At 38.5% G+C, this 103,317-nt stretch overlaps 1 protein-coding gene across 1 annotated transcript; it reads right to left on the bottom strand.

Annotated features, from left to right (window-relative positions):
- Positions 1-4,926: 4,926 nt before the first annotated feature.
- Positions 4,927-102,513, bottom strand: ryr2b (ryanodine receptor 2b (cardiac)). The gene is made up of 104 exons (XM_041789540.1): positions 102,425-102,513; positions 100,592-100,711; positions 99,946-100,050; positions 99,550-99,624; positions 99,337-99,415; positions 99,070-99,182; positions 95,908-96,031; positions 95,567-95,663; positions 95,407-95,481; positions 93,749-93,905; positions 93,400-93,564; positions 93,127-93,248; positions 92,018-92,201; positions 91,796-91,931; positions 91,407-91,502; positions 91,159-91,277; positions 90,730-90,863; positions 85,895-86,136; positions 85,156-85,348; positions 84,811-85,030; positions 83,917-84,021; positions 83,637-83,740; positions 83,405-83,488; positions 83,154-83,313; positions 82,743-82,890; positions 82,252-82,460; positions 81,501-81,675; positions 81,112-81,320; positions 80,752-80,938; positions 80,313-80,445; positions 78,952-79,066; positions 78,341-78,501; positions 77,986-78,145; positions 77,675-77,761; positions 77,208-77,434; positions 76,743-76,956; positions 76,026-76,658; positions 75,697-75,897; positions 75,219-75,330; positions 74,933-75,073; positions 74,304-74,580; positions 74,024-74,138; positions 73,636-73,768; positions 73,005-73,108; positions 71,409-71,544; positions 70,118-70,304; positions 66,781-66,889; positions 65,757-65,877; positions 64,765-64,934; positions 64,188-64,408; positions 63,599-63,689; positions 63,358-63,498; positions 61,668-61,831; positions 61,366-61,444; positions 61,076-61,165; positions 60,643-60,780; positions 60,457-60,534; positions 57,779-57,854; positions 57,547-57,670; positions 57,146-57,261; positions 55,366-55,442; positions 53,745-53,866; positions 53,506-53,555; positions 53,241-53,301; positions 52,557-52,804; positions 52,010-52,091; positions 47,171-47,301; positions 46,715-47,035; positions 46,403-46,640; positions 46,039-46,126; positions 45,841-45,927; positions 45,531-45,692; positions 45,347-45,409; positions 41,913-42,041; positions 41,357-41,469; positions 40,511-40,619; positions 38,968-39,098; positions 36,063-36,114; positions 35,268-35,321; positions 34,970-35,069; positions 34,697-34,776; positions 34,065-34,141; positions 33,859-33,932; positions 33,518-33,598; positions 33,173-33,261; positions 31,565-31,693; positions 30,351-30,455; positions 29,985-30,066; positions 28,614-29,893; positions 28,374-28,432; positions 27,957-28,101; positions 27,763-27,861; positions 25,679-25,873; positions 25,353-25,483; positions 25,110-25,152; positions 22,003-22,139; positions 18,741-18,801; positions 18,265-18,411; positions 17,979-18,113; positions 14,849-15,005; positions 14,521-14,585; positions 11,297-11,397; positions 7,858-7,909; positions 4,927-5,022 (listed from the first exon to the last, which is right to left on the bottom strand). The coding sequence occupies exons 1-104, from the start codon at positions 102,470-102,472 to the stop codon at positions 4,927-4,929; spliced, it is 14,877 nt and encodes a 4,958-aa protein (XP_041645474.1). The 5' UTR covers positions 102,473-102,513.
- Between the last annotated feature and the right edge of the window lie 804 nt (positions 102,514-103,317).

The following is a 103,317-nucleotide window of genomic DNA, read 5'->3' as shown; positions in this document are numbered from 1 at the left end:
CACACAAAACCCAGAGTATATATATTTCTGATCCAAGAATAAAACTAATGGTCTGCTACTGTGAAGACAAAAAGATGAAATTGAATTTGATTTTGTGGCTTTTCACAGCTTGAAAAAGAAAACTCAGGGTCCATCAAACCTGGCAAAGCCCTTCAAGGTACTCTTTCAACCTGTAAAGACAGAAAGCATCTTTAATCTTTTTCAGTCTGTCTTATCATGTGGCTGTATGCTCCATGTTTGAAATCTACAGAATGCATGAACAAATCATGTTGTTTAAAGTATTCATGCTTGCCAGAGAGAAAGCTAAAGAAGGAAGCTGCATCTACTGTTCTAAATAGTCAGTCACCCACTTAAAAGCCTCAGACAAATGTGAAAAAATGCACATTCTGACCTGAACAAAAAGTAACAAAATTTTAGGAGTCAGTGTGCAAACATCATTAACGGGACACAAGATTGGATCTTTTTTATTTGGCAACTTTAGATGAATGGATTGAAAAGTCATTGTAACCTAAACTCACACCTACGTGGACACCACGTAAATTCACCAATTATTTTTTTTACTCCACAGACTAAAAATCCAGACCCTCTGGTCTCAAAATACCCAACCAGAACAAAAAGATCAAGGTGGCTAATGCTGAAAGCATGGCTGCTACACATAATCATCCATCTTTTACATAATATCTTATGAAACAGATGCACTGATTATCTCCTGGATGAAGAGTCTGTTTCATGTGGGTTTTTTGAGTTATGTGGGACCAATGCTACCAGTACAATAAGTTTTAGTAAATGAACCAGGAAATGATTACTAATGGGTGTTCAGTAGATTTGTGGTATGAGTGAACTGCAAAAAGGGGTTGCATATCTGTGGGTTTGATGGTATGACTGTATGACTGATTTTTATACACACTAGAAGGGGATCATATTTTAATTGAAATGGGCTTTTGATGAGAAGTTTGCCCAACTCTAACCTCTGGACTTAGGCTGAAATGTCGACTGATGAGTTTATTTAAAGACTCTTGCAGCTCAGGAGTTGGATGATTAAATTTTTATCAAGAATAAGGTCTTAAAGGTGATCTTACTCATACATGGTTTGAGTATTAAAGAGAGACATTTTTATGGTGCTGTACACTTCAGAAGCCTTTAAGGCTCATTTGTGCTGAGTTCAATATGCACATGGATATGGATGGAGCTTTCCACCCATTCACAGCACTTATTTTGTGTGAATTTCTTCATGTTGTCCAGCAGCTTATGGACATGGACCAAACGTAGCAATACCACACTGGTATCCTAGGGGCAGTGTTGAACAGTGTGAAAAACAGTTCATGTCAAACCAGCCACTTTTCAAGGAAATACTGTCAAATATCATGAGAGTTGTCAGAGATTGTAAAAATATCCATGATGTTAGCTTGGGCACAGAAACCGACAACTACTATAGAAAAGCTTTGCAGAGATCAGACAGAGCAGCAGTAAAGGAGAGGTGGAGGTCCATTTGAAACCATCTCTCTTTGAACAGCATATATAGACTATATTGCCAAAAGTATTCACTCACCTATCCAAATAATTGAAATCTGGTGTTCCAATCACTTCAATGGCCACAGGTGTATAAAATCAAGCGCCTAGGCATACAGACTGTTTCTACAAACATCTGTGAAAGAATGAGTCGCTCTCAGGAGCTCAGTGAATTCCAGCGTGGCACTGGGATAGGATGCCACCTATGCAACAAGTACAGTCATGAAATTTCCTCGCTCCTAAATATTTCACAGTCAACTGTCAGTGGTATTATAACAAAGTGGAAACGACTGGGAATGGCAGCAACTCAGCCACGAGGTGGTAAGCCACGTAAAATGACAGAGCAGGGTCAGCGGATGCTGAGGCGCATAGTGCACAGATGTCGCCAACTTTCTGCAGTCAGTTGCTACAGACCTCCAAACTTCATGTGGCCTTCAGATTAGCTCAAGAACAGTGTGTAGAGAGCTTCATGGAATGGGTTTCCATGGCCAAGCAGCTGTATCCAAGCCACACATCACCAAGTGCAATGCAAAGCGTCGGATGCAGTGGTGTAAAGCATGCCGATAGCTGCAAAGGGTGGACCGACGTCATTTTAAACCCTATGGATTAAGAATGGGATGTCACTTAAAGGGGACATATTTTACCCTTTTAAGACAAGTTTATATTGGTCTCAGAGGTCCCCAAAACATGCTATTGCTGAAAAAACATTCCAGTATTGGATTTTTGTATGTCCATCAATCTCCCAGACCATAGTCAGAAGGGTAACCCACTGAGCTATTCAGCATTTTACTGGGAGGATCAGTAGAGGAGGGTGGAACTTTCCTCCAAGTGGGGGAGGGCCAACCAAACCTGGGGGCGGGTGCTTAGGCCCCTGGTGAGGTCACTAGATGTAAAATCTGAGAACGGCTTGTTTCAGCACACATTATCTGACAGGTGGAGAAAGAGAGGGGGAGAGGGAATGGATTTTTCTGGTACTTGAGGGGATTGTGGACAGGCCAGGGACACATATTTGTGTTAAAAAAGCCTGAAAAAGTGATTTTTGCATAATATGACCCCTCTAAGTTCATATGTAAGTCAAGGCAGATGAGCGAATACTTTTGGCAATATAGTGTATATATTAACTATTAATCCCCTTCTGAATCTTTGGCACATGACCGGGGTTGGAAACCAGTTGTCTATAACATTGCAGTTCTTTATGCTGAGAAACAGCCCTGCCCATTTAGGGATGCGGTTTGTTGAGGAATGATAGTTGAGTGTTGAGGCAAGAGTACAAGTGAAGAAGAACTAATAGATTTTCCAAACTTGAAAAAAGATTTTGTTTGGTATGAAAGAAACTAGAATAACAGATTAAAAAAAAAAAAAAAACTTTGAGCTGTATTATAACGAGTCTCAGTGGCAGACAAGCTTGGCTCAGAACTTGAGGGGGAAGGCTGGGGAGCTGGGGAGGCAGAGCGCTGAGGGATGCTGAAGGTCTGGTGAAAGGGCCATTTTGTTGATGATTTAATAGCGAAAACTAGAGTGTCAGAAGTCATCTGAACCTTGTATAATCAAACATTTTGATTTTTACCGTTCATGTATTTCCTTAAAGATCCATAACAATTTCCTTTTTTGATGGTTAGACACGTTAAGATCTTCAATCTAACTACAAAAGCAATAACCCTTAGCTTTAGATAGTAGAAAAATCCAAAACAACACAAAAACAGTTCTGAATGCAAAAAAGTGGGATTTCAAGATGCAATAACAAAAAATGTGATTAACTACAGAAATTCTGAGATTAATCATGATTAAAAATTGTAATCTTTGACAGCCCTAACCTGCACACATCTACACTAGGAATATAATTTCTCTTCCTTTTCACAGAATTTCAACCAAAATTTTGTTTCATAAAGCAGTCTATTGCTGGATGAGAAATGACATGAAAACACAACAAAAGCCCTATTCACACAGGGTTAGTATGATCTAGGGACCGCTGGTAATTTGTAATAATCACGTAGGATGTCTGTGTGAATCAACCATGTCTGTAATTTGCAGGGTAAAATTTCCAGGGCAAATTACCTACCACATTTTAGTGCACACAGGTCCACAGGTAGTTCCAATCCCATGCGAATCAGCATCTCTGTAATTTAGGGCTGATTTTTGTTTGTATGAACTTGAGAAATAAAAATTCAATACATTTGCCTATAAAATAAACTCCATTTCAGTAAATTCTTTATGAAAATGTAAGTTTACCTAATTGCTTCCTGATGCTTTCCTAAAAAACAAAACTGTTTCTTCTTATCATTATTTCATCAGTTATTTAATCAATTTATTATATGATCCTCTAATTTATATATTTTCTCTAATTAGCAAACTTTTATGAGAGCTGTTTTAATGAAGATAACTTCTGCCTCCAATTATAGTTTCAAGCACTTTAACAACACAAAAATCCACACAATTTCAAGAATTTTAAGCACACTTTTCATCAAGCTTTCCCTTGATTTTCCCTAGGCCTTTTACAAGTTCTACTTATGTAACAAATACAAGTTTTCCGGAAAAAAGAAGCAGGATTTCTTCCTCTCATTAACCTTGTACAATTTTTTCATATTCGTTTATTAGTTATAAAAGTTATAAAATTATAACTCAAAAGCAACATTAATTCATCCAAGTTGCAAACCTGTATAAGCTTGATGTTTGACCTTTCTGTAATGAGGACAATATCTGTAGGTGGCCCTCCCACACCTGTCATCCTGCTGCTTTGCTCTGAGCACACACACCATTTTTAACGCTTAAATAACACCTGCCACGCTCTTTTAGTTACCGAGTTATCCCACAGGATCCCCAGAGACTTTCTCAGCCATCGGAGGCAGCGGTCAGTAGTCATAAGGTTGGTGATGCACCTCTGTGGCAGTATTTTAGAGCTGGAAGAACTGCTATCGTGCTATGCTGTGACTGATAACGACAAACTAAGAAAGAAAAGTATAGGAAAAAAGGCAGCAAGGACAGGGGGAGGAGAAAGGATCCTGGGGAGACAAGCACAGCAGACAAGAAGAGAGTCACAAGAAACAAGGATGTAAGAAGAACAAAAGCCAGAGGCAGAGTGTTTATCTGGATGTCACACAGGGGAAAGGGATGGGAGGCTGTGATTACAAAAGACAAATCACTTTGTTAAGAAAATATGAGCTTTCCAGAGCCACATCCAGACAAGAAAGCTTGATTTAAATCCACACTCTTTAGTTTCCAAAAATGTAATAAGTTAAATACACGTGTGCATAAAGCATGTTAAAGTATGAGACATGTAAGGTATAGAAAATCACTCCAAAATCAATACAGTGCAGACATGAAAACTCAAGGTAATTCAGTGAGTCAAAGCTTATCATTCAAAAAGGCTTCTATGTGATGGAGTTATCTAGGGAGGCTTTAGATCTCTCAGATTTCTTTTCATCCCAGTTGATCCTCGTATTGCTTACGGAAACAGTCTCCCACAGGAAAGAATTCCCAGGAACGCTCCTGGTACATTTTCCACACATAGGATTCCTGGCAAAGACAACAGAGTGGTGATTTATCTGTAGAATCATCAGTTAGGCCAATCGTTTCTATGCTTTGATGGTGAGCTCAGTAGATCAGTGAAACACCAGGCTTAATCAGCTGCTTATGAATAACACTCAAGCACTTTTTCAGCACTTTCAAGGTGCCTAGAACAAAACTGTATAGATTTTCCAACCAATTCTGATCGTATATTATTTGTTATATATAATGTACTTGGGGAAAATGACATTTAATTGATCGGAGATAGTCCCTTTAATAAAGCCAAGCTTTATACCAAATTCATGCGTGCCAATACACCCACAGAAAAATCAAAACTACGTAACACCTTAACCCATCTGTCCCCATGACCTATCAACCCACAAAAATGAATTATGCGACAGGACTGTACAAGGGATGTATGATATTAGAATTTTTTAGACTACACCCGATGTGCCGATATTTAGAAATTCATTTTATCCAATACTGATCTTGTTTCCAATTCAATAGTGTGGATCAGACCTAAAACTTTAGCCCTTAAAATACACCTTAAAATGCATGGAAATTGGAAAAAATGGAAAGAATTTACATCTCCACAATTTATACATAAGGCTTATAATTAGAGCCTATGTAGAACATCATTTACAATCGTGTACTGATTTAAAATCAATTTTTCAGTTGCAAATATCAGTAGAAAATTTATATCTGTCCATACCGATAAATTGAGCATACAGCTTTAGTTCAGGCAGGCCACAGAGTCAAGTGCTGCCATGTAATTGCAATAAGCTGATGTCATGCAACCCCTCTTTAGCTGACAGCTAGCTGATTCACTTCTAAGTCCACACTTATTCAGACTGCTCTAGCCTGGCTTCTCTTCCTGGCTTCTCTTCCTGATTTTTGCAACCCTCCTCTACCCCAGCTCCTCTATTGTGCAGGATGAGAAGCTCCCCATGAGCCCCTCAAAATTCATGGGGATCCCACAACGACCATACCGGCAATATAAATAATGGCAGAAAGTGCTAATTAATAACTGCCAATGAAGAAATATTTAGAGCGGCAAATAATGTGTGTTTCTTTAAAAATGCTCTGGACTGAATTAACTTTTTAAGCTAAAAACTGCTGATACTTATATTATGCCTATAACATCTTCACCCCAGCATTGAATGTATCACAGGATTACTTGCTGTGTCAAGTATTTATTCCAAATACATGAGGGTTGGGGGTCTGAAGGGTGTGACATCTGTCTTGACGCCACGGTTTTTGTGGTTAGGTGCTATGATCAGTTACATCATTTTTTACACCTAGCACTTTATTAAAATCCAACCTGCACACTTCGCAGACTGCTTGACAACTAACCAGGCGTCTCATGCTTAAAAAGCTGAAAATTCTTAGTCTTGCTGTACTAACCTCTGCAGGCTTTTAATATTGCTGTTCGGTCCTGACATTTGCAGCTACACACCTCTTGAATCGTGGTTCAGACTGACAGGTCATGGGGACAGAGGAGCTGAAATTTTATGTAGTCATGGATTGTGTGTGTGTTTGTGTATTGTTATTCATAGACAGCCAAGCAACATTGGCATTTTCAGACAGACATACAAAATGTATGGAAGAGCCCACATGGATTATTTATAAAAAAGTTATAGGTTGCTATAATACAGGAAAAATAGGAATGTTTGCGGGTTTTGCCACACTGTAGCAGAATTGAATATTACCCTTAGTGCTCATGCCAGTCTATCTAGCTGTTTATTGCTGGTTTAAGACACCAAGAGAAAAAAATCATGCACGTTCACAGGATTGTTTTTCATGTCAACAACTGAAAGATTTTTACCGTTTATGGATAACTGTGAAGAACTACCAGGTTATGTATCTTCACAGTGTATTTAGTATAGTATACATTATTCAAAGTCACTTTCTTACCTCTAAGTTTAAGCATTTTAATTGTGCATTATTTTAAGAACTATAAGAGTTTTAATGAACCTAGAAAATAACAATCAAACATTTTCCAAACCCAGAGGCAAAAAAAACAAAATCACATCTCAACCAAGCAGATCCCTCATTATCAACTCCTTAAAAGAAGTGAACATGAAAGAATATTCTGGTGCTTACTCTGTTGGGGGACTGGACACATTTTCTAAAAAGCACCCTGCTGACTAAAATATTTTGGGCTGATAAAGAAACTAGTATTTTTTCTTTTCGAAGCATCACATTTCAAATTCATGATGCGGTGCAAAAGAGAAGCTGAAAATACACCAAATTAAAATGGTTTTCACTGTATTGGCCCTGCAGATCTTATTTAACAGATTCTTATTCGTTCTGATCTCTTTCAGTGGTTTACATATATATAAATAGATAAAGTGTGACACATAAGAGCAAGACAAAAGCCAATTAAAAGCACATCTCTTTGCTCCACCAGCAGTAGCTCATTTAAAATAAGTTAAACAGACATAGATTTCAAGACAAACAGATTAAAGTAGTTTTCCATTTGCTATTTGAAAAACTAGCCTCCCCCACTGGCAATGGTTTATTATAAAAACAGAAATTATAATCAAGTGGAATGCCTGGCATGTGTATTATCATAAAATGTGGGTGTTGGTGCTGATAGGGCTTTTGAGAGACAGTGTGAATACGGATCCTCTCCTTGTTGAAAAGGTTACACTACAGCTTTGTCACCAACATGGCAAATGCCGGAATTTAAAAGGTCACAGAGACAAGCAAGAAGTTCTTTGGAAGGATGTATAAAGAATGTGGAGTTTGGGATTGACAGAGGAGCTGTTGAAAGGCTTAAAAAGTGCACAAGTCTGTCTAACTTTGATTAAACAAAACGGAAAAAAGGAATGACTGCTGTACCTGCCCCGTATGTTCAGTTTCATCCTTATTAATAAGGTACATCAGAAAAAATCTGGAAGAAAACAGAAAATGTATTCATGTAGCAACTCCCCATACCTCCCACACATTTTGGATTCAATAGATAGACACACCTGTGATTAAATAAGTAGCAATCAAACAGGCTTCTGCATAAGACCAAGCATCAAAGTAGTTATACAAGCAGTTGTTGGAAATACAGTGAAGACATTTCTGCTGTATTTTGACAATCAGTTTTTAAAGTAAAATTATTGCATGAAGAGTTATATTTCATCCAAAGAAATGAGCAAGAAAGAGTCCCTGTCAAGGATGCAAACACAAGTTGAAAAATCCACAGTATTTAAGCTCAATAAGCTCTTGTCACTGGCAATTAATGATGTGGCAATGCTTTGCAATACAGCAGCAGCGACAAAATGATAATCCTTTTTTCACCATCAACACTCTGGAAATGATGGAAAATTAACTCTGACCAGCTGTGCATCCACACATGAGATATATGCTATTTGTGTGCCAAAAGGAAATATTCTGAATTAAAATAAAAAAACAAGCTCTTGCAATCCATTTTTCCCATGGCACTTTTCAGACAGTTGTGTTCAGGCTATAATGCCTTTTTTATGTATGAAAAACAAAACCCTTTTATTGGTATTTTGTCCTTCTGTGATGATATTTTGAAGACAAGGCTGCAGTTTGTACCCTGATTTCATATGCATTTTTTTAGTACAAAAGGATTGTTCCAGCACATTCTTACTTTTTGATATTTTTAATGATTGAAGAAGTTTACTGTCAGTAAGAAGTGTAGGTGCTGAATTGTTGTGTTTGCAGCCTGTAGTTGGTTTTGATTCTTACCTGCTCATGTTTCTATATTTGTGGATTTGAAATTTCTCTGAAATCTTCAGCATACAGATGAATTCAGAGAAGTTTTGACTTTTCACAGTCAAGAAAATAAGCATCTGTTACAGCATAATGTGACATATGCAGAGTTGGACCTCTGTCTCATAACAAACATTTAAAAAGCATTGTGTTAGCAGAGAAGCACTATAAAGATTGCTACAAAATTAACCACGGTTTTAGTCTAGATTCAACACTAAGTGCAGAGGTTATTGTAGCTGTGATATTAATGTTTTACACCAAAATCAAAACAAAAACAGTAGACAACATTCTGTTAAAAGGTTTAGCAGAATAGTTTGATTCTTTGGTTCTCAACTGGTGGGTTGGGACCCAAAAGTGCATCACAAAGCCATTTTCAGTGACTGGAAAAATAAAATAAATATGTGAAGAGTTTATGTTGGACTTTTATTTTCAACTTGTTACATTTAATCTTTTGTTCCATATCAAGTCCAAACTGCACCGAATTTCATTAGTAAAACATTTAGTTATGATTGAAAAATTGAAGAAATGTGGGTTCTGATTTGTCATTAAGGAAGTGGAGGTGGGTCCTGATGCTAGACCAGACCAGTTGATAACCACTAGTTCAAAGGGTTATTATATATGCAAGGTGAATTGACCAGTCACACAGTCAGCTGGGGATGCACCGATGCATCTCTTTAACATCGGCACTGACTAATATCAGCCCTGTTGACAGACATCAGAAAGATGGCAAAGAACATGGCATTGACTGATGCAGCGGCTGACAGGATTGGGCGTTATCTGTTTTTTAATAACTGAAAACCTTCCCCAAATTTTGCTAGGGTATATGGTATCATGGAAAAGTTACAAGTAACCCACATGATACAAGCACTTATCTGCAAACACACAGAAGCATAGCAAGCATAGCATGCGCTTTTACAGGTGCTTTATTCAGTCCTTCAACAAAGTGCTTCCAGTCTAGAAAAACAGACACTGAATAAATGGGTGCTGGAAGTGATTTACAGCTGCAGCACTGTTTCCACACTTAACAGGTAAGCTGTGTTAAATCAGGACAGAGGATCCTCTGTCTCCCTGTTTTCCTCTCTCTGTCTGTTTGTGAAAAAGCTCCTATTAGGTTTGGGTGGTATTCATTTTTTAATACTATCTTATCCTCCCCAAATTTGACCAGGGTATACCAAATTACTGCCATGCAAGCATTGTTAGCAGTGTGCGTCTCTACAGGCACTTCATTTTATCCTTTATCAAAATGCTTCAGCTCAAAAACAATGTTTATAGGGCGACATTCTGGAAGTGATTAACAACTGAAGCATTGTTCTCACACAAGTAAATAGTTACTTCTGGACAAAGATGTAAACAAAGTTACTCTCTTTTTCTTCTCCATCTATGGCACAGACATGCCCTCTTTTCCTGTCTCTCCCCTCCTGTCCTTCCAGAGGTCATATGAGAAGTGATAATCAACTATTATCATGCCGGACCTGGGAATGTGAAATAATTGTGTGCTTTTAAACAAATAGAGATCGGCCTTAATAATATTTCTGAGTAGCGCAACAATGCCGACCCCTGTCCAGCCGTGAGTTCACTTTATAGGAAGCTTATGAAAAGTTACAAAATACTGCCTAAAATAACCAATAAGCACAGATTAACTTCATCTATTTAGCATAAACAGGGTAAAAAAATAAATTAGAAGGTTCTGAAAAGTGTTGATGGTTTTCATTGTGCCTGGCATTGCTGCTGCAGGATGCAGCGTGTGTGGTTATTGATTATCTTCATAATTTTTCCACTGATCTACACTCAACAAGAAGAATTAAAAGTGTTTTAAACCCGGGTGGAAACTCAGGAGATCACATTACAGCCAGCAGAGCACGCTCAACAGTTTGACTTTTAAAAAGTTTCAAGGCGCCGGTATGTATGTGCTTCTTTGTCCTTTGCCACGTTGTTCCGACATCACTAGCAGGAGTTCTGTCATCAAATTTAAAGCATCTTCACGCACAGAGAGTGGTGCTGCTGGTGGGACTGGACACGTATATTCAAGGCATTTATTATAAACATTTGATTATCATGCAGCACTGTCTTCCTGCCAGTACTCAATGCAATACTGAGGCTATTTTTAAAACCCTGGGATACAGTATTACCACCCATTCCTAGCTCCTATGCATTCCTTTGTGATAGTGCTTGAATATCAAACTGCTGAGTCAGAGAAGACGTATTTTTGGGGCAGAGGAAGATGTACAAATCTTGATTTGTTTCTATGGTCAAACATGAAAGAAAATGTTGGGGTGGGGGCGCTAAGTAAGTCATGAAATAACCATCGAAATCTGAAACTATTTAAAACACCAATATAGGTGTAAAACCTACTTTTCGCGATTAGTGCATCCTGACTTTTTGTTGCTTTTAAGTGTTCAGTGATGTTGAATCATGCAGAATATCTGTGAAAGGTTTCACAACAAATACCTGCTGTTAAGTGATCTCATACAGAGTTGTGCATTGTGTATTTGTATACGTTTTAGATTGACACACTGAAAACTCAAGGCACAAATAATACCATGAATCAACTCACAGATAGTTGGAAAGGTTGTGTTCCTGGAGAGTGTGAGTCTCAAAGCCATGTGGGACTTTATCAAAGTATTCACTTCCTATTCCACATATAAAACATTTAGTCTGCAGGAGGAGAGATGTGAGACAGGTAAAGGTTTAAAAAACAGGCGAGAAAACAAACAAGATTCTCTCTGGAGCGCCTTAAAAAAAACAGAAACAAACACAAACCGCAAGACCAGAGGGGTTTAGTGCAGCATGACTCAAGCACTTTAACAGAATCTCTAAAGTTTGCCCACAAAAGACAGCCTAATCTAAATAACAATTTACTACTTACTGCTGGGCTCTTTTTGAAGTCCTGTAGGGGTATACTTTCTGAAGATTTGGATCATTTTGGGAGTACTAAGCAGTCAAATTCACTTTTCCATATTAACTGAAAAGTCATTAAAAGTTTTGTGCAACTAAATGAAGCTGAACTTGTGTTTTTGAGTAAATGCATTATGTATTTTTCTTCAGAGTGGTAAAACCACAGCAGAGGGACAAAATAAAATACTTTAAAAGCCAATGATTTAGTGAAAAATGATATTAAGTTTAATACCAGTCATAACCATGTCAAAGCGCCGGCCTCCATCTGCTCTCATTAGTCTTTGGCAATTTTAAAACCTTTCTGCGCTCTCTCTGGGTTGTAAAAAAGCTCTGTTTTTCAGCTTGAGGTTTTTCAGTGTGGATGTACAGTGCTGAAAACAAGCAGTGTATATCTAGTACTTAAGTGATGGTGGCTATAACAACTGAGCACTCAGTGACATCTCATGTGAATCCTTCCCATCAGCAGGGCAACTAACCACTATGTGATCCTCTGTTGATGCCTTATTGTCTGAGCAATCCAACCTCTAATTATCTCCCTGCTGCTCCTGCACCTTTGGACTTGTTTGCCCATTCTCTTTACATGTGAGTTCCTTATTGTCAGCACTGCTCAGCCGAGTAAGAAAGTCTCTTTTAACCTAACGTGTCCTTCCTGCAGAATCTACTGTGGCAGGATGCTGTTTGCACCTGCTAAAGCTTTTGGAGGCGTGCTGTTGAGGGATGATCACCTGTAGCTACCTGCTGAAAAAAGCCATTCAACAAGCTCCAAACAGAAGAGGCATTTCACTCAAATGTAGTTTAGCAACTTACAGCACTTCAACTGGTGGAAATGTAGTCAAAATGAAATGCTCCCTAGTTTGTATCCACTTTTGCACAGAATAGACAATTATACTCTTTGAGTTAGATATTGATAACATTATCTGCAAAATAATTGAAAGAAAATGGTTAAACCAAGCTTCAAAGGTTTTTTAAGAGCTACAAGCAGCACAGTAACAACCTGCGGACAGACAGTGAGGTCTGTGGGGCACCAGATAAAAAGCAATGTTCTTAGTGTTTTTATGGAGCTTATCCTTTCAAATGAATATCAATTCCCTGCAGGTTTGCGTGGTGGTTCCATGACAAAGCACTTAAAATAACGCAAAAAGCGCATGCCTCATAGTTCAGTCCTCAAACTTCAGTCCTCAGAAAGCACTATGAAGTTACAGAAATGAGGATTATAACACAGGGAGTTATGTTTTTTGTTAAATAATGCAAGGGCAAAAATTTGAACTTGCACTTGCATCAATACATGGCCATACTGTAAGCTTGGGCATCGTGCTGTGTCAGCGGCATGCTATGTTTTGCACAGGCAGTAATTTGTATGGCACAATGTACTTGTTTTTGCAGTTATTATAACATAACATGCAGTAAAGATGAAATGCTGTGTGAAAAACATGAGGTAAGAGAAAGAAGAAGATGCAGAATGTTGACCGGCACGCGTCCTAGGGTATTTACATATCCACTTGCTGTGGCATTATGGCAGATATGCCACTATGCTAATGTTGTAGCAGTGCAGTGTCATAATGGAAGGGTAAATAAAGAAAAAAGGTGTCTACAGAGTAAAGAGACTGCACAGGTGAAACTACACAGGTCTCAGAGTTTACATGCAGCCTGCAGGACTCCCTCATATGAGACAGCAGCCAGTTTCTGTCTACAGGCTTCAGGGGATTTCATTAACTTTATTGCATGATAGTTTTACAGAGCAAAGCAAGCTTCATGATTCGAACCCCGATTTAGTACTCTCTCACTCTCTCTCGTTTGTTCGCATGTCATACATTTAATTATGATTCATTTAAAATTTAGCGCCCTCACATCTTTGTTATAACGTGTTTTTTAAAAGCCTTTGACATCCCAAAGTGTTCAATAAGACAACATTTTGATAATAAGATACCAGTCAAATAGAGACATGTTATTGCCACAAACAGTGACTGAGACGGAGAGACCACTTAGGTCAAAGTTCATCATCATACACTCAGAATTCAATAGGTCAAAGAAACAGCTTTATCCCTTAAACAGTTGGATAAAATGCCCACAATTTTCTTTTTAAGTAAAAAGTTGAGTTACTTGTAGATAAGATAAAGCAAGAACAAAGATTTGAAAAAGAAGTAGGAAGATCTGTACATAGATATGTTAACAACAGTTGTTTGCATGCATACAGGAAACCAAAAAAGTAGCCAAAATATTCATAAAGTGCCCTCTGTTAGTGACTGTAAACTTGAGTGGGCATCCTTTAATTTGACAGGACTGAACGTGACCTCAAGCCAATGTGAGTCTAAGACCCCTGCTTTATAGCCATTACAAGTCAAATTCAATAAAATTTAGTTTGGCAGTAATACACTCTATTGCAGTAAAAAAGGGTGTATATGCTGCTATACACAAACACAGGTTCATACTTCTAAGGGATTTCCCACATTTAACATATTAAATGTGTTCAAATTTTAACATAACATTATTTCTGACATCTGGGATTTGAAATATCCTCCATAAATATTGAGCAGGTTTTAATACTTTGAGGTAGTTTTGTATCGTTTAGTGTTCAGGTTTAGGAGATTGCAATATTCTGCCTTTTACAGACAACAGCAGCCTGGTTTTAAGTTTGATCTGCTCACAGAAAACTTTATTCTCAGTATTTCCTCTCTCTTAAAGAAGATCAAATTTAAGCTTACTTTGTTTCTGACAGAGAATTCAAATAAAGGGTCCCTCTAAACCTGGCACCACAGCGGATACTGTTTAGCCTTGATAACATGCTTAAATCTAAATTGTTTGGATTGCTCATTATTGTGCCTGTAAGCACTTAAACTGTGAGAGAGAATGTGTACATGTGCAAGACAGAGTCTGAAATCTCACCTCCATATCCTCTTTCACCTGCTCCTGCTGATCACGCAGCTCACCAAAGGCATCAATTATCAGACCTGCAAAAGTTAAAAATTGTGCATCTGTTTATGAACAGATATGCAATTGTGTAAATACCTATCTGTGTATAACAGGTGTTTAAGGATTCAGGGGTTATAAACAGATACTCTGCTTTTTTCTACTTGGACATGAAAAATTCATCAAATGTCTTCTAGTCAAGAAGGTGAATATTATGTATTTGTGTGGTGTGCATGTTAATGTGCGTTTGCATTTCCTCAAGCTGAGCTGTACTTGTAAAACAAATGAGGATCGAGTGACGAACCCTGGATGATGGCTAGGAGGATGACGATGACAAAGAAGAAAAATGTGATGTCGAAGACGATGCGTTCCACTTCAAACTCATCTCCAGCAGGGTCCTCAATCTCGTCTCCAATGCCCCCGCCGGCACGCACTCCCACATACATGTGGAACATGTAGCACTGAAAGAAGATACAATTTCATTCATAATATGCATTCAATTTCAAGATGAGGACATGCTTTCCTCAAACTGACAGACTTCTCCTTTCTCTGAATACCTCTGACAAGGGCAGCGACACAAGCAAAATATGTTAAGTATCTAAGGAGGGCTACAGTATCTGTGTCTAAACTCATAGAATTTATTACATTTATTTCCATGCCTGTTTCTGTGCTGGTTGCTTTTCTAGGGGCATTTAAAAGTTTCATACTAGCAGAATTTTAACACGGTTTCACTGAATATGGGAAGGCTTTATAAATCCATTTCTTCCCCTAAGACAGTCTGTCCCCACAAGGATTTTATGTGAAAGAATGGAGCAAGAAGAATTAGCATTCTGGTGGGGGAGTTAACTGCCAACAATATTTTGAGCAAGGTATTTGAACAAAAACTCTGAAACTGTGAAAATTCAATGCTGAACTCTAAAGGAACATGCAGAGTTCCCCACTATTATTCTTTTGGGGTTACTCGTTTTTCTCCTGTGGTCTGATGCCCACCAAATGTCCCTCAAGTGCTGCAATGCACTGCATTCGTAAAATACGTGAAGTGCATCTACCCCTCTGCCTCACAGGCAACTTGCATTTGTTGAAAGGAAGTGGAGAAGCCAGCAAAGACATTGTGAAAACCAAAGAACCATGTAGACTGATTATGAATGAATAAAATCTGCAGGGATTTACACACTGCTGTCAGATTGTTGCTTTTTGTCTGGCTTCTTGGTGTGTCACTCTCGTTTCTCTTCTTTGCTTTATCAGTGTCCTTTCCTGTCTCTTAGCCTCAGCCATTATATCAAACAGTAACAAGACAGGCTAACTGGCTCTTTTTAGCCGAAGGATGGTGAGTGCCGTTTTCCTGTAAGCACTTGTAACTAGACAACAGCAGCCAGCTCCTAAAGTCACAAAGCACTGAAAGCAGACAACCAGGGTACTTTGTCGAAATGGGATGGACATTCTTCCTGCTCAACTGTTGTACTGTTAAATAAATTTTAACTTTACAGTACAACAATGAAACAGTTACATTTTGTAGCTTTAATTTCTTACACAGGAAAACCTGGGGAGTAATTTTTCTAAAGTAACAAATATTTTATTCAAAAATAGTAGAATTTTTTCTTTTTTGAGTGAATTAATTACCAGAGTTGCAGAAAAAAACGCAGATGAAACTCTGCTGTTGTAAAACTTTAACCACAGCTACTTAACTTTCAGTTTAGCTGTCATGACTCTTGGGAAGTCACAGCTTGTTAGGTGTCCCAGCTACAGCTAATCCTTGGCAATCAAGGTCTCCTTACCTGGTGATGAGATTTCAGACACCAGTGTACTACAGCTTCTAGTCAGGGAGCCTGGCTTCTCTTCAACCTCCAAATCTAGTGATTTTTTTTTAAGTAAGTTTGTTTTTTTTTTTGCCTTGTCCAACTCCATTTGGCGCTCTTTTTTGCAATGCCTCCATCTCTCTGCTGGTGCTTTTGCCAACCACCAGCCAGTAGCCTCACCATGGCGTTCTCAGGGCCCCACAGCTGACAATGCATATCAGAGAAAACCAAAACATGAGGTCAAAGGAACTGCCTGCAGAGTTCAGAGACAGGATTGTTGCAAGACACAGATATGTGGAAGGTTACAAAGAAAATCTGCTGCACTGAAGGTTTCCAAGAGCAACGTAATAATTCTCAAATTGAAGAAGTATGGTACAACCAGGACTCTTCAGGGAGCTGGTCGCCCGGCCAAACTGATATGGGGGAAGAAGGGCTCGAGCAAGGGAGATGCACAAGAACCTGATGGCCACTCTGACTGAGCTCCAGAGATCCTGTGTGGAGATGGGACAAAGTTCTAGAGGGACAACCAACACTGCTGCCCTCCACAGAGCATTCTTACCCCTCCTGAGGACATGATTTGGAAATGCACATATCTCTCTATAGAAGGCCTCAGAGCTGACAATGCATATCAGAGCAAAAACCAAGACATGAGGTCAAAGGAACTGCCTGCAGAGCTCAGAGATGAAAGCCTTTCCTCAGTGCAAAACTCATAAAAAGCCTGCTTGGAGTTAGAAAAATACTCTGTGTGAAAGCCAAGAGGGCTTTCATCTGTTTTGCACAGAGGAAAAGCTTTTGTCTTGCCACTCTGTCATAAGTCCATATTGTGGAGGGCTGCAGTGATGGTCTGTGCACTTCCAAATCATGCCCAATCAACTTAATTTACCACAGGTGGACTCCAACCAAGATGTAGAAACATTTCCACAGAGATCAAGAGAAATGTGAGGAACCAGAGATTAAAAAAAGACAACTTTGCAAACATTTCTAAAATGATGTTTACACTTTGTCATGACGGAGTACTGAGTGCAGATTAATGAGAATAAAAATGATTTTTTTAACCGTAGCGTAACAAAACTTTAAAAGTGAAGGGGGTATGAATAATAGCTGAATGCACTGTATATAATCTAGTTCAAAGGGTTTTATTCAAACACTATCGCTTCCGATGGTCCTGCTTCTGCGAGTGGCAGTCAAGTCCACATTAAAATGACGCAGGCGGCTGGGGTGTTAATGTCCTAAATGGCCAAACACAATGCTAAGCTAAGGCTTGTGGAGCTGTTTTCTATCCTTGTGTTCATTTTATGTAAAAGTATGAAGGACAAAGACAAGAGGCTTCTCCCACTTCAACAACGGGGATCAGTGTCAGAATCCTCCTCCTCTTCTGTCACTGTGACGAGGCTCAAAATGAGGTGCAGCTGCATTTGAATTAGAAATATAAATAAAAACAGGACTGAAAAAGGAAGGAAGAGAGATATACAGGTACATCTCAAAAAATTAGAAGATCATGAAAAAGTTCAATATTTTTTGTTACTCATTTCAGAAAGTAAAACCCATATGTTATATAGACTCATTACACATAGAGTGAAATATTTCAAGTCTTTATTTATTACTTCTGTGTTTGTGTCTGTGTCTGTCTTAACTCACAGTAAGCATGTCATTGCACTTCATGTCCCAGTTGTCATCATCATCACTCTTGGTGTAGAACTTCCTGAAGAAGTTGAAGGCCACAACAGTATATAGATACACGACAACCGCCAACAGGCCGACAGTCAGGACCAGCTGACGGAGACACACATAATTACAAAAGAAGCAGATGGGCTTTTTCATCTCGGAAAACCCCCATTATAACCCTATAGCGTGAAAGCAAACAAGCAGTCTACATCTCATTCAGAACAGATGGATATAGAATAACAGACAGGGCAACACGCACCTGTTTCCCATTGTGTGTGACAGAAGAAAGGATGGTGCGAAGCGTCTTAAAGCCCATTGCAATGTCCAAAAGGTGGGCCGCAAAGAAGAAGTTGTTATAATGACCCAAGACTGACATGGCCATGTACCAGGCCAAATATAAGAAGGACTGTGAACACACAGAGAAGGATGCACACATAAAAACAGGCAATAAAGATTACAAGGACAGATAGTCAGACAAATGTGTGTTTAAGATAAGGCTAAACCACAGGATATTGCCAGTGTCACATCTGCTACATGTTCAATTGTATCAGTTTCATCTTAGCACAGTAGCACAAGAGATCAAACAAATTAGGTACAAGCTATAACATATAAAACGGGCTGGATTGACGATATTTAATTATCTGTTGACATGAACTTTAGGAAATGAAACCTTTATCTTGATTTTGTAGGAAGAAAAAAAAAACAGGATTTAATATTAGGTACAATTAAACTTACATTATCAGTGAACACAACTCCCAGTTTCCAGACCTGATACTTCACGTCAGTGGAGTTAAATCTGAAATAAATAGCATCATCACAAAGAAGCAGCAGGTCAAGAACCAGGAAAAGTCAAAGTCAAAATGTCCACGGCTAAAATTAGACCCATTTTGCAACAGAGTCTCTTTTAAGGAGTCGGTCTGTCTGTTATGTGGCTCCTTCTCAGAATGTCCTGTTCTTATTCAAGTACCAAACTAATGCTCAACAACCTACCCTTGTCTGGTCACAAGGCGCAAACAACAAAACCTCACACTTCAGAAAGAAGGATCCTTTGCTGTTTATGATGTAGATTTATTTCAAAATCAAGACCAGGAAACTAAAGACGTACAATGTCACAGACAGGGGAGAGGAGGGGAATTTAATTTCTGTCACACATCAAGGGGACAAGTGGAGGAGTCTTGCAGCGATAGTGGTGTTAGTTTAAAATACAGGTGGGGTCAGTAAATCTAGCATGCATACTACAAACTGGACTAATGATAACAGAGGATTAAACATGCAGCATCAGTACTGATTAACCTGAATCTCACACAGGTGAAAACATACGCTCATTAAAAAAACACCGCCTACTTCACTTGTACTTTTACAGTACCATAGCGTGTCGACAGCTGCTACAACTGTCCACTTGGTTATGAGTTGATACTAAACAGAGATTGAAGTCGTACGAGTTAATGCACATTTTCCATTTACATATAAAGGAAAGGAGCAGCTTCTTCTGCTGTCTTCTCCTGTCCCAGCAGGACATCATACTTTTCAGTATCTGGTGTTTAAAAATAAAACATTTTTTGTCATTTTGACATGATATCGCACTGAAAAAATGCTACACAGTCATACTGTCATCCTAAAGATGGCATACACAAATAAGCAAGAAAGAGAGCAGTCATCATTAAAGTCCCTGTAAAGTAAAATCCCAAATTTGTGTCTTAACACTTCAGATATTTTGGAATACAGTTGCAGTTACCATGTGAAAACACTGAGATTTATGTGGGACTGCATTTCCAACTTTTGTGGCTAGTTTTAATTTGGGAAGAGCAAATGTAGTGCCCCATGACATCACTGGGAGCTATGGGATGCCCCCCTAGTGCTACAATGATAAAAAGTCAATGAGCCGCTCATCTTAATACAGTCTGTTGTTGGCTGATGTCAATACCTTCATTGAAAAATAACAGCCAGCTAAATACTGTGTTTATGTTCATTGTGAGGTAAATTAGCCAAATCTATTAGCCACAGTGGTCTACATATAATATAAAACATCATTACAGAGAGATTTGTGAAAGAAAACATAATTCTGTTTCTCTGCTCTGGCACAGAGCCAGGCAGCTGCACTCTGATCAGAGTTCACCGTAAGGTCAGGGGGCAGGCTAATTCCTAAAGTGCTTGTCTATTTTCGCTTGAACCAGATGCGGAACGATCTAACATCTAACCTCCTGAAGGTGTGTTTTTTTTTTTTATCTATATTTTACTTGTCTTTAGTCCAGGATGATTAAAAGAAGTGGACTATGGCTTTGTCTCTCTCAAAGCACCACTAGTTAAATCCCTTTGGCCTGTTAGCATTGTGATGCTAAAGTTTTGTAAAGTATCTGATAATAAACACGTTCTGTTCCTACCAAGTCTGTCACAATAAAAGCCTCCAATGCTAATAATCATCAAACACTTTTATTTTTTAGAGCGATGTCAGGAAATTGAGTTTTTAGCAGCAACTTAACAACAAAGACATCTCATACACCAGAGAGAAACATTACTTCACACAGCTAATAACTGGGCCATCTTTGGCGCAGTCAGCCAACATGCCTCAGCATCCTTATTTTCCATGATTTTGAAGCTTCATTTTATATACTGAGATGTTTTTCATGACTGAAAATTGGCCTGGTGGTTCATAACACAGTGGCCTGTCATACAACAAAACTAAATTACAGATCTTTTTTACCACTTTACAGGGACAAGTGCCACAAATGTGATTTATAGAAGAAATATATTTTCTGATGTTTCACAGAAATTACACTCCCAAGAGCGTAAAAAAAGTTAACAGCACAGTATGCAGGTAGGTGCAGGATTTGATTGATAGTTGTTGAAGTTATGTTCCTTCCTGTCTGCTGCATGTTTCTCTCTGCCCTCCACAGCCATCACAAACAATGCTAACCATTTTATTCACCAGATGGCAAATGCTGATGTTTTGCTGAGTCTTTTTTAACATCTAAGAGGATACACAAACTATGTTAGCATCTGTTGCCTACAGATAGAGAGCTGAGGAGAGAGATGGAAACAACACATAGTCCCTAAAGGTCCACTACAAGTGTTCTAATAGTCCAGTCCTGTAGACTGTTGACAGCTTCACCACTGCCCAGACGCTAATGCCATTAAAATTCCCAAACAAGAAAAGTGGAAAATTCAGACAGGAAGCAGACTCACTGCAGACCCAGACTAAACAAAAACTTCCTCTGAATTACTAAAGATAACTCAGGCAAAACATTTTATGTTGGTTTGCATTATTTTGGGGAAAATCTTATTTGTTTTGCACTTCGTTGCTTTTAACAGCAATTATGATTTTAGTTTGTATTAAGTGACTTTTTCGAATGTGCAGGTTTGCAATTTGATATTTGCTAGTACTATATCAGAGCTAAAAAATTCTGATATCTACACAACTCTGGTGGCAAATGCTAGATATAATCAACTCGCTGGCATACAATGTCAAGGGTGGAGGAACAGGACTAATATGGAACATTTAGAAGGCCTGCTGTGCTTGTGTTTATGAGTGGCACTTATTTAGGATTCATAATAACTTCACTGAGAAGGCGAGGTGCAGTTGTATTGACTTTCTCATTGAAATGAATCCCACATTCAATCAATATCTTGCCCTTTGTATGAAAACATGCATGTGGCAATCCTACAGAGAGGTGTGCTGCTTTAAATGGCCAGCTGCTCCCTGCATACTATATCACCAATCAAAGACCTGGTGATTTATTATTTATGACAATGATTTATGTACAGTAATACTCTGATAAAATCACAATCCGTAATTATTTGAAGTTCGTATCTTATGCTGCTTTATACATCCACATATTAAAACATACAACCTGATTGAATGCTTTCTGGTTCAATAAAAAAAACATTTTATATCTTACCTGCACACAAGGTGAAATAAATGACAGACAAGATATCTAAAGTTCTTCCTAAATCCCTCATGAATTCAACATGGCAAAGACTTGTATTTTTTCTCACTCACAGAGCACTCCAGGCAGAGTCTCTCTTGAGCCTCTTTCTTTCTCTTCTCTCAGAGCTGAAGTCTAAAGCGGCTTGGTCCAGACCCAGGAGCTCACTGATCTTCTCACAGCCATAGAAGTCACCGTACTTATCCATCACCTGACAGGGAGGAAAAGACTTGTTTACACATCGACTTTACAACAACAGTCCCCTCGGAGTCTTTTCATTTGAATAATGAACTACGTGAGGGAATTACTCTGCACCGTCTGTGACTGAAGAGGTGGTGGCTTGGTTCTGTTGACAGCATGGAGGTGCTGCTAATGAGCAAAAGTTCAAGATTCTCTTGATAGCTGCACTGCTGATACATGCTATTTAAGGGCCATAGAGACTGCATCCCCACATAGTGGCATGGCGGTTGTGCAAATGACTCAGGTGACTCTGGTCCATTATATCCCACAGCTTATAAATAATGTGTATTGATCTCTGCTTATATTGCAGCCATTATATTCCTACTAAATTGCATATGTAAGCTAAATCCCAGCTATAAAGGATGTAAAGTTTATTCTTATTGTACTTCAAGATCTGTTTTATTTATTGACTAAAAGAAGAGCCAGCATAAGTCAAGTTTTTTTACAGGGCCATTTTATTATTTCAAACATAAGCACTTCAACATATGGGAGGCAATATCTACATTTTCCACACTCAAAAGTAGATAACCAGAAGCACTTCAGGGATTATACTTTCTGTTTTACAATTAGTTCTTAAAATGATGCAGTGCAGAATATAAAATACAATGTGGCAGTTTAAATAAACTACATAAAGATAGGGTTGAAAACCTGGAAGCTATAAAGCTGACAATACAAATGTGCCTTAAGATACTGAGATTTTAATGGTGGCTATATATTCCTTTTCTAAGATAACTAAAGCATTAAGGAAATCTTTTAAATTAAAGTGAGATCTCAGCTGCATCATAGCCTCTAGCTCCAGTCTTTCTCAGACACCTTTCCCCTGTCATTCTGGTTGGATCCAGCTTCAACAGAGGTCCTTGAAGTTTTTACAGTGAAGTTGCTATTTTCCCTCTGAGGGTCACCCAGTCATTAAAACTGTCTATTTTTTTTTTTTTTGTATTTCTTTTCTATTTCAAAGTGTAATATATTGTTTACAGGGCTGTAAAATCAAGAAATTCTTACATTGATGTGAATCTCAGAATTCATGTAGTTAATCTTGGTACTCTTTCCATTTTTGACATTCCACTATTTTCTATTTAAAACAGCATTTCATTTAGGATCATTGTAATGTCTAAAACTGAGGGTAACTGACTTCCTGATAAATACAGCTCTGCTTTTATTTCAAAAGAAAACAAATACCTTTGGGTAGATAGAAGATTATGACATGTACTTAACCACATATAAAGGAATTTGTTATGGCTTGAAAATAAATAAGGGAACAGTAAAAATGTAAATGTTTAATCATAAGATGCAGATGACTTTTGACTTGTCCACTGAACTGTCTGAGTTTTTGAACATAAAATGAGACATTAAGGAGCAGGGGTGTATTTATTTTACATCACTATGGCTGCAGGGAGACAATGCAGCGGCTTACCCACTGTGCTGAAAGGGACAATGTAGCATGTGAATAAAAAAGAATGTATAATCATGAACCGTAATTATTCAGGATAAATTCATTAATGTTGAAAGTCCTATCGTTTTATAACTGCATGTGCAAAAATTACATTGCAAGTTTTCTTGTTTCTCGGACTAACCTGCAGCAAAGACTGCCTGAAATTACCATCAGCACTGAGCACTGTGTAGGCAGAGTCTGTGTGTCACCTGCATGTATGATGAGACTACAGGTGAAGCTGATACACCAGTGTGATGCTCCAGGCAGACGCTCAGTTACATGAGCATCACATCCCAGTGCTCATTAATATTTAACACACGGACGTTACAATTTTTCATTTTACAGCTGTAGTGTGTCACAGTCACAGTAGCTGTACACCATGATTTTTGTTTAATCATGAGCTACACATGGGTCTGTTCAGGTCGCCTAAACGTAACTTTAAATGTGTTTAGAAAGGTTGATGACATTTAAGCATGCAGTAATGAGTTTACATGTAAGTCTTATAAAGAAATGCTCCATCCACCAGCTTTCTCCCTCCTCCGGCGTGCTGTCAGAGAGCTATACAGAGTGATATCTGAAATCTGAAAGTGACTTTAAGATTCAAATAAGAAAAAAAATATTCTTATTGAAATTTAATAATCTAAATAACAGGCAATGCATTTATCAGGTCTGGTTTATTTATTTATTATTCTAACTGCAGCATTTCATCATCAGTGTTGGAAGCTCCTCTCAGGCCACCTGCCCTTTCTGTGCATGACTTCACTAATCTATATTAACAGACTCTGCATATAAATAGATACATTTATATGCATATAAACACAGAATTTATATGCATATAAATGCAAAATTTGATGGCAAGTGACATGGTTTTGGTCTCAGAGGATTTCTTGATTCTGTTTGTAGTCACAGCAGTACTGTCCACTCATGTTTCAGTGTGCACTGATGTCTGGGTATATATTCACTGTATCACTGTCACAGACAAATGGCTTACATATCCCCTCTTGTATTGGTATCATTGATGGGTATCACTGATTACTTTAACTTAGGGAGTAGAGGAGAAATATGCTTATTGGATAAAAATATTCAGACTTTGTGATTTTAAATTTTGGTTCTGCTGATTTATTGCTTTAATCTGTGAACGACTTGCAGTATGAGTTTCATTTCACAGACCAAAAATTTTAATGGTTACTTAAATGTTCTGTTAAAGACCAGTAAGAAGTTTCTAGTACTAAAAAAATCATCTATTTCCCCTTCATAGCAGGAGAGACAACCTGAGAATGGAAGTTAAAAGTATTGCACTGTCTCTGGGGAGAAGCAGAGGATCAAATCGTTTTGATACCTGAGAATAATTACACATGCCATTAAACAGCTCACTGAATTTCATTTAGTCCTTGATGCAGCATCACTGAGTGAAATATGCACACAACTGCAAGCATGGATAAGCACATGCAGACTAGGAAACATCATGCTTTGGTATAAAAACTCACTGAAGTCTTCCACAGATCTTACCTTCCTCTTCACAAATTTATCCCAGTAATTACTTGGAAATGATCTAAAAAAAAAAAAAAAACATGAAAAAAATCTAATAAAATTTCTCCAACTTTAAAATAACAGAGAATTGAATTCTATAATACCTCACAAACACCATGACTATAAAGAAATGTGAGCTCTTCAAACCTTGAGTGTAAAAACATGTTTCTATTTTATGTAAATATGACCTAAGCTCAATTAATCATGTGACTATGAACATACGGTGTGTTAATGACCAGTCGGTCCCATTGCCCTTTGATGTCCTCCTCAGGCGGTTGCTCTGTCACATACAGCCCGTCAAACTCCAGACTTCGTGCCACTTCCTTCTCACGTTTGAAGATTACCAGTGGTACCTGCCAATCATCCACAGGACAATGTTTGCTTTGCCTTAAACTACATATTTACCTGGACAGCTTGGAAAAACAAAAACCCATGAAATCTGTTTAACCAAGTATATCTCTGAGCAATGTGTCCTTTTCTGTGGTAAAACATGCAGAGTTAACTAAATAAGTTTAAAAAAAATCATTAAAAAGTGCATGATAATATACCTTGAGGCAGTAGTAACCAATAATACAACAGAAGGAGATGATTGTATGTGCTACAGCCAGGAAATGGAGTGATGGCTCCATGTATCCTCTGCTCTCCTCCAGTACAAAATAGACTCTGCCCTTGTTATCGTCTTTTGCAGTAGAGTTCAGTTCCTCTCTGTAATCCTCATCTTGTGATGCAGGCAAAGACTCGACCTGGGGAGAGAGTAGGCCAACACCAAAGATGACTTCACCCAATGATAGAGCAGTCAAATACTATCCAGATGCAAAAACTTAACACTATAAATAAAAAACTATACATTTGTTTAATTTTAAGCCAGGGTTCCTACACACTTTTAAAAATCAAATTAAGGACTTTTTAAGACCTGAACTGAGAATATGTAGCACCCCTTTTTGCACGGTAAATGATCAAAAAAGAAAGGCATGAGATTTCTCATACACCTGACCAAGGATGAATTTTCTGATGTGATGAACTGTTTATGAAATGTGAAATAGAGCCAAAGAAACAAACACCCAAATTTAAGATTTCGGGCACATTTAATGCCTCTATGCTATCAATATGCTATAGGGTGATATTTAACAAAAACATTTTTGCAGGTCTACTGACCTGATTCTAAACAGTTTAACTATTAAGAGCAGAATAAATGCTTTTTTTTTCAGGGAAGACATGTTAAAATTAGAGTGGGCTGCACTGTTTTTTAATTGGGGAACATGGCAGCCAAGATGTTAGAGAACTGGACCACTGTTTCACAACAGTGCAGAGTTTATTAAATCACAGTGAACTAGGTTAAGTCTGAGAGGGGTCTGGGGGCCCTTACCCAGGATATTTAGAACATTCAACTCCTAATTTCCCACATTATGGAGATTATTTATGCAACAATTTGAGGAGAGAGATCATAAAAATACAAGGCTGATGATAAAACAAAGATAGGATAGACATATCTTATGCCCTATTTGCATGTCACTAGTGTTACATAGGGACCTCTGGTGATTTCTAATAATCTCAAAGGGTATCTGTGTTTTTTAATCCCATATGAATGTCTGTACATGTCTGTAATTGCGGCATAAAATTCCTGGGCAAATAACCCTCCATATTTCAGTGTGCACACAGAGAGTTCAACAGGTAATTCTAATCCCATTGTATTGGCATGTCTGTAGTTCAGCGTGGTAATTACGTTTTTTTTTTTTTTTGGCCTGTGCGGCTTTCTCTGCTCCTTATTCTGATCGAAAAAAATTAACAGATGCTCCGCAGGACATTGTTAGCAATGTTTTGACACATGTAGGTTATTAATAGTGCCTCTCTTTCAGTTAATGTCATTTTATGTGTAAAATGGCTTTATTTTACTTATTTATCTAAATTCTTGTGTCCAAATGTGCATGCACACACCACTGCTCTCTTCATACGCACAGCTCTTCTACTCTTCCTCTTACAAGAGCCAGATCTTAAATCAGTATTATTTAGCCATACATAACACAATTTACGATTTGAAATGTGTTGCTTGACATTCAGTAGTTAGGCAGCATCAGCTGATCTTGGCAAAGTTTGGATGCGTAACGAACCAAAATAAGTAGAGCATCGAATAATATTCACCGCATCAATGGCTAAAAACTTTTAGAATTAAAAGGAGAGGTTCATATTACACATGTTTTCCTCAGAACTGTATGTAAATATGAGTACATTATACTTCACATTACCAGAAGTCCCTAGGTAACACTTATCCTGCATGGATAGGGCATTAGTCAAAGTACTGTTTGGCAAAAAATAAGACTTCTCAAGACTTTTTATGGCCTTAAATTTTAAATGTGAAAGTTAAGACTATTTAAGACTTTTTGAGGATCTGCAGGAACCCTGTAAGTTGAGCAAATACAATTGTAGCTTTGGTTGCCGGTGAGATTGGCAGAATATGTACACAAATTCAGACGACTACCACAGTGATACTGACATGTTTATTATTTCCCGAAGAAAGGCTGCGTGTCAAACAGAAGGACCTCGAAATTGTTCAACTACAATATTTGATTAAGTGCACTCAAGCATTTTTTGAATACACCACAACCCATGTTGCATAATTAAGAATATCTCTCACAAGAACACTCACCTTGTAGAAGAGGAGGATGAAATTGATTGCAAAGGCAACAAACAGAGCCAGCAAACGCATGTTATAAAAATTCCTTGCAAAGTAACTCTGAGGAGAAGAGAAAAGAAATTCAAGTGTTTTTTTTTCTTTGCATGTTTGCACATGTGCATGGACACTTAAGTGCTTGTAAGTGTACATAATACCAGCAGATTCTTGTTGTAAGTGCTTATCATCTCCCAGAATGCAGAACGTTGGCTCTCTTTTTCCTCTGACTTGTTGGGGCATTTCTTGGATCTTGATATTGCCTCTGATTCCTCAACTCCTGTTTCATTTTCAGATTCTTTTCCTCTATGAGAAGAAAAGGTCAAAGAGGAGACTGCTTTAAGCTTTAAGTTTTTAATGATGAACAGAATCATGTCTTTAAAAAAGACAATACGTCTTTTTGTTGTCTTTAATGGGTACTATTAAAATTGCAGGGCTTAATTTGACAATGTAGTTTCACAGGGTTCAGATCCAACATAAGACTTCAAACCGCCCAAATGTCTTTGCTTTCTTCTATTTTGACTGACTGACAACTCCTCCTTCTCTTTGAGGATTAAATGAGGCAGCAAAATACTTACTTTGTGAGGAGTATTTCCTCATCTTCTGTTTTTTCCTCTGAGGTGGTGTGAGCCTTAAGCTGTGGTAAATAAAATTCATGAGCAAATCAAGTATTAATATTAATAAGTACAATATCAAAGCAGTGCAAAAATATAAATTTTGCTGATAAGAGCTTGTGAGAAATACTAGCTACTTAACATTAAAGATGTAAAACAGTGATGGATTTCATAAATTAACAAAACACATAAATGAACTCATACCGTCCCCTGGTGCTTCTTGGAGAAATCAGGGGTGGAAATTGTTCTGGAGGAAGTGTTGAACAGGTCAGTCAGACTGGCAGTGAGGTCTTGTGTTATAAGCCTGTATTGACCCCCCTCTTTCTTCACTCTGAGACCAAATATGTCTGACAGTACATCCACATCCCTCAGGGAGGTCACAGCTGTCTCCTGCCCAATCTCCCTCAATTCTCTCTGGGAAGACAAACTGGCAGAGTACTTCCTCAGCCGATCCACACCGCTTGGCACTTCCATGACCTCATCAAGAGTCGGTTCTGGGATCCCACCCAGCAAGTCAGATATTTTCATCCTTTTGGCTCCCTCTATGAGCCCACCACTGATGAAAGCTATATATAGCAAATATAAGAAGCTGCGAACCAGGATATGAATACACCGGGCCTGAGCCATAACAATGACTCTGAGGAAGAAAATGGCTGACATTAGGATATCCTTCAGGGTCATCTTCATCAGTGATTTCAGAGTTTTGACTGAAAGAACAGATGTCAGCAATATTATCCAATGACAAATGAAAAACATCCCTTTGCTGTCATGACCTTCTTCTTCCCTATCTTCTTTTTCAGCACACCTCTCTACAGAATCAGAGCCAGATATCTGAGCGGCAAGCTGCATCTCAAAGATGGTATCCTCACAGAAATTGACAAACATCTCCATTTTCTCCTTCTCTCCGCCCTCATTGACCACATCAAAAATGAACTGTCTCTTGGACTCTTTCACCTGAGGTTTCTCCCATTGTGTGCGGCTGGATTCGCTGATTTCAAAGTAGACACGTTCAATGCGCTTCTCACTGCCAAGGATCTCTATACGGCCAAGATAGGGCTGAAAGTAAGTCAGGATACACTCTGCCAGTTCCAGGAATGTCCTTAGTCTTGAATCATTTGGCATGTGTTCGGACAAATTAGTAAGGAGAACGGATATGCTGAAGCCGATGTCTTTGGCTGGCTCATGGAAGCGATCCACAAAGTCCTCATACTCCACAATGTCACTGTCATCAGTCTGTAAGCAAGTGAGGAGGAAATTAATCTCAGTTTGGGAGAAGCGCTTGCAATTCTCCATGGCTTTCTGGAAGTCTTTTCTAGAGATGCAGCCCTTACAATCGGGGTCATACTCTCTGAAGACATCAGAGGAGGTGAGGTCTTTGAGTTTAAGGAACATGTCGAAAAACTTCAGGATCATCTCCACATTTCCAGATGATTCCACCAACATGTCCACCATTTGCTTTCCAATCGTTCCATTTACCACATTACCTGCAGAGAGGAGAAGATAATTATCAAATACTTGTCTGCAGTTTCTCAGAAATAATAAGGAAAAATAAAGCAGAATTAGTGGATATCTTGCCTTCTAACATGGAAAGCAGGAACACAACCATGTCCTTCTGTAGATCCATGAGCTCTTTCAGGAGCTCAATTTGTCTTGAATCCTGTAGATACATAAAAAATGTTTAAACTTTAATTTTTGTGCTTTTCAATCTACATTATTTGTGTTATCACATATTTACAAAAAAACACCACACAAAAGAGGATTATCATAGGATGAGTGCAACACGTTTAACAGTAAATATCTAATGTGAACTAATGTGATGCTAATAAGAGGAAACGATTTACACTGCAGCATGACAGTAAGAACCACTGATTTCTGTTTTCTGCATAATTTAAGAGTGAAATATATTACTTTAATATAATCAAATCAAAGTGCATGCTTTACCTGAGAGAGCTTCATCTGCATATGGGCAAATACATGGAGGAAGCCCACAACTGCGTCCCACAGTCGACTGTGAGCAAGGCTTTGTTGGTTCCCAGTGCATGGACCCTGAATACAGACACTGATAATGTAAGCTGCATACCATTCACACTGTTATCCTGCCTGTATGCATACAACAATGTTCAGTTATAAACAATTATGCTTTTATAAAACAGTTCATAATGTCTTTGTTTCCTCTACATTTCACTTGACCCCCGCTGCTCTCTCTGTTTGCTTGTGGCAGATCCTTTACTTTTATTTCTTGATAAAAACAATTCTATAAGATTGCATCACATTAGAACATGTGGTGTTTGAGTAATAACACTTTTTAAAACCCCTAGTTGTACTCGCCACCATCAGAGGTTGAGGTTTTGTAAAATCCAGTGTACAAGACCATAACCATTAACTAGAGCTGTCAAGCCATTAAAAATGTACTAATTTATTACAGGCTTTGTGATTAATTTATCATAATCAATCACATAAATGGATAACATGAGCAGGACTACATCCTCCTCACTCACTGCAACTGACCAAGCGCTGTTGAAAATTCACCCACATTCACCCACACTTGGCAATCTAGACTATGCTGAAGCATGCTTGAGCCCCAAAGCACAGTTTGTTTGACCCTGAAAGAAGCCACCTACTGCCAAAAATGTGCTGCAGATGAAGTCATGATCCAACAAGTGAAACAACTGTGGTATGTGAAGACTTGTCAGTTAAAGACAGTAAGTTATTGGTGGAGGTTCACAACTATCACTGAAGAGTGAGTGCTCAGCTACAGTACCGATAGTTAGGACACTTGCAAACTTCATGTTTTTAAACAGAGGGTGCTATTGGTGTCACACAGCTAAGCAGAAACCGCACTTTGTGTATTTGATTAACACAATGTTATTCATCACACAGGAAGACGGTTGCACTGGATTTTAACTGGACTAAATTATATCAGGAGAGGGAGTATGCCTTTCAAACATTGCAAATAGAGACTAAAAGAATAAAAACTTTGTAAAAAGTTGACTACAAAACAGGGCTGTACAATCACGTACAATTAGACTGTAAAGGCTTATCTAATAAAGGTGCTTAAGAGTGAATGAGTGAAGAGTCTTGTAACAGATGCTTTCATGCCTCAGAGCTCTAAAGATTATATGCAACACAATCACATGTAATGTGATTACACTGACCTGTATGTACTCTGTGAGTGTGTTGAAGACTTGTTTAGCCACATCAATGGCCTTGGAAAAGTTCTGTTGGCCGTGTTCATCAATCACATCTTTCCCTGAAAAGTACCAGTAAAAGTCGCTGATTGATTCCTGCAGGGTGGGTAAGAAAAACATTTGTTTTAGTTTAAATAGCTCACACAAAAGTTCAGAGAAAGACAAAGTAGTATCATGAGTAACATGGAGTTACCAGAATTGTAAAATCATCATATAAGGCAGCCTTTCTCAAACTTCAGAATCCTTCAACCCAATTTGGGAAAATCTTCCAGGGCCCACCAAAACCCTTGTTCAACCATAAAATCAGACTAAAATATTTACCTTTAATTTCTCTAATTTTTCTTTCATAAATGGGAAATTTCAATGCAAAGGTTTGGCTTTCAGATACATTATTATTGCTTGAGCCACCACCATTTATTTGTTTTAATAAGGCATCTGCATAGTCACTTAAATTTTCCTTTGTAAAATTTATCTCTACATTACTTTGTGGCCTGGAATCTCCTTCCTGGTAGCATTATTGTCTCCAGAGGCACTGATAAATTCTTAAAATCTGGAAACAAGAGGTATAGTAGAATGTTTCATGGAGTGTCACCAGTTAATCCAACACCAGGTTTTGTTACTTCTGGAATCATTTAAAATGTGATTTGGAAAATTTCCCTCACAATGAACAAAAACACAGCATGTAACTGGCTGTTAACTTTCAATGAAGGCAGTGACATCAGCTTACAACAGGTTGTATTGAGATGAACTGCTCTGTGATTTTACATCATTGTAGCGTTATGGGGGCGGGGTTATTCCCAACAGCTACCAGTGATGTGGTCAGTTCCTATATTTGCCCTGCAAATTAAACCAAGGCAGGGAAAAGGTGATAAACTTTCCAAAATTCAGTCGGTCGACAAATATCAGTGTTTTCATGTTTACAGCAACCTTATTACAGCATATCTAGTGTGTTTAGACACAAATTGTGGATTTCACTTTACAAGGACTTAAAAAAGACAGATAGTAATGTTTACATCATATTTGCAGGAGAATATAAAAAAGGCCTGCCTCCTAATACAAACCTGCTTCATATAAAGGCATGGTACCTCCTGTAATTTAGTAAATAAAGTCTTTGGTTGTTTTAACATTTACATAAGTATTTATTACTTTACTTAAACTTTTGGTCACTACAGTTGTAGCATTATACCTTAATGCCATCTAGCCTGCAGCTGCGACTGGTAAAGTGATGGAGGAGTTGTTCATAGTGTGTAGCCTACTCTCAGTACTATGGTCCATAAGCTATTGTCACTGTTTGATATGAACCTTAATATCATTTAGCCCTTTTAGACAAAATGTTATCTATTCTGTTTTGGGGAACTCTGATGAGAAAGAAAAAAATATTGGGTGGCTGTTAAAATAATTTTCCAGCACAAGATTTTGCAGGGCACTTTGCTTATTCCCTCATTGCCCATGTTTATGACTGGATAATTGATCAACTGCTATCCAGGTTTTCCTGGATGTGTGGGAACTCAGGATTTACATTTTTATGATAAAGAAACTTAGATGGCAAGGGATGACCTGAAACTGTGCGCTTACCTGCACTCTCAGTAAATAATCCACAGTGGATATGATGATGTTGACAGTGGTGTTGTTGCCTGTCTGTGTTCTTAAATAATTCTGGAAATCTAACACATGGAGAGGAAAAACATATGTCAAATTGAAGTTGAAAAACATTTTGTCCTGTGTTGAAATTTTCAACAGAGACAGACACCAAGTTGAGGAAAAAACATGTTATGCATCTCATACGGAGTGGAGTCAGGCTTATATTTCCATGAACTGACTTTGACATACATCCCTCTAATTTCACAGGTATGTTGTTTTACAGTTTATCTCTGAATTTTGTGACGGTGTGCAAGTGTAGTAGAACATGTGACAGACAACCTGAGTTGTGTCCTTCGCAGAGCAGTTGTAAAAAACGAAACAGGTCACAAGTTATGTCTTTGTCAGGCATCACCTTCTCTCCTACAAAAGAAATAGGCAATGATAGCCAAGAATCAAAAGGATGAGGGGCACAGCATGTAACATTACTGAAGGAACACAACAAATGTATTTACGTAGGATAAGCAACACTTGAATGAAGAGAGACAGCTGTTGATAAAAGGAAAAAAGGAATTCTGAGTGGGAATTTAGATTATGTTGGAGACCAGAGATGTCACTGCTGTCTCCTCTAGTCTGACATGGCTTTACAAAGAGATGTTTTTTTTTCCACATGAATATAGTACCTGAGCTCTCATCCATGGCCATGCCTAATCCTTCAGCTTTGTTCTGCCTCTCAAATGCATTGAGATCCAGAACACTAGATAGCAAAAAACACACACAAAAGGAAAGAAAAACAGCTTTACCAATCTTACCATTTTTATCATTCAGAAGATGAAGTCTGCTTGCATTTGTGACATTTGACGGAGACTGTTTTTGCACATTCACTCACCTGCATGACAGCATGAGTCCAGCCATGCTCTGAAAGAAGCAAACATCTCGCTTCTCTCTCAGGTAATCCAGCATTTTCTATCCAACAAAAGCATCAAAGACAAGGTCTGATAAAAGGAGGAGGATCTCATTTGAAGTAGATATGATTTGATTAAAACATTTTTATACACGAGCATTGCTGCAGTGTCTCTGTGTGTCAGGAATCTGTGTCAATAGGAAGACAGAATTTGGAGTTGATATGGATTGAATAAGGAAAACAAAAGGCTCCTCATTTCAATGGATGGCATGATAAGAAACATCATAGTTTCTTTCTCAGCGGTAGCCGAAAACATACACAGTCCACGTACAGTATTTTAGTGCTTCACTTTTCTTGATTTGTGCACTTCTGATTTGTATTTGCTCATTTTTGTAATTACATTTTATAATGTCCTTCTTAATACTATCCATCTTGCCTTTTTCTCCAGCAGCTGCACAAACTTTCTTTGTTTGTGTCAGTCTAATTTTTCCATTCACTTATCAAAAAGGTGTGAACTATAATCATTCATGTCAACTTACATAGGTAAGCCCATCATGCTGATCCTGATGCTGAGGAAAAAGGTCAAATTAATGGGAAAGAAATAATACAGAACATACCTGTTGGACAGCAGCATTCCCACCATTCAGAATAGCAATGCCAAGCTTCAATGTGGGGGCAATCATGCACCCCATGGCTCCTGATGGGATGGGAAATTTATCAAAATTAGCCAGGGTACTTTATAAAAGGGCATAAAGAAAGGTATCAATTTATTTATCATCTTATAAGTTCAAGAGTTTGCTAATATCTTTATGTAAATTCAGTTAACAAATCCCCTTGCTTGCATTGCACAACAATATAAGTGATTAACTCAGTATGAAATGATTTCCTACCTTTGCTTGCACTGATGATTTGCAGGACCATCTCAGAAGCTCCTCGATGATGCAGCCTGGCCTGCTGGTAGAGCAGCCTCTGTTTCTCCATCTCCTTCTCCTGCACCAAGAGAGAGTCAGTTCATCATTGTATCTTTTAACCTTCAAAATGTATATTCTCAAAATTGTTATAGTCAATCAAATTAACTTGAACATTTATGATATTATGATCTATCAGAATGCATTATCATCCTCTATACAAAAATACATCAACTCAAGTATTCTCTTCTATTCTGATATCAACAAGCAATTCACCCACTTCAAAGCTTTCAGGCTCCTGTTCTTTAGCGGCAGCAGCTTCTCTCTGGCAGCTCTGAGGGAAATGTTCAATGCCAAATGGAATTAAAAAAGAGATGGAAAACTCAATGCACAAAGGGACTTGAACTCACTCGTAGTTACATACTGAATACAAATTGCACAGAAACTCAATTCTTTTAATTACCATCATGAAGAAATTAGCTGTGCAATGTATGCATGTTTGTAGTAAGTATCTGAAGAATGCATGTTCATTTCCAGCAGCAGCATCCCTGCCTCTGATTGAGGATGTAATGACAGTGACAACACATTTCTGAAAATAATGAAGGCCTATCAATTAAATAAAGAGCCCATCACAAAAGGGCTCACAATTTGGTCTTATGATGTACGATGAAAATGGTTTTGTCGAACCAAACAGTACTTCTATTTGTATTTATTTACATGTATGGTATTGCGAAACATTTTTTCACTGTAGTTGCATAACTCAAATCACACATAATGAACAAATGATATTTCTCCAGCTTTGGCAGTCAGACTATTGCCATAGAAAAGGCAGTGAAATATCACTAGTGATTAGTGCATCGTGCTATTCTGCTGATTTGAGCACACACTAAAAGTCTAGCTGGTCAATCAAAGTTCTTGTTCAGAATTGCTTCTTCAAAAATGTGATTCCAATCACATGGTGGTGATACCGTATACCAGAGGAAAATGATGGGAGGATTTAATAAAGATTAATCCTAGTCTGATGTGCATAATTGTGTGGATTTTTGGATAACATTACAGTTAAATGTCATCTTACCTTTGCCATGATAGTAGCATAGGATGTATAAAGACCGTCATTCCCAAGCTTACTGTGAACAGAGAAGACAAATGAGATAATCCTAGTAAATGTCATTGTATGGACAAATGCAGTGTTCTATAAATAACTGGTCAATGACAGGTTCCAAGGCCAATATATATCTGATCCTGAGCAGATCTATTTGTAGCACATTAACATGATCCCCTTGTTTACAGAGTTGAATACAGCATCACCTTGAAACACCCCGAAGCACTGTTTGGACCTCGAGTGTTGCCATCTTACCCACAGGACAGCACAGTGGCACTAAGCATTTTTATTGACCACAGCAGTTCACCTGAGGTCTCCTGAAGGATTTTTAGCAACGGTGGGCAAGATCTTTTCAGAGCAGGATTACTTCAGGATAAACCTTTGGATGAAAATCAAAGCTACTCTAAAGTTAGATAAGAAATCAACCTGTACTAGTATAAGTGCATTCCCGCTTGACCAGTCAGTTCTCTGAAGACCAGAGTTCAGTGCTACGATGTAAGCGGGGGAGAGAAGTGGGAGTGTTCAGAGACAAGCAAACAATTACATTCACCTGACCCTGAAGATCGAGCAGACACTGTATGAGCATTTAGTTTATTTCATCCTGAAACAGAGACTTTTTGAAGGACTATAAAAATTTTACTTACTCTAGTTGTGAGATATAAAAGTACCGGTAAGCCTTCTGTAGTCTTTTAATTATGTCTTTATGATGTTATTTTTTTGCTGCCTTGTATGTGTGATACCACCTTCATTTTAGCAGAAAGAATCATTTTAACCTTTTTATACATACCATAAAACAACTGATCAAACACCCTGTTGTGATTATGACCAGAAACACTCAAATACTGATGACAGAGCCTTTTTGAACAATGCTGCTGTCTGGCGAGTAGACTTCTCCTTATTCGAAAGATCATATTCTACAAATGATGCCCCTTAAACATGACACTGTTAACTGTTAGATTATGAAGCTCTTTTTAACTGTCTTGTCAACGCTTAGCTGTTAGGGATAATTGTACAATATCCAGTATTTTCCACAGCATTACAAAAAAATGAATTGGGCACTTGTTTTGGATGTGCTTATTGGCAATGCATAAACAATGTGCAATGTGTACTACTAGTATGGATATGTTGATTTATTTATACAACTTATAAAAATAGGTTAGGTATAAATTAGGGTAGTCAAAAGATTACATTTTTTTAATCGCAATTAATCTCCAAATTTCCTCAGTCAGTCTTGATGAATCAAATCCTTTTAATCACATTTTAAAATGCCTCTATTTTGCAAGGTTTTAGTGCCATTTTGGATTTAATGCTGTTTTAAATTAAGCATAACTGACTATCTGGATACTGACTTACTTCTATAGGTAGATGGAAGACTATGACTTGAACTTAAGCAAAGAAAAAGGAACTTTGGACAGATTTAAAAGAAAAGGAATAATAACACAAGGTGCAAATGACTTTCGAGTGGTCCACTGAGCTGTCTGTGAGGTTTTTTTTTTTTGTTGTTGTTTTTTTACCTAAATATGACATAAAGGACAAATAGTGAACTTATTTTACATCACTACAGCTGCAGGCAGACTTTAACATGGTATAACCAAAGTGTGCAGAAAAGGACAATAAAGCATGCGATTAATCACGCTAAAAAAATACAAAATTAGTGGACATTAATTAATCACAATGATGATTCATCTTGGCAGCTCAAAGTATAAATGAACATGACATGTAGATTCAAATACTCAAGAGCAGTATGTAACACAAAATTGTACTGATGATTTTCAACTTACTCACAAATTATTAATGCTGACAGACTACAACTACTTCTATGTTTAATACTGACAATTCTATAAAAAGCTTCCAAACTCACACCTGCCTGCAACTACCAAGACAACTTCACTTGTTATTCTATGTCAGAACTGCATATACATACAAAACACTGTGTCTAATTTAACAACAAAATAAAGGCAAAACAAAACCTCATTTTGGCCGAAACAGAAGGAAATATGGGGGACAAAGGGTATTTTCTTGTAGGGGAATGGCTTTTCAAATCAAGCTGGCTGAATCTAGTTGATTTGATCACAGCTCTGTGTGAATGCCACTGAGAGTGCTCTCTCCCCTGATGTCTTTACAGTGACATGAAGTAAAATGGTTAATATTCATGTTCAGATGGTGCTTTAATCTCAGCAGGATCTTGTAGGGATTTCCCAGAAATACCTAAATAGCACTGTTGCACCAAAACATTGAAAAATAGAGCATGCTGAGTGTGCTGTCACAATATGCATGCATAACCTTCTTGAAAAAAAAAAATTCACATATTTTTTGACTAGTATAAATACAAAAATATAACTAAAATTACGTTTTAAAGCAGTGATTCTTAACTGGTCAAGCCTCAGAACACACCATCAAGTCCTTAATGAGAGATTTTGACACAAATAATTGATATTTTTTCAACTATGATTGAAATATAATCAGATTTTTTAAAATGAGAAATAATACAGTTTAGATCTTCAGACTGTGTCAAATGTGAAAAATCAAAGTGGTACTATTGTTTTTTTTTTCCTTAGAATACATTCATGACCCACTGAAGGTCTCCACAGCCCACCTTTGGATCTCCACCCATGAGTTGAGAACCACCATTTTACTGTGTCCAAGAAAAATATCTTTCTGAATACCATTAAACATTTCTACTGGTCTGCAGTCAAAAAATAAAGTTTAGAAGTTTCAGTCTGACCTCAGATGTTGGACAAAAACAAAACTCATGCCTCTGACAAATTTAGTATTGACCACCCAGGCGATGGGCAAGACCAGTAATAAAAGTGTAAAGAGGTTTTTACTGCATGTGATCTTTTATAATGAACAAACAAACACACACACACACACACACCTCCTTTCTGTCAGGGCGCTTCGACTGAAGAGTGTAATGAGTTGTAGGAGGGGATCGATTGGTTTGGCACTGTCCTCCACATCCTTTTCTTCCTCTGTCTCGCCTCCACACAGCTCCATCACTCCTCCCCTCTGCAGGCCAGAAAGAGAGAGATGAAGACAGGGAGAAGCGGCTACTGTGTTTTCTAAAATCCTGTCACACACTGGACATCTTCTGCTTCTGGTACCAGACTTTGGTTTACACTCATTTGAAAGAATATATACACATAAATAACATGTTTATGTGCAGAGGGAAGAAAAACATCTTTATTTGAATGTCTGCTTCATAAACACATAGCCGAAAGCTGCTGATTATGTTTGACTTTTTCAATAAATGTTAAATATTTACAGGACTTTCCTGCCAGGAAGTTCGCCCTGTGGGCAGCACTTACTCTATGTTGTAACAGCTCCATCATGCTGTCAGTCCCATCTAAATGTGAAACAGTATCAATTGACAACACTATAAAATCTAAGTGAGTTCACATGAGCACATGAGGTAGAGTAGGACAAACTGAAGATCATGATGAGATGGCTACAAGAGCACAAAAATGTATAAAAATAACAGGAAGTTTTTCCATCTGAAGAGTCCATCTGTCCTTCCATCCATCCAACCAGCCATCTTCTTCTGCTAATCCGGGGCCAGGTTATGGTGGCAGCACACTAAGCCTGTCAACCCTCTCCCCAGCAACATTTTTCTGCTCCTCCTGGGGCGTTACCAGAACAGACAGGATATATAACTCCTTCAGGGAATTTTGGGTCTGCCCCGAGGTCTCCTCTCAGTTGGACATGCCCGGAAGACCTCCTAAAGAAGGTGCTCTAACTGTCTCCTTTCAATGCAAAAGAGCAGCGAGCCAGCTGATCCAGCCATCCTCCAGATGAAACTCATTTCAGCTGTTTGTACCCACAATCTCTTTCTGTCGATTGTTACTTAACGCTCATGAACATGGGTGAGGGTTGGAACATAGATTGGCTGGTAAATCAAAAGCTTTGCCTTCCACCTCAGCTCCCTCTTTGCCATCAGGGATCAGCATGCCAAGGACACCACCTTCACCTGCAGCTCACTATATCTATTTCATTTAAACTGCAAGGTTTGTAGATTTGAATGCCTATAAATAGCTAAATCAGAAAAGATGGGGGGGATGTTTAAGCAGTCTTAACAGATCTGCTGCGTACAAACTCAACTAAAGGAAAGGAAATGCAACTTGGTCACAAAATCAATTCTAGATGTGAAAAAATGAGTGAAATTGCATATTCTTCAAAATTTCTCTTGGCTCTTTAAAACTGGTAATTGATATGCAGTAATCTATGTAACAGTCTGAATTAATATGTACAATGTACCAATTAATCAAAAGCTAAATTGTTCATTAAGATGGAAATTCATATTCATAATTTAACATCTGGATTATTAAATAACTGAAAGCACACTTATGTTTTTGATCAGATAAATATAGATATGTTTTGACTCATCTGTTTCATAATAACTCAATGATGTTGATATGGTTCGCATTTTCACTCACAGCTAAATCCTCAACAAGCTTCTCCTCAAAGCTGTGGTCCTCAGCAGATATCCAGGATTTATTGTAGCCTTGGAGAAACAGGTTGACAGCTCTGTGCCTGAGGAGGAACAGGAACGTGTAAGGACACACAAGATATCTGTGATGTACAAATGCAAATGAGAAATAAAATACCAAACTATAAAAGCGCCCTGATAACATCCATAATTACTCCTGCATCAAGGCCTCTTAAGCAAGCGCAGGATGATTGTTACATCCACTGAGTGAAAAGAAAACAAAAAACATGAAACTATGTATAAAATACCAAAATACAATTCAAATATCACATACAAACCACAAACAGCCTCAGGGCTTTTAAATGCTAATGGCTTTGCTCCCTCTCAACCTGACATGGCTGTGCCTAATTAGGTTTTACATTACAGCTCCATCACAGCAAAGCAGTGTGACTATTTACACACCTGAGGAGGTTTGAAGTCTGATGGTGCCAACATAAAAGATTATATCTATTAGAGAATCAACATGAATGATGAAACGATGGTTTTCTTTATCTTCTTTTGGGCTTTTTTAATTAAAAAATGTATATCACAAAAAGGCTAACTTGTCTTTTCTCCTTACTTTCCTTAATTTTCCAACTCTTTGTATTTTTATTTCATGCTTAACTGTTTAATCTTGACGCACAACTTCAGAGATCTTAATAGTATGCCATTAGATAATCGTTTCCCTCAGACATGGTTGTTTTACACCAGAATGTCCCCAACTATATGATCACAAATCAAGAAGACCACTTACATGACCAATGTGACTGAAAAGCATCCGTATACATCTACATGTTGGTACCTGGGCAAGTTGTAGAGAGGAGCCATCCTCAGGCAGGCCACCACCGCTCGCTTCCTCTGTTTGGATAAAACCCTGTGCCATGCAGGTTTTTTACTTTTCTGATGGTGTTCCACCTGAAGCCAAAAAGATATTCATAAAATAAGAAGTGCACAGGAACCTGTAGCAGCCGGAGGCTTTTCAGTGGTAGCTATTGAGGTTTACCTTCATGGATTTGTAGTTCACTTACGCATTAACACTGCAGGCATTGCCCTTGATTGTAATATATTCAAATTAGACAAGCATTCAGTATAAAAACACCATTTTTTTCTTGTCTTTTATTAAAGTCCTTGTAATATCAAGAAGCTTAATATAAATTTAACTAACAAAGGCTCCATGTATTTCATGTTAAGTGTAGTCAGGTGGTGCAGCCAGCATGAAACTTGAAGAATAAAGTAATTTTTACTACTTTTACTTACTTTTTCTAATTTCCCAAAACCTGAAAGTTAAAAGCCCAAAATACTGTTTATTCGACCCATTAAAAATAATAATGTGGGTGGGGTTGTTGCAAAAAGCTCACCTGGTCCAGGTAATGCAAGACTCGAGCTATTTCCAAAACCTTGTCAACAGCCCTTTGGGTGTCAGCAATGGTCTCACACTGCTTTGGGTGTACAGAGATTTGGGTCTCCTGCCTCAAGCAGTGAGGCCTCTGTAAAGTGAAAAAAACATAATGCCAAGGGTTTTTTGTAGTGGTTGATGTGCAAACCATTTCAAATAAAGATATTCATTGAAGGTAGCACAAAGGTTTAGTCTAGAGACAGGATAAGGATTAAAAAAAGAAAGAAATTAGCAGATTAGCAAGCACCTTTAACAGAGAAAAACAAATGCAAGAGTGCATATTGAGCTTGATATTAAATAAGCAGGCTGATAGACATCATCAAATTTTAGCTGCTATTGATCTTGTTTTTCTATGGATATGAATTTCTTTGCTTAATTTTTCTCACAATCAAAACCTACCAAAGCTAACCATTGATCTTTTTTCTTTTAAACAATAATAATTATAAGCCATGCCATGTTAAAAACTAGGGGTGATCCGGAATAGTCAGCGATCCAACAATTCGATTCAGAGGAGTCTGATTCGACCTCAAACCTCATAGTCAAATGTTGTTATGTAACCAAGATAGTACCATTCTATCTACATGGGGCTGCTAAGCCTGAGTTTCTGTTAGCCAGCATGCCGGTTTTGGCCGGTAAAAAGGGTGGAAGTCTGGCAGATAAAAATATAACCGGTCAAAATGTCCAGCAGAAAACACGCAAATGACCAGATAAGTAAATAATGAATACTTGCATATTATATTTTGTGTAACCTAGAAGATATGTTGCGAGAATACGCTATTATAAACTAAAAGTTGCCTAATCTTAATACACCCACTGTCCTGCGGTGCTGGGGTTGTTTATCTCCTCAAACGGCAAGCACATGGCTAATTATGTATGCACGATGACGTCAAAGCAAATCTATCTCTCTGTGCGTGCTCAGTATTGCTGGGGGCTATGCAGGGAAAGTGGGAAAGTTTGACCAGAGCTTTCTCAGAAAGCAGAATTTTAATCTAAGTGAGGTTTTCCTGGTTAACCAAAGGCTTAATATCATCAGCAGTATGGAGGGATTTTGTGTTATCGCTGCAAGTAATGAAGAGGTGAAACAAAGGGAACTGTACAGCTGAGCGTCATATACACCGATGCAGCAGCAGAGAGAGAGGCTTATGCCAAGCAGAGTTGTAGTGGACTTCGATAAACTACCTATGACCAATCCTCATAAAAAGTTGGATTGTAGTCAACACAGAATCACATCGTGCAGAACGGCATGGACCGCTTAGAGCTTATAACGAAGGCTCTGTCTCTCTTCCTGGCTAATTAGCAGAAGTAGTCTTGGATAAGCCGTTAATGAGAGGAGGACTGGACCGTACAATCTGCTGTGGAGCTTTTGTCTTTTCAGGAGTAGTCCAAATAAACCAGGATGGTTGGATTTCCAGCTTGAGCAGAGGTTACAGTTATATCATCATGAGGACTGATATGCGCAGCTGATGGTAAGACTCATTTTTCATTTGAAATGTAGAGTTCTAACGCAGTGTCCAGTTAAGAGAGCACTTTTGTTATGTGTTTGGATGCTTCGTTGATGTTGGTGGAGGATGGTATTTGGCTGTTGTAAGCTGCTAACAGGCTAACAGTGCTAATGTGACTGTTCTGATCAACTGTTGTTGTTTATGAGTTTAACGTGGGCGAATATTGTGTTACTGACTGCGTGTGTAAAGAAAAGCATGCAGCTTTCATTTTGATACTTTAAACCACTTACACAAAAAAATAAGAGAGATTCATGCGTTTTGCTGCTGTTAATGCAGCAAAATAATGTTAAAGCAAATGTTTGGTAGTTGTTCTAAATGTCTGGAATTCTTGAGGACCGCTGGTCATTTTGAAAAAAAGTCTTGCAGAAACGCTGTTCGACTATTAGTCGACTAAAGGCAAAATCTGATGAATAAGATTCGACTATGAAAAACCTTAGTCGAAGACACCTCTATTAAAAACATTGTGATTTGGACTAAAAAAGGCAATCTTCAGTTTCAATTATTTTGGCATGTCAACAAGTAATGATTGAAGATTCTAGAAACAAGATGCACTTAATCATACTCCAAAGGTATTCTAAAACAATCTTGACTTTAACACATCCCTTCTTCTCAGTTAGCCTACATATTTTTCTCTTTAAGGTCAGACTGTTAAAAAATACATCTACTTAGTCAATATCGAACTTTATGGGTTTTTTTTCTAACTAATACTGAGGCATACAGTGCATCAGCAGAAAGAAGTCAGACCACCTTCTGTTTTCTTAGTTTTGTTATGTTGCAGTCTGATGCTACAGTCATAAAAAAAGATTTTTATTGTCATTAATCTACACCCAGTGCCCCATCATGACAAAATGAAACAGAATTTAGATTTTTTTGTAAATTTATTAAAATAAAAAACTAAAATATCAACATAATTGATATTTTATCATATATCAACAAAAGTATTCAGACCCTTTGCAAAAACACCTGAAACTTAGCTCAGATTCCTCCCACTTCTCTGGGTCTTTGCTGAGTTTTTTCTACACCTTGATTGGAGTCCATCTGTGGTAAATTAAATTGATTGGATGTGATTAAGAAATGTACATGCCTCTCTACAAAAGGCCTCACAGCTGACAATGCATATCAGAGCAAAACCCAAGCCATGAGGTCAGAGGAACTGCCTGCAGAGCTCAGATAAAAGATTATTGCAAGGCACAGTTATTGGGAAGGCTACAAAAAAGTTCTGCCGCACCGAAGGTTCCCAAGAGCACAATGACCTCCATAATTCTAAAAAGAAGAAGTTTGGCACAACCAGGACTCTTCCTAGAGCTTGGCCAGCTGTCCAAACTGAGCAATCAGGAAGAAGGGCTTTACAAAGAGAGGTGGACAAGAACCTGATGGTCACTCTGACTTAGCTCCAGAGATCCTGTGTGGAGATGGGACAAGATTCCAGAAGGACAACCATCAGTGCAGCACTCCACTGATCTGGGCTTATGGCAGATGGTTAAACTGAAGTCTCTCCTCAGTTAAAAAGCACATGAAAGCCTGCTAACCTGAGCTAATTTTCAATTGTTTTTGCAAAGGGTCTGAATACTTATGTCAATGTAAAATTTTATCTTTTTATTTTTACTAATTTTCCCCAAAATTCTAAAATTATGTTTTCCTTTTGTCCTTTGTCATGACGAGACACTGAGTGTAGATTAATGACAATAAAATGAGCTTTTTTTTTTTTTGACTGTAGCATCAGGCTGCAACATTACAAAACTGAAAAAAGTATAGGGGGTCTAAATACTTTTTGAATGCATTGTATATTCTGAGGTTCTTGTGCTAAATAAAAAAGAACACTTCACCATTTAAACATGCATAACTGTGTAGCTGTCAAAAAAAATGATGGAGAAAGTACAGCGACAGACATTACCTGGCTCTGGAGATGCATCAAGCTAATGAAAACATTCTCCCGAATCTCATCTTCAGTCTTCATCTGTGGTGGGCAATTAATGGCAGACATTACAGACATACACATCACCGAAAAAGTCCCCACAAGGTTTTCTCCTAATGGCAGTACACTATTTATGCTGGTATTGTCCACTTTTAAAACTGACCTGAAAGAAACCCTTCTTTGCCAAAACAATTAAGCTGTGCTTGCTCTGAAAACAAAGCCTCAGTCCCACAGGGAGCAGTCTCTTCACAGAAGCTACTATGAGAGAGGTATGCATGGAATAACGATCCCCCTTCCTCTTCATCCTCCTTTTTTCATAGTCAAACTGAGTATTGAAACGCAAAGAATGTAAATGAACTTTAGTTTCCATCTTCTTTAACACAATTGATCAAATAGGGGTATTGATGATTTAAAGAGATTCTCTCTTGGCAGCTAGTTGAACCATAATGCCATTAGATCAAAAAAATGCTGACCTTGGATTTGTTGGCTTTATTGACCAAGAAAGCTAAGTTGTTGATTTCATTTTGGACCACGAAGTTCTGCTCCTCCCATTTAAAATTCTGTAGTAGTAAACATTGATGAAGACAAATTTAAGAGAATACATTTACCTGGGCAGTGATGGTATTGATAGGAGAAGTTAAAATCAAAACATGTCTATATGGCATTCTCACGTGAGATTTGGCCCAGAATGTAAAGACCTCTGCCACCATGCTGAACAGCTGCTCTGCATCAGGATTTGACTCTTTGAGCCAGCTGGCTCTGAGACAAGATGGACCAAAACACAACACATTAATATTTGAGGATCTATTCCTGTGAAGCTAAACATGCCTTATACAACAGCTTAAACTCAGAAGTTACGTGTCTAAAAATGAATTACAGAAGCCAAATGATCCTTACTGGTAAGCTAAGGTCAATATGGACTATATCACTAAAAGGTTGACTTCCCACTGAGTCAATAATACTTAAATTTACTCCTGCAGTAGTTGAAAATAAGCTTACTCCTCCACATCTAAACTCCCTGGCAGCACGCCTTACCGATTAGAGTCCACAAATGGGATAAGAAGAGGGTAGAAGGCATAGAGGTCTCGCACTAGTAGGGTGAACTTCTCCTGTATCTGCAGCTCTGCTTCAGAAGTATCACGCCCTTCTGTTTTCATCTGCTCTTCCTCCATCATCACACATTCGGCCCTCTTCCTTAGCTTTTCCATCAGCGGCAGGAAGTGGCTGTTTAACAGCTCAGAGCTGGCTCTGCATATGATTGGCTGAGCAAAAACTAAAAAAACGGCAAATGTTAATAGAAGAAAAAAAAGGAGGCTAGAAGGTGATGCAGGATAAAGATATTAATACCTGCCAGCTGTTTCATCCAGCCACCCCTGCTAGCACCCACATGGTTGTGGATAATACGAAGGATGTGGCCAAGTAGGTCACTAGCATGCTGAGGAGTGACAGAGGTGCAGATTGGGTTGTCTGGTTCTCCCTCAGGGCCCCAGCACCACCAGAGGGACATGTAGCTGCACAGCATGGGCAAGGTGACCTCTGTGACATGGATGTAAGGGGCCTGGCAAGCTCCAGCACCAGCACCTGCCAACTCCTCGACCTCCTCCAGGGCCTGATCCAGAGAGGGCAGAAGGGGACACATGTCCTCCACCTGATCAGGCAGCCCCAGGTCTAAAAGCAACAGACATGAAAAATGAGGCTGAGGAAGAGAGAGGTCAAGATGAAAGTGTGAGAGCTATTCAACAGACTAGAGATTAAAGGGACAAAAACAAATAAAGGACAATCTGTCTGCTATGTTTTTATTACCTTCTCTCTCAGTAGCACTCATGGTGTTGTAAATGGAGTAAGGGTTGTTTTGATTATAGGAAGGCTCCAGGAAGCATACAGGGAAAGTCCCTGTCAGGGCTGCCAGACAAGCTCCTGCTGCCGACCTCTGCCTGACGGAAATATTAGAATAAGTGCCGTCAATATATCAAAAATGTAACTGTGATTAATTAAAGTAAAGGCTTAATCACAATGAATCACACTTTTAATGTACACTTGTTTATTTTGCTAATTCTAATAACACTTTATTCAGATCATGACAATTAGTAGAAAAAAGGTTAAAAACAGTTACAATAAAAAAGTTGTTAAATGGTTTTCGATAACAATCATAGATAAGTCAGTGATATTAAATATGGTTTCGACAATGAAAATATTTGATATATCAAAGTTGATGTTAATTAAAATAAATTGGAGCACCTAAACCACAGATATATAAAAATGCACTATTTCATGTAAATGTGCTTGTTAAAGTTATATGTGTGTGCAAACACAAATGAATGTACCATTAATATCCTGGTATACAACATAACCCCGTCAGTAATGTAACACACAGGTGTAGTGTATCAATCGATCCTGTGTTACTTGTGTGCAAGTAATTGGTTTTCACTTGTCCTTTTATTCTTTTTGTTTTTTGTTGTTTGCTTCATTTTGTTTTTTCTTTTGTTTCTTTTTAAACACTTTGTCTTTTTGATTACATTCTCTGCCACAAAGTCTATTTGTAATGAGGTTTAATTATAAGCCCCTCGGGTTTCCTGCCTCACCAGCACATTTTTCCCTTTTGCTCTTTCTCTGTGAAAGACGTATCAATGTCACCAAAGCTGTATATCTCATATGTGCAAATAAATAAATAAATTGCCACTTTGAAATTAAGCAGTTGATTTGGGATTTTGAGGGAGCATCTGAGGTCTATGTCCTAATGTGGTGCAACATTTTTCCCTGTAATTCTGTCTCCATTTTCCTACCAAGTAAACAGGTAGATAACAAGACAAAAGGAGTATCTGATGGATTATTTCTTGATTTTCTTTTACTTTCCTCACTCTGCAGAGCTTGTTAGCCTGTTTTACAAAGTAAATATAGCTGTGCATTAATAATATCCATATATTTGTTAAAATACATACTATTTTTCTCAAAGCTGTTAAAGGCTCATCAACAGAGAGTGCAACATGTCTTGTTTCTCTGCTTTAAGCATAAAAGCTCAAGATGTCATACTTTGACAAGAAAGAAAAAAATCCATAGGACAGAGACTTAAATATTTCACACATCCAGTGTGGACAGTGAGCATTGATGCTGTGCAATGTGACTCAATGTCTGACATTGGCATGCTTTTAGGACACGGTGTCGGATTTCAAGTGGAGCCCATACCACTGTTTCCATCCAATGGGCCAGTCACTGCTGCCAGGCCAAGGTTACCTGAGCTCACAAAAGTCATTGGGCACCCCACTACACATATAAACATGAAAATGTTATCATTAGCCCCCCTATGAAAATGTCAGTATTTTTGAAATATTTCCCAAGTGCTTATAAACAGAGCAAGGAATTTTAAAACAGCTTTCCCAACATCCTAGTTTTATTTTGGATACTGCATACAGAAACAAAATTATTTTACAAAAAACAAAAAAACTACCAGTGTCTAAATTATTAGCCCCTGATGCTAATAGTCAATAGTGTCTCCTTTTTTGCTGGATAACAGCCTACAGTTGTTGTTGTAGTTTTCACCAAGTCTCAGACACATCTCCTGAGGAATCCCAACCCATTCTTCTTTGGCAAATCTCTCAAGTTTCTCCAGATTTGATGGCCCTCTGGCATGGACCAAGGTCTTCAGTTCACCCCACAGATTTTTGATGGGATTAAAGTCCAAGCTTTGTGCAGGCCAGTCAGTAATGTTGATCTTCTGGAGGTAGTTATTTACTGGGAGCCACAAGTGTTTTGGGTCATTGTTGACGACCCAGACCAAATTTTGCTGCTGACTACATTAAGGTTTATTTCAAAATCTTCACATATTCTTTTTTCTTCATGATTCCATCTCTTTCAGATTCCCCTTTCCAGGTACACTGAAGCATCCCCACAGCATAATACTTCCACTGTCATGTTTCACTGAGGGAACGGTGATTCTTTGGGTGATACGCCTCTCCCTTCTTTATCGAAGCATACATTAAGCAATGTCTCTATGGTCAAAGAGCTCTAGTCTGGTCTCATCTGACCAAAGGATACGCTTCGAGTATGCATAATCTTTCTTCAGGCTGTCCTTAGCACATTTCAGTCTGGTTTGAAGGTGTCTCTTCTGCAGAAGTGGAGTTTTTCTTGGTCTGCAACCTTGCAGTCCATTCCTGTGCAGGGCTCTAGTGATGGTCGTCTTTGAGACAACAATTCCTGACTTGGCTAAGTCCTTCAATTGTGACTTGGCAGTTGTTCTGGGGTCTTAAGACACATCTATCACTTGTTTTCTTTCAAGAGTCTTTGAAATATTTCTCTTCCTACATCTGCCAGGCTTGTTTTGTACTGTGTGGCTCTCTTTGAGGGGACTCATAATGTCGTCCACATATGTATAGCCTCCTATTACCATTATTTCTTATTATTGTTTATTGTTTCTCCTTTTTTATGCTGGGCAACCAGAGCAGTTGGCAGCAAGAAAGATGCACTCTTGAGCTATATCTTGGACTTACAGTATTTTTTCACAATTAAATGGGACGTGTTATGCAAAAATCATTTTTTCAGGCTTTTCTAACAAATATATGCCCCACTAGCCTGTCCACAATCTGCTCAAGTACCAAAAAAATCAATTCCCTCTCCCCCTCTCTTTTCCACCTTTCAGAAAATGTTTGCTGAAATAAGCCGTTCTCAGATTTTACACTAGTGACCTCACATGGGGAGTAAGCATCCGCCCCCAGATTTGGTTGGCCCTCCCTGACTTGGAGCAAAGTTCCACCCTCCTCTACTGATCCTCTCAGCTACCTGCTGAGATGCTCAGATGTTGACTTTAATAGACTTTAATTCAGCATTAAACACAATCACTCCTCAGCAGCTGGTCCAGAAACTAGATGGACTGGGGGTCAATACCTCACTGTGTAACTGGCTGTTGGACTTTCTGACAGGGAGACCACAGGCAGTTCAGGTCAGCAGCAACACATCCACAACCATCACACTCAAAACCGCCCCCCCCCCCCCCCCCCCAAGGATGTATGCTCAACCCCTTGCTCCTCAACTTGCTGACCCATGACTGCACACCAATACACAGCACCAACCTCTTCATCAAGTTTGCGGGTGATACAACAGTGGTGGGTCTCATCAACAACAACAACGATGAGACAACTACAGGGACGGGTTGAGTCAGCTGGCCATGTGGTGCAGTAACAACAATCTCACTTTCAACGTGGAAAAGACAAGAGATTGTTGTGGATCACAGGAGAGCTAACACCCAGCATTCTCCACTGACCATCAACGGGGTCAGCACCGTTGAGCAGAGAGTGAGCAGCACCAAGTTCCTGGGTGTACATATCACAGAGGACACCAACATTGCATCAATGGCCAAGAAAGCCCAGCAGCACCTTTATTTTCTCCTTAAACTGAGTAGAGCCAAAGCCTCAGTCCCTATCATGTGCTCTTTCTACCGTGGCATCACGGAGAGCATCCTGACCAGCTGCATAATTGTGTGGTATGGAAGCTGCTCCGCATCCTGCCGTAAGACCCTGCAGCGCATGGTTAGAACAGCCAGAAGGGTCATTGGTGCCCTCCTCCCATCCCTCCGAGACATATACAACACACGGACGGCCCGCAGAGCACCGTTTCTTCAGTGTCCTGCCATCTGGGAGGAGGCTGAGGAGTCTCTGTCCGAGGACCAGCAGACTGAGAGACAGTTTCATCCATCAGGCTGTTAGAATGCTGAACTCCCTTCCAGCTCTTCCTCCCTTTCCCTCTCTGCCCTCTGCCCCCACAAACTCTGGAGTACTCCACTAGGACCTTGTTTTGTTGATGTTGTATTTCTTTTTTTTTTTTATTAATATATTACACCGCGGTTAAAGGTGCAGTGTGTAATATTTAGCTTAGTAGCATTTAGCAAAACAAGCTTGGTTAAAATGAAACATAACATTCATAAGTAGATTGATCTAAATTAGTGTTGACATCTGATAACACATTTTTTAAATTTATGTTTTAAATTAACTCAGAATAAGCCTTGTATTCATACATAGGGAGGGTCCCCTCCAAGGACGCTGCCATCTTGGAATTTCTGCATTTTGCCTGTTTCTATGGCACCATAGAAGGAACCAAATAACAGTTAAGCATGTATTGATTTTTAAACTTCACTGGTTCCCACAGTTATCACCAGAGAAATGATCATCACACTCCAGAATTGACTGTTAGATGTTGATAGTCTCAATTTTACACACTGCACCTTTAAAAGAGAAACGCAATTTCGATTCTCTGTATGTCCTGTACATATAGCAGAGTTGACAATCAAGACACTGAACTAACATTATGGATGTGAACAAAGGATTACTCAGACAACTATGTTTGTATTTTGCAGATCTATCCACATGTCCCCACACCAGCCAACTCCAGCATATGAACATATGTTTTGCTTTCCATTACTGTCTGAGAACCCAGCGCAACAGGGGTGCATATTTTTGGTGGCTGGCACAGATGCTCTCTTTCTTCTCAAGTGACAGTTTGGAAGTCAGATCAGGCCATTATAAAGTATAATGTTTCTTATTCTGCGTGTTAATTATGCTGACATAGTTTCCATAGTCAAAGCATTGGGACATCAAATGAGACATTTCTGTCATTAGCACAACCTTTTGAATCAAACTGCAATAAAGACAGTACCCCTCCATGTAGATGCTGCTATTGGTGCCGAGTGAGTACAGGCTGCTGAGTATCCGGTAACAGGACATCTGGATGCTCCCCACTGGAAAGACAAGGTGACATTAGGCTGAGATCCATCAGAGGTTGAACTCAGGACACAGAGTAGGAAAGTTGATGGCATACAATCACAGAGATATAGGCTAGCTGCTGACTGAAGTCATGAATGATTCCAGGCAGGTCAGGATATTAGTGAGGGTGACAATATGCTCCTGCTGCTCTGTGGCCCTGACTGAGGCGCTTAATGAGTGCTGGTTTCAAAGATGAGGAAGGTAGGAAGTTGAGGGGAGGGTGTCCCTGAGTGATTTCAGGAGAGTGGAAACCAGCTGTTCACACATCTTTTTGACATATGGAGGGAAATACACCACACTACTGAAAACATGTGGTGACAGTTTCAGTTTCACTTTTATGAGATGATACAGTGTTATGTTTACAAGCTACATTTAAAACTGCGTATTTATGGCTGCATTTTGACATTTAAATGAAACACTTTTATCAAAGTTGGCCTTACCCAAGAGGTCCACACCATAATTTTGGGTGCCAAGATGCTGAAAAAGAGATGTGAGAGTAGGCAAAAGAATGGAAGTGGTGTAGCTGAGAACCTTGGCCACTCCTCTGGCCTGCTGAGTCCAACTCTGAGGCAAAGAGACCAGGATCACAGACAGATTTTCAACTGTAATATCCAGATCAGCTGCAGCTGCCTCAAAGAATGAATGCAGAGATGCTTGGACGAACTCTGAGGCTGACTTCATCAATGACCTGGAGCCACAGTGGGGAAATATGTTTAGTTATATGTGACAAGCAAAACATTGTTTGTGCTATTCATACTTGTTTCATATAAAATATATAATGGGAAATTGTTAAACTTAAAGTATTTTTAAAAAATCCGATACAAATTATCTCGATTATAGAAATTGTACACTGTATGAAATCATGTGCTTATCTAACCAGCAGACAGATCCAAATGAAATCAATCTCTGCAGCGCCAAGACTCTACTTTTAGACTAATGCTTCAGCAGCATTGTCCCCTGGGAGTATAAGTGATATAAACCACAATTAGATAGCATCAGTGTATCAGCGCCTCAATTACACCAGGCGTCTCATCCTCAGACAAGGCTGTGTGACACTGATGTGACCGCAGGCAGAGCAAAAACATTGATTCAGGCAGAGTGTGATCGTAGTGCCATCTAGCTACCTCACATCCAGAGCCTGAGCCAAAGCACGGAGGCAGCTGGCAACTTGAGAGGTTTCGTCACCTGGAAAAACACACACATGAAAAAATTAAAATCGAACAAAGAGATCTGCTGCTATAAATCATGCCGGACTCTGTTTAAAGAGACAAACCTGTTAAATACACACATGCTTGACAAGCAAAGACAACCCAAGGAAGAAACAATCAAGACAATGTGAAACATACACTATTAGTTCTCAAAGAACCTTTATATGCACACAGCCCTTACCAAAGAGAGATATCCTGTGTCTCACTAAGGCTGCAAGCTTACAAAAGAGGCTGAATGTGAAGAAAAAAAGACAATTGAAGTAATGCAGAAAGGGAGTAGGAAAACAAAGACAAAGAAAAAAAAATCTGAAGAATAGCAGCTAAGAACAATGAAGCTTGTTCTGTCTAAAAATTGGTATTATAAAAACAGAATCTGAGGATATAAAAACAATTTAAGAAGATTGTTTTGGTAACAAATACCTGGCAACCATCTCCTTTTCTCTTTTCAAGGCATGGCTTTGATTGCTGCTTGAGCAGAGAGAAGTAGACAGGAAATATAGTCGATGGTTCTTCACATATTGCTCCAAAAGAGGAAGAACAACCTGTTGATTTGAGTGACAGGAAATGATCAATTAAAAAAGGCATGTATAACCTATATTCTATCGCATTTTCCCTGATAAGTTTAAAAATCTGAGGAAAAAGAATAATTTCAAAATATCACATGCATTTGGGGTCAAACTTAAGTCAGGCAAACACTCAAGCAGACTTAATGACGGTCGTGACTAAATGACAGCTCCTACCGCGTGGCTGTATCACCTTGCACACACGACCATCATGCAAAATTTCTGTGTTCACACTAAATAGTCCAATGATTGTGCAAGGCCTGAGTGCTGGAAAAAGGTCGAGAAAAAGTCTGACATACGGAGGCTGAAGTTGTATCTAGTCATATCCTCTCTCTCTCCCCTTTCTCTGTCCCATGCACACAAACAGCATTGTTATCTGTGTAAGCTGGAGGTCCGCAGGTAGGCATATTTTCTGCTTGTCTATTTCCTTTATTATTGGGGGTAGGTTAGGACATTGTCTTGACAGTTTACAAAGGAAAAAAATGCCCCAAAGTTGAGGATTCTGCTCGTGGTTCCGCTCTTGCTGTGGGAGTTGTCTGGAGTCGTGTGACTAAACTAACAAACATGCCAGAAATCCATCTGACCTGTCGGGAGCAGGAATGTCATATCCCTCTGTACACAGCATGACAATGATGCACAATCTGACTTAAAGTCAGCATGACTTTAGAGTGATCCATGCAACTCAAAATTCATGGCTGAATCAGATTAAATTTACACAGTGTATGCCCGGCTTCACAGAACACAATATTTTATTCAAATTCTCATTTTTAGCAGCTGAATCCCTGCTTCAAATATCCGTAGATGTCTTTTTATATTTTTCTACCAAGAAATATTTACCAGTACTAAAGCTGATCTTAATGTGTTTATAAACAGTGTCTGGGTGTGAGCAGTGACCATCTGATTAACTTGAGTTTGTTCTGATGTACCAAACTGACCTGGAGGGTGAGGATGTTAAATGTTTTGCACTCTATTAACTCTTCTTATGAAGCCTGGCATTTCATTGACATACTCATGGACAGATCTACCCAAGGACAAAAACACTAACGGCGGTGTGAGCGTGAGGTTGACTGAGAGGTGAGGGGTGTAGAGATCTGAGGCATGACTGTTCTTGGTCTCGGCTGACTGGCTCTGACTCAGGGGGTCCCATCAATGAAAAATAAGCCCCTTTCACTGGCTGCCTCCTCGGAGGCAGAGCTGTGTGGGAAGCTTTAATCAATGTCCTGATGGCAATCGACACGCCCACATGGATTTCCAAAATGGTTAAATAAATTACACTGCCACAAAGGGGTTTCACTTTGAGGGGTTGCCCACAGCAACCAGCTAACAAAACTAATTAGAATACGCAAATGACAAAAGGCTGAGAGGAGGAAGGAAAACGGCGATGGAAAATTAAATCTAAGGGGCTTCATCAATGTGAAGGATTTCATATCAGAAAGGAGACTCCAACTGTTGTCCTATATAAACCAATCATGTCAGACCTTAGGAAAAAACTGTAAGAGTTGCTGCTGTGGAGCTCTCTCGCCTTTTGACATCTGTCCTCTGGCTTGCATCACCTCTGGAAAGAAAAAAAAACAATGAAACACTGAATCAAATGAAATCAAAGAAAATAGTACAACTAGTAATGAAATGATTTTATCTAATTTCACACTAGGAAGGCAGGTTTACATACACGGGCATAATCTGAACTATCTGTGACAGTTGAAATCTACACTATCCCCAATCAGATCTGATTATTTTGACTTAAAAAACTAACGACTGATAAAAATATATCAGAGATGTTGTAGGAAAATCACACTACCAGAATTTTAAGTATGATATGATACTAGTAAAAATCAGAACTATAGAAATTTCTGTTTGGCACTGAGGCAACATAACAAAAAGGGCTAGGTGACCATTTTAGGGTGATTTCTTGGTTTTAAATAGCAAAAGTTTGCAAGGAAACTCCTACACAGAGTTAATATTACACAAACACAACACTTGGTGAAGATACTCCTTGCAGCTATAAAGAAAGCTATCACTAAGAACTGGCTACAGACTGATCCACCAAATCCATCTTAAACAATATCCTTGTGATGAAGAAGATTTCATTAAGATTTAAAGTGAAAAACAATTGTTTTGCAAGAAACTGGCAAAAATTATTCACATATAAAGCAATGAAGGATGTAGGTGACAAATTACAAATGACTACCTAGAATAATGTCACGTCTCGATGTTGTTGTGGATATGTGACCGTTTCAAAAGATAGGTCTTCAGGGCAAAAAATTTACTTGCTTTAGTGGAGCAGAACGAAGGGAAGCAGGAACTACAGATACCATCACTTGCATGATTTAACAGCACAAAAATAATGGATGCTACATGCGTTGAGGGAGATGTCAAATCTGGTGGAGTTCCATCAGAATCTCTTAAAACTAAATGTAAAAACAAAAGCAGACAAAACTAACCCACAATCTCTTGCCAAAAATACAATTTTACAAAATTTAAGACTTTATATTCTTGCATTTAAGACTTTGTAATACTTTTTAAAAGCCTTCATTTTGATAAATTGATATACCAACTATCAATAAGTTTTTCAGACGCTGCAGACAACCTGGAAAAAATTCACAGAGATGTATGAAGCAGAATCCGGCCTGGCCAAAAGACTCTTAAGGAAGTGTTCACAATCCCACTTCCCCACAACAGCGCAAGGGATGAACACATCACAAGGTGAATATATCACCAAAGACCTACAGCTATTTTCAGCGGTGGACAACGAAGAATTTGTAAAGTTAATAAACATGTAGGACCCAATACATAAATTTATATTTTAAGCTTAATGCACACCTACAGCTCTTTTTTGCATATATTGTAATATTCAAAGTGCAACTTTTGTTATAATAAATACAGACGCCACTTTTTCCCCAAGTCTGTTTTTCAGTTTGATACCGCAATAAATGCTATTACACATAGCACAAACATATTGGCAATATTTTGGTACCTAACTACTGTCAATGTGCTCTCTCAGAGATTTGGGCAAATACTTAAAGAAGATCTGTGTTGTTTAAAGCTTTGACACTCTCTTAATACTTTTGATCATAAAAACAATAAAGAATATATATATTTTTTTAAACATGAGGTCCAAAAAATTCTGTCTACCTCAGTGCATGGTGTACCCATACACTTTGGATGTATAATTTAAACATCCTTTAAGTGTTTCATGCTTTTAGGAGTTAAGTTTATCTTGACTTAATTGAATCTAATATTTTCACAGCATATTAATACCTAGCTCCAGGATGTGCTCTTGGGCCTCCTCGGTATGAGCCAGGAGTCTGTGGAGAACAGTGCAGCTGAAGCAGTTTGCAACAGCTGGAAAATCCAACTCCACAGTCTTCCGGTCCCTGAAGAAGGAGTAAAATCAAACAACTGCTTGTCCTGCATGGTTCAATGTAAAAGTTTCAGTCAGTGTTGTGCACTGAGAAGATACAGAGGCAAAAATGTAATCTTATTCACTGCATGGGATCTATTCCAGGTTTTGAACTGTATTTGAAGTTAAAGTCATAAAAGACGTCTGTGATGTGGTTTGGGATTGTACTGTGACATGAAAATGGAACTCATTTTTTTCCTCCTTGTACACATTGTAATCATATTGCCCCCTTGCATTCAAGGAATCATCCTGCGCTCACCTCCACACAGTGTATCCATTAAGCTGGAGAAACCTGAGGACATCCTGGGCTCTTTCTCTAAACTTAGTTTTCTCTTTGGCAGACAGCGTATCATAAGGTACAAGCATTGAATGGCTACCCCCTCCTGGGAACAGAAATGGGTCAAATACATTGCAATTTGATATATTTTTGTGCACCATTAAACGAGAGCATTTGAAAAAATAAAACAGTTGTTGATGCCATGGTACCGTACCTTTTCCCTCCAGCTCTGATTTCTTCCTCTTAGCCCAAGCATTATGGTAGTTCTCAGCTAACTGCTCAGCCATAGCCTTCAGATAAGAAAACAAAACACAACAAAAGAAATCTTTTTTTCAGCCCTCTGGGGTTTGAGTTTTACACACCTTTTTGCAAGTTTTGTATCCACAGGCAGACGAGATTAGGTTTAAACCGTGATGTGTAGCTTCTCCCACTTCCTTTTTTAAATTCTAAGTAGGATTCAAAAGAAACAGCAGAAAAATCAGTGAATTTCTTAAATAAGGAAACCAATTTTATCCAGGATTGTGTCAAAGGAAAGCGTGCTCTGGACCAGTCAACAGCAAAGCAGCAGTGGAAGCAACTACAATAGAGGATGTATTTTTAAAAAGAATAATAGCCTATGCAGTTCAGCTAAAGTTCATGCTACTACTTTACCCTGCAGTGTGAGAGGGTATTATAAATGCAGGATAAAGTAACTACTGGTACAGACTTCTATGAAAAGATGGTGGTTGAAAAAAAGCAATCCCTCCTAACAATCAGACAGCCACAGAAAGTAGTCTGATCCAATATCCCAATCTGTACAGCTCCAGCTCTGACCATCTGTTACAAGATTCAGGGTCCCCTGGAGCAGAGGGAACTGCTACAACCATCTATTTCTGCCAATGTCCAACACTTAAAGGTAATGTAGGATATTGGCCATGGGATTTGTTAGTTTGTTTGTTGTAATATGTCCCAAAAGTCAGAAGGAGCACATTTGTATGTGCAATCATACAGAGACTGGCAAATAGAAATCATTATTTTCCATTATGCCTCCAATTTGGGGGGGGGGGCAAAATGCCAACATCAATAGAGTGGTGCAGGAAGTAAGTTAGCATTTTAGCACTTCTGGTTCCCTCATCTGAAAGTCTATGGTAATTTTAAATGCTTTTTTGGTTAAATGCCTAAAATAAGGTCTGTGGTGAACACAAGCTCAAGAGAGTTTAACGTTTTATCCTACGACATCAAATACATCTGAAAGGTGCGCCACCTTTGAATTGTGTATCTTTTCACGTCTTAATAAAGACGGTTGCTAAAAGATAGCTAACAAGGACTACACACTTCATCATCTGAAGCGCGGCAACTGAGCTGTTCAGTTGTATCTGTGTGTGATGACATAAATTCAGTCGACCAAGTTGTAGTTCAACAGAGCATGACGTTAGCTTTTTACTTTGAACAGTTAGATCAACGAACCAGATATGATTCTTATATCATCACTTTATGAAGATTATCTTTATGAACAAAACGTGAAAGTTTCACAAACTTTTATTGGACACAGAGCTTATTTTCAGCAACAATCCAAAAACCCATTGAAAAATCCCATAGGCTTGGCGCCGAGGGAACCCATGTAATGCTAACTTCCGGGTTTGCCTACAAAATTACGTCACGACTGCACCACTCTATGGCCTTTGGATTAAAGAGGTCATGGTCAGCCTAATAGACCCTCAGCTTGACCATGCCTGGGAAGAACAGCATTCAAGGACACGTATTTAGATTAGCTTTGTGTTTATTCGCATTATTCATTAAAGTTACTTAAGTCATCAGTAATCTCATTAGTGTAAGACTTTATATTCAATTCAGGCCTATTTAATTTGAAAATATCACCACAAGGCAGTAAGTCAAACAGAGTGAATACACACCATTAGATGTGTATATGCCACTAACTTCTAAGCTATTCCATAGTTTAAGGAAATGATTTTAGTTGCTCTATGTATTGAGGGGGGAAACATGATTCAACATGATAGTAACTTTATTCTCTTTGTGACTTATTTTAAGTTGTTTTGGTTGGATGCTTCACTCTAATACTCAATTGTTTAAATTGATAGTCAAGATGAATGGTCATATAGATCAGTGGTTCTCAACTAGTTGAGTCACAGGACCCACCATCAACTCCTCAAGGAAAATTGCGACCCAAATTTTAGAGATTTTTTGGTCAAACAGATATTTTTAATTTAAAAAAAAAAAAAAAATAGAGCTTGCACCTGAAACATTACAAAAGATGCAACAAAACAATAAAAAGGGACAAAACATGCAGGTGTTTAAAGAGTTTCATAGACAATTTGGCGCAATTTTTTTCCAGACACACATCTGCGACCGACTGAAAAGGGCTTCGCGCCCCACTTTTGGGCGCCCACCAGTTGAAAACCACTGATATAGATTATATCTCATGTCCACACCCATGCTTGTGCACATAGAGAAGCAATCATACAATACTAAAGCCTTCCTTTTCCATCATGGAAGTGCACGTCTGAAGTGTCATGTGTCTGAGCACAGCATGGAGCACTCACACTGATCAAACAAACTGGACCTTAGAGCTCAAGCATGCTTTGGCACAGTACAGACGGTCTAGTGTACTGCACACTAGGTTGACATTAACATAAATTTTAACTCATCAATTCTTCAGTGATGAAATGTATAAATGACTATGAATAAATCAAGGTAACTTTAAGGCCACAATTAACTAGAATTTGGCCCAATAACCACAAGAACTTTAGTTATTTAAATGATGACACCCACATGCAAGAAAACTTTTGGACTGTTCAAAAGTGCACCACAAATTGACTTCTCTTTGCATTAGACCCAAAATTACTTTTGCCTGGTCTTCAAGTCATTCAGGCAGAAATACATGCACTTGCTTACACAGTGGTCCCATGATAAGGTGATGCTGCTCATGTCCAAAGGTTTGGGGCTGAAAGTTGATGCTCCTTCAAAAGAGAGCTAAGACATACAACATAATAGAAAAACAAAGATGTAAATTGGAAGAGAAGTTTTTTTTGAGGAACATGCTCTTAGAAAAAGTGGGCTTGGGCTGTGAAGCGCATATACCTGTCCAGACTGAGAGACTCTGCGTGAACAGGCATGTGCACCAAATGCATCTCCTTCTTTAGTCCTCTCTATTGTCCATCCAAAGGCCAGCATACTCTTTATTGTCTCCTTAATGGCCCAACGATAAGCCTCCTTCTCCTGAATATATACAAAAAAAAAAAAAATATCAAGGATCTTTGAGTGGAAACTGTTCTTGGCAGGTCATTACAGGACAGCAGAGGAGAAAAACTCGCCTCAACTTTTTTGATTTCAGAACCTTGTAAAGAAGCGCTGTCCAATCTGCACACTAAGGACCCTGAACTCGGGCATTTTAATCTTTTATATTACATACACCACATTTGGTATGCAAGGGGGATCTCTGGGATTTGTCAGTTCACTGCTGCCTTTCTACAGCACATTCGCACACACAATAAAAAATGACTTTTCAGTCTACCTTCTCAGCCAAAGCCCTGTATGGCTTGAGGAGAGGATGAACCCTCGTGTTCTCACAGAGCTGCTCCCCATGAACCCAGCCACTGGCAAACTGACAGAGATGACAAAGAGATTCAAATTGGAAAAAAAAAAAAACCAGAAAAGAAAGAAACAGAAAATACGCAGACATCAACATGCTATCTAAACCCCACCACAGACTCTTTTTATGGTCAGTTTACTCCTGAGTCTCAGCTTCACCTTTGTCATCTTTAACAGGCTGTTCAGAGTGGAGGAGAAATACTGTGATATTACCTTTTCCAGTGACCACTTCTCATGAGTGTGCTCTGCATACTTGTTAACCACAAGCTCCAGTCTCTCTGGCACTGACACGCTATTAAAGGGACAAATAATACACACATCATTTAGCGCTGCAGAACCATAGTTTGTAGGGATAAAACTGTCGAGTTTAATGGAAAGACTATCAAGAGCACCATCATAAATGTTTAGAAGAATACCTCTTGAATGTGTTTTGATGCATTTTTAATAATAGAACTGATCAGCTTACATGCTAGTGTTTGCACATTATTCACAAATATACCTGGTCAGTAACCTACTTTGATGTGTCTACAGGCTGGGGTTCAAAGTGTCCTTCTGTTTCTGTGAAGGCTTTTCTCTCAATATGAGACATGCAGCTTGAGTCGATGTGGTCTGGAGGCAGAGCCTTTGCCACGGCAGCCAGGCACTGAACACAAAGCCTGAATAACTGAGGCTCATAAGGCTGTCAGAGGAAAATGGAAAGTTGTGTGAGAAAAGGGTAGGAAGAGGAAGCAGTATAACTGAATAAGAAAAAAATGTTAATAAATTATATGCTTCTGTGTTGCTTGTACATAATACACCTACACAGCTTTTATCCTAATTTCCTGACAGCTCTCAGTGCATTTATATTAATATTTTCTTGTATTTTCTGTCATGCACATAGTGAAAACTGTTTGGGGATTTCAAGACACCATCAGCACGAATAATACTATGTTGAATCGACGAAACAAAAGCAAGGAAGTTTTCAAAAAGTCTAAAAACCCTTAATCATAAGTAGCTGGTTTCCCAACTCTGGCAAAGTGGAAGCTTAATTTCAGAATTGGCTCAGTATTTCTACTGGCAAAAATTCTGTATGACACATGTTAATCCTGTTTCAGAGTTCATTGTGGCAGGGACAATGTTTGAGTTATTGTGAAAGCCTCTAAACTTTACAGACTAGTATTTAGCTGAGAAAACCACTCATCAATTAAGCGTAATACAGAAAATTAATTATTTTGGACAAACACATCGGTACTGTTGCAAAAAATACTTCCACTAAATTAAATCTTTTTTATAGCACAAAAACAGCCATGCAAAACTTCAGTTCAGTGGAGATAAATACTTTTAAAAACATTTTCTTTACCTTGAATTTTTAAAAACAGTGAAATAAAATAAAATAAAAGAAGTAAAAGGACATGTCGAACAGTTCACCTTCTCAAGTGAAATCCTACCATTGCAGGATACCAAAAAACTTTATGCCAAGAACTGTATTTCACAACACAGATTCAACAGGTATGAAACTATGTTCTTATAGTTTTCATTCCTATACAGCATGATATATTTTGTTGCCATATTATTTTGTTCTTCAGTTGTAATCACGGAAAAGGGACTAAAATAAAGTGTGAAATACCTTGCCTCCCAGTGAGTTATATTGTATATTTTTCCTCACATGCTGCACAATTCTCTGCACCGATCACTAAGGGCTCAGTTTCTGATGTTTGATGAAGGTCTCAGGAATGGATCAACCTTATGAACTCTTTAAAGTTTTCATGTTCTGAATCAGTCAACTCAGCGTCAGAAGTGTCAAAAATATGCTGCGGCACACTTACACTGAACTTTAAAATATTCAGTAATTTCTTATGTTCAACATTTCCAACGACTGCATTTAGAGGGAAGTCATAGCAGGGCATGAAAAATTAATTCTTAATCTCCAGTGTGTTATATCTTCCTCCACTTCTCCCTTCTCAGAAGTATACTGAGAAGAAAATCAAATATGCATTTTGCAGTTTCTCCTGAAATAAACTTTGAGGAGAGCAAAAAAAAAAAAAAACCAACAACAACAACAACAAAAAAAAAAATTAAAAATGGCACTGAATCAACCTCAGGATGACACCATCAAAAAATAAATATTCCTAAGAGCCAGCAAATTTCTTGTTACTCTACAAAAATATATCTTAAATTAATCTCAATGTGATCTCTTCATTGATTGGGTAGTTTTCTAAAGTTTACCTTCTTCGCCAAGGCCTTAAAGACACCCCAGAATAACTTCCTGGACAGGTGAAGCTCCTCCTCAGAGGCAGTGCTCTGATCACCCTGCCCTCCTGTTTGCAAGTAGTACTTCCACCTCTGCTCATAGTGACTTGTCAGGAGCTGACATGAAAGTATAGGTCAAAGCCGACACAATTATTTTAACTTGGGATAATAAAACACTGTTTACAGATTGTTCAGCATGCTGGACCTCTGCGACTACCTTTAGTGGCATCTTGGTGGAGTCTATGAGCTGGGGAACATCGAAGACCAAGCGTCTAAGAAGAGGCTGCATCATAGATGGTTGGAGTTTACTGAGGATGCGGCGATGAGAGCAGAATTATTCATAGGAGAAGATACACACCACATTCACACAAACATGAATATTGTTGTGAGTAATTATCTATCCTCCGAAGAGTTACACTAATAACTGGGAAAATGCCACTGGCATGATGTTAATTAACTTAAAATTGTGATTGAATTTGGCAAATTAAATCTGAATTGGGGAAAAAACAGGCTTTAAAGTGATTCACTGAATATAATGAGTGTGAATAGGAACGGGCTGATGTGCCCACATTAGCAAATGTGACGTGTAATGTTTGTCATTTCTCTTCTTGGCATTTAATTGGTCAAACAGAAAAAGAAAGTGAGGGTAGATAAAGGAAACTTATGTGGCCATGATTCATAAACTGAAAATAGAGCCAAAAATAACATCTTTAGATAGCAACAGCAATGGTTTTTTTCAGTTACAACCAAGTGATGACACAACTTGAACTCTGTAGGTTGTTTCCCCTGTTGAATAAAAAGCCTACCTGCACACAGCCAACAAACAATCTTCTATAGTGTCTCTCTGAGCCTTGGTCAGGCTCAGAGCCCGGGAGAGGTTGTAGATTGCCTGGATAAGAGCATCCACCAGTGAGGCGTGATCCTCCACAGCACAGAAGAGAGCTGAATGTTTGGTGAGCAAGGGAAGAACAGACGTGCACAAGTATCTGTTGAGGGCCAGGGCCATATCAGTGGATCCTAAGTCAGCCTGTAATAGGAAGAGGAGAGGTTACAAATTCACAATCCAGGTAACTGAGTGAAACCAAGCAAACTATACGAAGTGTGGAAGCAGCAAGAAGATGATATGAGATGTAAAGAACCTCACTTTATGGGGAAGAGTGCATACTGCATTTATTACACAAAACAAAAGAAAGTTATTTTGAGATATCTTAGTGAGCTGCTCCCTGCTGTGGAACAGGGGGGTTGAGGAAAGGGGACAAATATTTTTCATTCATGACAGGATGCAGCTTGGATTATCACAAAGTCACAGGTCACTCCTGTGGTGTTGTATTGGGTGTCACAGAAAGGTTAAAAGGGCAACGAAATACAATTTTCTCTTCTCACAGCATCAAGACACACAGCAGCCTGAAGGTCGGGCAGAAAGCCAACTTGAAGGAGGTGGAGAAGAAAAGTTTGGTTCTCAATGCTGTAAACCCGGTCCAGAAACAGAACCATGGCTGCCTTGTGGTATGGACAGAAGACTGTAGAGAGCTCTGGCTCAACCACCACACCATCTACAAACACAAATTAAAAGTATTGATTTGGTTTTATCCTCCTGAGGCCCAAGCTTTCATCTGTAGTGCATTTATGATATCTACTATTTATTTGGGATTAGCAGGCCCGATAAGTATAATAACTAAACATTGTACCTCAACAACACGAGGACAGTGGGTTCTTTTTTACAGTATAACACAGTAAAAACACCACTGTGTAACAAAATATGTGCAATTCTACCAAACTGGTGCAAAAACGAAGTTGGAAGTTTCCTGAAAGATGCATTTATTCCCCATTTTCTTTATGCCTACATATTCCAAACACTCAAGGTACGAATTTCTATAATTTTCCCACTTAAATTTTGCTTTGATTTTTCACAGGTTCTTTATATTTTTTTGTCTCCAAAATTTGTCACCACTGAAACGAAAAGTTTTCTTAGAAAATAAAAATGATCTTAAAAATATACAAAAATGCAACATTAAACCAATTTTACACCTTTTTGGGGGGTATGAGACTACATATTGCACCATTCTAGTAGAATAGTAAAAATACAACTTCATTCAAATACCTAAACAAGGCTGTGCCACAAAATAGATGGTAAATACATCATATCTCCTGAATGTCCTTTTTGTCTACAAGAACATGTAGTCATTATGTCATATAAACATAATGTTTACATTTAACTCACTGTTTGGATAAACTGTCTGTGTGAGAGCGTGCAATCTGACAATGTGACAAAAACAGAAAACTGCCACTTTGATCTTCATAGGCAGCCACAGACAGCACACTAGCTCTCTGTGTAGTATGTATTGATGTTATGTCGGCTGAAAGGCTCATTTCACCTTTAGACACTGAAGGAATTTCAAAGGAGATGCTGATAACTCCTTCCAGATCTTGGATTGGGATGAGCGACCTCAGAATGGCCCTGATGCGTATGGCTTCACCTTTCCCTCCTTGAATCAGCTGTGCAACAATTCAGAACATTGTCAGCAGTCATTGATTGACACTTCAAATGGGACTGTTGAATGTCATGATACATAATAATACAGTTACATAGAAAATTTTTAATGACATTTAACTACTGACATATATTCTGTTGTATCTGAAGCTCATTTGAGTAGCTCAAATGAAGCTTGTCAAATCTAGTTAATGATTTGTTACCTGACACATTGTTTCTTATTTATTCTTGCAGATTTATGACCTACCAATGTCATAGTTTATTTTGTCTTTTGTAAATAATTTCATTTTCTTTATTATTTCCTTTTAATGGCTCAAATGCCTTTTTATGACATCTATGAGGCATTTTTCTCTCATTTTGTGTTTGACAGATGCACCATAAAAACCTGCCTCATCTTGTTTTGCCTTTGCACTTCAATGCCAGCATAAGAGTTAGAAAAAAAAATCCCATGCAAAGGCTTTCTATTTATGCTGATAGTCAGCCTCATATGCATGCTGGCCGAGTGTTTCTGACACAAATCCTGACAGGCTTAAGCCAATTACTCTCTCAGGATCCAGTAAATAAAGAAGGTTAGAGCTTTGATTGACAGACCAGTTCAAAACAGGATGACAAACACATGAAAAACTGTACACATAATTGAAATAGTGTTTATAATATACTATGTATTCAGTGTCTTAATGCAATATGTTTCAATAGGAGTATCAATATTGTCAGATAAATACTGCTGTTACGGGTGCTGAATCAGTAAATCTGTCATGAACAAATGTCTTAGTTTTTTTTTTATCCTGACATCTAAATGTGAAAGTTACTTAAAAAACAATTCTCAGATTCCTTTCTGTTCAGCCTCCTTGTTTGAGACATCAGTGGTATTGATTCAGGGCGACTGTTGAAAACTGGGAAACACTCACATGCATTTCAGGAGCGCAGCGGCCCAGCAAGTCGATAAGTGCCGAGTAGAAGGTCATGATGGCGTGCCCCATGTGGATGAGGTCATCATCATTGTTCGGGACCACATCTCTGTTACGGGAAGCAATCAGAATGATCACCAGCATGTCATGAACCCAATAAATCCTAATAAAACTAAATGTTTTCTAGGAGATTTTTACTTAATAAACTGGCCTATTAGCCATGGAAAAGATGATCTTCAAGAATTTAAAATGACTATAAAATCCAAAATATAAGATGGAATATGTTTTAGAGGTTCTAGCAGCGGGGGAATAGGTTTTAACTGTCTTCCTGGGGCGCAGAGGTTAGCACTGTTGCCTCACAGCAAGAAGGTTGCTGGTTTGCTTCCCGGTCAAGGCCTTTCTGTGCGGAGTTTGCATGTTCTCCCCGTGCATGCGTGGGTTCTCTCCGGGTACTCCGTCTTCCTCCCACCACCAAAAACATGCTTATTAGGTTAAGTGGTGACTCCAAATCGTCCATAAGTGTGAATGTGAGTGTGCCTGGTTGTCTGTCTCTATATGTCAGCCCTGCGATTGACTGGCGACCAGTCCAGGGTGTACCGCCTCTCACCCAGTGACAGCTGGGATAGCCCCCCCCACCCCCCCGCCCGGAACAGAATAAGGGGTATAGAAAATGGATGGATGGATGTTTTCCTGGGTGAAGAATTTCATAAAATTCAGTAAAGTCAACATAACGCAGGCAGCTGTAAACCTGCAAAGCAGATGGATCCATCTTGAAAAATCTATGTTTGTGCCGAACCAAACACTGTTCAGATCAATCAGTGTCATTTGCGGAGAACAAGGCGGTAGCTATGGTTGGGGTTTAGTTGTACTTGAATCCATATGCAATGTCTGCCTTCAGCTCGGGGATAAGCTCAGATATTGCTCTAGCATAGCATCAATCTTACCAGAACTTGACCACATTTCTACATGAAATAAAGCATAAAAAGAACACTATAAAAGTTATCATTATTATTATGGGTGGGGTCTGCAGATGTAGCTGATGGCTGCTGCTGCGGTAGCTATTAGCTCAGATGTAGCTGAAGGAAAGTGTCAGTTTAATCGGAACTGGACAACTATTCTTTTTAAAACAAGAGCAAGAGCCACACCGAAAGGTCGTCTTGGCAGAGAAGACATTTTTGCACATATCTCTAGCGGCCTTGGCACCAGTTTTATTCGCAGAGAAGCTCCGCTGTCATGAATCTGACAGATCATCCCATCACCTTGAGAGATTTCTTTGAATAGTCTTGCCCTTCCCAAATGATTTTATAGGATATTTCCCAGATGAAAGTGAAATACATTGATAATATGGATATTTGAAACAGTCAATCCCGCGTGTCAGGTTAGTGCAGCTGTGTAGCTCTTTAGCATCTTTCGTTTTCTTCATGTGGACTTTGCACTCCTGCTAGCTACTAGTTTGGTAGTTGAGCTATCAGCCAACAGTAAAAAGTGTGTACTACAGACCTACATTCAGCAGCCATGCAGCCCTCCTGATTAGCTGTTGTCTTTAACAGAGTCTTTAACCAAAGGGTTTTTAAAAATTCACCCCTAGCCTGGTGAGCATCCATGTATCCCAGGCATACGCATTACAATGTGCAATGGTGGCAGATGCATTTTCAGAAATGCTGTCTCTCCCAGTGTTTAATAACTGTGTACTGGTTGCACTGTTATTGAGTACACAGCCACATTTTCATATTAAAAAATTGTTTTTTAAAGTGTGACATTGGAGCTGTATTTACAAATTTTGATATCTACAATCAAAACAGATAACGACTCAGCAGCATCCATCTCCAACTCCAGATATATCTTGAATGATGCATCCTTAAAAGGATCAGTGTCATTTCAGTGCAACTTTGTGTTCATTTGTGTCATTTAACTTTGGCTGACAAAAAAAACACGGACTTATTTTCTAGGGCATAAAAACAGCGTTAATCAGGCTTACACCTACAACAGTGTTTACCGTTTGATGGTAATTTTTTTAATGTCTGCATTTATAACAAATTAATGTTAATACATATACAAAATTAAATAGAGGCAACAGAGACTCTTCTAAGAAAGTGCAGCATTTGCATTAGGGCTGCCAAACAAACAAAATCTCAGAATTTATCTCAGAATTTCTATAGTTTATGGTGATTTATCTACTTTTTGTCATATTTATAAATTCTACTATTTGGAATCTAAAACTATCGTTGTTTCATTTACAGTTTCTGTACCGTCTTAAACCAATGGTAATTGGCTTTCTGTTTGGATAAAGACCTGCTTTTATTCTTAAATAAAATAAGGAGCGTCAATAGATTAATAGACATGTCAATAGACATTAACTTTATAATAGAAAAAGAACTTGTTATGGATTAAAAAGAAAGTAAGGGATGGTAAAAAAGGTAAATGTTTTGTAAGACAAGGTCCAGATGACTGTTGACTTTTCCACTGAGCTGTCTGTGATATTCTTTAAACTGAAATGAGGCATTACGGCACAATGGTGTACGTGTTTTACCTCACAGTGGCTGCTGGAAGATGTTCCAGAGGCTCACCTAATGTGTGCTGAAAGCAGCGTTCCTACACACTTTGCAGTATATTGATATTTATCATAACACTGAGAAGGTATGCTGTTAACAGTTAATCTGTCAAAGAGCAGAGCAGAATGATACTTTTTTCATTCCCTGAATAATGGAGAATATTTATGCAACAATTTGTTGGGGGAGATGATTAAAATTGCTGGCTGAACAAGGCCATGACTAACTAAAAGTGCCTGCTAAAATGCAAGACCTCTCAGTGGGGGTGTGTGGGGGGGGTGTCTTTATAAGACCTTCAATTACACATTTGCAATGTTAGACTGTTTCAGACTTTTCAAGGATATGCAGGAACACTGTGTAAGGGACAATATGACATGGAGTTTATGTGATTTGAAAAAAACAAAACAAAACAAAAAAGCACTAATTACGGACCTTAATCAAATTGCAGTTAATGAATAAATAAGTAAAAAAAAAAAGAAATTCACTGATTAGTATAAAGCTTACTATAGAAAAAGAGCCAACGTCATGCACTTGAGTAAACTTAAGACTCCTGAATGTGAAGTTGCTAAATATTAACTGCTGCATGCCTAAAAACAGTAAAGGATCTGTTAGAAGACTAATGAACTACAGGCCTCTAAGTGTGTTATTGTATTTTATGTGAACCCAGTGTAAAACAAAACAAATGAAATCAAAGTCTTCAAAAAGTCAATCATTTAGCTCCATGAAATACCGAAACGTGTCTTTACACACCAGAAAAGGTACTGCATTACTCAAAAAGTCATACTGACATCGTTCTGTTGGACTGGTATGTGGTGCAGGGTCCATCCATAGAGGGGTCCTCTGAGATCCTTATTGCTTCCTCCATGGCAGCAAGAAGACCGTTCCCACCATCACCTCTCAGGGCAGGGCCAAAACACTCAGGGCGTCGAATCAACAGTCTCAACACCACATAAGCATTCTCTTCGACACTCTCACCTAAACATCAGAGAAGGCAGAAAAGAAACACCAACTGTGCATTTGATCAAATATGGATTTGATGCAAGAGAATTGTTTTGTTTGTAACCCATTTCTTGTGAAGACTTGAATTCACACAACATTCAGTTTATCAGCTGAGCAATAAGACAAAAAAATAATAATTACAGGCATTTACATTCAAACAGCTCATAGACTTTATTGAAAAGGTACAATAAAAACGCAGCGAGGTACTTGGTATGGAAAGCCAAATCTGAACTGCCTTCACCCACAAGGTCAAGGGCAGTTACAAGTGATGCCTTAAGGGTACTGCTTCCGAGTAAGAAAAATCAATAGATGGAGAATCAGAGAGTTAATTACCTCTATCAAAGATAGCTTACTTAATTGTAGGCATAAAATGATGCAACCTCTTATGCCACTACACTTTGTAACATGCAATGGCTATTCGAGTATGTAAGCGTACGTAATACATGCCCTGAATATGTAAGAAAAAAAGAAGCATAAGTGAAAATAGGAACACTGATAAGGTGAGAAAATCCTTTACATTTCAAGCAGGCTGCCAATAAAATCATCCTGATTTTAATGTTCACACATGACAACTAATCTGACTGCACTGTATAACTCTATAATGAGACTATTTTACTTTGTTTCAATGCTGAGGATAGATTGAAAAATTAACATCATGAACAAAACAGCTGAGGAGAACATACAGGGGAATAGAATATTACATTGAAGCAGTTTCATTATGTGCATGGACATCAATTTCATTACATGCACCGGTTGTACACTGTATTGTCTGTGGCCGCACGCCAGTCACAGGATATGAATGTTATCACCTGTTTCCACTCACTTTCAGCGAATAATCCTAAATATTTTGTGTTGTGTTCTCACATCAGCTCACTCTCACTTCATGCGGAAAATTTACTAGGGGGCTGGCAGTAACAAGTGTGAATAAAGTCTGGGTAAACAATTTGACTGTTTGGGCTTCCACATGCAGCTCACTCCAAAAACATTGCAGCGTTCACAGAGGTACTGTGCATATGTGAATGTGCCTATGCACAATTGTCTAAAAGTTAGGAACTTTTATAATTAGTATTGGCAGGTTACCATTGCAGAAGACTGCAGAACGTAGAAAATCAACATAACGCTCGCCCTCCACAGGATTCCATCCAATATCAGGGTAGCCTTTAGCCACAAGCATTTGACAGCTCTGCAGACCACAGTCAGCAAGGTACTGCACCACCTGGATAGAAGATTAGATGAGTTACACTTCAAGCCCCGTGCAGATAATGCAGTATCGCAAATAGAACACTAAAGCCTCAAGTGCCACCATCTTAATATTATGCTCCATTTCAAAACTGTATTAAAACTGATGCTTTGAAGTGTGATGGGAAGTAAACAGAGATAGAGAAAAATAAAATGAGAAAACTAAGGTCTTCTAGACAGCATCAGAGCTACTTAGACAAAAAATATAATATGAGATGACTGAGAAGAAAAGGAGCTGCAAGAGAAAGAGGAATTAGCAGGCTCTCCTCTATATGCAGTATCTATAAAAAGTATTCACCCTCTTGGATGTTTGATCCTTGTATTGATTTTACAAATCAATCATAGTCAATATGTCAAAAAGTGAAGCCAGATGTCTATAGTAATGCCAATTAAACAAAAATATTTAAGGTAAATAAAGTGACTACATAAATATTCACCCCCTTAAAGTGACTTGTTTAATTCACCAGCGCTCAAGCCAATTTGTGCCAGTTCTCTCAATATTAGTGAAATGGGAATCACCCAAGTGCAGTGAATGTGTCTTAAGTGATTGCTGTATAAAGACACCTGTGTCTGGAAGGTCCGGTCTCTGGTTAATCAGTATTCCTGGCTACCATTACACCATGAAGACAAAAGAATAATCCAAGCAACTCAGAGGAAAGGTTATTGAAAAGTATAAGTCAAGGGATGGATACAAAAAAATGTCAAAGGCACTGAACAACCCTTGGAGTTCAGTTACATCCATCATCAAGAAATGGAAGGAATGTGCCACGTGTTCATCTGCCTAGATCAAGCAATCACAGACTGAGTGACCATGTCAGATGGAGACCAGTGACAGAGGCCATCAAGACACCAATGACTACTCTGAAGGAGTTACAAGCTTCAGCAGCTGAGATGGGAAAGACTCTGCATACAACAAATGCTGCCCAGGGTCTTCACCAGTCAAAGCTTTATGGGAGAGTGGCAAAGAGAAATCAACTGTTGAAGAAAACTCATTTAATCTTGAATAGAGTTCACCAAAAGGCATGTGGGAGACTCCATGGTCAAGTAGAAGAAAGTTCTTTGGTGAAGTATGGAGTAAAATTACAGTGTCCAGATGTGCAAACCTGATTGAGACCTATCCACTCAGACTCAGTGCTGATTGCAGCCCAAGGAGCGTCTACTAAATCCTGACTTGAAGGGGGTAAATACTTGTGCAGTCACTTATTTTACCTTATATATTTTGATTTAATTAACATTACTTGTAGAAACGTGCTTTCACTTTGACATCAAAGGGGTATTTTGGTAATTTTTTTTGTCAAAAAAGCCAAATTATATTGACCATAACTGATTAATAAAATCAATAAAAAGGTCAAACATCTAATGATTGAATACTTTTAATAGACAATGTATATATTTAGAACATAAGGAAAACATTTAACACAAGGAATACGGAGTTACCTTCTCTAAGTCATGTTCCTTCAGTGCTAATGCAAGTTCATTATTATCCATTACAGAGGCTGCAGCCACATCCAAAGGAGTGGCTCCACGCATTGATGGTGAAGCTGAGGGAAATACAAGGCATGCAAAAACTTAATATTAACTCATAAACCATATGTCAGGATATTTGGGTTTCTTATCAGAGGGACAAGAGCTGAGCAAAAAGAAAAAGGTTTCCAATCCCTGAAAATTGAATTTTACACAAGAGTAATAAACTAAAGGAAATAAAAAATGTTTTCTTTATTCACTGTGGTCTGAGCAAAGAGAGTGATACACAAGAGTGAATATATCTGTACAATTCAATCAAACAGATGTGAAATAGGTTTTTACTCACTGAGTTGCCTCAGTGCAACTATAGAGTTACAGGTTTGGAATTCATTGCCATCCTTGCAAGAGCACCAAAAACTAAGGCTCATAAAGAGAGCTGAATCAATACTTCTGAATAAGTTTTGAGTCCCAAGGTCAACAAACTGAATTCTGCAGTGTAAGGAAGATTATTGCATTGTAAAACCTCAGTACATTCTTTTGAGTTTACTTTTTGGACCTTTTAAACATAAAAGAAGAAAAGAAAAAGGGAGAGGATAGGATTTACCGAGACCAACACTGCTGTTTTCCAGCAGGTAGCTGAGATGATCAAACAGGGCTCCCTGATTGTGACGGCTTATGCGGCAAAAATAACACAGGAATCGACAGCAGTTGGCTACCATCTTGGGAAAGGTGATCTCCTGATTAAAGAAAATTAATGCACATATGTAAAGATAAGTATAATTAAAGGAGGCAGATGGTGAAAAAGAACAGATAGTTCTGAAGAGAGACCTGTCTTATTGGTGATATATGTAAGCTAGTTATCCTTTTTAGAAGCTTTTCTTTTGGATACAACAGGTGAAATATGGATCATTCTTTGATAAAAAAAAAAAGCTTTTTTTCTGTGACTAAAAACATTCTCCAAATATCACAATGCATTTAAATGTGTCCCTCACCTTTGACTCTCCTTCTCCCAGGACATTGACCATCACCTCCATCACAGTCTCATGCATCCCCAATGCTCTCATCAGATTAGGGTGCTGATAGAAAACTTTATTATTCATGATTTCCCTGTATAGAATATAATGCATTAAAATGTAACAAATCTTTTCACACCAGAGATGATATTATGATCCATATTTTAGAACAGAATGAATCAAAATAATTAAACCAAATTGCACAAATAAAGAGGTGTCAGAAGAGGAAAACCTGTGATTCTTTGCAAATCTCCCCTACCCTAGTTTTCTGATCATCAGCTTCTCCTCTTCTTTTCCCATGCGGACACTGAGGAGAGAGCGGATTTGGCTCAGGGAGGACAAAAGGGCCATGGTATCCTCCACTGAAGTCTGGCTAATTGTATAGGCTCTGCGGAGGGGTCCTGCCATTTGGCCCCATAGGCCCTGATACTGATGGTGCAGCAGTCTGAAGACAGCCCTTACCAGTTCAGGGTCCTCTATCTCAGTCTCTTGAGCCCAACATACCATCGCCTCTGAGATGAGCTTTTTCAGGGATTCTGAGGAAGAACAGACAAATGAAAAGTAGATGAAATAGTAGAGGAAGGGAAGATTTACAAATTTATATTCAAATAAAAGCTTTGTTTGACTTCTGTGGTGCTTTATGTCTGCCAAACATACTGTCTTTGATAACAGGTTATCTTTTACCATCTGACATGCGTATACACATTGACTGTCTCTTATTTAGACTCATCTATATTTCTGTATAATACTGAACAAACAAAGCTGTGACATCCCATGTACAGATAATTAACATTAAAAAGAAAATGACCAAAAGTAACCAAAGAGAAAAGGCAGTACACAACTGTACGAACAAAACAAAGAAATACTTCCTCATCATAATGCTCTTACTGGAACTCTGCAGCCTACTCTCCTCCACCTCTTCAGGTGTCTTCTTCAACCTGATGACACTTCCCACTAGACTGAGGAGTCGCTCTTTCACAGATTTCTCAGCAGCCTCTTCATCCTCTGCTTCACTGTCCATTTCAATTCCTGCACAGCAAAAGCCAAATTGAGCAGACTTCCTCAGTGATGATGATAGTAAGAGCCTCCTCAAAGCTTTTTTTCCCCCATAGTTCCCTGGCTCTACAAGGATGAATTATGAACAAGAAAGATTTTTTTAAAAAAGAGCTCTAACCACAGTGTGTTTTGAGCAGGTGATGAAATTCATGCAGAAGTTGTTGGATTTCTACTGGGCAGGGGCAGTTCTCCTGCTGCTCATCATCTTTGAAGTTTAGCAGCATGTTGATCTACAGACAAGATTAGATATTCAAATGTAAACTTGTATAAATGAAAAAGTCTTTCTTTGAGTTTGCCTTTCCTTCAGAGTGAACATGAAAAAATATTAATGAACTGTCATTACTCATAGCATTTGAAATATACAGCTCTCGAAAAACTGCAAACATTTCTAAAATCTTCATAGTAAGTAAAACATTCTTTCTGAGTCGTTTAAAAATGAATACAAGCTTGTCTTCACTGCTTTGTCATGTAGTAAAATTAAAAAATGTCCATTTTGTTCCAAAACAAACCTACATATGGTAGAACCAGAAATTTAAAAAACACATTTTTGCAGTGGTCTTAATTTTTTTGCAGAGCTGTAGTTTCAATCATTTCACCTGCTCCTGTGGAAGAGAGCGGAACTCCTTTGTCTTGCGTGCAGTCAGAGCGGCTGACATATTAAGTGCTTGCATGACCTGGTTGTAGCGAAATCGTTGGTTCTCCTGCAGTTGACTCACAAAGTTGTCAGAGAAGGCGATCACAGACTCTACCCTGTGACGCACCTGGCAGTCGCACAGGTAAGACAGAAGACGGCAGAGCTGGAGGAAGAAATATCTTAAGTTAAAACCAAAATCCACCAATATAGCATCTAAGGATAATCCAAAACTACACCCAAAAGAGGGGGAGGAGAAACAACAAAGTCAATGAAATCTGCTGCATCATTCACCTCAAGTTTGACAGCCTCTGGAAGCTTCATATGAAGAAGTCCCTGTTTCAAGGTTTCATTGTCTTTATTCTTGCCCCCTTTCCATTCTTTTTCATCATCACTTTCTCCTTCTTCTTCTTCTTCTTCCTCCTCAAGAGATTCAGCATCTATGGAAAAGACTCCTGGCTCAATCAGTCTCAGAACTTTCCCAAGGTCCTCATCCCCAAATACCCCCATAACCAGCAGGGAGTAGAAAAGTCTAATTAGAGGGACCAGCAGCAGCTCAATGCTGCCTCCTACAGGATCCCTCACACCCTGACCCACTGAGTACACCCCAGCAGTCAGCATCTCAACTGTCAGATCCTTCAGTATGTCCAGGGGGATTTCTGGGCTGTCTGTGCAGAATACTTCAACTGAATAATCTCCTTCCATAACATAGCTTCTTACAAAAAAAGGAGATGAGAAATTCATCCGAGGTTTTAGGGATGTACTAATACTAGTGCTGACAATGCCTTCTGGAGGTTGATCATTAATGTCTTTCACTCCGTTTGCAGAGCTGGGACAAAGGGTTATTTCTCTGGTCTGGTCAGTCATAGGTACAATGTACTCCTGGTTCATCATGAGGCATGCTGTTGAGTGGCTGCTGAGGTGAACCTAAAAAGCAAGAATACTCTTTAAATGATTCTTCAAGTTTCCCATATTCTGTTGTAACCCAAATGAATTCAAACAAGCAATGACCTGAATGAGCAGCTTGTAAAATGCAGAGCGGAGTTGCCCAGGGAGTTGGGGATCTTGAATGGCATGAAGGAGCTGGGATTGGTCCACATGACTGCACAAGGCATGGCACACTCGGGTGTTTCCAAGGGCGCATAAGGAGCAGTAGAGTAGGAGAGTGTGGTGGTGAAATGTCAAGAGGTCTACATGTTCTGACAGCTCTAAAATGTCAACACACCTAGAAGTATGCAATCAAAAAATACAGCACAATAACAGCATTAGTGCCCACGGCTGAATACCTGAAACAAATTAAAATGCAGCAACGGTCTGTTGCAATTTTCACAATGTTACACACTAAATTGTGCACTGTCTGGTGTTTTAAGATAAAAGCTGAAAAGGAGAGACATAAGAGATGACAGCAACATTACAACACATGCCTCACTGTCTGTGCACCTTCCTTAAATTACATATTTGTCCACGTTCTTTCACCTGTTTTCATCAGGGATCTGGAGTGACATGACTTGCAGGGGCTCAGAGCATTGAACTCTCCATCCGTGGCACTCATCTGGGTGATCCACCACCACCTTTAGAGTGCTGTCTGGTATCCTGGTCCATGATACTGGACTAAGTTTCTGCACATGAAGCCTTGGAGGACACTGAGGTGTGGTATTCCTTCTTTGACTGCGAAGCAAACCTGCCGACAGAGGCATCACATTCTGGGAAGGAGAGGTTAACAATGGACAGGTGAGAAAGAGTATAAAAAATTAGTAAATAACATAACTGGCTGAGACAATGAAAAACTTGGCAGGTTGCAACTTTGAAAATAAATAAACCACTCAGTAAAGACCAATTCATCTATTTTCTGTTGCTTTATTAAAAATTGTGACAATCAAAAAATAATGTAAAAACGATACTTTCGATTTATTTGACAAGATTAATAATTTGGGTTCCTATACCTTAATTCGTCCAAGCTCAAACTGAAACATGTTGCTGGTGGTGGGCTTCACAAAAACAGCAGGAAACAGCTTTGTACTGGCCTCTACCTGATCAGCAGTGAAACAATGGTTTAATTATTTTATCCTCCCAGCTACGCTTTATTCACAATAATTACTTTAACAAGTTATTCTGCCAAGCGTGACAGTGAGGGTTAATGTATATTAAATTTAGATTTGTGCACACTTAATATGTTTAAAAAATTAATAGGGAAAAATTACTTATTAGCATGAACACTGTCATGCTAATCAGAACAAAACCCTGTTTGACCTACTTGGTAAAAGGTGGCCATCTCCACTCCATTGGAAGTAAAGGTGAGCAGCCCAGTGGCAGTGTCGATTAAACAGCCGATTTCCAGCCCTGCACTTCTGCGACTCTGAGAAAGGCCTGTAGCCTCTCCAGCACAAACCATGTAACAGTTACATTGCTTCACACTAGGAGCAAAGGACAGAGATATGATTTATCAGGGGTCGACTTGTACTTTGTCATGAAAACTTAAAACAAAGCAGTAGTACATCTAAAGGGCAGTAGAATCAATCAGTGCATGCATATGTAACTGTAGTTACCATTTTAATTTTGTATAAAGTCACCTTTGTAAATAACACCACTGCCTCAAAGTGGACACTAACCTTTCCTGGACTTTACCACTGTCATCTCCCAGAGTGACAGTCACAGTTTGGACATTGTCAGCATCAAAAGAGATGTCATGTTGATGAAAGCTCGAGGTCACCCAGCCAACCCACACACTGAATGGCTCCTGGCCAGGCAGAACCCTCACAGAGTAATAATACTGAAAAACAGAGGTCAATTACTGACATTGTCTGGTGTTTTCATAACCATTCTGTAGTTTTTTTATTTTTTTATTTTGTGGCTAATGACAAGCAAAGAGCTCTGCAGTGAAAACAGCTTAATTTCACTGCACTCTAAAAGAGCAGCGAGTCCAAATACATTTTGTGTGTCTGTTGTTGATGGGCATCATTTGGAAAAATTAAACATGGCAAAATTGATGTCCTGATGAAGACTTGTTGAAGTCAAAATGCGTAGATATTCCTGTTTAATAATGGATTTTTATTACATTAGAGTGCCTCTGATTCTCAGTTCTGACTGGCATCTATACTATGGACTCTTAAAAGTTAACAGGCAAGTCATTGCCCCTTTTTAACATTATATCCTTGTCCTCTTATCCTGAAGAGCACCTTATCCTGGCTACAAAGAGATGAGGAGAAAAAGGTAACATTACTCTGGAGCTCTGTATGAGATGATCGTGATTATCCTTGTCAACTACGACATCTTCTAAAAGCCGTGCAGAAGAGTTGCTGCTGACCAGGCCTGGTTTAGTCTTCTTAAGCATGAACCTTAAAGACAAAAGGACACATGAATTGCTGTAACACAGTTTCATTTTTCTACAGTTTCCAATGAAAGGGAACCATCTTTCTTTACAATGTTTTATTATTTTAATCTTCTGGCAGAGAAATATGAAGAAAGATGTATCATGATGATTCAAACTCAGTGATACGAGGTATGGCTATTATATAATGAAACAGCGCTTAAAAGGATTAATCCCATGTGGTTAACAGATGCAATAACTGCTATATGTTAAAAGTTGGGTATTCATACACAACTGCTGTAAGTTTACAATAATTGCCGTCTTTAGTTTACTGCTAGCTACTGATTGAAATGTTTTTGCTAAAGTGTTGGAAATGATTAGCTTAAAATTTGAGCATTGATTAACTTGAAATTTTTGGTTGAAATTAAACAAAATAGCAGAATCTTTCTGTACATCAACGGAGGTGTATGGGGAAAACTGCATGTTACAGTACGTGTGTTTGAATGGCACAAAAGATTTTGTGGAGGCAGAGAGGAACACTGTGGGTGTCCATGCACATCTAAAACTTCTGAGAAAAAACACCAATCAGTGCATTAGAAAACACCATCGTCACTACGGATGAAGAAAACACAACAAAGCAAGTCCAAATTTAAAGCCATGTTAATCGTTTTATTTTGGAGGAGTGGGTTCCAGAAGGGTCAATGCTGAATCAACACTATTATAAACAGGTTCTAGAAAAACTAAGAGAAAAAATCAGAAGAAAGTGACCCAACTGTGGAAAAATGATTTCATTCTTCATCAAGACAACATGCCAGCTCACAGCACACTCTCAGTAAAGCAGTTTGTGGTCCAAAAACATATCACAGTGCTTGATCACCCTCCCTGTTCACCTGATCGAGCACCGTGTGACTTTTTCCTAAGACCAAATCTGTACTCAAAGGAACATGTTTTGAGTCTGTGTCAGAGGATAAGAAAAGAACAGCAGAGGTTTTGAGACTACTGTCTGAAGAAGACCTACTGCACCGCTTTGATCAGAGCAAAAAACCTGAATGCCGGAGTGTATCGATGCAGAGGGAGAGTATCTGAAGGACAAAGACACTGAAAAATGTTTATGTTCAATAAAATTGAAATACAGCATTAGTCTCATTTTTTAATGGCCATACCTTGTATATTATCTTAAGTAAATGTGATATGAATGACCAATACATGTATACTTCTGTTTACATTTTTATCTTGCTCCTTTTTATCCCAGCTTTAGTCCCTCCACAACATACCGTTGTTTCAGTCTTGATGTTTTGTCGTGACTATGATCCTTGTGGTTGAGCTCATCTCTTGAGCCGGCATAACTGTGGGCTGACTTCATCAAAACTTCAAAGTCAGAGTCCACCTCCTCCTGCTCTTTTCTTCCTAAAAGGACAATGGGAATTAATTACAGCAGAGCCATAGGGAGCTTAAGCTGTGCAGCTCATCAAGGACATAATGGTAGAGTATCAGTTAGTTTGATAGTGAGAAATCTGAATAGCTGCTAACAACTACCAGCATCTGACTACTAATTATACCACTCAACATTATCCTTCATAGCCCTTTAATGTTTAATAACTCCATCAGCAGTAACCATCATGTGTTTGAGCATGTTGCAAACAAAACAAGCCGTTGGTTATGTTTTCTCTGAACAACTCAAGCATACTGTATAAGATGTAATGTTATGTGAACCTGGAGAAAGAGAGTTGGAGGCCACTGGAAGCACGCCGTTTGCAGGGCTCTTGAGGATGGGGGCACATTCAGTGGACATGCTGAGCCGGTAAAAGCCCATCTCACTGCCTCCAACATGGTGTGCAAACAACCGCTGAGAAACCCTTAGGCTGGATAAGGAATCTGTTGAGCCACTCACTCGGGTGACCTTGAATGAGATTTGGACAAGATTTTCAGGATCAGTGCTGTCAATTAACCAGCGCTCTAAGCAACCAAGGCCTGTGTTGAAATACTGAACAAATCATTGCATCACACTCCATAGTTAATAAATATTAAACAAGCTGCTTGGAACAAAGAAAGCCTACAGTCTGGTAAACTAACCTGTAAGTTTTGGTCATCAGGCATTATTGAGGTAAACTGAGGCTGCTTCCAACTCATCCACATGGCTGGATCTCTAGACATGTTGGCAGCGAAAGGTTCATATCCCTCCTGCAAGCCACATACTGTGAAGTACTTCAGGGAGTCCACATGGCGGCCCAAATTCAGCCTCCCTGTCTGGTTTACTCCAACACTGACCACAGGCAACAAACCTGGGAAAAACAGGGATATGAGAGCAAATTAAATCAGCCTGAACCCATATTTAATCCTTGGATTCAGCTAAGACTTTTATAAGAAATAATTTAAAAGTTACATTAAAAAAGTCTAGTGTCTTATTTTTAGTTTAAACCAGTATCTGTTTACTGTGCTGAAAAGTCCGAACTCTTGCAAACCGTCTTTTCTATCAAAGTCCTTGGCAGCCAGTTCTGATCCTCTGTCATTAAACAGCATCTCTCCATTGAGCGTGACCATCATAGTGCGCTCAGCCATGTCCACTAGACTGCCCACAACATCGCCTTTCAGCCAAGGACGTCCCAGGGGCTCGGCACCCTGATGGTACCACTGAGCCTGAAAGAAAAAGGAGGTTGAACAATCAGGAGAGAGTGTAAAACCTTGATGAGTCACAGAAGGATAGGTTGAAAACACATGACCATTAGCTAATAACAATATTGTTATTGTGCCTTTTTGTGATGAATAATTTAGGACAGCAGCACAGTATGATAGCATCTATTTCTTAATCAGAGCCTCACATGTTAGTTTCAACTTTGCTGATATTGTGAACAGCTGTTTTTTTAAAAAAAAAAACAAAAAGCTATGAATATAAGTGAGCTATTGATCTCAAACAGAGCCAAAGTTCTGTCATTGTCTGCTCTCCAAAATATCCTCTGGCATCACAATTACAAAAGAGTCAGAACATAACAGTTTGTATACAAATTGGAGTTATTATTAGATCCAGTCCTATATTAACTCTCTGCACTACAGGGATAAGGACCAAGAACTTTGGAAGCATAAAAATATGTTTTTGATCAACGCAAAAAGAAAGAATCCACATGAGGATGTACAACAGTCATACTAATATTTCTGCCTTATTGCAAACAAGGTTTAATTCATTGCCCATAAAGAAAAGATATTTGGATATCACACCTCAAATCCATCGAAGACAAATGCCTGGTCATCCAAGCCAAGCTCTTTATCAGGGGAACAGCTTGGTCGAGCCCAGCCTACTCTCACTTTCCCCGCTGTCATTATTTCATATTCAAAGTACCACTTCCCCTGGGTTACAGCGTATGATTTATCTGGGCGAAACACTCTGCCTTTCTCCAGAGAGAAATGATATGGATTTGATAATAAGGCTGTAAATTCAACAAAGAGAAAAAGAATGTTAATGTTTTTCCATACCATCAAATTTGCATCCTGCTGAAAGGAGTTTATATTTGTACACAAACTTTATTGACTGTGTAGTGTTGCAAACATTCAGTATTATGAAGCAACTTGTGCACTGTATTATTTGAGCTGATAAACAGAGCCTTATCTTAATTAAATGTAAATGCATTTTATTTTGCTTTTAACAGTTAATAAAGACAAATCAACAGGGTGATGAATTATTAGATGATTGACAGGGCTTTGAGACATACTCTGCTCCGGGTTGAGGGTGTCCAGGCTGTAACCATAAGCCAACAGGGTACAGACAGCCTCTCTGACACTCTCAAAGCCCACTCTTCTACTCCTTTCATCAAGAAGGCTGTATGGCACAAGATATGGGCTCCGCTTCGCTTTAACATCCTGAAAATGCAAATTCAAAAAGCGTTATGTGAAGCAATCTTTGTTAGAGAGTAGAATCAGTGTCTGAGCTGATGGATCATGTAGCTGTTCTGTGTCTTTACATTTTTGATGACAAAAACAACATATATGAAAAATGTGTTAACACATCACTCTGATAACAAATGTCTGAAATTTTAGAGCAAAAATGTTGAGTGAAAACATGTTCCAATGACATCTCTCACTGGCACTGCTGCCAAATGCCAACCAAAGCATAGAGCATAAACCTGTTGAGCTCCGTAGGTCCATCCCTGTTTGATACGCTCTCTGGCCCACACATTGTGATCGTTCTCTGCCAGCAAGTTAACCAATGCCTCATGGGCTGGGCTCAGAATGACCTGGCTCAGGTCTAGAGGGGCAGGTTTAAAGCCACTGGGCTGCTCATACCTGCAACAGTGGATACACATGTCAAGATTTCATATTACATTCAAGGACTACTTCTCAAATTTGCAGCTACAACAATTAGCCAGGCACATACTTGGTGGAAACTCTCATAAATTTGACTCTTTCTTCAGCACTGACATCAGTCAAACTTATGTGGAAGCCAAAGGCAAGCACCGTCCTCCAGTGGAAAAACAAACAATCATTAAACATAAGATTAACCTCTTAGTGTGAAATTCAAATGGCAAATGGGGTTTATTATAGCCGTGGTTCATGTCCACTTAGGAAAAATAAACCGTGTCCATGAAGTTATTTTACGTAGAGCTTACCTGAGAGTGTCCTGAGCCATCTGAAGGTTCTGGTTCCTCTCCTGCTCTGGTAGTTTGGAAAACTCCACAAGACAGGGATCATGTCTTTTAACTTCATCTCTCACCTGATTGACAGAAGCGTATTTTATAAAAACTGCAAGAGGAACTAAAATGAACCTGAGCAGTCAAGTTTAAAGTCAACATTTAATAGCATTATACTCTTGCACAACATATAGCTACTGCTGTTTTATTTAAGCATGTGTTAGTTTCTTTAAGAATGTGTTTATTTCTTTTGTCTCACCAGTCCATGTGTCCATCCAAGATCAATCTTGTCCACTGCCCAAAGTTCATGGATATTCTCTGCCAGTTTATCTCGGATATCCTCAAGTTGTGGAGGCAATTCCATCTGTAAGTGTAGTGGTATGAAGGAAGAATACATTGATTGTAAAATACCTCAATATGGTATTTATCAGCACCAAGAATCTACTTTAAGTTGATTTTGGACATAATCAGAGTTCCCACTTTCTTCTAGAGATTATTTTCCAGGACTTTCCAAGATAATTTTAGCTAATTTGACAGAATGCATTATGTCCTCATTATGAATATGTTCCTTTATGTGGCAGTCTGATTTAAAAGATGTGCAATCTATGGTCATAACCACGAATTCATGCTAATGAGTTATCATAGAATAATGCAAAGAAATCCCTGCAGATTTACAGAATATAGACAATATTGGTTTGGACATTCATAACATATCTTTTTTTCTCTCAAAATAAAAAACAGACTATCTAAAAAAATACATTATTTTAGTTATTGTATTCAACTGACTATTTAATCAATAAGGGAGGTGAAAATATGTGTGCTTTAAGCAATAGTAAATATACAAAAGAGGAAATATGAAAGAAAATTTTTAACTTCAGCTAACTTTAACTAAACTTTCAGATGCCACTGTCATCAGTTTTGGACACTGATATGAAATCAGGAGAATGTTTGAATAATTTGCCTTGACTGCACATGATTTTCCAGGACATGTTGCTTTTTCTCCCATTTTCCATGTGTTTTACATGACTAGAAAATTGGAAAGTTTTTTAAAAGTTTTAAGAATGTGCAGGAACCCTAATTATACATTTCTGTCTTTAATTAAAAACCTTTGCAATCTGTTAGGGATGACAATATTCTTTGTGCTTATTCATACCTTGCTGATGTCCACTGGTGTTGGAGTAAAGGTCACTGGAGTGGCAGATATTGAGCAGCCGATAAGCCCTTGTCTTCCATCTCCGTGATCCAAAATGTATGTCTGACAAGGCTCTACTTTTAGCTTAACCCTCGGGAGCAGAGCCTCAGAGCATGGAGCAAAACCTGGTGGAGGCAGAAAGCGAAACTCTCCATGCCTGCCCCCAAACAGAAAACGCACCCTGGTGGCCAGAAATAGGACAGGGTAGATATTTACTCAACATATGGAGGGCCAAATCACAAAAGCATGAATTCAGACAAAAGATGCACAAGGAAAATTATCCTGTAACATATTTCTGCTACTAACGTGACTCCAGCAGAGAAGCTGACAACAGGATAGAGAAGCCCGTCAGCACCGAAATTCTCAAACATGCCCTGCACAGGTAGACCATTGATCCGGAAGGAGATGCAGGGAGCGCTGAGGTCGAGACAGCAGCTGACCACATCATCATCTCTGAGCAGGTGAGGGAATGGAGAGCTCACTCTGCGGCTCATGCAACCTAAGATAGACAAGAAACAGCCTTTCATATTAACTATGTCCAAGGTTATTTTTGTATTGCTTTCTGTTAGTATTACTTTAGATAAAGTCTATTCAGTACAGCAAAACAGTAAAACCACCAGCAGATTAACCAAGCTGTATGATGCTACATAATTTTGCATCTTTTTTCTCAGAAACAAATACATATTTCTGATGTATTATTCATTATGAAACATACACTAAAAGCAGAGGCCTCTGCGTTAAATTTTGGCCATGGTTTGCTATGGCTGTGGTACCTGATTCTTCTTTAGTAGCACTAAAGCAAGTACAAAAATGATCCATCTTAATTCGATCTTTTTTTTTTTTTTTTTTTTTACCCTAAAAGATGTGGAGAAACATGAGCTGTTTAATTTGTTTTCTTTGCTGTAATTCTATCTACTTGTGAAAGGTTTTGAGATTGTAAAAAACGACAAAGTTGAAATTGTCTGCTATTTTTGAATCATTGGTAGTCTCTGGTAGTTTTTACACATTACTTTGAAGCTTGAAGCTTGTTTGATTTTATCCTCACCTGACCAGAGGTGAAGCCCATCAAAGCCATAGGAGCAGAGGTCATCTCCCACCCCATTGCCTCCCCAGCCTTCACCACCTGTTGGTCTCGGCTGGTAGCCGTCAGTGTACGCCCAGCCAACACGCAGGTGTGTAGGTTCAGGTGTGAGGAAGTAGTCAACATGATCCACAACCATTTCATAATACCACCTCCGGGGCTGAGCTGAATCTTCTCCCATGGCCAAGAAGATGTTTGGTCTCATGCTGTGGCGAAGAAATGTGCAGAAAAAATAATAAGAGGGGCATCACATTTCCAACTATTCTGATAAAAGTGGAGAAGCAACAAGTTGTATAGGTATGGTACTCAGAGCATGTGCATTATTTCAAATTATTAAACCAGTTTCTTGCATCTCCATTGATTATTACTGTGTGAACAAGTAAATCAGTAAAAAAATCGCTGACATCAAGGCATCAATACTGTCTAGAGCAGTGGTTCTCAACTGGTCTTGCCTCAGGACACACCACCACCTCCTAAGTGAGAAATCGTGACCCAAATTTCTGAGTAAATCCCTGCAATAGTGTTGCACAATTTGGTAATAATGGGCGATTGCAATCATACTGGAAAATGTTGCGATTTCGATTACAATGTAACCCATAAATGGTATCATGACTTGACTTGCTTGGTTATCAAGGAAGTTGCAGAGAATGATGAGAGTTTTGAAGTGTGTATTTCTCAACTCAAATCATACAAATATTACACAGCATAAAAAAATAAAACCTGAAGTTTTTATAGCACTGCTTTCAGAATAATTTTATACTGAAAAAAGAAAAGATTTCTACAAAGTGCAATAGTGGTACAACTGCAAACTTAAAGGCATTTCTGCAGGCATTGAAAACCTTTCGAGTGCTACGTAATACAAAAAAATTGCAGCCTTATGGTTATGTAATTTCAGCCTAACATGACTATTGCAATTAGATTAATTGTGCAGCACTAGCATACATGCATATATTGTATTTCTTCCATTTCCAATAATAAGGTGTAAATTATGGTTATTTTCTTCAGATTTTGAGAAGCTAAAACATACATTTTTGCCAGTATTTACAACTGATATATTTTGGCTATGAAAATCTGCCTGTATCAGCTTTAAACACTGGCTTTACAAACAAATAAGTTGGGGGAATTTTAGGGTGGATCAACGGTGACAGCCAGCTGAAGTCTTCTTTTATTGAGCATTCATCCTTACACTTTGAATTGTGTTGTAAGGATGTTTCAGATCTAAAGAACATTTAAATATCAGTAACGATATCAGTATCAGCTAAAATGATTTTGTAAATATTTGTGGGTCGGATATTAGGAAAAATTCAATACTGTGCAACCCTAACCCTAAAAAGGTGATTGTGTAGGGTCCTCTGTACACAATAAACTTTTAACCACATTTTTTCCCAAGAACACTTTCCCAATCCACTGAAAATGCAACTCACTTTTGGGTCCTTACCAACCAGATGAGAACCATCGGTCTAGAGAAAAAATGTCAGTTCATAAACTCACAACACTTGAGTGAGAAAACTTGCTAAAAGAGGTATAAAAGATCTGGTTGTTTGCAAGTGGAAGTTACTGTATTGTGATTTTTTTTCCTTTTCTTGTTAATTTTTCCATTTTCTTTATGGTTTTATTTTGACATTTCCATATGGAAATAAAAATATCAATCAATCAATCAATATAGAGGCAAAAAAGGGGATTTTTAAAACATACATCAAAAGACAAAAGCACATCTGTAAGAAATGACAATATATGGTGTGCGGGGCTGGAAAAGAAAACAAAATCTGAAGAGGAAAATGAAATGAGAATGACATCAGATACACTAATGGAGCTTTTATTGAACAAGAGGTACAAGTGATAGTATGAGAAATGACACAAGAAGAAAGGGAGAGCCAGGAAATGGACTGGCAGGTGCGAAGAATATGAAACAAAATAAGCTATAAGGCCTGAGGAACACAACGGGCTGCTGGCACAGAAAAGCGTGATCAAAAAAGCCAGCTTCAGTGGAAAAAAAGGGAGGTAGAGGAGTAAAAGAAAACAGCTCAGAGGAAAAGGAAAATGGAAACTGCCTACAAGATCGGACTGGCACAGTGGGCCAAAATATTGAGAGACTGAAGGAGAACATGAAATATGATGAAACTGTCAAAAAAAGTGTCAGAAAACTCAATTCTGCTGAACAAAACCATCTTGGAAGGCAGACAAGTTTTCTGAAGTTTCTTTGAGAGAAGATGTCCTGACATCACCCACCTTTCTGAATGAGTTAGTCTTAAAATCATTTGCATTATTGTAATATGACTTTCCAGCACAGAAGCAGGACAAATACAAATACAATGTGCCTGAATATATCAGCATATATTATGCCAGTAATAAAATTTATTTGAGCATGCCCAACTGGACTGCTATTCTCTAATGTCCTCCATGTTCTGTGTATGGACCCTGCAGCTCTGCCGTCTTTCTGTCACTCTGGACTTTTGAAGTCTCTGCTGTGATGTTAATAATGCAAAAAACACCATGAAATCTAATAAGAGCCAGATCTGCTAAATCTATAGAAACCTACAGGCTTTTTGAGAAATAGAGCTCTTGCCTTGGATATAATTTGTGAAAAAAAAAACATGTTCCAATAGGCCTGCAGGATATGAAAAAATATGTGATGTGAGATAGCATTATTCAATATCACAACATTGATATAAAGAGTGATACAGAAATTACTGTGTCTGCTGTAGCTCACAGTTTCTGTGTCTATCTGATGTTTTTCATTTTTGCACAGTAGCTGTGTTTGAGTCTTGTCCCCTCCTGAATCCAGAAAAAAATCCTTGAATGTTTTTCTCTTTTCACAGCTAAACTGGCAATAGTTAATTTAAAGGTTACTGAAAGCTAGTATGAGCTTTATCTAAAAAAGCCTCCATCCAACAGGGAGAATTTGTAGATAGTAAGTGATTGATTTTTCACACAATATTTTCTTCCTTACTTTAATCATTTAGACTTCTGAGACACTGAAGATGCTGTGCATTTTGCAGTCCGATTTTCATGCATCATTTTTTTCTTTTCTTTGAAATGTTATTTTACACCATTATAACACAACCCAACACTGACAGGACAACATGTAAAACACTCAAAACTGCCACAAATATCAAACAACAAGATAAAGTCAAATAGAAAAACATAACACTCACCCACAAGCTCAAAAAAGTGGAGCAAATTTGGTTAATTTTTTCATAACTCTACACATAAAAAATCAATTATGTACATCACATCGGCAATACTGGAGGCAATGTGAACACATTAACACCAGTCACTCCCATGTCTTTTGGATGTGTCCAAAAATTCAGACAATCTAGGTGAATATTTCTTTAGCCCCCCAAAAAGATTGTAAGCTACAGAATATCAAATGACGTAAACGTGCTGTAGATAGGTTTGATTACAGAAAAATGTTTTTAAAAAAGAGAGGAAAATATAAAAAATGGAAACGATGATTTTCTCACTAAACGGAGCAGCCTTTGCTAAGAAGTGAGTAAAATGTACCCACTTTGTTGCAGAGGATAAGGACTAAGGACGCTGTCCTCCTGTGACTCTGAACATTAATTAACTTCTTTCTGGCTTATTTCTGGCTTTCTGGCTTCTTTCTGGCAATTATTTTAACTCAAGTTACCCCCTTAAGTTACCCCCACTGGTTGACTTTATTTCTGTTTATGCTCATTCAAGTTGTGGGTTTTCCTTCATAAATGTTAGTATTTTAAAAAATGTGCTAAACAAGACATTAAGACACTGCTGTGGACCAAAGGACCACTTAAAGTCAAACAAGCAACAACTCTTCCCTGGTGCAAGGCTTGGGATGGGGAGTGAGGGGTAGCCTATTTTTCAATGCAATAAAACAAAAATTCAAGTTAAAGAATACCTGAAAACCTGATTAAATACAAAAATGTCTGTCTAGTCTATAGGATTCTAGTACCCCCACCTCTACTGAGCAGAACTACTGTAGGTACAGCTAAGAGGGAGTGCAAAATTCCACTTAGGAAAACCACATTCATCCCATCATTCATTTAATGCATTTAATGGTTGATTTAGAATCAACAATTTTAACAGTGATGCTATTATATCATTAACAGTAGCATTCACAATATGACATCATTGTTCTTGTGAACTGGGTCATAAACGTTTATATTTTCATTATTGTTTCTTTTTCTACAGTTGTATGTTTATATGTTATATTTTATTTTAAGATTCCTAATAACATCTGTCAGAGGGACTGCCGATGAAAATTAGCCTCTCCGCTAACTCGAACACATTTACATCTACTTAAATGTTGATTAATGTATTTTGTCCCCTTTTCAAATAAATACAGTTAAAAAAAGAACTGATACATCGAATGAAGAGTGGACAGACGTGGAGACAGTCAAGGGTGCAGACAAGGAGACGGTCAAGGAGACGATACTTGAGTCCTACCGAGTGAGTGCCTCTCGCAATAACGTGGTGGATGTCATTACAGATGGAAAAATATAAATAAAGCCAAAAGAACAGTGTCTGCATAACCAAACATTAGAGAAATCTATCATTAGTAGTGGCCCAATAAGTCAACCCATGCAAGGACATTCAAGGATGCGCTCCATGTAACATCAACCTTGCTTGTATGTGGTCTCTTATTATTGCAAATGATACATCTAACATTGTTTTCATTTTGTATGATTTTAATGTTGGTATTATAAGAAAAATAAAACTAACTAAATTCAGAGGGCCCAAATAGAGGATAGAATAAAAGAGATAGTTATTTCTAAGCACAACAAAGAAGTTCTATCCAGAGAAAACATTTTAAACTGTACCTTGTGACCTGATTAGCCAGACGCGTCTGGAGCAGCAAGTCTCGGTTTGGCAGCAGGTTGTCACAGATGAGGTTTTGATTGGACCGCACTGCTACTCCATGGCACACACACAGAGAGCATAGCACCTCCAGCACCTGAAACACAAGCTGTCAGCAAAAGCTCCACAAACACACAATATGATCACACCTTATGGAGATCAAAATTGGCTTATAGAACCAAACATTTGTTTGCATGTTTTACATTACAGAAGCACTGATATCAGTACATTCCACAGCATAATCAAATACATAGTTTTCCTCAATAAAATGAACACTTACTACCATTACCAGCCAATAAATATAAAAATAGCAAAACCAATAACTCCATTATGCTTTGGTGTGTAAATTACACTTTATAAATCCCACAAACACAAAAGCTCTGCAACAATACCTTGTGGTTAAGTCCATGTTTGTCCAGGAAAGCCATGACAGAATTTATGTGTTCCTCTTTAATGACATTAAGAGCCTCAGGACTTTCCATTAGGACACACTGCAGAACTTCCAAGACTCCTGTGCATGATGGTATAGGATTACTTACTGGTGTGATGTGGTTATGCAAGAAATAATGTAAAACAGACAACAGTGTATAACAAAACTTATAATATGAATCGATAATAGAATGCCACACATTCAACCAACCAGAGGAGGCCTCCAGTCGGTCTAGTTTGCTAATAAGCCAGTCTAGAGAGCTTGAAAAATGTGCACAGTTTACACGATTTCCACGGATCAGAGCAGCTGAAAGAGGAGAAAGAAAAGAGGAAGAGCAGCGTGTTCAGTATTCATAACACAGAGGCAGTGACTCAAACACAACCATCCTATTTGAAAGAAAACAGAAGAAACCAAACCAAGTTTTTGGTAATTATGAATCATTTTGAAAATATATTGGTTAAAAAACATTAAAATAGCGGCTGAAGTGGATAAGTACAAGGGACCTGTATTAATTTTGTATACTGTGTGTGTCATCAACTAATTGGTGTTGTTTCCTCTTTTTGAAAATGATTAAGTGCCACTAAATCATTTGTACTCACCCAAAAGCTCATAGAAACTGTTGAGGATGGTCTCCCACTCTTCTCCTGAGTCAACCTGAACAGCCTCAGCAAAATGAGAAGCACTACTATATTGGTGCAGATGGTCAATACAATCCAGGACCAAATCTATCACACCCTGAGATGAAAAGAGAACACAGTAATGAAAAGTGAGAAACATATCACATGTAGGACTGATTAATCCACTGATATATTTATATTTACCTCTTCTTGAAACATGTTTTGCCGATTCTTCAGCGTTGTCATTTTGTTTTGTCTAGCTTCGTGGTCCAGTCCCTCCTCTGGAGGCTGGAAATAGCTGATCAGATCCTGCAGACTATGGGTAACCTTCTCAATCGAAAGACTGATCAATGTGATGTTTTCTTTTTGACTAGATGCATCCAGTTTCCTGATGAAAATGGGGGGCAAATTTACAGTAATGTAACAATATATACAGTCTTTGGCATGTAGGGTGCTAAGGATTCATCACGTGGCCCCATGTGCCACAACCTGGGGCTGGGTTGTGGCCAGAGTCAAGCTCAACACATGTCAACACATGTGCTGATCGGAAGCCAAAGTCAAGCTGAATGGCATTGCTTTTTTCTGGGCCCTTTCACCCCTGGTGATACACCCAGTGGCTGCCACCATTCAGGGCATTGGGACATCCAGTGCATGACCAGGGGCTCGTGGCAACCCTACTATCAGCCCAGGCGGTACTCTAGGCCATGCTTACTCGCCACATTCACCCCTTACTTTTTGGACAAAATATTTTTCATGCCCCTGGTACACTTCCAAAGCACTACCGGGTTTGTGTCAATCTTCCTTCTCCCCTGATGCTGCCCTCAGGTGGGCTTGCTTGCCATTACACGCCTTACTTAAGCCTAAAAGCCTAAAAGTTTTGCACAGTACTGTAGCTTGTGAAAGGTTATAGTACAGTTTTTGACTCAAACTATAAGGCTTGCAAACTTTTCATAATTGGTCAGATAAGTCTGTATTATTGACAGTATGACATGTCTTTCAACTTCTCATTATAAGTATGCCATTTTATTATAATGTATTATTCAAATTCAGTTTGAAAAGCTTGAAGTGAAAAGCGTGTATAGGCTGGACAGTCTGCATAAAAACATGAAATGTCACATGTGTAAAAATGATTATGTATGTTTTGGTTGAAAAGTAAAGTTAAACAAAGTAGCACTTTAGCTGCAAGTTATTCCAGAGTTTTGTCTCGGGGCACAAGGAAACCTACACAACTGAAACTTTTTGGGGTATGGCGGCCTTTCCATGGTATTCTGACATTTTTGCATATTGAAAGAGTCAAGTTTGGCATTCAGTACCTGATAAAGTGACTGAAGAGGAGAGTAGCACTCCAAATAAGTCTGGCAGTGTGAGATTCTTCCTTCTGAGAACGAGACAGAGTCAGTCCATCATCCATATGACCCTCGCTGTGCAAAATAGCCTGGAGACAGAACATTAGCAATTATTTCCAATTGACTGTTCAAGCATGATTCAATGCATTTTCACATTATACAGTCATGCATGACAATAATTATATAAAATTAGCTCAAAGGTACAGCTTATTAAGACATGATCCTGTCTTGAGGGTTTACCTTTCTCTGAGACACTCCCATGCGTGCAGATTTGGAATCAGTAGCCTGATAGGTGAGCCACAGCCCGGACTTAACATGCTGAACGTAACAAACAGAGTCCCCATACTTGATCTCTGGGACGCCCATGCTCTCCATATTAGTCTTTTTGCCACTTTCAGGCTTCTCCTATAAAAAAAACAAAAAACAAAAAAACTATAGTTATAGAAGTATCCAGATATGTTTCTCTGTAAACCAACACATATGAAGATTATCAGAGCTACACTGTGAACCGTAACAGCTTCAGTCTAAACCTTTTGATTATCAAATGATAACAAAAAATAGTTCAAAATAATTCTCATGTGACTTCGACCTTTGATGATCGAAAGCAGAAGGCTGTTGTGTTGACATCAGCCTTGTCCCGATCAACCAGCTGCAGGCCTCTCTCCTCTGTTAGTCCCAGGTATCTCCCAGTCGTCACATGGCACAGTCGGAAAGGCTGCCCCCAGCACGTATGCCTGCCACTCCAGCTGAGGAATATCAAAACATTGTGTTTTTGTAGCTTTTTTTTTCCCCTTTGAAAGAGCTCAGCAGTTCACAACATGTTATGTTAGCTCGTTTTTTTGAAACAGCAGGGGAGCAGGCAGGGGACACACCATCTAAATTCACTGTTGGACAGTGATACTGAATTCGTTTCAGGCAATTCAGCATTTTTTTCACAATACAGCCTTTATGGAGAAAAAAAAAACAGAATTCTTGGACCTGCACTGCCAATGCCAATTGCAAATCCAAAGCAACACAGGTCTGTTTTGAAATATTTAAACTCTTGTCCTGAACATCACTGCTTACATACTGTTAATGCCTTGCCTTGACTCAAACTGTGCATCTTAACAGTACTTCAAATCAAATCTCCATGTATTTCAATACTGTTGAACATCCTCAATTTAATACATAATCATTGGTGCAATTCAAATAATAATTAAGAGGCAGTTGGATAAGCCTGAGCCCTCTCTTATATTTTGAAAAACGTACACAAATCTGAGTACTGGGTGCAGATGGTCTAGCGGTTAGGTCTCCGTGTACACAGTAGGTATTCAAGTCTGGCCTGGGGCTCCTTTCCCGAATGTCTTACCCTACTCTCTCATTCCTGTTTCTCACTCTATCCACTCTCCTCAGACTGAAACATAAAAAAGCTGAATCCATGCATCAATTCAATAAAAATATTTCTCATTTTCACCAAAAAGAAATCTTTCTGTTTGTTGTAATATGCTGGAGTCTTTGTTTATATTCGTTTTGTAGTCCTTTCTCTCACATGTGCTGGCAGTGTTGAACACCTTACACAAATCTTGTTGGGCAGATGAGCGTCTCTGTGTTTGTGCCATCTCTGTCGCATTGCTTATCCTAAGTTTCTGATTGATGTTGCACTCGGCCAACAGCTGATCAATGTGTGATGAACGGACACAGTGAGGCGAAAACAGAGAAAGGTCTAAGCAGCATTTAATCAAAGTAACAGAGTAACAAATATCAACGCTGTGAGTCGTCACTGTGATAGAGTCTGTGCACATTCACACTGTAATTAAATGCAGTATTCTCCTCAACTCGATTCTGCACAGGTGATGATTAATTTTTCTATCTGTGGATCAATTTTGGCTCAAACTGGGCAGTGCAGTGCATGGGATGGGAGTGGTGATCCAATCTGGTCATGGATCAGCTGTGCTCCACTTTCTCCACTGCTGCCACATATCAATCAAAAAGTCTCAGGGGCATCTTTATCAGCAATTTTCAGTTTAGTATTGATAATGTCAAGTAGCTGCTCCATTTCTATGTAGCCTATTGATCACACAAGGCAGATTTCACCTCAGTGAGAAATCTTGTGATGTGTCAAGATCTTGTGGCATGAGATCTTGTCACAACCCTCGTAATTCACAATCCTCATTTTAAAAACATTTTGAAATAAATGGTCAGTGATGAGTTAGCAGGGGTTTAACTTTCAGTTTATAAATAATCCTAATAGGCATTCCTTGTGCTTACACAACACGCAGAATCTCCAGCCTCCAGAGGGAGCGGGCATGACTGCAGACTGATCCACTCTCATAATGCATTATCCTGGATTGAGAATACAGACATGTTCAAAGCAGTAAAGGGCGATTTGTTTTGCTGAGATGTGAGGACACTGATGTTTACAACTGACCTTTGCAGCTCCTCTCCCTGCTCTGTGGACGAAGCAGTCAGACATGCATCACTGTGGCTGTGGAGTAGTCGCAATGTGTCTCCACCCTTCAGGAATCCTTGAATCAGAACAAATACATACTTTTAAAGAGACATATCTTAAGGAAGCTATTTTTCTGCAGGAACTGTTCATTAATCATCCCCAAAACATTAACTTCCAGTAAAAAAAAGGGGCATTATATGTAAATGTCATACCTATTTCACACACTTTTTTCAACCCAACAGCGAGCTGGACTGTAATGTCGTTAAGATTGATAGTTTGTTTTTCAATATGCTTACAGACCAAGAGGGAAAGAAACCTGCCTTGAGCAACTCCACCTCCAGAGCAGATGGGAGCAACACTCCAGAGAGTCTGCCGGAAGGCTGCATTAACAATCAGGCTGTCACTCAAATTTTTGTTGTCAAAAACAGTGCCAAAGGACAGGTGCTGGAAAGATATAATATAAAAAACCATAAAAACAGGCTTAAACTGCCAAACAGCAACATATAGGAGGAATCTGACTGTATGGTAGAATACATCGTTTATTTCACTATCTTACTTATATAATCAATCATTTCAAATTACACCAAGATTGTGTTGGAAGGGCTGTCAATTCATACAACGAAGACATCGGTATTTCCCTGATAACGGCTAAAGGGTTATTATACAACTTTTTGGCCTTAAAGTTATATTTCAGTATTTTTGAGATACTTGGCAATAGTAGTGGTATTAGCCTACGGACATCTGTGTGCATGGCCCCTTTAAGCACAGGCCGCCAGGAGAATCGGCAAGGAAGTCAGGCTATACAAGACAAGCTACAGCCAGCACAATAAGAAAACAATATGTGAGTTGTTACAGTGGAAAACTGAACTGAAATGTCTGCTTTTAGTTTTGTTCATTGTTGTTGTTTCTGTCAAAGCTTGCAAACCCAAACAGCTGATCAAGACAGCAGCATGCTGAGGCAGAAGAACACCTACGCAAAGGCTGCATTGCAAAATAATGTCAAACATGGAGGTTTTCTGGGTGAAAAAACAAAAGAAGATATAGCGTGCACTTGAGCCAACACTGTTTTTTTCCCAGTTTTCTCCTAAAACTCACTAAATGACATCGTGAAACTGTGCCCATCTGCACTGCTGTGTAGCCTAGCTCCCTTGCTGGTGTCCCTAGCACACACTGTTTAAAATGGCAATACACACTGAAATCTCTGAGGGCAAATGCCACTAATATTGCCAAGTACTTAATTTAACCCAGATATAAAAAATACCTAAATATTTTTTTTGACTACATGATAGAGTCATGAGATGAAAGTAGTTGGTTAGGTTGTATGAATAATAAAGCAGAGATGCGAGATAATTATCAGCACTGATAAATTTAAGGCCAATATTGCAAATATTTTATAGAATTTTATTATTCCCATAATATATAGTATGTGGTGCAGTGTCAACTTCTTCAACTAAAACTATGACTAAAATGTTTGTCAGCACACTTTTTCCCATTAGAAAGACTAGACTAAGACTAGCCAAAAATAGATTGTTGATGACAAAAACTGACTAAAAGTGTGTTTAGTTTCAGACTAAAATGTGAGGACTTTTTACGGACTAGCAATAGACTAAATGTTGTTGAGTTTTTATCTAGTAAAACTATAACAGGTAGAGATGACTAAAATGTGTCTAAAATTTGAATAAAACTAAAAGGTATTTAATCTAAAGACTGAGACTAAGAGTAAAAATAGCTTTCAAAATTAACACTGACGTGGACAGTCACTACGCTTCAGAGTAGAAGAAGGCTCTGCTTTGCCGAAACCACAGCACAGACTAAAAACAGCTTTACTTGTCTTTACTTGACTAGTGTGGGAGTTTTTCAGTGTTTCAGAGGAGGAAAACATGAATGTATTTGTAAAGCATGCTCCGCAATGTTCCTAAAGAGATGAAAACTCTTCCAACTTTAAACACAATGGATCTTTTATCACATACGAGTCTTCATCCAAATGGCAGACTAGATTTTTACCTCCCTTTGTTAAGACATATGTCAGTGCATATTTTTTATTTATGTGAAAAATATCATCTCTCATTAACAGTGTTAATTTTGACAGCTGTTTTAATTTTAGTCCAAGTCTTAGTCTTTTGATTATATGCCTTTTAGTTTTAGTCACATTTTAGTCATTTCTACTCTTTTTAGTTTAAGTCAACAAAAACTCAAAACATTTTAGTCTAGTTTTAGTCCATAAAAAGTCCTTATATTTTAGTGTTTACTTTTAGTCAAAGCATTTATTTTCTTGCTTAAATCTGGTACCAAGTCATGATAGTGTGTTCTCTGCACTCTGCCAAACCTGGGGTCCCTGCTTTCTACAGCTGAAAGGCAGAAGAGATACAGATGCATTTTTTTTTTTTGACAGATTTACCCACAGCGGAGAAAAATCATGGATTTTGAATGTCTGACGAAAACTACATTACATTTTAGTCTAGTTTTAGTCATCTTGACAAAAACTCAGCTAACTTTTTTTTTCAGTTTTATTCATCAAAGGTCTGTTTTTGGTTAGTTTTAGTCTAGTTTTTGTCATGGAAAAAAGGCTGTTGATGATGGTTCTTACTGATTATCAGCCATCAGGAGTATGAAATTGTCGGTCATCATATTGGTCAAAATTTCTCCCTTTAGAATATAAATATAAAGGATCTAAGCAGAAGCCAACCCCAGACATGAAGTACTGGAGAAAAGATGATAAAAAATGCACTTAAAAACAAAGATGCTTACTTAAAAGTTGTCTTAGTGGCACAGGCCTTTCCATAAATCAAGCCTTTTCTTCCCCTCTATATTTTCATTCTGTTGTTTTTATTTGTAAAAATCAGGGGGGTGTTTAAAACTAGTACACTTGCTATTTTGATCATTTTTGGATGCTATTAGCTGCAAACTGTTGTTTTATCTAAATATATTGCATTATTAAATCATTAAAAGTACGACAGGTGTGTTATTTGGTATGTGCTTTTTATGGGCATAAAATATGTAAATAAATGTTTCCATAAAGTAGATTTCTTTTCCAAACAATGTTTTAAACTAATATCTAATTCAGTTATAATGCAACTGCTGCTGCTTGTATTTTCTCTGTGCCAAAAGTGAGGAATAAAAATCAGCCAAATCAAACTAAATTGGGCAAATCAACAATGAATAGAGCGTGTGATTTTTCTGTTGATTCACTATAACAGCAGTTATCATAAACAATTATGCTAAAATGGCTCATCAGCAGCAGGCAGAAAAGAGATTGCCAACCACAGAGTGAAATCAAGGAGAATGAAACTAAATGAGGGATAATTTCTAGTTAATAAATCTGTGACGCAAAGAAAAAGATGGAAAAGAGTTAGGGCTATATAATTTTTCAAATGTAAACTACAGCATAATTTTATTTTAATTTCTTTAAATACTTCTGCAGAAAATGATGTAAAAGTGTTTCTCCATCTACAAACTAAAAAAGGAAACCTTTACAGACTCACCAGATATCTCTCAGAGGACACATTGACCAAAATGAGGTCATCTCCAACACGCACTTTCTCACCCTCTGACCTCTGTCTGGATGCTGGATGGACAGTCCACCAACATGCCTCACCTGAGAGACAAACAAAATATATACAGTGAGTTGTTGCAGTGCCTGCTTAAAACACACTTCAATCAACTGAGAATGAAAAAAGAACAAAATGAGTCCAAATTGCCAAAACTTTGAAGAAACAATTGAGAGTATTAAACCTTAAAATCACAATCACCTGCTTTATCCTCCTGCAGACCTACATCAAAAGCCAGTTTATCAGCCGAAGACTGAGATGAAGACAGGCAGCTGAGATACTGCAAGCAAATGGACATTACATTACTGAAGATAAAAAAAAAATATTTATAAGTTAATGAGACTGTTTTATGGTTGCAAATGAAAAAGACTGAAGCCAACAGCATTACTTTTGCTTTATATCACAGTGACTCACCATGCCACTGTAAGAGTGAAGAAACAACACTGCTTGGCCGTACAGAAGTGTGCGCTGGCTTCCTCCTGCACCAACCTGCAAGTTGAGACCGCATTAGCATTGAAGAACTCATAGTGTAAGGGAAGAAGATCAAAAGTGTAAAACGCTTCTTATTTAATATAGACACAGTTTTTACATATACCACATGAGAGAAAAAGATTTTTATTTTCCATTTTGTTTGCTTGTGACTTTATAAAGATAATCTGTTTCATTAATATTAATGCCTTTATTCAGATGCAAGAGAAGAGAAGAGAAGAGAAGAGAAGAGAAGAGAGAAAAGAGAAGAGAAGAGAGAAGAGAAGAGAAGAGAAGAGAAGAGAAGAGAAGAGAAGAGAAGAGAAGAGAAGAGACTCCCACCTCTTCAGCTAGGTGCTCACTGTGGGCCAGCATTTCTTGCAGGGCTCGTACAGAGAGACATTGGGCCAGGATGAAGCCACATACAGACAAGTCTGGTGGAACATTCTGCTTGAAAAGAAAGGCAGTAAAGCATAAGTAATTGAGAAGGATTCATCTCTGTCTACTCCTTTCAAAGGCCAGCAGTGCAATAGGTGGAAACAATGGCCCCTTCATGTTATTAACAGGACAGTCCACTCCAAAATGTGCAGAAAATGGGAAGACTTTGCAAAAGAAGGAAAAATATATAAATCATACAAAGATAGAGGTTAAAGTGTGAGAAACATCAAATCGGAATATAATACCAAATGTGGTTATTTAAAATTGGATTAGTAGTAGGAAATCAAAAGGACATATACTATTTAGAATCATGTTCCCTTCATGCACATAAATAAAACTTTAAAAGACAGTCGGACGGGAGTTGAATAGTTGTAAAGGTTTTTCTGCTATTATAGTCTTTTCAATATATTTGTGTGTTGTTTTATGTATTTTGGTGCATCTCTCTCTGCCATTTTTCAAAATAAAGTATGATAAAGTCTTACATCAGTTTAAGAAAAGACTACACTGGCACTAAGGAAAAACTTTGCAACCCTTGAGGCAAGAACTTTACCTTGCAGTTAGAGGTGAGCTCAAGTCTGCAGAGTCTGCTGCCAAATCCCTCTGCAGCAAGACAGAGCTTCACATGTTCCTCCTGGGAGGTGAACGTACTCTGCAAAACCACGTCATCTCCCTGGAGAAAAAAACAGAGATGACAGCAGTGAGCAAAAACTGCCCTGAGCTTGGGCGTAATATACCCAAATATATCATAAAAATAGAGGACAGTATAGTAAAACTAGGAAATTAAGAACTACTTGTCTGAGTTCACTGTTCTAATCATAAAATGTAAGTAAAATGAGTCTATGTGTGTCAGCAAGACATGGTTTACCCTGACAGTAAATGTATAGTGCATCTGTCACCTTACATTTATCTTATCTTCACGGAAATGCCAACATCCAGAGGAATTAGGCTTTCCAGATCTATTTAAGAAAGACAGGAATAACAGATGACTGGTCTCCAAAGTCCAGCCAGAACTACCAACACCCCTCCTCTCTGTACCCAGGCTGCAGACCTCCATATTGGGAAGAAACTTCACTGTCCGACCCCTGATTCACCCTTCTTTCCACTCAACATATCAGCAGTACTCTGCAATCAGTCAAACACCTTGTCCAAATCTGAGGCACTGTGTGGCATTCAGATGGCTAGACGAGGACTCCTCTTCTTAGTAAGGTACAGTTGGAAAACCAAAAAGTCAATATCACAGACAACTAAATAAAAAAGTCAAAGTCCCTAGAGAAAAAAATATATATGATTCAGCTACTACTGGAAATCTGGTTGTAAATTTTTAACATTTCCAATCTATGCATGTCAGGGCTTCCTGCAGTGTTTTATGGCACAGCTGGGCCTACAGAGCACCTAGAATAATACCCAAAACTGTACACTTTTCATAAAACACACTAAAAGTAAGACAAAATAAGTGTTTCAAAGTTGGGATAAACCTTGATTTGGTTTAATAATTCGTGCCACAGACATCTTGAGTGTGGATCATTCCTGAGAAATGTTTCCTTCCTTGTACAGGTACCAGAATCTGTAATATTTCGCATCACTGGCTGCGTAAGGATTTGTGTTCAAGTCATATCCACAACAGACACTCTCTGTGACTTGTCCTTATCAGGGGGCAAAGATAACAAGGAGTGAGACAACTGGGGTACAATGATAGCATCTCAAAGTGAAGATGAGGCAAACCATTGGTGTTCTTTCTTTACGGAGACAACCAGGGACAAGAGAGAATTAAATTCAGAGTAAAGCAGATCTTAAGTATAAATATACTAATCATGATAGCTTTATTTGTATAGCACTTTAAAAACAGGGGTTAAAAATGATTGGGCAAATGTGCTAAGGCATGCATAGGAGCAAAGCGTAAAAACACCTTATACAAAAATCACAACTGTAAAAGAACTCATAATAAAGGCAATTATGATTAAATAAACACCACAAGGACCCATAAGAACAGAGGCCACACATAATATCTTATTACCATAACCTCTTTTGCATGCATTTACTTTTCAGGGAGTAGGGAATATCCTTATGCTTATTATTTGATGTAACAGGTTATTAAAATGAACGACCCTCAGTTAGGGTGCTTTAGATTAAAACATAAGTCTGTTTAAAGTAGGACATACTGAAGTTTTGTAATATTTTTTAGTTTATGTGTCCTGTTGCTCAGACACTTTACCCCAGAAGGCAATATGTTTTGGTTTTATTCACTGTTTTTTACTTCACGAATATAAGATTAAACTTCAGCCAGGTCTAGCTAATAACCTGGTTTAGCTAGCCACAGCATCATTTTTTAGCTACTAGTCTTAATGCACTTTACAGTGAAATATTAAGTTACTTCACTACTTACCGTTCTTACAAACTGGTATTCTTCGTCCCCCTCTCCTGTGTCAGTCATTTCTGAGACAACCTTGCCAAATTTGTCAAAGCTTCCGCATGTTGATGCCACAGAAGCACTAAAGTGTAGACTGAAGGAGTTGGAGCAGGCAGGTGTGCAGCGGTTAACGTGTAGGCGGTGTCTTCTGTAGCGATCCACGCCTCCAACGACGCCATTTTTATCAACCGCTATTTTGGCAGGGGCACATCACATGAAATCATTTACATCACTTTTTCACTGCCTTAGCTACCAAAACACGACTGGATATGAATCTTTTCACAATACTTTTTCTCTCTCAACTCTTCCATTTACTGAATGGAGTTACAATCGTACCGTTTGATGAGGCAAATCGGCCTGAAGTCATTCCTCTACTTGGTCAGGGGTGTAAATGGACTTTGTGTACGTTTGAATAACATTTGAGTCCGTCAGAAAAGTTTGTGTACTACGAAATGTAAAAAATGTAACAATACTGTGGTAAAATACTTCCCGCAGCATTCAAGGCTGCCCATAAGGGCGGATTAAGGGGAGCGCTTTCTAGGGCCTAACCAAATGGGGGCCCGTAGTGGTCAGAAAAATCATGGCCCATAGAAAAATAAAAGTTAAAGAAAAAAGGGTTAATCTGTGATAACCATATATTATATTTAATAATATAATTTATATTTATTTAATAATAACCAGTCTTATCAAAGCAACTAAAAATAATTGTATTCATTCATGTTGTTGTACAGCATAGTTTATCTTCTTTTATCCCCCAAAAAATTCAAACCCCTTTGTTGAAAACAAAATTTCCTTTGTTTTATTTTTTTTATTTTTTTATTTTTTTTGTAATGTTAACAGTGTGGATGGGCACACCAATATAAACCATT

The sequence above is a fragment of the Cheilinus undulatus genome, linkage group 6, assembly GCF_018320785.1.
Source record: "Cheilinus undulatus linkage group 6, ASM1832078v1, whole genome shotgun sequence".
In the NCBI taxonomy this organism is placed as follows: domain Eukaryota; kingdom Metazoa; phylum Chordata; class Actinopteri; order Labriformes; family Labridae; genus Cheilinus; species Cheilinus undulatus.
The sequence above is the reverse complement of the archived record's forward strand: the minus strand, read 5'-3'. Positions and strand labels throughout refer to the sequence as shown.

Coding starts and splice junctions, on each gene's coding strand:
- ryr2b (XM_041789540.1), bottom strand. CDS start 102,472: ATGACTGACACAGGAGAGGGGGACGAAGAATACCAGTTTGTAAGAACG. Junction 61,832..63,357: donor TTAAGGCCTTGGCGAAGAAG/GTAAACTTTAGA, acceptor TTCCTCTGACAG/CCTTATGAGCCTCAGTTATT. Junction 45,693..45,840: donor ATAAAGCCAACAAATCCAAG/GTCAGCATTTTT, acceptor TTCAATACTCAG/TTTGACTATGAAAAAAGGAG.